General features: G+C 41.6%; 3 protein-coding genes across 6 annotated transcripts in view; 1 reads left to right on the top strand and 2 right to left on the bottom strand.

Annotated features, from left to right (window-relative positions):
- Nucleotides 1–53618, bottom strand: part of CIT (citron rho-interacting serine/threonine kinase) — a 72275-nt gene extending 18657 nt beyond the window's left edge. For 2 of the 3 annotated variants that reach the window (XM_075041792.1, XM_075041793.1), the window contains exons 1-25: nt 53413–53618; nt 52495–52636; nt 51041–51216; nt 49604–49705; nt 49247–49389; nt 48219–48312; nt 46650–46853; nt 45272–45425; nt 37745–37925; nt 30337–30442; nt 29326–29469; nt 27865–27984; nt 24135–24305; nt 23807–23860; nt 23191–23244; nt 21883–22023; nt 21383–21508; nt 18335–18430; nt 16468–16584; nt 15916–16025; nt 12795–12969; nt 11169–11366; nt 8905–8958; nt 866–1063; nt 202–395 (exon numbers count right to left, since the gene is read on the bottom strand). In XM_075041792.1, the coding sequence (XP_074897893.1) occupies nt 202–395; nt 866–1063; nt 8905–8958; nt 11169–11366; nt 12795–12969; nt 15916–16025; nt 16468–16584; nt 18335–18430; nt 21383–21508; nt 21883–22023; nt 23191–23244; nt 23807–23860; nt 24135–24305; nt 27865–27984; nt 29326–29469; nt 30337–30442; nt 37745–37925; nt 45272–45425; nt 46650–46853; nt 48219–48312; nt 49247–49389; nt 49604–49705; nt 51041–51216; nt 52495–52636; nt 53413–53508 (3350 nt within the window). In that variant the 5' untranslated portion in view covers nt 53509–53618. Of the gene's footprint in view, nt 1–201; nt 396–865; nt 1064–8904; nt 8959–11168; nt 11367–12794; nt 12970–15915; nt 16026–16467; nt 16585–18334; nt 18431–21382; nt 21509–21882; nt 22024–23190; nt 23245–23806; nt 23867–24134; nt 24306–27864; nt 27985–29325; nt 29470–30336; nt 30443–37744; nt 37926–45271; nt 45426–46649; nt 46854–48218; nt 48313–49246; nt 49390–49603; nt 49706–51040; nt 51217–52494; nt 52637–53412 lie in introns of all 3 variants that reach the window. The other variant, XM_075041791.1, reaches the window with a different exon arrangement.
- A 21089-nt stretch (nt 53619–74707) lies between these two features.
- On the top strand, nt 74708–121547 carry BICDL1 (BICD family like cargo adaptor 1). The gene is made up of 10 exons (XM_075039645.1): nt 74708–75055; nt 79762–79977; nt 107185–107301; nt 109376–109522; nt 110366–110545; nt 110856–111074; nt 111611–111754; nt 114290–114420; nt 117070–117190; nt 121347–121547. The coding sequence occupies exons 1-10, from the start codon at nt 74708–74710 to the stop codon at nt 121545–121547; spliced, it is 1824 nt and encodes a 607-aa protein (XP_074895746.1).
- A 4947-nt stretch (nt 121548–126494) lies between these two features.
- RAB35 (RAB35, member RAS oncogene family) lies at nt 126495–142554 on the bottom strand. 2 transcript variants are annotated; one of them, XM_075041788.1, is made up of 7 exons: nt 142335–142441; nt 139719–139811; nt 138458–138508; nt 137562–137685; nt 130016–130140; nt 129800–129924; nt 126495–129251 (listed from the first exon to the last, which is right to left on the bottom strand). In XM_075041788.1, exons 2-7 carry the CDS (start codon nt 139780–139782, stop codon nt 129123–129125), a joined length of 618 nt encoding a protein of 205 aa, XP_074897889.1. In that variant the 5' UTR covers nt 139783–139811; nt 142335–142441; the 3' UTR covers nt 126495–129122. The 2 variants fall into 2 exon arrangements, with proteins under 2 accessions (XP_074897889.1, XP_074897890.1); XM_075041789.1 differs by lacking the exon at nt 139719–139811 and having other exon boundaries at nt 126497–129251; nt 142335–142554.
- Between the last annotated feature and the right edge of the window lie 1625 nt (nt 142555–144179).

The raw sequence follows: 144179 nt of genomic DNA, 5'->3' as shown, positions 1-144179 counted from the left end.
CGAATTGCTCACTTGCAAAGGAACAAAAGGAACAATATCACTGGTGAATGACTATTAACTAATAAACCATTTTTAGAACTACCTCACAAGATTTTATATTTAGTTCCAACTCCCATATCCTATTCTAAATATAGTTTTTGTACTAGCTTCTATAGAGCATTTTCACAAAAGTTAATAAAAGGGGGAGGAGGGGAAAGAGACCTGCTCTGTTTCTCAGTATCCAGCATCCTCTGCAACTCTCTAACTCGACATTCAAACTGGGACTTCTCATCCCCTAGAACACTTCTCCATGCTTCCCACTGACGCTCTTTCTCCAAGAGTTCATCATTCAGGGCCTCCAAGTCCATTACTTGCTCTTCCAGCATTGTACATGTTGTCTTCAAGGCCTCCATAGTCTAAAAATAAATCCTCCTATCAATTCTCACATCCCACATCAAGCGTGCACTTTAAGCTTCAGCCTTACCATTTAAATTACAGTACATGCAAATTGGCAGCAAACATAAGCTGGTAAGTCACAACCCATTTATTTCAAGGCTTCCATACCTTCACTTGCGATTGCCATTAATGTCAGTTCTATCTCATTATGAAAATTTTGAAATTTCCAGGGTCACAAAATTAAAATGAATAATTCCAAATTACAGTATCTTCAGAGTGCAAAATTTCTAAATAAAATTGCATAAAAATACAATAGGAAATACCAAAAATTTCCATTCACTCAACTGCTCTGGGAAGGAAGCCTTAAACGCCATTGCCCCAGAAGCATATTCATTTCTTATAGGTTTCCCGATTTAAAAGAATTTTTTGCCTTTCAGATAATTAGCTAGCTATCATGAAGAGATTGTGATCCAGACTTATAAAGCCTTACTTGTTTCTGACTGGTAAGCTGCATCTCTCTCTCAGTGATCTCTCGACGGAGATGATCCACTTCACTTCGCAACTGGACAACCTCATCACTGGCCCCCGAGGCCTCATCAAGTTGTTTGGACAGGAAGAAATTCTGATTGTTCAGTTCTGCATTGTCTTCACTGAGCTGGTTCAGCTGCTCTTCCAAATCCGTAATCACCTAGAAAGAAAAACAAATTAAATTACATGTCAGTGAGTACAGTCTTTTGAAAAAGTGTTCTCCTCTCAAAGAACCATTTATTGCCAAGCAAGGAGAGAACCTGGCTTTTAATTTTTTTTCAAATGTAAACAAAAGCAATATTGTAATGGTAGACTTTATGCACTGCAGCGTACTTTGATTAGGAATAGAGTTTTGTTTCTTACAGAAAATAGCTTGAGTTTTTAAAATTTGATTTAGAGTATAAATATGCTGCACAGCAATTATTATTTGAGAGAGAACTGTCACATCTAAAGCACCAGATTGGGAGTCAGGAGTTGTGGCTGTATTCTCAGATCTGCTGCTGACCTATGGTGTGCCTTTGCCAAAGCACTTTACCTTTTTTCGCCTCCATTTCCCCTTAAGTGAAATGAGGCTAATACCTCTCAGAGAGGCTTTCGAAGCGTGATATTTAAGAAAACTGAAGAAGAGGTGCAATGGAGGCAGCACAATCTGATGAATCTCTCCAGCAATTGCTTATATTACTATATGTAACACTGTATGTAACCAGGAAAAGCAGAAAAAATTTGAAAAATATATTCTATCAAAGTAACAGCATTACAGATGGCAGCACGGGATATATGAAGAAAGAAAAAAGTGGCAATGCAACAGACTAACAGAAAAAAATCAGTGAAAAGCAAAAACTCAGCAAGGAAAATAGCCTTGCCTTTAATGAAGTGCAAGTATCCATTTGTTTAATCAGAATAGCATTATACTATACACTTTAAACCACATTCCCCTTCAATTTAAAGACAAATATGAACAACGGTGGGCCATTTTCACAGTCCCATTTGATTTTTGTGAATGAAAGGCCATGAACACTGGATGGATTAATACCTGTAGCTCCTCCTAACTCAAAAACAATGTCATGACAACAGAAGAGAAAGAAACCTCAGTATAATCTTGAAATCAGCTTAATAAAAAGAATTTCAGAAACTGGTAAACTCTATGCAATTCACATTCAACTCTTACAAATATGTTCTAAAGGCATTTTTTGCCTAGATGTCAAAGAAAAATGAATAAGATACTTCATTAAACACAAAGAATTAAAATCCCAGAGCACAGTTGGCCACACGTTCAAATTTAAATGTTCCAATTTCCTACACAAGCCAAGGACTTAAATATCTAAAGCAGTAGAGCATAGAGCATACAGCTCTTCTCAGCTATCTGGAAAGATGACAACCATCTCTTTTTGAAGAATATGTAACGCATATATTGGCAGCCTTTTACCATGCCTCTCCTAGATCTAAATTAACAGTATTTGACTTTTAAACTGTCAGCAGAAAAAGACCAACTGACATTACTCCCTGCTGGGTGAAGGGGAGTTCCTGCTACCCATATGTTCAGGGTCAAATCAAAATGATTCATACTTTAAACCACAACATTTCTAATGAAAATCTGATCACGTGGTTGTTTCTTGAGCACTCTTACTGCCCTGTTCAAAATATACATTTTATTCTGGATTGCATACATCAAGTTCTCAAAGAACGCAAGCTGTGTCATAAGGATGTGTTAGTGTCTATGTTGCTGTAAGGATAGGAACTTAGAAATGTATTTATACAAACAAAAAGGAACAAAAGAACACTTGTTTTTACAGTGTTTTACCTACCATTCTTACAAGTAACATCTGAGATTTCTATGAACTGCCAGATAAGATTGTATCTCTTTTTCTTCTACTTCTTCTTATTTTTATGTTTAAGCACACCACCTATCTAGGCGGTTTTAAGGTATTTTATACATCCATGTTTTATTCCACATGTATTTTATATATTAATACAAGTACTTTCTATAAAAATTATTAAACTAATTTTGAAATACAAGAAAGCAGAGATGGGGGAAACACAAAATGGATAAGGTGACATGCAGAGTTAGTGTGCCGAACTACTTAATTTTTTAAAACTGGCTGTATTTCAAGTTGATTTTATCCCTTAAGGGCTGGAAGTTAAGCTCCCATTCGCCTTTATTCTATGTTCTGAGATTTTGACTTCTTTCCCTGAATATAACTAAAATGAAACCAGACCATTTTATATCTCACTGTTATATTTTATCTAGTAGGATATTTCTGGAAAACTTAAGACAAGTTACAAAGCAGTTAAGAAAGAAGGGTTCCAGAAGAAGTGACGCGATCTCCTTTCTTGATTATTTTCCTAACAGTATATTTATTGACCGTTTCAAAATGGCTTGGCTAAAATTCCAAATATATTATAACCTATAGTGTAATCTATAGCGATTGATAGATTTTAATTTTTTTTTAAGAGAGAAAATTTGTTCTTCTCAGTACAATTTTCCTTTTTTCACAGGGAAAGGGGAAATTTGTTAACAAATCCAATTTTTAAAAGCTACCTCCAGCTATGTATAACCCAACAGGCTTACAGAGTTTATAAATACTATAAAGCCCAAATAGTCATGGGTAATACTGACACAGGAAAATGGGGCATGGTGTGATATAAATGCCTGTCCTGGGAACCAAGAAGAAAGAAAACACAGATCAAAAAACCACATTTAATAGGAAATGCTGTCTTCGGCATACATACATACAACCTATGCCAGAATCCTATACCTGAAAAGAGTCAATAGCTTTAGGTATTTTTCTTTTCAGTTAAGGAAATCCCCAGGCAAAAAAAAACAAATCAACCAACCAACCAACCCTGAGCTATTCTGGAGTTAAATTTGAAGTATATTAAAGGAAAGTCTGTAAGAAAACACTATTTTATCCTTTAGAAACCCATAATATAATTACAAAAATCTTCAAATTTGAAGTTTATAAAACAACCAAACACTTGAAAACTCGGAAAAGCAATTCTAGACAATCTAGGCAGCCACTGTATCTGTGCCACTGTATCATCACTCACAGAGCAACTGAAATTTTGTCTTCAATCTATGCACATCTTCATCACAACTAATCCATAAAATAGATATAATCTAACCACACCATGCTAATCTTGGCAGATTGTTCACGACATACCACATCTACACGCACAACTTATCTTTATACTGATACAGAAGACTGTATCTCATTTTTAAATATTACAGACTAACCCAAGCATAACAGCTCTTCAGCAAAAGTGACCACATTCAGCACAATTCCCTCCCCATTGCATGGTTTCAGAAAAGCAAAGTGTTTCTCCATTGTGAGATTGCACAGATTCACAGCTATTATGCCTGGCCCTACAAACTTCTCCAGACATGGATCACAAATTAAATATTATAGCAACAAGCCACTCAGGGCCATGATGATTAGGTTTGCATATCAGACACAATGTATAAAATTTAATCCATATGCTCCACCTATCAAAACCACAGGCAAAATAATGAGGGAAAAGAGAAAAGGAAGCAGTTTTAGAATACTACTAACTGCAGCTTGTTAGCTTCTCCATAACCTTATTCCTTCATGAAGACGTCTCGGTTCTCAGATGCCACCAACAAACATACAGGAAAATGCTAGGAGACAGCAAGGTTAACTGTTACAGGACGCTATCAGCAGCATGTTATTTGGAATTTAATGCAATTTTTTGTACACCCTTAATTCAGAACTTCCAGACTAGCGCTTAGTTTTACTCTATCCATTGCCACTCCTCCCCACCCCCACTAAACTTTACTAGAAAGCTAGCTGTCAGAAGTAAATAGGAAAAAAGAAAAAGGTATCTCTCAGCCCCAAGTTATTGTGAGGAGGAAGCAAGAGCAGGCATCAGACTCGCTTCGTCTTAACCTATTCACATTTGGATCCGAGAGAAAAAGCTTTTCTAGCAGAGAAATACCAAGCATTGTAATGGAGCAGAATACCAAGCCTCTTAATGAACACAGCTGCAGAGAGATACCAGTCTTATATCTCTACCTGTTTGAACAATATATAACAAAGAACTCCTCACTTTCTTCCCCTTTCCATAGTCAGGCAACATCTGTGACTTGAAACATACCTTACACAGAGATCTCAGTCTCCAAAAACTCATCATGGCTTAGCTTGAGGTACATTGCTCTCGTTAGTAGCTGCAGAGTAGTAGGACATTGCACAGCCTGCATTCCTCTTCTTCCCACACCAACCCATTATTAAAACATACAGTCTCCTGTACTCCTCTATCCCAGTTCGCAGAAGACGAGCTGCCTCTACCAACCATGAAACTCGTCCTCAAATGGTGATGATGCCGTCGTCCACAGTGAAGGTCCCATTAACCTCTTTCACAGCAACACCTCATCAACACCCTAGAAGTCTCTGACTTTTTGTCAGGCTACAAAAACTACAAAGCTCCATTTCTGTTCATAACTGGCATCTGCCATCACATCTTCTATGAAATGAGAATCGGGGATAATCCCTCCCACTCAACAGCCAATTTTTTTTTAATTTTTTTTTTACAGATTAAACAAAGCCATATAAAGGTTTTTGCCTGGGTATTAGCCTTGTTACAGTGGGCAAGATCCCTTTACTCTGAAACATGACTTAGCATCAGAGTATATAACATCTTTAGACATAATTTTGGAAGTTCTCAAGAACACAGATTATTCTTGTATGCCAACTCAGTGAGCCAATGTGGAATCAGGATCTTAGACCAAAGTCAGGAGAACTTTATGCATAACTAAAATTATACATGTGCTAACAGGCTTGCAGATTTAATGCCTCAATATCCAATCTCATAGACAAGTGCAGAATCAAGCCTGTTAAGATTGGAACACAAGATGATAACAAAAGAACCTCAAGGAGGGAAGATAAACCTTGTTTTATTGGAGAAATCTTGAATAAATGGAAATGTAATATCCAATTAGTATTAAGAAATGCCATCCTCCTTGCTAAAGTAAAAGCAACAGCCTGTACCTGAAAAAAAAAAAACCTAGAAGATTCAGATGCTGCTTCCCTGGAATAACAATAGTATTTTACTAAGCTGAGTGTAAATGCTTGATAGGATTCTTTTCTTCTAAATATTTATAGACTTTACGGCCAGCTTACTAAATGTTTTCTTTTTTAAACAATTCTACTACTATTTAGACAATGTGGTTGTATTTTTAATTTAAAATGTGTCAATGATCCAACAACAAGCCATAATTAAGAGGCAGTTGGAAACAATTGACAAATATGTAAATTTTCCTATTTAAGAAAATGCCTTTTATTTCTAGATCTTTTTCTGATTGCCTGGAAAATACTTTTAACACTCAAATGGACCATATTTTTGATAGAATAATTCTTTAAATGTAGGGAACTAGTCCTTCTCCCTCAACAGATTTGCTGGATGATCTATCATTGTGAGAAGATTATGCGTGTGCCCAGATGCATCTGTGTGTGTGTCTGTGCGTGTGTGTGTGTACAGCAGGTACTACAGTTTACAATTTTTATTGTAATTATGTATCCTATTATTTCTTGCACAACTGAGAGACAGAGAAAGCAAATGCTAGCATTTTCTTTTTGACCCCCAATAGTGAGAGAGATGTCACAAGATGAAACAAGGCAGAGCTATCAGAGCAACTAAATAGAGATTCACAAACAAGGCAGAAATTACGACCAACAACATAGCAATGGTCTCTATGTATGCACCCCAAAACACAGCAAATTTAAAATGAACAAATAGGAGAACCTGAAAAACATCTACATGGTCAGACCTCAGCAAAAGGAAGAACAAGAGTGCAGCGAGGGTACAAGGAAAGCAGACACACATTTGAGGTGTAAACCTTCTCTACAATCAGAAGCTGTGACCTTTGTGAAGCTAGAGAAACAGGAGAAATACCATATCTTTTGAATACTATGAAAGTACTGAAGTAATTCAATCTTTCAAAATTTTTTTCCCTGTCTAGTCTTATTTTCATAATTCTTATGCTGTTTCAGGCTTCTCAACAAGATTAAATAAAAAATAATTCCATACCAAAGTTTGCCAGACTAGTTCAAGGAGTTTGTTTCAGCTTAAAAAGGATATCTTTTGAAAACCTGCTAAAAGAATAAACCCACTCATTATCATGCTGCGTAAGTAGCAGCATATTACAACTATTCCCTTGAAGTGTTATTTTAAAAGGAGTATACATTCTAATCACCTTCACGTAGAATCACATGGTCACCAAAAAGCAAAGCCTGCGTCATACTGGTCACAATCAGATAAAATTGAGGTTGAAATATCTGGTGAAGGCACTGTAATAAACATTCCCTGCTCCCTCACTGTCAGTAGAAGATTGTCCTGTATTTTCTCTCGGTGCTCCCCAGTAGACAGGATGGACGGCTAGAACTACTCATAACACACAGAACAAGAAAGTTTCTATCCATGGTCAATTAAATTATACATGCATTCTCTTGGGCTGGAAAGAGAATGTATGATGAGCATGTATTATTCATTTAGGAACTATTTAATTGATTTCTTATTGATGAGGATGTCTGATCCCACTTATCCCACTGAAGGGCCTTACAATGCACAACACTTTTAGAAATCTTTTTATGCAGAATGTTTGAAGCTCTCAACATTCTTGAAATGTTAAGGGTCAGTCTTCACTGCTGGAGATCGTTCACACTTACAGAGCCTAAGTGTTACTAGATAATGAGTTACAACCTCTGAAAGGGAGCCTACCATGCAGTGAAAAGAAGCTACAGATTTTCCACAACTGGTTTTTGCCTGCATCAAGATCACAAAAGCATTTTCATAGAAAGCTGTCATTCTGTATGAAGGGCAAGACAGAACAAAAGAAGATCAGCTGTGGATGCAAGAGAAATGATAGCACATATGGAGCTAGAGGATCAATCTAAGTAAACGAAGAAGGGAACAAAAAGTAAAGTTTCTTGTGCAGAATTTCTTTTAGACAGAGGTTAACACACTTTGGTAAGTTCTACTTCCTCATTTCTTCTTATCAGTATATTCTAAGAACAGACTAGAAGAATCCCCTTGCTTAATGCTAAAGAGAAACTGAGGAAAACAGAATAACTCTCATCCTGAAAAGATATTTTTGAAAGATGAAAACTTGCATGTTAGATACTCAGTCCTACAGCATGAAAAATTAAGTTTGAGGAAATCACTGGAAGTAGGGAAAAAATCAAGATTTAAAAACCAGCAATTAAGCCCTGTTTACAGGGTGGGGTAAAGAGAAAAAGCCTAGAAGGATTGGCAATCAATGCTGATCCGGAGGACTGTGGTCCTTATTCAACACTTTTGTAATTCGTGTCATTGGAAGACAGATGCTCTCCATCAACCATCATAAAGAAGTTTGAAGATAGGGTTAATCTGCAAGAATCCCTATTGACAGACAAACGCTTGGACATCTGTCCTGGACTGATGAAATGAATCTAAAACCGTGTCAAAAGATCTCAAGCAGTAGAAGGTGCAAATTAAGATCCTAGAGTCCTCTCTGCTCTTTGAACAGATGACTACATGTCAATGTATTACTTGGGACCATAACATTTCTTGCCTCTTCAAACAGTGTTAAAGTCCTCCTTAAAACCCAGAGTAGCATGAAGGCTCTTCCACTCTGGCCTAGATCTACAATGCAGCTCAGGATTTGGACAGGTAGATCTTTTCTTCTTGTGAGCAGAAAAGATCTTCACCTACAATCATTTTTTGCAGCTGCTACACCATTCTTATTAGCTGCACTGCAATGAGATATTTTAATTTACTTTCTTCTCCAAAAAGAAGAATAGCATCAATTTCATGATCAGACTAAAACCTCAAAGTTGAGGTTTACCTGAAACCTAAAAGAAATCAAATCCAATCGGTCTAGCTCCTGCTAACACCTTGAAGCCAGAAGCCCACATTAGGAACTAATGTCATCAAGGATTAAATAAGTAAATTGTTTGTTTCCTTATCCTTAATTTCAAAATAATTCAATGATCTGTATTTAATACTCACTGTGCAGCTATTACGAAGGGCTTCAAATTTACGCTGGATTTCATCTCTATGTGCCTAAAGGAGGTAAGAAGTTAATCATCAATTTTTCATACATTAGAATTCGAATCCAACAGCTGTTGCTAAACAAACCGCAGAACAATCTACCAGCAAGCAAAGTTTGGAAGGCAGATGCTGCAGGCTATGAAAGCACTCTGTAGTGGCAAAGAACTGATTAGCAAAAGTCACATCCTACTTAATCAAAATACACTTATGCTCCCAATTCTGAACTACTTTAGAAAAATGTACAAACTCGAGAACTGAATTATGTAAAAGGTTCCATCTGAAATGGTCATCAGAAGACATGTCGATTCCATATTAAGTTTGTACATTCTTGACATTTAAATTTGAGTTGGTTTTACTTCCATGTCCAGATTGGTATTTCATATAAAATAAATACTGCATACAATTTAACGCTTGCAAAGAAAAACTATAATGAAGTATTATGCAAGCTATCCCAAACAGCTGTGCCAATCTACCTGAATCCTACCATAAAGTACCGTTTAGTCCTGAGCCTCTCTAAAAAGCAGTGATGAAACATAATAATCAATTCTTTGGAAGACAGCATCCAAAGTATGGAAAAGTGCAAAAACTTATTTTAAAGAGTTCAGTTTTGCATGCACCATTTTACCTCCTAATTTACAAGCAAAGCATGACAAAGCAAAAGTTCTTGTTTCAGCCTCATGGCCTCTCTCAAAATTCAAACTGATTTAACAAGTGTCTAATGTCATATGCTATCTGAAAACTTAAAAAATGAAAGGTTAGTGCACTAGCACATCCAGCCACCTTTCTTCATTCAGAACATTTTCCTTAGAGCCAAGAGACTAAACAGGAAAAAACTGTTCAGCAGAAGTCAAATATGAGAGCTAAAAAGCTATCTTACCACAACAGGCAATGTGAAAAACGAAGTGGTATATTAAAAAACCCACATAACAGAAATACTCCCAAGCCCACCAAACTGGACTATCTTACAACAGCTGGTCCAAAAGCACTACCATTTTGCCAAATTAACTGAAGCAATAACTGAGTAAGCACAGGTCATAAAAATTCATCTGTTTCACTGGTGGTGTAGGGTAAAGATATTAAGCACATCACCATCCCACTGGCAGCAATATTAGTTGTTATGCAAAGCTTTCAGCTGGGAGGGGACCGCCTCAGTTTTTGAGCAAAAAAGAAACTGATGTCATGTTCTATTCAGTTATTCTTAACTCTTGATGTTGTTACTGTACTTTTCCAGTATGTACCCACTTTAGAACAACTCTGAGTGAACAGTTCTCCCATTCATCTACCCAAAGCATCAACATAATACAAGCATCTATCTCAGCTGAGCCCACCATCCCTTCCGAAAAATAGCAATGGCAGAAATATTCGGAACAGTTCTTCGATCAAATGCCACTGGAGCAAGAGGATGCCCATTTTCAACACTTCAAAATAACTGGATTTGAAGGTCATTAAAGACTGCTGCTCAGTGGGGGTTACCTGATAGCAGGTCATATACTTCTCCACTCTCTCCCCCCACAGCCCTGGGAATCTTTTATGACGGAAATATTTCTTATAATCAAGCAGTTTGAAAGCATCTTTTTGTACTCAAAGGACAGCAACCAGCAGCATATAATTTAGAGTTCCATTTACTGGGGGGATGAATTGAATGTTTTTTTCCTTTATATCATTCACACACCTCACCAGAGACTGCAAGACACACGTGACAATTTTTAATGGAATAAGCATTGGAATAAAATTATGAGCTAACAACACTATTTCCCTAGGTATTTGTTGTTTGGGGTTTTTTTTCCCCTGCATAAGTATCCTCAAAGCAGGGTAACTGATAGAAAAAAGAAAAAATAATCAAAACATTTATGATCCTGAAATACTTTCAAACTCATGAGGTATTATTTAAATAAGTAAATCACAGACTAAAACTCCTAACAATAACAATTTCATATGCAACTTTCATCTCATCACAAAAGAAATAATGCTCTTACAAACAATCAATCAGTTTTGGCAGCAATGAACCACTACTAGGAAGTATTCATATGGTTAAAGATAATAAGACAGACAAAATTTGACATTTTAGCCATTCCTGCCTCTATCAACACAAGGCATAATTCATATCCTCTTCTGAAAACTAAAAATTAAATAGTATAAATTCATTTTAATCTCTTTATGAAACATGCACCTACATAATTCTATCTGTATATATAGCTCATAGTACAAATTTTAGGGCTCACCGTGAGAGCTTGAATCTCTTCCTCTGCCTCAGCTGTTGTCTCCTCTAGTTCAGTTTTGGCTTCGCGGAGCTGATTCTCCAGGGCTGTCCGTGCAGCCTGCAGCCCAGTAATTTGAGATTCCCGCTCCTGGAGTGTCAGCTGCAATTCTGTCAACTGCCTTTTGAGTTCCAGCTTTTGTTCTTCATGCTCTAGACCAACCTGACAAAAGAAAAAGTAGCATCCAAACATAAGTTACTAACAAAGAAAACACAGGCAATGTAATCTCATTTCAGACCTCACTTCAAGACGCCATTGCCATGTCTATCCCAAAAATCACATCTTGACAGATTGCTCAAGTCACTGAGAAGTCAAGGATGCAGCTTTTTCTACTACCTAAAAACTACTGGTTTGCTTTGAAAAAGGTTAAAAGCAACCTGACATTTTGAAACAACAAGGGCACAAGAATAGTTCCAGCTGTGACTCAACTATCACATAACAAATGTTGATACAAAAACCATAAAAGTTGAAGTAGTTTGTGATGAACTGTCTTCACTGAAATTGAGAATCTTTAAGAATCTTCATTTGAGAAACTTTAGGCATAAACATCAATACTAATCTTTACGTGTATGTAAATATTACATACATTTTGCAATTGACTTTCATATTTCATTTTCCCTTCAGATTCTTTTTAAAGAAACCAACCAGATCATCTGGCTCTAGGTTTATTTGAATGGCTTCTGTTGAAGGTTTTCTTGAGGCATACTCAGGGATAAACATGTCATTTCCAGAAATAGATAAGAAATGAACAAGCAGCAGAACAGATCTCAGTGCTCAAAATCAATTCCAAACCTTAGCACCTTCTTCAGGCTGTCTGCTATCCCAAGTGAATCTGTCTGTTGTGCTGTAGATGGGCGACAAGCCTGCCAGAAATCTTACACTGGTCCCAACCAACTTCCGGTCAAACAAGGACATGTGTTGGTCGTCCAACCCTCTTAGCTAAAGGCAAGATTTCAGTCTTAGCTGAAAATTAGTTGAGTGAGACTGGAGAAGGTAAAAGAAGATTTGACGTGGATCCAAACTAGTTGATACAAAACTAAAAATGAAGCACAGCTCACAAATCTTTAAAAATGCATTTTTTCATAATACTGTTAGGTTTCCTTTCCAGAAAACTTCTGAAAAATGTGCATGAAGCAACAGGTCTCCTGTTTTCTTACAGCAGTTCTGTTGTGTCTTTTGCTTTCTATTCTGTAGACTCTAAGGCTATGGTTAAGCTGGTCATTGTACATAGCTAAGCTTTTATTCTCTACCCCATAACCACCCTAGCTGGACAACATTATAAGGATATTGTACAAAAAAACCATAAATACAATTCTGAGAAAGCACGATGATCTAAAAGATCAGATTCAGTTCATTCTAAGAATGACAAATCCTTAATTCGTACATACTTACTTTTATCTTCTTCTAATAAGCATCTTTTTTTTTTTTTTTTTTTACTCCTAGAGGAAAAATGTACTGCTAGACCAAAATAAAATACCATTTTTTATGACACATAAAACTAAAACAACTTAATTCTAGTTCTCACTATAATACTTAAAATGGGGTACATTCAAGTAAGTTTGCTTGGAGGGATTAAACCCAAGTTTTCACCTCTCGCAGCCTAGTCTCTAACTCCAGCAGGCGGTTCTTGTCAGTGTGATCTTGGTGACTCATCTTTTCCAATTGTTCTTCTAATTTTCGATTCTGGGCCTCTAACTTTCCAGCTTGTGTTTCCAAGTAGAACTTCTGTTGCCTGAGCTCTGAAATCATCTCCTCCTGGGCTTTCCTGACAGGAGAAAAGCACAAGTGACAAACCCAGGATGTCCTTAACATACGTCCTTTCACTGGGGTGAAGTAAAGAAGAATATACTACAAGTTTCCCATTAAGTAGAATAGTTAAGTTCATAGCTTAAATTCTACATCCCAACTGAAAAAAAAAAAAGTCAACTCTTTATACCTGTCTGCAAAAGATCCATGTACTAGTGTATTCATCAACATATGCCCGTAGCACTAAAATTCCATGTTTGCAGGTTGCACAGAAGAATTAGTCTTGTACACAGTAATCTACAACAATATTTAAGCTACAGTTCATTCTTCTCATTTCACCAATTCCTTGTAACGTGTTTTTCTATATAGGAAAAATAAATTCTAAGAAAAGTTGCTTTCACACAGTATATTTCCATGAGATAAGAGAAATCCTATGGTTTAGGGTTTGGGGGGGTATTGTGTTGTGGGTTGTTTTGTTGCCTTTTTTTTTTTAAGTTGTAATGGACCTAGAACTTGACCTACATTGAAGCGAAGCTTTGTTGTCTGTGATCAAACTCTTAATCTACAAAGCGAACAAAAATAATTACTTGTGCTCATAAGAATTTTGAGAGCTGGCAACAATTAATTATTACCATAAAAATTTGAAATGGATACCCTCATAAAAAAAAAAAAAGGAAAAAAAAAAGATCTTCATATGTTATTTACAACTCCTGGAATCATTTTATCATGCATTGGAAAAGTCTGCCTCATAGTGTGCTTTCTACTTAGAAGTCTCACAAAGCTTTACATATATTAATGAATTAATATTTTAAGAAGTTCACTGTGAGATAAGCTGTTATTAATCCTATCCCAGAGAAATTATGTGGGTTGCCCGAGATCAAATAGGAAGACTTAACAAAACTAAAAATAGAACTTACATTTTCTGACTCGCATTTCTGTGCATTGCATGCAAAACCACCCTTTCAACCCTTTCTCTTTTTTTAATTTACCTCTACAGATTATTGCCAGCCAGAACTGTCAAATGGTGTTCTTTCACTTCCTACTGTTTACTGGGCTATCTTCTCAGGAACCTGATAATCATTAGTTTCCTCAGATACTGAAGGAACAAAAGCTAGCAGAGTTCCCCTCTCCTCTGAAGGGTTTAATCACTAGTTCTTCTCTTCAAGCATGCTCAGATTAGCTGTAGCTTTTGTGGATTCAAAATACAGTCCAACAACAGATTTATACATTTTCACCACCACAATTCACAAAATAAGCACAAATTCATTAGCCATCCGCATGCATAATAAAGCAATTTTCTCTTAAAATATTAATTCTGTACTATCTTCTACCAATCCTGCAAAAGTATGTTACCTGACAATATGTGTCTCAATAATCTAAGTCATACGTTAAAACATTATTTTTTTGTTTGTTCTCTATGGATCTCCAGTCAAGTGTCCTGCTCTCAGAGGATGCATCTAGCTCAGCTAAATTCTTACACTCAGTTTAGCACCAATGACTGTGACACTAGACCTTGCATATGCTTCCCAGGTACACATTGAGACAATACTTCTGTTTTATTTCAGACTAAAAGTAAGTTATGGCTTTTGCTGCCTCAACAAACTTCCTGGGTGATTAACTGGAGGTCATCTGGAGCATAAAGCAACACAATTAAATTTCTCAGTTATTTCTGTGAATATTTTTGGCTGCTGAGGCTAAAATAACTTGCCAGACATTTGAAATACAACAAAAATTGGAGCCATTACATATCTGGAGGCATAATCACCACTGAAAAGATAAAAAAACCAAAGCAGCTCATTGCCAAAATTCATCCTTGCTTGATTCCATTCAATATTATAGGTGAATCTATCCAAGCACTTCCCACAGAGACACTACCTGACATTGCATCCAACAGTTGACAGACACTGAAAACCTTTCTGCAGACAGCCAAAGTTGATGAATCTCTTAACTCAGTAAGAGCATACACTACTTCAGCCCTACCTTGCAGGATATAGCAAACAATCCATGCTTTTTTCTATACTTGAAGTACAATGTCTTTAAATCATTTATGACGGAAAAACATCATTATAAAGGACAAGGAATCTCAGATAGAATCCAAAGCAAAATAAAGTTCAGGCAGACAAAAAGATTTGACACAGAAGATTTCCTCTGTGTTTAATAAGAATTCACCATAAGAACAATTGCTGATTACACAGTGATTCAAGATGACATTAGATCTTGACCAGTAGTATAGCACAAAACCACTGAACTGACTATTACACCGGTCATTGATGAGAACTCAAGTGAGGCTGAAGCCAAGAAGGCAACAGAGGTATATGCAAGTGCTATCTGGGTTAGGAAGAAAACAAAATTAATTGAAGCAGCATTCTGAAGCTGAAGCTGGGGTATCTCCTACTTCGCATTACTTCTGCCCATTTCAGTAACAAAATATCTCACACTCTTGCAATCGGCAATTCAAAAACATTCAGAAAAACTCTTGGCTTAAAAATCTAGTTTTCTTACTTGTCTTCTCACCCGTCAGGGCAGGATGGAATGTTTGTGAAAGAAAGGTGTTTAATGTTTTCAATTCCAACATTATTTAACTGTCACAGGAACCAAGGAAAATATAAATGTATTGGCAATATGTATGTTCAAAAAAGGAATATATGCTTCTCCAGAGGTATTTTAGACATTAAAATTATTAGTATTCATTTAACATGTTTGGTAACCCTGCACAAAGCACCAGCCTTAGGAAAGGCTCCAAAGTAAACATTGTAATACAAACCAATTTTCCTAGTCATGTTTGAGGAAACACACAATATGCAATGAACCACAACTACTTGAAGAACAAGTGTATTTTTGCATCACTGAAAAACAAGCAGGGAGCACAGCAGACCTGAAAAAATAACCACTTTTACATTAAGAGAACAGATCTCACTAAGAATTGTTCAGTAGTGACCAGTATCATAGCAGTTGCTATACTTACATGTTCCTCTGGGTAAAAAGGCTGCTATTTGCTGCCAGTTTATTGGCCTCAGACAATTCCACTATTCTCTGCTCCAGTGACCTTATCTTTGAGTCCATTGCATTGATCATCTGAAACAGAGCAATGTGCCTTTGAGACTGCACAATAGAAATAATTATAAAAACAATGTTTGAAAAAGTCTGAACTTTTTCCAGAAACAAAAAGAAGTAAAAGAAAACCAACCAAATGTCCAAAAGAGCATCACAGATGCAATTACTGGAGCTATTTACAACTGCTTTCTATTGCTTTAATATTAGGAGAAAGCAAGCATTATATTATCAATGCACAAAATGATGGGTACACAACAAGCTATGTGGCTACTTTTAAGGAAATATTCTTGAAGATACCTTGAATTAAAAAAAACATGCCTTGTAAAATTAGTATTAATCAGTGGATTTCCTTCAAAACAGCTCAGCAACACTATAAAACCTCAAATAAGATTATCTTGCTTGAAATCAGAGTCTCAGAAAGCTACTCTTAAAACGCTTTGATTTCCAATTCAACTATACATACCGCCTTCTGTTCAGCCAGGACTTTACATTTCTCACGTGCTTCTTCTTCATGTCTTCTGAGCATATTCTCAAGTGCTTCCTTATCTGCAAGATCTTTCTTCATCTGATTTTCCAAAACCTAAATGAAGACATTTCTTTTGTCTAAATTTTATCTGTTTCACTGGGCAAAGGGCAAGCAGAAAGAAAATCATCAAGAAAGATAGAATATTTTTAAAGCAATTGATCATATCTCAAGCAATATTAAAGCCAAGATGCAATTGCATGAAATCCAGGGAAGAGCAAACTCCAAAAAAGAGCTCTCCCTCAGTTATCTCCGAAGACTGAATTTAATGATGGAATTCTATCAAGACATGGAGATACTGTACATTTTTTAAAATATTAATTTAAGTCATATAAATTGTGTTCAAGATCTATTCCAGACTAATGCAACAGAAACAGAAAAACTCTATACCCCAATATATATGGTAGTGGAAATAAGGAAGTGCACAACGTTCGGCTACCCTACCAATATGGTTCACAAGTAATTTGTAAGTTCTGTAAGTACGCATGAGAAGACAACTGAGACCCCGTGAATTCTTCAAGTCGGAGACACCAAATGAAACAGCTAAGTAAAAGACTTTTTTGTGGCACGAATACCTGCCATTAGGAACAGGACTGAAGTAACTATATGTTACTTTTTTTAAAAAAAAAAGCATGTTATGTATGTCCAGAACTTTAAATCAGTTGTTAAAGTGAAGGTCATTTCCTTCAAAGACAAGTTTTCAAAAGCACAGAGTCGGGACAACCACAGGATATTTTCTACTGTTCCAGTTACAAACATCCCATGTCCTCTCTCATCCCTTTGAACCTCTTTCACCTGGCTTCCCAATTCTTCCTACTAAATCCTATATCATATGTCCCTGCAATACATTGGCTCTCTTCTTTTTAATTCTTTTTCCAATCCTTATCCACTTTTCCGGTTTTTATGTCACCACTTCCTCTTTCCCAATGTCTACCTCTGATTTTCCTGCTTTCTATCACTCTCCTCTCATTACTGATTACCACATGCTCTGGTCTGCCAGGAAACCTTCTTACTTCTCTTTTTTCCTCTATATTTCTCCCATAGAATTTTCTTCTCTCCTCTTAAATACTACATCCTCTCACATTTAAGCTGAAATGTAGAATTAAAGTCCTAGGTAAACGTACTAGATAAAGATTGCTGAAAACAGATTATGCTTAGTAGAAATAAAGATTCTTACAAAAGGCATTTACTGGCTGACGTACTGCAGGTTCTTTAGAAAAATCCTCAGCCAGTGCACACACTCCTATTTCCCAATTTGTTTTTCCTAATTTTAGATGGTGTCTATGATTCTATTTCTAACTGTTTGTTAAAGTCTTATGCTACCCTGGAAAAGACAAAAACAAAGTGGGTGGTTTCTGTGGCTTCTTGGCAGATGTTACAGCTCCAAGAAGATGGAATTTCAGAAACACTCTAGTATTTGCTGAATTTAAAACTTGCAGGTAGGCTATGTGAATACTCATAGAAAATCACCAGTAGGAACCGAAAGCTTTTTCAGGATGTGAGATCCAATAGCATTAAGTAAGTATTATTGAGTCAGCAATAATCAAATTACAATCAACAACTGCCTTCCTATAGTTCTGACTTCAAATGCCACCTGTTTTAATGCAGTGCTAAAGACAGATAAGGTACAATGGCACGGACTAGAAGAAAAACTTATTCAGATTCCACTAAGCTCTCCGAACATTTCAGTAGTGGTAAGCAAGAAGGCAACTTATAAGACAAAGCAATTGGAGCCTAAAGGCAACTGTTTTTCCCTGAACTCATTCTATCTACAAAAGCTTGTAGGAAGATAAGAAGATATTTTTACTTTGAGTTTTTCCTCATAGAATTGTTCCTTCTGTTTCAGCTGCAGTTCCAGATGTTGTGCTGCAATCTGAGCCTCGCGATGCTTTTCTTCCAGCTCCTAAAAGCAGCAGAGATTCATATTCAGACACAAAGAAATAGTAAGCGCTGTGTGTATGCATTACACAGGTATCAAACATTCTATTCATTCTCTTTTTTAAGGCTTCACACCATAAAAATCCCAAAACCAGAGCTGTCATAGTAAAAAAACCATTATGAGAGCTGCACGTAATCAGTTTTAAGCTTTGCATATTGCTGCTGACCCATCTACTGTAGAGCAGATATACCGCTAAAGACAAAGATTTCTACTTCCACGGTAAGAATCTCCATTTCCCAGTAAAACATTCCCAAAGATGGGCCAAGGATGTTTTGTGAAAACAAGCAGTTATAAACACTTTATAGCTGCAGTGGCATTACATGAAGTTCAGATCTATTTTTAACAAGATCTCTCACTTGTTTTCTCACAGAAGACCTCAATAATGGGGCACTGCTGTCTATGCTTTTCATTCTACATTCATAGAGTGGGAATAGTATTTACTTCGCTATATTCCTCAGACAGATGTTGTCAGAATAACTATTTAGAAATTGCTTGGAAAATGAAAAGTGCAGGATGCAACATATATGGTAGAACATACCAGAATATTTTTAACATCTTCACATCAGATAGTTTGAGCCATGCACAGTAAGGACTTAAATGATTTTGTATCTAAGAAGTTAGCTATTTCTGCGGTCTGACTATATTATTCAGGTTATATCTATAATCACCTTTCAACAGGACACCTCGCAAGAGTTGAGCTTAGAACTTTATGCTCATGCATTGACATATTTGCCATTCCAAGAGTTTCCTTTGAACAAGAGGCAGATCCAGGTCTGTCATTCACTACCACTGGGTTGACTCTTGCATAGACAAGTTCAGGTTTTGGGATGCATCCAGGTGTCCTGTCTGCCTTCATTACTGCATAGCACACAAAAATTTCCCAATATTTCTGTTTTAGCTCTTCTCATATTCTCTTTTCTGATCTTCCTCATCTTGAAAACATACAAAGACTTTTTGCTCCAGTAATTGCGATAGACCTCTTTTTCCAGAAGTGAGAATCAAAGAGGAGGTTCACCAAAAGTAGGTCATCTACAGTGCCTAGTACCCGACACTTCTGCAAGGAATGGAGATTGCTGCTTTTTGCAATTGAAATATGTCTCCCAGCAACAAGAGGGACAACTCACCTCCCCCAGAAGCCCACACGTTTCAGGTCCTGGCAGAGAATCAGACAACCAGATCAGCAGCAGCTTCAAAGCTATCAGCATCAGACTGCTCATATTGTAGCAGAAGCTTCACCAGTTTCTGCAGTGGCACTTAACAGCCAGTGTGGGCTTAAAAAGGTAATCTCTTACCATTCCAGTTCTCGCTTACTATTCTCTATGTAGTGCTAACTTTGTTATTAGCTTCATAGCAATGATCTACACTTTCAAGCAGTAATAAGTATCTTCTCTAACTTGTTTCTTACTACTTATTCAATTCTCTACAGGCAGATCAGCAGGTACTTCTCAGGTACTGCTAGATGAGTGTACATGAAACTAATGCCGTTATTCAACAATTTCCACCTTATTCTACGCAATTCTGTATCTTCAGCTCTCTTCCTACCTTTCTATACTTTCTGTACCAGGAAAAGTCAAAAAGTGTTTGAAGAGATCAACTGGAAGGAAGGAACAGGGTGGAAGTAGAGAAAAAAAAAAACTTTACCCCAAGCTCCCAGATCAGAGCTGCAAGGGACTAGGAAAGACTCTGTAGGATTATTTCTTCAATGCCTGTTTGACTTATTTTATAAAGTTACTTTCGTATGTCTCCAACATTCTGTCAGAATTACATGGAAACTATCTATAAGAGCAGCTAAACATATCCCATGGTATAAAACAATTAGTTGGTATTTCTGCCTTCCCTTCCAGTTTTCCCTCCACAGAGAACGTAATCAAAACCAATGAACAATCCCCAAATATACACAAGAGGCTTATGAAACAATTTGAAGTTTTACACTATTTCTAAACATAAAGTTGGCTCTGTGCCCAGCAAAAACCATAGTCTCTCACTTCCCATGCACTCAGGTTATCAAAACAATTTGAAAGAAAGAGCACTACTAAAGATCGGATTCTACCTTTTCTTGAGAGGGCTCAGGCATTCTGATGCTAAAGTCTACATATGCAGCTATCACCCAGAACAAGTATGGGTCATCTGTTGACTCCAAATACTGTTATTTGTACATTTCCATTTGGCCTTCCTCGGGTGTGTCTATGCTCAGGATTGCTACCAATAAAATGTAATCTTTTTTTCCTTGTCATACTGGCAACACAGAGAGAGAACTCATAAGAAACACAAAATTAATTTCATTATTCCACTATAAAATTATGCTTCCTGTCCCAGGGAAGTAAAAGTATTAGAAACACCCTCTGCTTGGTTCACTGTAGACATACCAACTTGCTGTAAAGATAGTTAATAGGTTTAACAAGGAGAGAAATTGCCAGCAGAGAAGGTATGTGGGTGAAAATGGATTCCTGACAAATATTATCTTTGGAGACAAACAGTTTAGATGACTAATTTCTCTCTGCTTCAAAATGTAAGCATTTGAAGTAGATCTGACCTCTAAATTCCTTTGCAATTTAATTTAAAAGCTAGATATCAATGTTTTTATTGCTGCAGTATCCTGTCCTGAGAATGTTTTATGGCTGAAACAATCATTAGGAAATTAATTTAAATAATACTAAGTTGACTTAAAAGTACTCCCACTGAGATAACTAGAATTTTAAAGCAGTATTAAAGACTAAATGTATAGGGGTGAGTTTGAACTAAAGGTGCAAATAGAATTTGGGTGCTTAAGCTTTCTCCAGTATGACTGGCACTAGAAACAAATCCCTTTACTCAACAATTTCCACCTTATTCAATGCAATTCTATGTCTTCCGTTCCTTTCCTAACCCTTTCTTACAAACTCTTACCCTTTATTTTTCATTTTCACCTCTGCTCACCAGAATTTTTTCTGCCATCTGTTGAATCTGTTGAGATTTAGTTTGAATATCTTCCTTTAGACGGTTTTCTCTTCGTTCCACAGTCTCTAACCTCTTCACTTGATTCTCCAGAGAATGGCGCCGTTCCTGTAGAGCAATTAACAACTGCCATTTAGGCTAACCAACTCTGCATTGTCACAAAGCAATGAGTAGTTTCTAGAAAAAGTCAGCTGAAGCAGTCAATATATGGTTGTCTTTTACATTTGACATCCTCATCATACCTCAAATCCCTTATGCAAACCAAATGTCCTTATTGACTCCTCACTGAAAATAAAAAGCCTCTCAGTTTTTTTCAAAGAAATATATGCTTTTTAATTAAAAATGGATTAACATGTAACATCACTTTCCCACGAATAGTTTCGGCAGGAATACAGGCTGTTCACAGTCATCCAGATGAGGGTTCCTAAACTGAGACACATCCCAATAACTAATTTACTCCAGATAAGACATTCTCCACTCACCTCCGCTTCAAGCAATTTCTTCTTCATGCTTTCATTAGAATCTTCCCGATTCTGCAGTTTCTCTAGCTCCTTCTCAGCTCTCTCCTTTGCTTGACGGATATTCTGAAGAAGTTCAGTTGCCTCTGAGCTAGCTTTCACAGCCTAAAGGTCCAAAGGCAGGGAGGGACAGGTATTATAAGAAAAACACACACAAAAACACCTTGGTATGTGAAAAGTTTGTAAATTCGAGATGGTCAACATTGTAATTAAAATTGCTACAGAACTTTGGCCTAGCAGTCTAAAATTAAGACCTACAACCATGTGCAGGAACCCAAATTCTAACTTCTGTTACATAATTCTTTTCTGTTTCACAAAAAAATGTAAATCCAGGAGATCTACGTGTTTGTCTTGCTGTACTGCAAGTTTCTAATTGTCTCTGTGTACTGAAAGTAAAGCCTACCCCCAAGTTCAGCTCAAGTTCTTCGAAAGAACCCACAAAATACTCTTACTAAAACACTAGGAGAATAACTTGTTGGCCTACAGATAATTCCTTAGAATTAATGAAAGGAGAAAAGGGGAGAGGGGATTAAAACAGGACTATTTTGAAATATTAGAAAAGCATTTCTACATAGTTTTGGCCTCCTATTCATATTCTAAAACACTAACCCTTGAAAAAGCCCTCTCTTGGCAGGTGCCAAATTTGAAAAGCTCTCTCAGTGGATTTTTATGACAACCACTTTCTTTTCTGCTGAAAGATCCCAATAAGAGAAGTTCTACTGTTCTTATAGCACCTTCTTAAGTGACTGATCACAACTGCAAACATTAGGTATTATGTATTTCCTTCAGCTTACATTGCTAAGGTATTTTAATTCTGTTGTGAATCCTTATCATTAAACATTTTTACTGTGAATAACCGAATTGGAAAGTGATTTTGTAATTAAAACAGAGTATACTGGGAGACTAAACCAAGTCCAACATGTATTTCACTAGTGAACTGAAAACATCTGAATCCTGTCTTCAGAAGCAAGGGACCAATGCACTGCATACAGCATACCCAAACTGGCCTTTTAAATTAGAATTTCTCTACACTACTCCAGTTCTGACTCAGCTTCATTTGTAAAAATAAACACTGCTGACATGTCTCAAGAGCTGAAAGCATATTGAGAACACCAATGATTTCAGATACCAGTTCCCACCCCCTTTTCCTTATCATCCCCCATGCTATGACTAATTCTATTTTTGAGGATAAAACAAAGTGCATCCCTCCTCTGCATTAAGGTTTCACTGGAAAATCTTGTGGAAAATTCACTTTGACCACCCAGACATTACCTTTGTCAGCTTTTCCTGCAGCTCCTGGATTTTGGCCTGCTGCTCTGTATTGATCTACAGTTAAATAAAAAGATGGGGGAAAGAGTGTCATAAAACCAAAAAGGAAAAAATGCTCTCTGCTTATGATACTGTATTTATTTTAATTCACTTGCCAAAACTCTTTGTTCCTGCCTGTAAATTCCAACACACCAAAATGCTCCTTGGCAAATCTACTCCCATTTTACTAACTTCTTGATTTCATATTTTGGTCACCAAGTAGATTGTTCAGTGTGAGAATACTCAGAATTCTTTTTATTTTTCATTTGTTATTCTTTATTTATAAAGAAAACCTTTATGTATCACTAACCTAACTCCAAACTCAGATTACACATAATGGCTTGTCTTTGCCTAGCTTCTGAACACATCCATTAAGAATAGGATACCCAGACACAGCTTTATATCAAATCAGAAAGAACAGTGAATCACACCAAGAAAAAGATTTAAAAAAAAAATAAATTAAAAAAATAGGGAGGGATGTGAGGCTGTGCATGCCATTGACCAGCCAAAGACACTCTTGTTTTTTGTGCATAATATGAAAGACTCAGGAAGCAAACTCCAGGACACTGAAGTAGCATACCTTCTCCAATTTGGAATACAACTCTCCTGCTTCATTTTTTCCTTGATCTTTAACCTGTAACTTAAATATAAAATATATAAAAGTCTCAGGAAAGTTGTAGTACCGTGGTCTTCTATCCAGTCATCAACTAATGCAATTAAAACACAAGCATTTACACAGAGTATAAATTACATTATTTTAAGCATAAAATTGAAAGACATTTTGTATTCATTGTACAAACTATGCTAATCTTTAGAGGACACACACACACACAACTTTCGCGTGTGTCTAAAACAGAACTAGAAATTCAAGCAAGCATCAGCCCCCTCCCCCATGAAGCCTAAACTACCTTTTGCAATTTGTTGTGACATTCAGTAGCTTTACGTTTGAATTCTTCAGCTGCCAGCCGGGACTCTCTCAACTCCGATTCATAAAGATCACTACGCCTGCGAGCTGAAATAAGATCCTCTTCTAATTGATTCATCATCAACCTCATTTCTTCTACTTGAGCTTGATATTCCTGTAGTTGTGGTGGAAGGGAAGGAAAAGGTATTACATTTTAGAGGCAACAGGGGAAATATGTGGAGCAGCAGATCCCAGAATACTGATTGCAGGCAAGAGGTGCATTTAAAAATATGTGGAAGAGAAGTAAAGTACAAAATAAAACAATAAGAGCTAAATAAAATAACATATCTATGGTGTTCTGGTTTAAGTCTTGCCATTTTCAAGTCAATACCTTATAAAGTCAAAACATTGACCTTTTGAGAGTGGCTTCACTGCAGAAACACATACAAACATCTACATACAAGTGATAAATATATTTACATTTCTAACTTCGGAAACAGAAACGTGCCTTTGAGCTGATGTCTCTACTAAATGCCAGGATGCTCCCTCAACATGCATCCCTGATAACATGACAATTACCACAGATCTGCACAGCTTGGGAAAAGGAAAGAAGGAGAAGCAGAGGGGTAGCATACTGTGGCTTCTAGCTGTCACTTATTTTCTCTTGACAGAGTTAAAAAGTATCATATTGCTCCATATGGGAGACAACCTAAAATCAAACATTAACTCAGAAAAACTGTCTAAAAATCACATTGCCCATAGAAGATATTTGCCTATATAGGCAGAAATAACTATTCCCCATGCAGGACACTACACGGCATTTGGATAGGGCAGGTCGGAGAAGAAAAGAACATTTGAATTGACTATCTCAGTGAAACTGGGTACTCAAACTGAGATTAGCTTGTGAGATTGCTTCTCGTACCTTCACTGGAAAAAAAGAATTTGATTATGTTTATTTAGCATTTACTAAGTCCCATAAGTATACATTTTATAAAATTACTCTAAACAACAACAAAAACCCAAACAAAAACCAAAACCAAAGTACTTTTTATGAAGCTGAGAACAAGTAGAAAACATGCACATCAAGAGCTAGGAAAAAATATTATGAAGGACTGACAGTGGGGGAGTCTCTCTCTCTTTCCATTTTAATATCTTACAATATGCCTGACTACCTCCATATTCAAAAGAGTAACTCTCTCATGACAAAATCAGGTTTGTCATCACTCCTTCCAGACAGCCAGCTGTCTTTAGTTAGACAAGTGATTGCATGAACACTGACCCTAATGTCAGCATGTGATTCTCCAGCAACATGGAGAGCTTATGCAGATATTTAAAGAAGCTGGGCCTTTAACAGATTGCTTTACTATCCATTACGAGGAGCATGGCAGAATGGCTCTTTGGTTTGTAATCTCCAGATTGGTTCTTCAGTTTGTAAGGCAGACAGGGGACCTAGTCTTGCCTGTTAGTCCTTCCATGGATGATCTTACTTTCTTGCTGGAAGGAATTAGAGCCTTTTTACGATAACTGAGCATACGTTAATTCAAATATTCATTTCATACAAATACATTTGTGAATAAAAAAGGCAGAATGGTTTGAAGGAATACATGTTCTGCTCAGAAATCATAATTTGTTAAGACTTTCTAAAATACTCAGCTTTTATATAAACAAACACTTGACCAAAGAATTACAGGTATGACTTCAGTTGCCACTGTGAAAATGAGTGTTTGGGAAGGGAGGAGAACAGGGAGGGAGAAAAGGAAGAAGAGGAATTAATTAGTAATATTTCAGTTTTTCTTGTTTCTTCATGTTTTTAAGGCTATCTTTGAATAAATCTCATGGTCAGGTCAGAGGAACAGGCCACATCACCCAAGGCGACACAGAACAATACTTCTTGCATATGCACTGCTCATAGTTTAAAAACTATCAAAATGTACTTAAGTGCGTATTAATGGACAGGCAAAGCTCAGGGCATATACCTAAAGCAAATCATATCAGGGTAGCTACATACAAATGAGTGGGCCTTTCAAAAAATACAGATTCTGATTTGTTGCAAGTTCATCCATTCATATGGGTCTCCATCAAGTAATGACCAGAACACGGGTTTATTTAAAAAACACGAAAAACAAAACCAAAACCAAAACCCAACAAGCACACACCCCAAACAAACAAAAAACCACAAACCCAACACACTCTTCTATTCAAGTACCTGGGATTAAGTTGAACCTACAGTCTTGCCCTGAAAATACCAAATGCCTAATTACTGGATTTTGAAGATTCTGATTTGCTGTCAATTTCACTTGTTCCTCTCAAGCTTCAGGTTTTCAACAGCAAAACTCTAAGGGGCTCTTTCATCTCACCTCCCAGTTCCCTCTGACTTAAAAATAACGATCCAAGTCTTTAATGGCTAAGGTCCACCTGCTGGTATGAGTCAGCAAAAACATCTCTGCATATTTTGTTGCGGTGTTCTTGCACATAGGTTTCAGGTAGCTCAGAAGACCACCTCAGATGTGAAAGTCTGCAGGACATTACAGATTCATTTGTTGACCTAAGCAGCATTTTCATGTCATCATGAATCTTCACAAGCCAAATTAAGAGATTCTAGGACAAAATATTTGATTAAAAATTACCTGCATTATTTTTCCTCTGTTACATGTATACATACTGCCTAAGAATCTATTGATATTTATCATCACCCAAAATGTTCCACATTTCAGTATTTAAAACAACTTTGCTAACAAAGCACCAGAACACAGAGTAATGAGCTTTAGATCCCCTGTATTACATAAAACAACCATCCAGAAGAAAGCTGTAGAAGTCTATGGAGGCCTGCTACATCCCGAGGGTTGTTTTTGCATTTCATTACTTTTTACGTAAGAGCTGCTCATGTCTGGAGATTTATTACCAAGGTTTCTGGGCCTCCTTGTCTCAAACACTATGGAATTAGTCAATTAATGTTTGTAAAGTGCTTTGAAGATGAAAAACAACAGAAAATTGCAAAGAATTGTTTGAACGTCATAGCAAATTTCAATTTCTTTTTCTTAACACAATATGTTGCTATTAATTCATAAAACTGAATGGGTTCTGTCTTGTAGACCATTTTAAGTCCTAAAAATGTCCACATTTGTCACCATATTTTCATTTAATTTTGACATTTTTTTCCTTATGAACAATTGTATGGATTAATGAATTTTCAACATTCTTCTAGTGGAAAAAAATTATGAACATCTACTTTGCAAATAGATTAAATTAGGAAAAGAACAGTTAGGCAACACAGATTCTATTTTGAAAGACTAGTAAGCATTTAAAATAGTCAGATAAGAAAGAAGAGAAAAAAACCAACACAAAATTAAGGCTAGCTCAGTTCTCTTTCAGGTGAAGATTCATTAACTTGTTGTGAAATTTGTATAGCTTGACCATTTAAAATGGATAGTTCATTTCTAATACAGCATATTACTGAAGCACTGCAACTTTCTCCTAAGCTGGTTTTATAGACAAAGTACTTTCAGGACTAGGAAAAGAAAAACCTGGAAGTTTTGAGTTTGTGCTTACTTGCAATATACACAAACATGTAATTTTGTTGCTTACCATTTTGTTTAAGAAACCATGTGAAAACACACAGATTGGGAGTCATCACAGCCTACCAACATAAAACATAATCCTGGCAATACAGCTAGAATATGCCAAGAATATCTATTTGTAGATAGCCACTCTGCTCCCCGAAGAAGCAGGTATACCTGTTCTTTGATCTCTTGCAGTTTTCTGCTTTGCTCTCTGATATCATGAAGTAGCTGTAGTGCCTTATCATCTTCCTGAGACACCTCCATCCGTGCCTGCTCCAGGCTTCGCTTTAAGCTCTGCAGAAAGCAAAATGTTCAATACATAGTCTTTGGTTTTTCAGATGGCTGTATACTAAAGATCTTTAGCTATACAAATGCCTCCTTGACTGCAGTGAGGCATCAAAAAAATCAAGGCACCAATGATGGAACCCTAAAGAAATTCATGGCCAGTGCTGCTTCTATCTGGATAGAAGCAGCCCATTTTACAAACACTGTTTACTACACTTAAATCTTAGTTCAAATCTCTACTTCCTCACATTAGGTTTAGAGACAAAAACCAAACAGAGATCACAAAAGGCATCCATTATTGACAGCATTTATGTATATTTTATCTAGCACTATTAATTCACAACCTAGATACAATCCTTCAACTTCATGTTACTAATAAGCTTATTCATTTTTCTTGTTACTGTTAAGTGAGTTAAATCCTTTAATCATCATGAAACTTCTACAAAGAACAAAAGAGCTGCTTCTGTATCTCACCACATACCTTACCTGCAAATTTTGACAGACCAGTGGTCCTCCTATCAACTGTGTATTATTCTTCAACAGAAAGATACAAACAATTTTATTTATTAACCTAGTAGCATTTGGTATAGGAAAATCACTCAGCCCCATTTTAAGTTATGCTTCCCAACAAACAAACCCATCAGAAATGCTTTTCAAGTCTCTGAAACAGAGTATTATTTGGATTTTTTTTCCTGGTACAAGAGAGGAAACAGACTATTATATCCAACTGAAAATACAGAGACTATTAACTAGAATGAAAATATCCTCACTGGAATCTTGCCAGGACAACTGGGCATACATTCCAGCTCCCATGAAAAATGCCAAATGATCTTTGAAGACATGGTTTTACGGCCTCATTTTATAATCTACCTGAAAAATAGCATCTGTCCTAGCATCATCCCTGACATTATGCTGGGGAACTGGATCAGTCTGAACTGAGAATACCACAGATGGGGGCAACACCAGTGTTTCCTAATCCTCTTACTTGTCCTTGAAGATTTCTGTCTAGGTACTGACTAGGCCCCGTCCTCTTATGGCTAAGAAACCTGCAAAAAGTTAAACCCAAGCATGTTCTAGCACAACCAGTAAGACAAACATCACAAATAGTTTCAGCAAGACCAGGACAGTAGTTATTCCTGTATGTTCTAAGCACATGACCATGAAACATAGTTTGATTAAAACTATCAAGCAAGCCTCTGCAACAAATTCAGGGTTCCATGTTCAACAGATATCCTCTCACATATTATTTTCTCTCCATCAAGTACCCCACTGAAACCATGATGGAAGAGAAAGGCAAAGACCACCAGATTTCAGGCCTTCAGAGCTGAAAGGACTGGTGTAAGGGCTCACACTGCATTCTGTGATATAGGTGGCCAGGTCCTGCTCCAGGAGGGATCGCTGGGTCTCAGAGGCTTTCAGTTCCACCTCCTTTTGGCTAAGTACAGCCTCCACCTCTGACACTCTCCGGTGCAACCGCGTCATTTCCTGCTCCATCTGCAATAAATATCAAGAGGTTATAAAGGGTGCTTCAAAAGCTTTGTTAACTGCTACTTTCAGAGCTCTGTAAGGAATTTGTCTCCAAGAGACTTCTAGCTATGTTTCTCCAAATGGTGTTTAAATTCCAATACCATTGTCTCTGCTCCAGGAACGCACAGTTCTTCTTAAGGACAAGTAGTAAGTCTAAGTCACCCCATTCATTCAAGCTGCTTGTTCATATTCAGTCATTCTTCGAACCCCAGTTAGCAAAGAAGATACAATCATTTTTCACCTGACTTGCAGAGATGGGTTACTTTAACCTTATCCCAAATCCATGCTGGACCAGAAGATGGTTTCCCCCCATCTCCTTGTCAGGAGCAAATGGTCAAATCCAGAACAGAGCAGGAAGAAAAGTAATTGAACTCTCATAAAAGTCTCAAACAAGCAGTAAGTTTTAAAAGACTCCACCGGGTTCCCTTTATTGGAGCACAGCAACTGTTACAAGATGTTCACTGTAACCAGTGACGTGACAACAGTTATGTAAGTAGAAGCTGATGAGTTAGGAAGAGAACCTCAGAACAGTACTGCTGTAATTGTGCGTATGATGAAGAGGCACGGCCTGCAGGAAGAAGCAGTCGTCTGTGTCACGCTGAGAAAAGGACTGTTTAAAATCCAGAGCCGCTTCTTGTTAAGATAAAAGTATCTAGAGCAACAGCATGGCCTAAATTCATCTCCCTTTGTATTGGACAGGAAGCCACCTCACTGAAGGAGAAGCACTTTGCCCACCACGAGTCTGGATGATCAGCAGCATCTGACAGATCCCTGGACATACAGTGGTTGCAGATTCCTGGAGCAATGGAGATGGCCAATCGCATAAATAAATACCTTGTGACACTTGTCCTGAGCGTCTTGGAGTTCTTTGCTCTTGAGAAGTAGTTTCTTTTCCATGGAGCTGACCTTGGCTGGAGAATCCACACTTGAAAAAACAGATCTAAAAGAGCAAAGCCAAACAGTACATGAATATAGGCAAAAGATACAGAAATCTGCATTTATGCAGCCTTGGTAAAGTCATTGGGTACTTACTTATACCAGGATAAAAGAAAAGGGCAGCAATCACAGTCTAACAGCCATCATTTCAGATCAAACATACCATAAAACCTGATGACAGTACATCATTATTAAATAATCCATGTGTACGTCTAGTTACAATATTTATATTTTCCATCAGTGACTTCTATGTCAGAGTGCAAAACAATAAATCACAGCAACACATTCGCATAACTTGTACGGATTTATAAATGTAACAAAACCAAAGCATAAAGTCAATATAACCATTTGGAAAGATAACAAATTTTCAGAGAATTGCTTTTTATTTTGTACTTTATTTTTAAAAAGGTTTTAAAATTATCAACAAAGTACAAAAGCCCTGAAAACTTTAACATGTCATAATCTGCACCACAGGAAGAAGAATTTAACGCCCTTAGCTACCTTCTGTGAATCAAAATTGAACTGAAACTTTCCTAACCCAATTCATATGATCCCTACAAACTCAATCAATATCAATATGATTAGTCACACTGCAGAACTTCAGAGTTCCACTTATAAGTAATTTTTTTCATGAGACACAACTTAACTATACTATTTCAAACAATTTGACTCCAGAAACCTGAGGGAAATATTTACATGTTCTTAAGCCTTCTGTCTAATTGGGACTCAACATTTAAGAAGTTTACCATTTCTGATAGTCTAAATTCTTTCTGGAAAAGGATGGGAAGTCACTCAATGTCTTGGAGCGTATTTTTAGTGCTTTGCAGTCTTAAATATGTAATTTTCAACCAAAAAATTAAGTACACACATCAAAACATAATTTTAAAAATCACATTCTCCCTCACATAAAATGATTCAAATTAGATATTTAAGCAGTTAGTGATGGAACCAGTGTTAAGTGATAGATGAAAACACAGAAGTACAATGAAGGTGCTAATAAAAGATCATACAGTCTGCCCACACATTGCTTTCTGCTTCTCCTGGACACAGTTTGGTATGCAGCCAGTTATCCCCATGGAGAGAAATGAGCTTTGAGCAGCTCTCTGCATATAGCCATACACCCACACACAGCAGCACAGTCTCTTCTTAACACCAAGAAAAGTTTGATTCCATCACCACCATTTTCTGAGAAAAATCTACTCTGTAATCCAAATAGATATGCAGGATAGTCACAAAAAAAGACACATGGATTTTTATGAAAATGCTGCAGCATAACCGTATCAAAACAGATCTTCAGTACCACCACCTTCAGCAGTCATTAGGAAACACTGTTTTGATACTAGCAAACAAGCATAGCAAAATTCACCAATTCTGCCTTGAAAGGTCAAATATTAATATTTCTTCAGAAACCTGATGTGGAAAAACTTAGAAGAAAGAATCCTGCACATCAACAATACAGATATGATCAGGACTTAATAAAAAACAAATGTTAAAAGTGAATGCTTTTGTAAAGCATTCCTTTAGTCCTAGTCCAATCCATCCGACCCATCAGATTACCATATTTAAAAATCAATTTATAAAGCGTGTCTATACTCCTACAGAGAAAAGGCAACCATCTGAGAAAGATGCATATTAAATCCCATAACAGCTGGGTGTACAAACAAGGCTAAAAATGAATAGTTGAGAAAAGCAGTCTAAAAATACAAATTAAAGCTCACATTAACTAAAAAAGACACTAAGGAATCTGCTTTAAAATGTTAATCAAATTTATGTAAATAGCTGCAAATGTGTACTAAGACAAGTCTGAAAATCTTTTTATAATAAAAATATAGCTTTACAGCTCTGAACTGTACTGGCTAAAGTAATTTTTTTTTTTAAATTATAGTTTCAACATTAGCCATCACCTTTTTACTTTTATTCTTTTCAAATCTGAGACACTACCTAAGAAAACTCTAGCCAGTTTTCACAGACCTGGTTTTATTTGCTACTTCTCTTTCACCTCCCTAAAGGGGCTAATTTTATTTGCTATTTCTGCTTATTTATTTTATTTGCTAATAAAAGAATCAGAGCCTAATATTACAGGCACCATTTTGCATTTCAAAAATTTCTCCTAGCAAGCCAGATTAAAGCATCCATATGCACTGCAAACACAGGAAGTAAAAGGACAGATTCAGGCAAGAAGATACAGAGCTCTGCAGAGACACGCTGTTCAGCCAGGAGCTATGGGATGGGACAGAGCACAGGAGACTTGCATTGACCGAAGTTTGAATTTCATTCAGGTGACTGTAGAGGGAGCTGCTCCTCAGGGTTGGTGCCGGTTTTGTGAGGAAAGAGAAGGCTACAAACTAGAACCACAATCTTTCTTCCTCATCCCCGTGCAAAGGGAGGAAGAAATTCCTTAAAACATATGTCCTGGTGACACGACGATTTTCTTGTCACAGAAACAGTACATCTTATCTCCAAGTGAAGCTGACTTCAGTCAGCACTGGACACAGTTTTTAACAGACATCCTTTCCCAGTAATTCTTTCCTGGGTACAAATTATATTAGAACAACTTCATAAACATCCATACAACCTTCAAAGTATCAGAAAGGGGGCAGACAGAGGAAATCAAGAGAAATGGAATACTGACTAATCTAATAAGCCTTGTCAGGGTGATATAAGCTCTCAACACAGCATGACAAGGTGGAAAATACCCACATTGCTGGGGCACTTGGATTCTTCCTCAGTCAGCATCATCTCAGAAATTAAACACATACAATCCAACATCAAAAGCCATGATTCAAAGCTATCATTCAGGTTGGTACCATCTCAGAATATTTCATTTAATTAACTGCTACATCTGGATCAATTCTTTTAGCACAACAGAGCAGTTTCTACTGTTTCCTCTGAAGTGTGAAAAAAAGATTAACAAAAGGTAACCAGCATACATCAACAAGAAAATGGCAATAAAAGATTAAAAAAAAAAAAAAGTCAAGTCTATAGCACCAAGTGCTGATAGCACTAGCTGTGCCAATTTACTTTCAAAAGAAGCACTGCCTGCATGACTAAAAAACAAGTTAACTTACAGCTGACTATCTAGTGATTTCACAGCTAGATCAGCAACAGCCTCAACCAGCAAAACTATCTGGTGCTAGTTGTGTAAAAGCTTCTCTCACCATACTAAGACTGGAGGAAGAAGAAAAAAGTATTAGTACAGGAAAAGCTATAAGATGATTCTGGGGTATCAAACTCATATCTTAACCTCTCTTGCACATCATACCTCATACCTTCCTTTGTTCTTTTATGCCACTCTCATAAACCCCCAACTCACCTGTGCTTCTTCCTTCTCACAATTGACACCATCTGTCCTAATCCTGGCCCCCACACAACATGCCTATAATCTCAACCCCCGTCCCTCATGCTCTATTCTTTTTAGCATTATACTCATCTGTACCTTCCGCCCCCTCGTAAATGCTTGCTCAGGCCTAAAAAAAACCCAACCAAAAACAAACAGTGATACCATCAATCTGTGAATAGAGCTAGCTGAAGCAAAGCATATTTTTGGTATGCTCATCCTGTGCTTCCTCTTTAATCTATCTTTGGTGAAAGAGTTTACCAGAACCTGACAAACTGTTGGAAGAAATTGGTAGTCCTTCTTTTTGGATGAATGGCCCATTTTAACTCTCAGTATTTTATAATGACAATCACAGATCCATATCAAATGTTAAAATTATATTAAAAAAAAAAACACACCTTTAAAAATACCACTTCTTAGGAACTTACAGAAAAGATTTGGACCATCTACCAAAGCCTCACAAACCACAATTCAAGAATTATTAGGATTACATTTATTATATTCTGATAGATAATTAAAAAAAAAAAAAAAAAACCTATATCAGCAACTGAGATTAGGTACTAGTCCCACTGTCATCCTTGCCTGTGACTAGATCTCTAGGTTCTGGTTTAGCACGTATTTTGTATTAACATAAGTTTTGTATCTTAAGTAGTCAGGCCCCTTTAGCTCCTTACTCCAGTCTAAGAGAGGACAGAGGCAGGCAGAAATATACAACATGAACTATTTTTTTAATTAGGAATTTATTTTTTTATTAGGTATTTTGGTATATTTTATTAGGTATTTATTTGTATTAGGTATTTTAGTATATTTGGTTATCCCTGGATTTATAATATATTTATCTTATGCCTTAGGGCTTCTGCTAGTCACCTGCCAAGGACAAGAACAATTTTTTTTCACCACTTGATGCATATTTCTGGCCTCTAAGGGTTTTTCTCACTTGTTCTAAGCACTGGAGAACAGCCATAGTTAGGGACAAGATGTAAGGTGGGGCTGGCTTTTAATGGAATTAAACTCTCAGTTGCCTGTTACCTTGTCACAGTCACACACTCGCAGCCAAACCAGCAGCCAGATTTGCAGTCAGACAGGCATTTCTCCCCCCATATCAAGAATGCAGAGGCCATGACGGGAGAAGGAGTTAGCTGGTCCTTCTCTGCAGCCTGATCCTAGTTCTTAGAATCACATAGGACATTTATTTAACAAACACCTTGCTAGTACAGGAACCTATGACAGAAGCAATGCCCTTGATTTCTCCTGATTGCTTCCTATGATGCATTATTGTCACACCTTTTGGTCTTTTATTAAATCTTACATTTGTTATAGGGTCACAAATTCTTCTCAAAACTCATGGTATGGGGGAACATACAGGACATTTTAATTCAGTGGACCCTTCTAAACTACACACTGACTATATAATTTCCAGCAACAGGTCTAAGTGACTTAGGTGAACCCTCCTAACCCTGAGTGGTTGGGAGAAAGAGGAGAATGGAAAAGAGAACTTCCTTCATACTTCTGTCCTTTTATATATTTTTTTTTAACTGCCTTTTCTCTGAAGTATTTTAAAGTCTTAGCTCACTTATGGCTTTTTACTGTCCAGTGAACAAGGGCAAGGGTATAACCCTAAACTTATATCTTGACAGCCCTCAAATTAAAAGCAATGAAAGTTTCAAGGACCTTGTTAATGGCACTCTGCAGTTGCCTGGCCTAACTGTGAGCAGCACTAGAGGCATTAGAGCTATCATGCTGCAGACACAGGAAAACAGATCTGCATCACTTAGCAACCATAAGGGTTAGACTTTCGGAGGAAAGATTTTAAGAACAAAAATTCTGGACTGATAAACTTGATGACTTAGGACCTTTCAGAGAAGACATACCAAGATTCACAACAGATAAGCCTACCCTCCATTTACCGTTCTCTTCCCCATCTAGAATTTGATATTCAAGGTACTGTGACAGAAACAGTACTTTATTTCCTCAAGTAAAACATACACCACACAATATTTTATAAGTAAGAAGTTATCTTTATGACCCAGTGTTGCAGTGATATTGAGAATAAACTAGTCACTGCATTACTTAAACACAGATATTTTCAAGGCTCCATATACTCTTTGCCATATTTAAATCACCTTCTTAGAACAAAATGCAAGTATTTACTGATAAAAATATCAAAGTGCATTTATCAAGATCCCATTCTAAAAAAGAAACCACTAAGATCTACTTATATTAAAATTATTTGGGGGAAAATTAAGTACATGATGTCCTTCTGTTCCAGCTCAGAAAAAAACAGGCCACACCAAGCAGAAATTTTACTTCAGTCAAAATTTCTCCAGAGCACATTAATCTCTATATTCTTTTGCTATACCCCTTCTCATCTATTACCAAAATTCAAACATAACTTCAATATGCATTTTCAGTACTAGCTCCACAAAGAAAGCACATCAATCAATCTGCTATATCTATATTACTTTTTAGCCTTCAACCTCCAACACAGTTATACCACTGTTCCTGAGACTACCTCACGCACCTCTTCAGTTCTAGTCCTGGGCCCTGGTTACATATACATTTTTACCATACATATACGGTCACTGTTGAGCCTCTTCTGACTGTTACATGAATGGTCATGTAGCCTTGACAGATGGATTGCAGTTCCCCAGGCAGAAAAGATAACACCTTAAGTTATTTCACTTCTAAAACAAGACAGATTTTAACCCCAGGTATCTACAGATAAAACATTCCATTTCTCTAATTCTGCTGACAATATTACATCATTTCACCAGAAGAATACTTTTTTGGTTGTTGTGTCCTCTGCTTTCCTTCCTCTTTTGTCATAAAAGCAACTCTGCTGAGGAGGGATAGTCAGATTCCCTTTTTATTACTGGCATAACCATCACATAACCTTGATTCATGGTGTAGGCAAGATCAAAGATGTCAACAGTATCACCAGATTTGGTTACACACTTACCGCAGAGCAACTATCACAACCAATATGACAAAAAAAATGAAAACTTGATTAAGACAGATTGACAACGAAGCCCCTTAAGGGAACTAACTAGCAGCAATGAACGACAGTTGACAAGAAAACACAGCGCCTTAGTGCATTGAGTCACTAACCCAGCTAAAGCCATTGCATTCCTGAGAGGCCTCATGATACTGAGGTAAGGACTTCTCAACTTAACATACTGCACTAATACTTTTTCAATAGCTCTGTCATCAGAAACTAACCACCCACCACACCAAATGGTTTATACCATACTATTTATATTCTTCTTTTTCTCCGACTCCATTCTCTCAGAAAGCATGTTTGCTTTCAATTGAAAACCATTTTTCTAGATCCGTACCTCCCTCCACAAACACACACCCTTGAATACTTCATCTGAATCTCCTGTCTGTTAACACACAATACAGCACTGTCCAGTCTTCGTATTTAACTTGACCCAACAGCACACAGCGAGCTGCCATGAAGCTCCTTCTCTCGTTCACTGACCCATCACTGCACATTCCCAGATTAGTGGAGCTCCATTTCTGTGGATCACTGATTCAGCCTTACACATCCCCAGCACTTGGTGCCCACTCTCTGACCCAATAAAATAACACCCCCCGCCTTTTCCATCTCTGAACTCCTCAGTATTCTCCTTCTTTCAGGGATCTGCAATACCAGAAATGAAATCACCTACTTCTCCCTGGCTAACAGCAACAACTAATTCAAAGTATTTGAACAACAATTTTAACGATAACTGGTTTAGAATCAATCTTTTCATTCCCTTCCCTCCCCCTCATCCCAGAAATAATCACAGAATGGCAGGACATGCACAAGCCACAGCCAGCAACAGATAAAGCCAGAATCTGGCAGCTTCCCTAAAGCAGAGTACAGGCCAGTTAAAACAGCTTTTCCCCACACACACCATCCTCACTGTAACAAACCTTCACATTTTTCCAATGGTCCTATCCACCTAAGCAGTAATTCCTACTTACTCTGATCTGAGGATCCCTAACGCCTTGATGAATGAAAACCCCACAAACGGCAAATCTTCACCAGAGAAGCCTGCTGGGTTCAACTGGCGCGTAGAGGATAAAACCCGCGAATTCTTCTCTGGTTCATCAAAATTTGAGGTGTCATCATCAGACTTGAGAGTAGGAACGAAGGGGGGAGGAGCTGGTGAAAAAAGCAAGAAGAAAAGACAAAATTCAGCTACAGTTCACTCTGCAACAGTCCCACTCATTCAGTGCTTGCAATGGCACTGCAGCTCCTGCTTTTAATCTTGCTAACACAAGCAGACTGAGCTGCTGCTCTCAAATGGTATTACAGCAACAAGAGATTAACCCTTAAGCTACCAACATGGCTACCACTCTGCAGGCAGAATGTCTCCCACACTGATTAAAATGGGTTTTAGGTTGGGGATCTGAGATTGTTGGTTTTGGTGGGGTTTTTTTCCAGGTTAGGGGTTGGGTTTTTTTAGACATACATTGAATCAAATCAAAGCACCAGGCTATGAAAATAATCACTGTAATATAGCTAAAAGTAATTCAATTCTGATTCATCTGGAAAAAGAAAATGTCTCCAACCTATCCAGTTAGTGACACTACATGAGAATGTAGCCTGATCCTTTGCTAGTCAGCTGAGGGATATATTTACCCTTTAATACTACCAAGAATCTTCCCAGCACAGGCTTCTAATCAACAGCAAACTGATCTTTCTCCTGGAAGATTCTAATAAACTATAGCTACTAGAAGCTAACTAGTCTTCAGGAAGGGAAGAAATATCAGAGAGATTTTATTTCTCTGAAAGAGCTTGCTAGATCTGGAACTCTTGTCGGGACACCACTGCAGTCTGGCTCTGATACAATCATCTCTTGAAGAGAATTATAAATAGCAGGAATGACAATGTATTTCTTACTATAATTTCTAAATTGGTACCACTTAACTTGTTAAGCAGTTGTTTAATTTCAGCTCATTCTCTTATGTTTGCTTCAGTTTAATTAACCGACAGAACAAAAGAACAAGTTCTTCTCAATGATGTGCAGCACCCAAGCTACCTGCTGGCTTGGCTACGTGTGTGAAAGGAATGAATGCAAAAGCCTGCTGTGCAATTCCTACCTCATTAAATCACGTTTTCTAAGATTTTTTATTATTATTATTTATTTCATCACTCAGTCCTCACTCACTGCAAATCTACTAATCTCTTTTCTGCTCTATAAAGGAGACAGCTCTTCAGTCAGCAACTAGAATACAGCCCATTGTCACAAGCTGATGGAAGTGTAGCGTGCTAAAACCGTTACCATGGATCCAGTATAGATCTCCTGTAGCTGAAGGGCTGATGAGAATTGAAGAACCGGGAACAAATATTACAACCCCTGCAGTGCAGGCTCCCTGCTCCTCACTCTCTGCATGCTCGGAGTTTAACCCTACCTGCCTGCATTCGTGACAGATGCTGATGCTTATCTGACTGACACAGGCAGAATGAGTCACGGCTGGAGCTTGCTAGCTCCCTCTAGGTTGCCAAAACCTTTCACAGCCCGCTTTTAACTCTTCATTCTCTAGACAAACGTACGCTTAAACTACCCACCAGACCAGCGTTAATAGCAAAAAAAAAAAAAAAAAAAAAAAAAATCTGTCTGTATAAACTGCCAAATCACAACTACACATGCAGGCATTGTTAGCAGGTCCCCAAGGAGCCATTCTGACGCTGCTCCCAAGCAGGGAAGTGGGAAGAAATTGCATGAAGCAGAGAGGATGCTGCTCACGTACAGTAGTTCCAAGTACATTAGAATGAGATAAATGGGGGAAATATACAAATTAAATAGGTTCTGTAGTAAGCAGTTTTACTTACTGGCTCCAGAACATCTAAATTTTCTGTCAATATCATGAATTTATTAATTTCTACCATTTTATTGCTTGTAATATAAATTTAGATCCAATATAATGCTGACATTTCAGTACTGTAAACATAATTTTGGAATACAGATTGTTGATTAGGATCTGTCTTTTTTTAAAAATTCACTTAATATCAGGATAATGTCCAGCTACTCTTTCATATGCTCTTAATGATTAAAAACAGAGAAGCAACAGAAAACAGTTTGTAAGTATATCATCTTTAACGCAAATATAAGCCCAAAGTTACAGTTAATTCACAGCAGAGGAGGATAAGTTCAGGAATTAATATTTTTCAGTTAAGGACCTCTGTTGATAGAACTTTGCACATCCTCTTACAGGAAGGGGTTGTGGGGTTTTTAACATTGTCTTTGAAGACAGATACTGTCTATGAGGTAAAGTAATAGAGAAAACAGCAAACTATTCACTTCGTCTCGGGAAGTCTAGAACCTTTCTTAAAGAGGTAGCAAAAACCAACATAGCTGCCTTTTAATAATGGTATAACAACCCTGTTATATACTCCTCAGAGTCTGACAGATAACTTCATCTCTGAAAGAGAGATCTAGTGCCTTACTTCTCACCAGAAATTAGCTAAGATCTTAAGAGTCATCTTCAAGCCCTTGCAATTAAAAAGAAAGTCTTTCCTCTTACCAACAATAAGAATTCCTAGTCAAACCACATGCATAAAAGAAAATATAATTTAAATATGCCTAAGATCAGCATGAACATAAAATGAAAAGCACTCAGTGGGGGAACAATGGATACAAAAAGAACTGAATGTGAGACAGAGCAAACCTTTGGGGCTTGTGGGAAACTAGTTTAAAGAGCACAATGTTTTACACTACAGTTTCCTCTAATGTTTAATAAAGGATGTGAACGAAGAAGAGAAATTGTGAACACTAGATTAAAATATAATGAAAATATCCTTTGCCCTCTATTTTGCATTCACTAAAAATCCATGGCTAACAGTCCAAAAACTCTGCAACCTTGCAGTATAACCTTGTTACAATATTTGCATCAAGAAATAGTAGCAACTAGAAAGAAAACTTAGAACAGTCATTCAACAAAAACACCTCTAGACGTTAAGTAGTTCTGTACTGTCAATGGTGACTGAAAATGAGAAGCAGAACTTCTTCAAAAGTTTCAGGACACTGGAAAAAAACTCACTTAGGAGTAAGAGGGAGTATCTTTAAGGAAAAAAAAAAAACAACACTCTCTGATTTTGTCAGTTATTTGGTAGTTTCTTCATAGTCCTTTATTCCTAAGACTAAGGAGTCCTTTGTCTGATGTCCAAATATCTACAGAATAAACAGAGTAGTCTTGTAACAACAAACTAAAACAAATGAGCAATTTTGTTCTCAAATGTCAGTCACATGGTGACATAATCTCTATTTAATTATTTCTTGCTTAAAATCAGAGGAGTCACACAACTATAGTATTTTCAGAACAAGGTGAAGATTGGTGAATGCAAATACATTGATGTGCTTATCAGTTTCTTTAAAGGGAAAAATCCTTTAGTAGAGGTCAAGATAAGCCTCTGAGAACTAAATGTTAAAACCATGCCATCACATCTGACAAGGTGAAAAATTTGCACTTCTTTCAGGCTTACCCAAAACAGCGACAAAACTAGTACTCAAAAATACAGTAAACTCGATGCTTCTACTCATACAAACTGGTTGGGTATAAAGACCTCTTTTTGTCTCCGATATGTTACAAACGAACGTACATGTTCTGTTTACCATTTAAAGTATCTTGTAGAGAACTGCATGTTTTAAAAAAGCCAATTGCTTGCATAGATACCTCCCCACTTGTGGAAGGATGTAACCCTCTTCCATCTGTTCCAAAGAATGACTTTCAGAGGAAAAGGGGGTGTTGTAGGTTGCTAAGTTTAAAAAGAAAAAAAGAAAAAAAACAAAACCACCACACATATACTGCAGTACTTTAACCAGTTTATCATTAAGATTAGATAAAATGTCTCTTATGGAAAGAAGCTTTTTTTTTTTTTTTTAAACTCTGCAATAGTGTGTGTATTTATGACTAAGTCAAGGAATATTGCCTTAATCGGATCTTTCCATTCTTTCAAAATATTTTCATGCAAATTCAGAAAAGAGATACTGCATTTCCCCTGGGACAGTGAAAGACTTAACTGAAATAGGAAATTTAAAGGAAACACAGAACATTTCTTAAGAATAAAAATGTGTCTTTTCTTGATCTACAAGGTGATCTACATATGCTTTCTGAGGAAAAGCATCCACACAGCCTTTTTAAGTAGGTTAGGCGTTACTCTTCCTCAGGCTTTAAGAGGCCTATTTGAGTAAAATCCTATGGAAGAAAAGTAGAAAATAGAAAGTCCAAGTGATGTAATTTAAGGATGTCTTCCCTAAGACCACTTTAAAAAAAAAAGCATTATACTAGTTCTAACCAATCTGTACAATATTATCTTAACATCTTTACTGTTCTGTCAAGACAATGATCCAATGCATACATTTCGGCTAATAAGTGTGGTCTTCAAGCTGACATGAAAGTGATCTCCACTTAGAGAAACAAGTCAAGACATTTTTCTGAGGGCAAGCATTTACATGAAACATCACAATGTTTAACTGTTAACATACTGAATGACAACTTTGGGTTCACAAGGATGAGTCTTGGACTTAGGAACAATGAGATTTGGGTTCCTTCCTGTTTAAGAGCAGAAGACAGCCTAAAAATCAGTCTTCAACACTCTCTCAAGTTCTTCTGTTTGCACAAGACATTAATTCTTTTCTTCTCATATATATAGTTTCCTCATACAAGTCTGAATATACCATCCCATTTTCAAGACCTCTTGGACTGCAGTTACAAAACAATTCTTAAAATGAAAGATTCTTTATGCTATACATATGTATCACTTAGATGACAATAAAAATCTTCTGACCACCTCTCAGCGAGACTTCAGTAGGCAGATTTTTGGTTCCAAATTAAACAGCTGATGTAATTTATCAATTTCAAATAACAAAAGATGATTACCAAAATGCCCAAATTATACAGAATGCAACCTTGTTGCCGATAACTCAAGTATGTCATTCCCCCATTTTCTACCTCTGATTTTAGATACTTATCAAGTACTCAAATAATTCTGTTATCAACTTTCTAGTTACAATCCTGATCATTTAGCTGAAACACAGATAGAAATATGCTTATTCTAGGTAAATAAATTCCAAAATATTTTCAAAAAATTCTGTGAAGTAAATCAACACAATCTTTCAAAACTTTTGGTTTGTTTTCTTTTGGTTGGGGGGGGGTGGTTGTGTCTGTTTGGGGGGGATTTTTTTTAGAAGCTTCAGAGGTCATCAAGTAGCAGAAATCAACAAATACAGAGAGCAGAATCTATAAATATGTTTCGGTGTAATATTTCAAGGAAGGGGAAAATTACCTGTTGAGACAGATTTAGTTAGACCTGACCTTAGGTTTAATGGTTGGATTCTGTTTCTGTAATTTAAGAGCTGCTTCTACAGACACATGCTACTTGAACCCAAGGAAGTTGGGAGCTTTTTTACAGGCAACTATCTTTTGGGAAAGGGTTTATTAAAAAGTCAAGTGTTTCATAGGTTACCATAACAACAAAATGTAACACTGAAAAACCCTTTAATGACACATTCTTAACTAAAATCAGCGCATTAAGAATGGTTTTCCTGGAGCTCCCAGCATGATAATTTAAATACCTGCAAGGCAAGGGTACCAATTTTTTTCCTACCTTCCTCAGTCTGAAATAGAAATAACATCATTGCTTTTATAGACTATAGAAAGTCTGACTGTGCTGACACAGAATTTATTTGACAACCGTAGAATCGTAGAATCATAGAATCATTTAGGTTGGAAAAGACCTTTAAGATCATCAAGTCCAACATTCCATACCCCCAAAATCTTTGACCAGATTAACTTGAGGGAGTGAGATTCTTTAATCTAAATCTAAATCCTGTGACCTCTTCCAGCACTCACTTGTTTCCTAATTTTCTCAGGCTGCCATTGCTCCAGTTAAACACCACTATCACCAGAGGTCAAGATAAGAAAGAAACCTTTAGCTTTTAGATAGCCCAGGTCAAACCCGACAAGGGTTTTGAACAGAATGACAGCAACGCTGCCCTGCATAAACCAGCAAGTGGAGAACCACTGCAGAGAGCAAAGCAATAGGTGATACATTGAATCTGCTACTAAAAGCAAGAAGACTGCTGTGTTTTGTGCTAGTTACAGTAGGGTTTTATGAAGTATGAGACATAACAACGAAGTCAGGGGTCAAAACTGCATGAATCTTCACAGGAGGTAGGTCCGGATATTACAGGGAATGATGCAATCCACTGGCCAGCTGCAGACAGAAATGTGATTTTTTTTAAATCCCAAATGATTATTTCAACATCATAACGACATCAGGGCTGCCTACCAGCTTGTCCATCAGCATCACTGCTGTCACATGAAATGGCAAAACACTGAATTAACTTCCGCAGTTGTGTGAATACTGGACAGGCAATTGCCAAGGAAACACCAGAACATATGCTCACATGCCATTTTTTTCCAGATCTGAGATAATATGATACAAAAGCATACAAAAAATTCAGAAACAGAAACTGGTGGCTTAGGCAGGGCTCTGGGGAAAGAAGGCAGAGTGAGCTGAAGTCTGGGAAATGTATGCTAAAACGATGAAAAAGAATCAAGGCTCAATGGCTCTCAAAGGGCAGAAACAATGGAATTTAACAGAACAGCAGCTCCACAAGTTCAAAATTAATGAATCAACAGAAAAGTGAGTAAACATTCTGTGGAGCTGACAGCTGAAGTGCCGAGATAGTCATCAAAACTAGAAGCACTGGCTTAGCAATTTATCATGGAAAATGGAGCACAATCATTGCTCTCACAGCATATTTGATAAAGAATATAAGGCAGACATGTTCCTTGCTCAGATAACCTTACAGTCCAAATAATTTAAAATACTATCCATTGCTTCCATAGTATTATAAAAAATTTTTTGCATAGAAAATTATCTGCTTCACTGGTTTTATTCTATTCCTAGTAGAAGGAACAGATTTTTGACAAAAAAATTAGTCATATATTAGCCACATTAACTTCAAGGAAAAACTCCAGTGCCCCTATGACCGATGATATTTTATCGCCTACAGGAGCTTAAAAACAAACAAAAAAAACCCCCAAAAAACCCAACTTAAATGAACTTGGATCACAAGCAATGAAAGAGAGAAAGCTGAAGATACAACAAAAAAACATGAGATGAAGCCAAAATTAAGCAAATTGAGGTGGAAAAGGCCTGAAAGAACATACGATGCATTTTAATCTAAGGAAGGACATAGAAAGGACCATTTTGATTTTCCAGTCTAGTGCCTCCAGTAATATGGCAATTGCAACAGAAATTCATATAGAAGTGTATTAAACTTCATCTTACCTTACAATTTTCACCTGAGATGTTAACATATCCTATCCAAAACCCAAAATGAATTGTCTTCTTAAAAACACTTGCTCCAGGACACAGTCCTGTTTCATTATGAAAAATTATTCAGATCAAACACACTTAAATACTCACATTGTACAAATTTTCATGTTACCCAAAGAAACAAGAATTGCTTATAAATACAGTATTATTCTACTTACAGTTATGAATGTTATTCCAGTCAATTTTAGAAAAAAATGGATGGCAGCAGAGTCCCTCATAACCTAGCCTTTCCTTCTGCCCACAAAGCAGGCTCTGGATCAGATCAAGAAATTCACTACTAACTTTCACATCCTCTGGAAACTTCAGAAATCTCTGCATTAGAAGGAAAAGGATATTTGCTCAGTAGGAAAACAGACCCAGAACAGCAAGATTAAATTTCATTATTCTGAGAGATGTCAGGCACGAAGGATAAATATTTATAGCATACAAATAAAAGCATTATACATTTTTTCCAAATAGGCTTTTATATGCATTTAACGCAGTAAAGATAAGAGCATAGGAACAACCATTCCCAATCAGACAAATGGTAGTCCCTGATCACCATCTTATGCTGAACAATGGTCAACAGCATACAAAAATGGAAGAGTAAAACAAGACAATTCTCCAGAAAATTCCCCCAAACTTCCAAGGATTTGTGGCTTATAATTTTCTGAACCAGGGATGATGTCTTTGTATTTTCCAGATCTCAATGGATTCTTCTTCTATGAATTTTTCTAGACAATCCTTGAACACATATAAACATTCAGTAGCTGCAAACTTAGGGCAAGGAGCTCCCCAGCATGAGAATGTGCTATATGAAGTATCCTTTTTTGTTTGTAACGTAGTTACTGCTGGCTACTTTCATTTGATGCCCCTAATTCCCATATTAGAAGAGATAATAGGCAACCAATCTTTGTTCACTTCCTCCCAGCTACATATGATTTTTGTTTTTTTCTTTTTCATCCTACTAACCCCTACCATTCTATATGCTGCTTTTTGGACTGTTACTAAAAACTAAACTAACATTTGCATAGATTATAACATCAAGATATTCTTGAGCCCACCACTGGGTAAAGTTGGGATACTTTTCCCTTCGTATGCATTGGTTTAAATTTATTTACACTAAATTTCACATGATGTTTTAATCATGCAGATACTCAATATCCTCAAGTCTTTTGGCAGCTCTTCATAGCTAGCCCTTACCTTTACTATCCAGGAACACTTAGAAAGGTTCGGAAACCTTACCAATCCACAACTCATCCTTTCAATCCCTTTTCTAGGTTATTTTGGAAATGCTGCAATTATAGTTGCCTAAGATGGACAGCTAAATCTTTTCTAATTCATGCACTGTCGATGATTATTTTTAGACACCTGTTACAAAAAAAATAACTTCATATCTACAATACAGAGACGTATAAAAACGATATAAAGCATATATTCTAAATATTTTATGAACATGACAAAGTAGGAGATATCCATAAGCTTCTTTTCTCAACTGTAAAAACGTAGTCTTTAGTTAGTTTTTTTACTCAAGAACACGGAAGGAGTTCTCTCTACCTGGAAGTTCATGATGTTATTGAAAGTTTTTGCTGAAGTCCCTTCAGCAAACGGAGATCTTCCATAAATCATTTCATATGCAATGACTCCTAGAGACCACCAGTCACATTCTGGACCATAAGAAGCTTTGCCATCCCCATTCAACCCTGTTAGCATTTCTGGTGCCATGTAGTCAGGTGTGCCAACAGGTAGCTTGGCATTTACCTAGAAGCAAAGATATACCAAGTGAAATTACAGCACTTTCTGTTCATTGTGATCTTGGTAATAAAACACATCTTTTTTCTTTTTTTTTCTTTTTTTTTTTTTTAAATGAGAGACAATTTTCAGTCCTCCAATTGAATTTTAAGTAATTGTAAGCAAGGCTGTTAAGCAAAAAGCGCAAGGTTAAAGAAACAAACAGAAAGCAAGCTATTTGGTACAAAAAGAGTCAAATTATCAGAGCTAACTGTTACTAGAAAGTACAAACAGCTAAGGTAGAAAAAGCAGCATTCTCAAAAGCACAGGATTACTAAACAGTGATGTTTAAAGCAGTATACATAGTCTAGCACTACTGCTTCAGCTAGTATTAACAGGGACATCATAGCTGAAATTTCAAAAAAAGTCAAATTTAGACATAAATATTCCCTGCCCTCATTCCATTATGTGTCATCTCTACATTTTTACCTTGTGTATATGATCAGCAAGGTACTAATATTTGAATTTCTGGAGTGCTTAGAAAAGGTAATTCAGGAGCCAAAACTGCAATCATTTTTGCACTGAGTGGCATAAAGAATGAAACAAAACAGCAGGCAGACTAACACAAAAACCTGAAGATGATTGAAAAGATAGTGTGGAGAAAAAATTTAAAAGAAAAATGCACTGCAGAGAAGCACTGAAAAGGATGAACAGGGAAAACAAAATATGAGCAGTCACAATACTAAAAAAATGCTAGAAAAAATAAAAATTGTAAAACAAGACAGGAATCTGGCATAGAACTTCATATTCTCACTTGGATATATTTTAGTTTCAAATTTTCACTTGAAACTGTATGCAGTTACCTAAATTTACATGCAACTTATAAAAAAACTCAACAGATTCACAGCTTTGAATATAGTGCTTTCTGGTGAGTAAAGCCCAGAACATTGGAATATGACTTATTTCAATCAAGAGCTCTCTGGTCTCCAAAACTATGCCACCTTAGTTACAACAAACACAATTTTCAGTCCAATTATGAACAATTATAAATCCACGTCCTTCTTTAAACACAGCATTGAACAATTGTAAGAATCTCTAGAAGTACGATTTTGTATTGCAGTACAGCACCATGAGAAAGTAGACCTGCCTTTACCCTACTTGTGTATTAAAATTTTAATAGGCAAATATATATCTACTGAGAGCTGCAAAAGATACTTGAGCTCATGTTTGAAAAGCCATTCATAAATGGAAAAATATCACTGTGAACAGATTCCATATTGGACAAGAAAGGCAGAAAACCAAAGTGCAATCAAGGAACAGATATAAAGTTAGTTTCCTCTTTTTGAGTGGACTATCCAAACAAGCCATAGACAAAGTTTAAATCCACATTATTACCATTTTGTTTACTGTCATTTTGGCAGCTGACCCAAAGTCCACCAGTTTAATGTGTCCTGTTCGGTCAATAAGAATATTCTCTGGTTTGATGTCTCTGTAAGCAAGAAAAAAGCAATCAGTAACCTTTCCATACCATTCCCTTTGTCACATCTAGATAACAGGATAACCCTATTCAGCTACACTCAACCACGTACTCAGCTGCACAAAATCTTAACAAGTGGGAGTCCTATTTCCAACTGTTGTTCTGTTTCCAAGCAAACATGAAAGTAGTAAAGTTCCCCTAATTTCATGTAAAGTTAATAATTATTGACAGAAGATGGAAAGAAAAGGTGGTTTTGCACCTCGACTACATTGTAACTGACTTACAGTGAAGTATTATATAGCTTCCTTCCCAAATTTCATCACAGCTTATTCCACACATCTTTCAAATCCAGGCAGCTACCTTGCATTAGAAAGCCACAGCCTATGCTCTAAGTGCAGCTGCTACAGCTGCTTGGAACATAAAATACTTCATAACATTTCCAAAGGAATAAATTTATTAAACACCAATAGGATTTGAAAATGCATACAGTAACAGCCTTCAAGCCTTGATATGATCTTTAGAAAACATTGTGATATTTAACTATTCCAACATCCTGTACTGCCCTGTTCACCAATCAGCACACAACAAGTTTTAACAATTACACAAATTTCCCACACTACTTAGTGCTAAAAGCAACAATCTCTGGAAAAGATTTTAATTTTTTATAGTGCAACATTAAGGCTTCTTTTTACTAAGCCTCCAGAAAACACACATAACAATCCTTTCTTGATATTAGTTTGAACTTTACATCAAAGTTAATGCCTTTAGCTACAATTATAGTTGGAGTCTGATTAATTTTCTAATTTTCTTTTCTGATACATCATGTGAAATAGTGTCCTGAAAGAGGACGGAATATAAAAAAAACAAGAATGCATCATTCCAGAATGCTTTTTCTGGAAGGATACTGATCAAATATTATGTGCAACTCAAAGCAATCTTTACCTACCGATGTACATAACCCATCTGATGGACACTGTGAATGGCTAAAACCAACTCTGCAAGATAAAACTGCACCATACTCTCATCTAGTTGGTCCTCATATCGGTTTAAGAGTGATAGTAAGTCCCCTCCAGGCTGATACTCCATAACCTACATAAAATTTTAAAGGAACAGATATAGTTCATATATACAAAAGATATTGCATTCAACTCCTCCATGTTACGCTGGACACATATCAAACAGTGGTATGTAACAGAGGAAAATTTACAGAAGATGAGCACACTTCAACCATCACATTGTTCTTCAACATAACAAAGGCAATAGTGTTCAATAGAGGAGAAAAGAAACAAAGTCTAGGCATTACCAAGTACAGATTTTTCTTGTCTTGAAATGCATATTGTAACTGTGGAATCCATGGACTGGTGCTTTGAGATAATATACTGCGTTCTTCCTCAAAAAATGACACCTATAAAAAAAAGGAAGTATTCAGTTACATCATGGTGAAAACGAGATAGAATACATTAAAATCCCCTAGTTTTAGAAAGATTTGAGTCTGTGCCAAAGGCACACATCACACAAAAATTACACAGAAAATATTAATGCCATTTCCTTGTGATTTGCACCTTTTAAAAAGTAATTTTACTCATTTGTTTTTACCATTCCCCTCCCACCTCCCATTGTCTAGCTTGCTTTCAACTGAATAGTCCATGCAGCAAAGGCCAGCTTCCCTTTCAAACTGGTGAAGCATCTACCAGTCTGGAGTGCAATCTTAGTTGACCTCTTCTGGACTGGCCCTAATAAAATAAAACTAACCTCAAAAGAATCAGACAAGCAGAAAAGAAGCTAGAGCAATTATGAGGTAGCATCTACAGCTAATTCAGTAATAAATTCATTGTAAGGTATTAAAATACAAGGCTTTCTTGAAATCATCTTCTAGCAACTATTTAATTATTCAGATGTGCAGCCAGACAACAAGAAATTAATTACAGAGATACTGCAAGTTCATTTAAATCAACATTCCCTACTTTCACTGACCCACACTCAACAAGACTGAGCAAGTGTCATATTGAAGGTAGTATCACACTTTGCTTTCTCATCAACCTATGCCATAACAAGAGTAATTTTAGTTTATCTTCATTTATGACAGCCACAAACAATGCTAAGGGATCTCAGGAGAAATCTAACTGCACCAGATATTGGGAACAACCGATACAGATATTGCTGTATAAATTCACGAGGTCTTTCATGGAGTATCTCTGTCCTACTTGTCGTCTCATGTCAGTGAAAGATTAACTTCTGTTTCTCACCAAACTATGGTAACAACCTCCATTATCCCTTTTTTAAGTTTTCAAGTAACACATTTCTCAAGCTAGTGAGAGGCTCTCCATAAAAATCCAGTCACCACAGTTTGCCTTCACACCCACTCTTGACATTCTACGTCGCTCTTTAAAATAAAATAAAAAAAAAACTTAATGAATAGATTGCCTGAAAATTCAAGCCATCATCAAGCCAGTCAATACTGATCCAGTATTTTCTTCATCTGTTTCTTCTTGTCTTACAATTAGATGGCAAGCTCTTTAAGACAAGGGACATTTTTGGCACCTCACCCAACAGATTCATAGTCTGTGACAATGGCTTTTAAACACAGCAGAACTACACACAAATATATTACTTCACTGAAATGTAGGATGATCCCTCTCAAGATACACTTTTAACTTAATTCTAATAGCAGTGACAAAAAGGAAATGTTCAACGAATTGTAATTTATTGTTCTACTGTCATAACAGAAAAATATACATACGTGCTCCTGCGCCAACAAGGACTCCTTGCTCATCACCTTCATAGCATATACATCACCAGTAACTTTCTCTCTTACTACTTTTACATCTGCAAAGTGACCACTACCAACCACACTCTTTACTTCAAAATCCTTCACACTGGGTTGCAGTTCCCTTAATTCAGCTATAGCCTCTGCATCTATAAAAATAAAATACTTATTTTTACATTAGCCAACTGGCATTTCATAACAAACACAACATCAAAAACGGGGAATAAAACAAAAAACAAACCAAAAAAAATTTAGTTCCAGACTCTCAAGAAATGTTAAATCATTCCAGAACATGCTTCTTAAAAAAAACCAGTATGCATAAGAACTAGAGAAAGACTGTATTAATGCATGGTTAAGACTGAAATATGGTACATAAAAAAGAATCAGGAAATGTTAAGACAGTTCCCATAGCAACCATAATTCTGTCCCATTCATAACATCATAGGCTGATAGCCTCTTTTGTTTCTAATTTCTTTCCAACCATCCTTTACCAATACAAAGTGTATTCTCTAAATATGAGGGCTTTACCCAGCCGAGTTCTGAGTCAAGTGGCAGGGTTTTCTCCTCTGCCTGTGGGAGGCACTAGTCTATTGTCTAACAAACAACCGTAGACATTTATTTCAGATATTCAGTTCAAGTTTTCCATTGACTACTTTCAATCAGCATGCACTGTGATAATCAATTGCTCACAGTAGATTGTTCTAAAAATACTTCAGACTAGCAGAAAATTACTCTCCGCTAGTAATATCTAGAAACTGTTGGATGGAACGATTATAGAGAGCATGATAAGTTACTTTTAACCAAAGGCTTTCTAGTATATCTTAATAGAAAAATTGATGAAACTTTTTGTTTCTTTTGCCCAAAAAGAATCTGAATACATTTTCAGTAAAATATTTATTCCATCAGAAATTATATTTCGGAAGCACAGAATTACTGTTTACGAGTTATACATGCAAAATTTGGATAACATATGGAATCCAAAAGATTACTTCAAGCTGAAAGAGACAAGGATTACCAAGTTCCTTTCTAGGATTTTTTTTTCTCATACCTCTAGTCACTGTCCTGCTCTCATCTTGTGATGTCCTTCTATTGTGTGTACTTGGACCTTTGCCGTATGCAGTACTCAGACACTTTTAAGAAAAGTGTCTTCTCAACTATAAATACAGTACAGACTAAGAAGGACGGACATTCGAGTCACAGCACTTCAAAAGCTACTTGCGTTTGATCTTTTTGGAACTGAATAAAGCCTTACTAAGATTGTCAAGATCCCCTTTGCAATGTTGGGTCTGCCCACAAAAAGTCAAGTGCTCAAAGTCCTGGGTTACAGTCACTAATGAATCAAAGCAACTAAAGCATTATCTAAACATTCAGATTCTTAAGGACTGCCTTTTAAAATGACAACTGAAAATCAGTCTAAACAAACTTACACTTCTTGACAAAGTTGCCAACATGTTTAATTTTCATTAAAGTGGGGTTTCTGCATTCTTCAAAAAGAACGAATAAAGAATCAAGGATGCCTTCCCGGGAGAGAGGAGACATCTGCTGTTGAGTCACAAAGAGTGGCTTCCCCTGGAAAAAAAAAGATGCAACAGCAGATGGAGTCTCAGACAACAATGAAAAGCCTCAAATCAATAACATATGTATAGAGCAGATTATATATTATTCATCTAAAAATCACTACTTCAGAAATTGGACAAACGATACAGAAGTGTGAGGTAAATATGTCAACTCACTATGTCCACTCACTATGTCTGTAATAGCTGTTACAGGTATTTTACTTTTAGACAGAGCAATCCTTTAAAGATTATTAAAGTTCAAATCACAGCTTTCTTGAAACTATCTACATCCTACTGATGACTCTGATCTTACTGGCTTTTTTTCTTGACATTGTACCATGTGGGTTTTTTCATGGTACAAATAGCTTAAGCCATCAGTACGATTATGAGCTCTGGAAGGAAAAGCTGCTGAACCTCAGATGATCAAATAGCAGCTGGTTAGGGAAATTCACCTCATGACAAACCCTTAGCTACATCACCCATGAAAAAAATGTGGATTACAGGACACAGAACGCAATACTCCATCTTGATGTGGGAAAATCCACTCAGGCTAAAACATTAACAGATGCACATGAACATACAACCAGCTACTATCCACTGAACTTTGTGCAAACTAGATACACACTTTGAATTGTAACAAGTCATCCCCTTCTTTTACCTGCTCCTCCAACGAACCACACGGGCACACTTTTGAGTGTCCACACAAACAAGCAAAACTGTATTCTGATATGCTGGGTATGGACACAGATGAAACTGAGATCAGCTAATCTCAGGCCAGACATTCTTTACCTGAAAGAGCAGATTTAGCCGAGAAATTCGGCTGCTGATGGGCTCCATTGGTCCTGCCTCTACTGGATTTCGGGCACCGCATTTAAACTTCAACATCTTTACCGATTATCTTGTATAAAAGATGACCTGAAAAACATAACAGGGACTTTCAAGCAGAGGCATTTGAACGGGCGACTTTAAATAAAAAAGGGGGATAGGGAGGAGGTACGATTTCAGCAACATTTGTATTCCCTTGGAGACAAAATTTATCAAAACTAGCGAGTTTGAGCGCATCCGGACCGTCACAGCAAGGAACGTGATGTTGGGACAGGCGCGGAGAGGGAAAGGCTGCCCACGGAAAACAAACCCTGCCGGTACCCAGCCCCCCAAGCGGCGGCGCCCGCGGTTGGCGGAGCCGGACCCCGCGCTCCCGCAGCGGCTCCCGGCCTCCCCTCAGCGCCGCCGGCGCGAGCCCCGACCTCCCGCCACCCCCCGCGCCGCTCCCCCCGCCTGCCGCCCCGCTTTACCGCCATCCAGATTTGAACGCAGCGAAGGGCGTGTTCCGGCCACCATCACTTCCGATGACGGGCGCCGAGCCGCCCCCCTCCCCGCCTCAGCCAATCCCGAGGCCGGCCTGGCGGAAGCGCGAGTCGTCCCGCGCCGCAGCCCTCCCCAGAGGAGCCGCTGGGGCCCCTGGGACGTCAGCGGTACGTCAGCGCGCCGGGCGGGGCGGGCGGTTAACGGTTTTAACCGCCGAGCTGGCGGTCTGTCCCGTCTGCCTGCCGCCCAGGCGGGGGTCGGTGCCGCAGGAGGGCCGGGAGGCGGGCGGCTTCCCCCGCTCCGCTCCGGGCCTGGTGGGGAGCCTGCGAAGGGCCGTTCCCGCTCGGCGGGAAGCGGGGGAAGGTGAAGGGAAAGGCAGGGCAGGGCCCCTACGGCCTCCAGCCGGGCGGGTGTCGGATAGTGCCGTGTGCTGGCACTGAGGTGCTGCTCTGCTCTGCTCTCCTCTCCTCTCACGGGTTTGTTCCCGTAAAGCGTACACCACTTGCCCTGTATTTTACCTCTTTTTTTTTTTTCTTTCCTTCCTCTTTGCCAAATCTTAAAAGGCAAAAATGACTCATTCTTAATAGTTCTGACTGGAGCTAGTTCAACTGTAGACTAGACGTCATAGTTGGCAGCTGCTGACTGCCAGGTAGGGCAGCCAGAGGGGAAATAAAAATGTTTTCAGAAGCGTTAAATTTTCTTCAGTAAAATGCTTATTTGACTTTTATGTTCCTATTGGGGGTGGGGGGAGGTTGGTTTTTCTTTGTGATATGTATGGTCATTTTATTCATATATAGGGTAATTAGCTTTCAAGTGAAGCTTTGGTGAAAACGTTCCAGCTCGGCATCCCCTCTAAAGCGCCTACGTGCCATCCATCAAAATGTTAAGTGGAATGCAGCATGACCTTGTTTAACAATGGATCAGTGCAGTGATGTCAGTGGCGAACATCAGCATGAAGCTTTGATGCTATCTGCAAACATCACAGTTATGCAAAACACAGGATGCTATTTCAAAGTACAGGTCATTGTTACAGAGTGTCTTGGCAGGATTTAAGCTGGTAACAAATCTAGGTGATGGGGTTCCTTAAAAATAATCACGTTGCATCATGACATAAAACAAGATGCTTTGCTATCCAGCAATCATTTTAATTATGCTAATACTGGCTTGGCATCTAGCTGATAAAGTAATGCACTGATGGACTTATATTATGACTTTATACAAATCATTTTACAGATCTGTGCTTCCTTCCACCTCTTCCAGTCCATCCCAGGAACACTGACATATTTTCAGTGTATTTCTTATCTCAAACTTACATAGCTGGGTTCGTTTCAAGTTATTAAATCTGAAAGAGTTTTTTAAATCTAATTTATTGTCCACCACCTGCAATGCCAATTTGCTTTCTGGATTCCACTGGGCACACTGTCATTGTCTATGTCTCATCCACAACTGCATTGCACAGGAGAGAGCAGCTCTTAAAAAGAAGTGCAGTGAAGAGCTTCCTCTTCACAAACTGGTCAGTCTTTATGCGAGTGCATTTTAGTAAAATACCACATCCTGCCTTGATATTTGGAACCTTATCATGTCTAAGGGTACTCTGTCCTAGATTTTGGACAAGTCTCATTGTCTGCCATCAAACCTAAGAGAACTTCAGGCTCCTCTGCCTTTCTCTTTCTCCACCTTACCTTCTCCTGCACAAATGCCATTAGCCCCCCTCTTTCAGCTGCCAAAATTACTGTTAAATATCCACACTGTTTCTAATGCCACTTGGGATATTACCGTGTCTGTACATTAGTTTAGATTTTGAAAACAGGGGAAGCAGAAGAACTGGGTTCTCTCTGATAGCTCATTTCCATATTGTGTTCAATAACAAGTTGTGTCTGATTCTCTTTCCCATCTTCTCTGCAGGATGGTGTAGAACAGCTGATTCACAAACGGGATGAGGAGATGGGCCATTAAAGGTTTCATCTCATCCACATTAGGCTACCCTTTCCCTTCTACAACATGAACGCTAGCTCTGGGTCTCCCACACAATATCCCAAATTTGACCTGCCAGATGAGCTGCTTGGCTAACAAGTCTGCCTCAGTTGGATAACTGGCCTCTCAACTGCCCAGCAGGTTCAACAATGGTATGAGTTTAGTTGCTACAATTTTCATGTTTAAAACTTAATTTTTCCAAATAAAGATTCCTTTGTTTGCATATTGTTGAGTGCTTGCAAGCAAGGAAGCTAGCTGTTAAAAGCATTGTTTGGGACAGATACAGTTTTCCTCATAATTTAGGTGGGGGCTCAAGTTAGATTAGTTCCCTTTAAGAAGGCCCTTAAATACATATTTTGCTAGGAGCAGCCATGTGGTAGAAGATCACTTGCTGTGTTTTCTTCTTTGTTGCTGTGTAAAAGACTCACATAAACAAAAATGTCTACCGGCAAAATGAAATAGTAGCATAAAAATACAGCTGCACCAGAACTGTTATCAAACATTAAGAAAAGAAGCTGAAGTGGCAGATGGGGGGAGTAGAGGGGAGAGAGAAGAGCTGTGCAGTTTCAGTGATAAAACCTCAGTACCTATTTCTGATGTCTCAGGTAAAAAAAAAAAAAAAAAGAAATACCTTTTCAGAAGAACATGTGTTTTTCTTTAAATTGGTGATCTGAAGTCTTCAGAGTGAAGGTGATGATTCCTTCATACTTCCGATATTTTTATCAAGAGCAATCATAGTACACTAGTTCTTCGTCTTTGTGACAGTCAAATTATGTATCACTTCTTGATCTTGACAGCTACTCCTGTGGATAACCTCACTTAGCTTGAAGGATCATCAGCAGACCTGCAACTGTACAAAACAAGGGCTTATTCCCTCCTATTAAATTAATAGATCATTCAAAAGCATAACAGAATAAATAGCTCTATGATTTTCCCTAAACAGGTCCCAATATGGTGCTCAACATGTTTTGACATCTCGCCATGCACTGAATTGGTTACCATCTGTTTGGCATTTTTTGATTATAAGAGCAGGGGTTTCCCTTTATTTCCTTGGCCAAAATTCTCCTCCCTCATGCTGTTGTATAGTGCGCCAAGGTGACCATGTTCCAAAGATTGCTTGTCACTGTAACACCCTTCAGGCTTGCTCAGGGTCTAAGACACTAAGTAAATGTAAAAGTAAAGGATCAGGCATGCAGGTATGCCAACTTTTTGCCAAGAACCTGGCACTCAGATTCTCATCCAAACTAACTGCCATATTTTAATGGGCAGAGAGATGCCAAATCCCCCCTAACACCATCTGGCTGTGAACTTCTGTATTTACAGCAGCATCACTCTTAAATATCTTCATCTTTGGAGCAGCAAGACACTCACGACTGCTCTCAGGATGCTAACTTCCTAAGATTTACATATAGCTGGAAGGTAATAAAAAAAGGCTTGTGCTATCACAATTCTAAAAGCTAAGCATGACCAAAAAAATCCTATTTTTTGTCCTACCTTGGAAATCTCCTCAGCTCTGTCATTTCCAAATTTTAATGCTAATCTATTCATGCAGACTAGTAGCAGTTTGCAACCTAGGCTTCCAGAGTATGTGGACCCCAGAAATAAATCTTGTTCTTCAGTGATTCCTTTGTTGAGTGTTATGGCTGGCCTTTACCATAGCTAATCTATATGCATATGAAAACAAAAAAAATGAATTATCCCTTATCAGCTCCATCCCTTTCTTTAACTCACCAGTATTTAAAAGATCTTATAATAAACCAAGCTCTTCCTTTTTTTTTTTTCCTAGCCCTAACCCTGATCATAGCTGGGTTACCACTTTCTGTATCAAAATAAAGGGTTAAACTTGGCTGACTTGAATACTATCATAAACCCTTGCTAATAGTAGCTCTCACCATTGCTTAGATCCTAGGCATATTTTTCTCCACTTTCTCTTCCCAAACTATCACAAAACATCCAACTTAGATGTAATAGTCATGCATGCTACAGGTGACAGAAATACTTGCACACTACATCTTCAGGAATACAATTATGGAAGAGGTAAGTAAATTCCTTTTCAGAGAAAGATATGAAGGCAAAGAAATATAATCGCCAGGGAAACAATTATATTGTCTTTCTTTCTGCAGTATTTTTAATTTCCTCCTCAGAATTTTTGGAAGAAGTCCACTCTGCAATCATTCTCCTAGGATAAGCAGAAAGGAAATGAAACTTTAAAAGACCTAAATGGCTGTTAGGTGTTTCTTCCTTAGACTTCCAGTAGAAGTTAGGTACAGAGCTACATCTGATAATATTCTTCAAGGTTATTTTGATTGAAATATTAAAGGCCTTTTTTGTTTGTATTAGCAATATGCTAATAATAGTATTATATAAGTGCTAATGTTCACTGCGGAGTTTTTTATACATTGCTTTTATTTTCTTTATATTTACAGAAGTAAAATCCATTAAAATAGTGTTTTAAATGCACATGATAGCCTTCCTATTAGATACATAGCCATCATCTATCTTTTTATTTATTTATAAAAATGCAAACAGACACATGATGCTCTTCAGACCTAATCCCAGTTCTGAGGATTCCTCCTTCCAGCACATACCGTTCAGTGACTACCCATGTTTTCTTACCAAACTCTCCTAACATACAGCCATATGTTGAATTTCTCTGTAAGCCAAAACATAATCATGCTAAATTTCTGGTGTGACCAAAACGAAATGGTAACTGAATTGGGTCACTATTTTTATGTGCGAACTGAGCATTTAACCACATGAAAGTGAAGCTTTTTTTAATCCAAATTGTCTTCCACATTAATTTTTTTTATATTTATCCTAAAACAAATACCTCATTACTTTCTGGAGAAATAATTCACTAACTTTTAATTTTCACTAATGCAGTGAAAAGTGAATGATCTTTTATATATCTCAGCTGCAGGCTTCCTTTGTGCTATCACAGGAACACCCTTGATTCCAAAAAAATTGTTTTATAGAAAGCAATTTATTAAACCTCACGATCTGTCAAGACACATGAATATTGATGTGTTCACATTAACATCTCCTAAAGCAGCTGAAAACTAAATTTGTCATGACTTAATGGGAATTATATGTTGCAGAGCAACAAGTGACAGGGGTTTAATTAAAGCAAAACTGACAAAGTATCTGAGCAACTATAACAAACGTATTGTTTTGTTTAGAATGTAGCTAAAGAACTACTTGCATGTTTTTATTGTTGTGGAAAGGAAGGCAATGTTGAACTCTGTTTTAGAAGATAAAACCTAGAATAGGACAGGTGCAATTTATCATCTGGAAATTGCATATAACAAAATGCTCAGTTAATCTGGAATTTAGATATGGTAATCATGTAAAAGGTGGCCATATCAAATTATATTTTACCTAGATTCGAAAAGAAGATATGAACTGACATGACTTTATACTGAAGATACCAAATTCTTTTGAGAGCACAATTAAAACTTACTATTAGAATTTAATCTTATATTGGTCTTAGGACGAATGAATTCTAGATGTTCACAGGAGTACTTTTTTCCTTGCCTTAAATCAACAAATCCACAGGAAAGACACCCTTTGGTTTACTACAACAATAATTTGCTTGCTTGTGGAATGGTCATTGGTGCTTCATTGCCATGTGTTGGAATTTCATTTAGAAACTTGGCATTCCTCACCCTCCTGTGTGCTGCAGAACATTGTGTATCCTGATTTGTGGTCAAAGAATGTCTGACTCAATCCTGTCCCTGCACTATATTCGGAAACTGGAAATCTGACCATCATCAAGGGAAAGTGCCCAAAAAGATTCATTCTGTCTTAATATAAGTAGTAGGCTCTTAGTTGATCTCTGTCCCTGAGATCTGCCAGAAACAGAGATGTGCCAGACAGACATCTCCCTATCCAATATTGATGAGTAGCAGAGCCATGCATACCCATAAATGTCTTTGGCTGACTTCCAGAAAGGTGTAAGAATGTGAATTAATTTAGGAGTTAGCTAGATGGCGTTGAAAGATACTCGTATGTCGCTATACCATTGTGATTTTGGGGACAACAGGTCTAGTTATTGTTTGGAGTTTTCTGGAATAAATAAGGTTAGATTGATGTTGAAACTACACTATGTAACAAAATGGCAGGCAGCCATCTGGGGAGAGAAGCATCACTAAATCAGTTTTCCACTGGAGTGGAAAACATCCCCCTTTTTGAAACAGGGACGTTTGTTAGTTTGTGTTTTGGGGTTTTTTTAATAGGTCAGTTCAATGCCAGTTGCAAATTACAATTCACTTGGGAAGAGCCTGCTCATATCAAATCCACACACTGAGGCAATTGCTCCAGTCATCTCTGCTGTAGAAGTCATTGGGAGGTATAAGGTGCTTTCCTGCAGCCCAGTGTTGGCTGACAGATGTAGCTACAACGTACTACAGAGTTCCATGATTTGTTATCTAAAAGCAAAATAAAACCATTTGCTCTTACCTACAGTTTAGTAAAACAAATACTGTCAGACTGAAGCATCAAAATTAAGTATTAAAATAGATTAAACAAAATATGTCTGTTAAAATTATGTAAGCTCTCCTTAAAAAAAAAAACAACTTTTTACTAACTCTGGTGAATTAAGATACAGAGGTAGACTTGGCTTCTTCGTATGACTGAACTTGAAATAAATTCTGTCTTTTTTCTTTTGAAGATTTATTCCAAAAGTTCCAGTAAACAATAATCTGTGCACTGCAGCCTTATAGGCATGGTGGCAAGAATGAATAGGGGAGAAAAGAACAATAGTAGCACTTTGTTCAGAGTATAAATAAAAGAATCAGATGAAGCAATGACAGCTTTAATGTAGAAGGACTCTTCCAGGTAAGACTAAAAGTAATTTAGATATGATTGCCTGTCTATTTTTTAATTTGGAATCACGATTTTGGTACTTTACAGATTTAAGATGTTCTTGCTCTGAGTGGGTGTGTTCATTCCTGTCTTGAAGAACTCAGCAATGGCAGCCTACATGTTACTTTATTTAATTCTTCTAGAATTAGTTCTATACTGTTTGCTTGGAGGCCAAGAAATATTTTACAGTGACTATTGTGGGATTCTGATTTTTAAACAGCCTTTCCATGTTAAGAATTGTGATGGATAAGTGATTAAGAGATAACACTGACAAACAGTGAAGTAACTTAATGCTCATATAGGAATTGAATGACAATTTCTGGCTGCTCTGGAGGTCCCTACATGGTCAAATCGCTCTTTCTGGAGCGCTGTTCACCATTCCTGATGGTGATTGGTGGGGCTCACATTGTTTTCTTACACTTTTAAATTTCCTTTCCTACCTGAAAGGAAAAGGCTACAAAACCAGTATATTCTTCCTCAAACAAAAAAAAAAGCATGGTGGGAGGTTGTTGCAATGATGCAATGTTCATGGTCTGCCAAGGAATTGTATTTAGCCATTTTTAGCTAAAGGCTGGATACTAAAATACAAGTCTTGAAAGAGGAACGGAAACTCCATGCAAAAGAGTTTCTGTGGAATAAACATTTCCTGCAAAAAAGGGGTTAAGGCTACTTTTCTTATTTTCCTGTGTTTTGTAAGTACTGCAGATGAACTTAAAGTTTAAAAAATGGCTTTTTAATAAAAGGCGATTTTATGCTACTGTTGCAAATTCCTCTATAATTGAATGAATTACATAAGTAGTAAGGTAAAATATTTTCTACTGTCTGCTCTTTCTATCACTCAGCTATCCAGTTTTCCTCAGAGCAGTGAGTCTTTTGCATTGATTCTCTGAAATTTTGAAATGGATCAGATGCAGCATTTATGAATTGTGTCAGTGGATCTAAACAGCTCATAGCAATTGCTTTCTTGGAAACAAAGGGAGAGGTGCAGACTTGTTGGGGCATAGTGCATAGTACAATTCATAAACCTTTTAAACATGAAGCAGAAAGTCAGCTTTTCATATCAAACAATAATCAGAAAAAGCCTAATAGCTGACCTCAAAGTGACAAAAACAAACAAACAAACAATCTATGCTAAGTAATTGTTATTTGCTAATAACCTTGCTAAAGCAGAACACCAGCTACCACTTAAAGTCCTCCAGAAGACAGCGGTAAAAGCAGCGGAGGAGTCTGAGTTCTGCATCAACTCAATCCACCATGACCAGATATTAGGAAATAAAGATTTTGCATTTTAGAATACAGGATGCTGGAATAAAATAGTATTTGCACACAGGCTGCATAGTTTGTTGCACCTTTGTCCTCTTTATATTCTCCTGGGTTTCGCTCTGATGCCTTTCAGTACCCCAGCATCAAAAGATGATATATTATTTAGTTCCTGTGAATAAGAACAGCTGTTTCTCTCTTGAAAAGGGCTCTTCAAATCCTACTGTTTTTCTGTTTTGCCAAGCTGGGATTCTTCAGCACCAAACTGATCCAGAGGCACAGACAGGCAATGCTGGCAGTGGTGTTCAACAGCTGTGTACAGTCTGCTAAAGGATGGCTATTCTGGAACCAGTCTTCCCACCTTATATGTAGCTTCTTGGGGCAAAAATGCCGTCTCAACATTCAAAAAGATCCAATAAACAGGCTGATACAAGGTATTTATAAACTATGAAGGTACAGGAACAAGCCTGTCGCATCACTCTGTCGTCAACTGCCCAGCTGTGGTATGAGCAGGACACACAACTCCCACAGCATGAATCGGGAGTACCAACACATCAGAAAATGGCAACTGCTAAATAACATTTTTCTTTTCATCCCTCTCAAGTATTTTGTAAGGGGCCATTTCTGCCCAAGCTGCATATAAATTGTACACTGTTAGTAGACTGATGCTCTCTTGCTTTATCTGTACAGTGCTTCATGCCAAAACCACAAGACTGCAGGACTTCAATCATAAAGAAAAAAAATAATCGATAAGCCTAGGCAGCTTATGACGCTTAGTGACAGATTTTCACTGCCTATATGGCTATATATTAATTTAGACAAAAATAGTTAACACCACACTTGCATGCAAAAAGAAGTCATCTGCTTCTTATCTAATGTGTAATTCAATAATTCCTATAATTGATCTTCATTGACAGTTTATGCAAGCTCACTCACCCACACTGCACATACTGTGCTTCCTGACATAATTCCCAACATAGACTATGATATTTCAACAGAGGAAGCTTGTTAAATCAGGTCAAACAAAATAAAGAATCAGAATTTCCTGCAAGTCCTTGCAGCTGTCTGTCTTTTCACCCTCCCCGTGTCATCCATCCATCCCCTGTCCCATTCCCCCCCCCCCCCCAAAAAAAAAAGAATCCCAAGTATTGCTATTTTTGTAATGGGCTAAAAATACAAAAACCAGTTTTGTTAAATGTTGATAGGCTTCAGAAGAAAAACACATCATCATTTTTTTCCCTAGATGCTGGACTGTTACTGTTGATCAGACATAACTGCCAGTCTTTATTGTTTCCACGTAGTTTGATTTTCCCTGGAAGTGCCATATATATTCTAATGATCTGCTGAATTAAAAGAATTCTAAACTGGTTCTCAATTGATGAGATGGTATTTCTGAGATAGGCCAATAAAGGACATTTTCTCTCATTGACAAAGCAATATAAAAATTATGAAGGTGATAATGGGTCTTCAGGTGTCTGAAACAGTGATACGTGATTTCAGAGAAACACAAACAATAGATGCATTTTCCATTTACAATTATTGTAAATAAAGAGGAACATAATGTTTCTGTTTTATAAACACAATCCCTTGCCTAGCCAGCACTCTCCAACTATTTCAAATTACTCTTATTCTCCAAAGAACTGAGATATAGGAAGAGTTTAACAGACTAACAACTCATAGATACAATTAATGGTAGCAGAAAGCCAGACAAAGTTAAATAGAAGCTTGCTAAAATACTAGACACAAAAGGCTGGAAGATCATTTCCAGAGCATATGCTAGCACTGGGGAACTCCAGGTTTAATTTTCTATAAATACAAAGAAAAGTCCAACTTTTTAAACAAAGCATTATTGGAAGCTCAGAGCGAGGCACTTTTCCAAAGATGTAGATTCCTTTATTACAGATTCTCTTTCCAACTGTAAGACCTAATTCTATGAGCAAATGATTGAGCAAATGATTCCCATAAATAACTTCCTTCACCCACAAGCCTTTTCCCCTATCAGCTGGGGGGAGGCTCTTAGGCTAACTACCGACTGTGCTGCTGAATGATTTTCCAATTTCTGACGGCTATAGCACTTCAGGTTAGTTATGCTACACCTTACTGAGCTAGTAAGTCATCAGGAGAAAAAGGAAAGCAACCAAGGGTGACACATGTGCAGACACAATAAAAATCACAGTAGCCCACACTTACCGTTCATGTCCACAGCAAGTTCCTAGGGAGGCTTCTGCACAGGAGAGGGATTTTGGTGTGCTTTGAGGAGTAAGACAATATTTCATGAGCTCTGCAGACATATCATTTCATGTGGAAGCATTTTCTTCTTCCCACAGTGTAACTTCTGAAACACTAAACAAACAAAAACATGTGAAGGGTAAACCCATAAATATTTCAGTTATTTGTATATAAGTTATTCCTTTGGCTTTAAAAATGGAGTAAAACTGACACAGCATGTATCTTACCTGTCACTGACACCGAACAGCACAAAACTGACCCAGGGAGTAGCAAGGATTACTAGCTCTGGGCCAGACTGTGTGGCATGGGAAAGCCATATAGCCTCTTTTGGGAGGATATTCAATAATGCTTTAGAAGGTAGTTACTTCGCTCCCTTTTGGCCTTTGCTGAAATTTCTTCACTTAAACATAAATTTAGGGAAGCAGTATTCATCTATCTATGCAATGTCTTTGAATCAAAACAGTGAGGGAAAATATAAAAATTAAATTCTTCACATAAGGCTACATCAGACACTAACCTAAAAGAGGATGATTAAAATAGGCAAAAATTATATTCATTTAAACTAAGGTGTTCTTTTAATAGTAAAGCGTTTCTGAAAGAAGCCAGATACCCAAATATGTGGGGAGATAATGCAAGCTAGCCCACAGCACTGAAATAATGAACGTAAGAAGACTTTTGATGACTCTTCTCTTCCTGCCCGACAAGGCTGTTTTCATGTGGTTTAAACGATCTTGTCAGGCAAAGGTCTGGAAGCTTTATAAAACAACCTGATCTCCAAGAGAGAGGAGAATCACAGTCCAAAGCACAACAGGTAAGAAAGGGCAATCAGCCAAACCAAGCTCTGCTGGAGAGCCTGAATTGCTGTAGAGTTTTATCATAGTCTCTGCATCTAAGATGAAAGGCCGTCAAATAAGCAAAATATGCACATGATCTCTATATCCTTTTACAACAGCATGCCAAAGTATTCATCAATCCCAATGAATAACATTTGGCTTCATGTTTGTCACATCTGTTGTTTGTCACATTGCAGGTCATGCTGCTTTCACACACCCCATGGGAGAAGTTGACTGTGAACTCAGACTGAGGCTGAATTAAATGTTCATAAATGACATTTCCGATGAGACTGAGCTTGCCTAGCCTCTGCAGGCATGGAATGCTATAAAGCAAAATTTAAAAATGGGAAACCAGAATAGAAGTTACTTTATCAAGGTAATGTTCATATCTGAATTTCACTCCCATATAGATCATGTGTGGGTGAATATTAGGTTTAAGCACTTAACTGAATGCTGAATATGTTAGTGACAAATATGGTCTATGCACTTACTAAAATGTCTAGAAGTATGCAAAGCAATAATATGGGAAAGGCAAGACAGAAAGACAAAGGAAACTTTTAATCTTAAGGTTTATTTTTAGGTCATATATTGAATGAACGTTTGGCTTTTCCATAGAACACCCACACCCATGCAGCAGAGCAAAGATTCTGATGAATGTGATACCCAGAGTATCACAACTTTCTCCATGGTTGGTTTTTTTCATATAATGTAGTTAGTTAATTAGATCTCCTCTGATCAATCATTGAATTACCGCTTCAAAAGGCATTGTGATATGATGAGAGTGCCTCGCAGCAGTTAAACACTTTGATTTTTCTGTCCTAACACATTTACAGCTAGTGTGAACTAGGTCCTCCCAGCAGGAATAAAGAAATACTTTTTCTTTTTTAAATTACAAGTACAATTTATCTCACGATTTAAAAACTGACCAGTAAAATTACTGTAATATGGATTCATTCTCTCCCCTTCTCCTTTCTGGTATTTAAGACTAATCACTTTCATGTTTTCCATGTGTCTTATGTATTGATCTCAAGCTCTTTGGAGCTGCAACCTTCTCTCTTGCTCATGTTCTATTCAGCTCTTTTAATACCATCACTCTTACACATCTGTGACTTCAGCTGTGTTATAACATCTCCTTCCTTGATACTTAGGAGTCTGTCTCAAAAAACCGAAGTGCAGTCATTACACAAAGATACTAACACAATCTCTTTTGTTTTCCTCTTGCGACGTGGCTATTGAGGAGAAATTGAAGATCTAAGGGTTAAGACTGTAGGTCAGAACTTCAGCATGAGATTTGTGCATGACCTGGCATTGGGGACTGTTGGCTAGTTACTGCCTTGGCTTCTTTTCATCCCTGTGTGAAAGAGGAACAGTGATTACAGGACAGTGTTACCCCAAGACTTGCCTCATTATAGTTTCTGTGAAGAGCTTTGGACTCCTTGGAAAGCAAACAGTACAGGAAGAGATGGTATGTAGTTTTTGCAAAAGTCTGGGTTTGCTGCCTCTCCAAGAGCAGATGACACTACCTGTGTAATATTCAGGGATCTTTGCATACTGCTGTACAGAGGAGTTCTTAACGCTAGCAGTAAAACAGACAAATAAAAAAGTTTTCAAAGTCATGCTTCCCCAGCTGGGAAGAAAAGATGCATTACTTTTTTGAGCAGTATAAATGATGGAAAATAATTTATGTTTTAATCCTAAAGAAAGACATTTGCCAAATGAAAGCAAGCTGAACTGTAGTATAGGAAGTTCTGCAGTTGCCTTTCCAGCAGGATAGTGCAGTCTGCAGGTAATTAAACAACAGAAACCAATACCCATAATTCAACAGTATGTCTTAGCTATTATTTGTCAGTTCTTTTCTCTTGAACACTCTTATGTGTAAATATGAACTTAAAATGGAAATTACCCATAACCAGTTTTATTTCATTGTGAATTGTTCTCATACAGCAATATGCAACCACATTGTAAAAAAACCAAATCTCTTTTACTGCCAGCTGAAGCTGACCTGCACTCTTACAAAGTCTGTTATTTTGAATTTGCTATCTGTTACATGGGCAGCAGACCCCGGAGGGATGATACACCAATCTGGCAACTCTCCATTCTGTGAAGTTGAAAGGTGCTGACAAACTGAAGAGGATTTAGAAACCAGCAACTAGAATGAGAAGACATAAGATTTTCATTTTTCTGGAGAGATTAAGACCTGGGTATTTTTATAGCAAGGTTGATTACAACCCCCAAATTAAACACCAGTACTCAGGGAAACAAATTATCATCTGGAAGCTCTTTTCCTAGTACTTGCAGTGTTCCCTGTGGCCAGGCCAGCAGAGGAAAACAGATTTCCAGGTGTCCTCCAGAGCCAAGAGGAGGAGAGGTTCTGGACCACCCTGCAGAGCCACTTTTCCTGGGGCCTGGTGAGGCTGATGTCCCTGTGCAGGCCCTGTCCTGTGGTATCCACAGACACTACTTCACTTTCCCAAAGCTGTTCAGAAGGAGTGCGCATTTTGAATAGAAGCCACTTGGACTGCTCCGACTTAAATATTAAGAAGTTTTGTTACTTCTTTCATTCCCTATTTAGTGTTGGTTTCTTTTTGAACACCTCTTTCAACCCAGAGGACTCTGTTTCTCGTGAGCTAGTATTCAGTAAATACTACAAAGCAATTTAGTATTTAGTCAATATTAAGAAGTAATACCTGGCTTTTCCAGCTTGAACTGATATGGACAAGGTGAAAAACAAGAATGTTTCCAAGTGTAATCCTGTTACCAGAACGCACACTGGTAGACATCTCACTCCGCCTGCCGCCTGCCTGGCCTCTGCATCCCGATGCCAAAAAGATCAGGCATTTAACTTCAGGCTTCAGATAAACGTGTATAAGGTAACAATGCTCTTTTTAGTAACTGAGCTGTTTAAAAGAAACAGAAGTAAAGAAACCACAGTTTGAAAGCATGAAAAAGGAGAAGGGTGCTGGGCAATAGCACTGATTAACTCATGTTAATGCAGGGTCCCTCCACCATTTAGAATGACCTTCAGCTAACCAGAAGCAACTTAATTACTTCTTCTGTTCAATGGTTTTCCACCTACATGTGTATCGTTGTTCATGATCTTGAAAAGTACTGAAGAAACAGCTCTGGGGATGAAAGGCTGCTCCTCTCATAGGTAATGGGTGCTGCTGAAAAGCTCTTTCTGAAAGTTTCTGTGCTGCACATATCCAGGATGCCTTCACCTGGGCAGGATTGTCTGGCTCCTAACAGTGTGACAGTTCAGGGTCTGTGATTTTTTTCCCAGCACTTGGGATTAGTAAATAAGAGGATTCCTTTGCACCAGTTGAAAGGGTAGGGATTGTTTGGACAAAATACCCCAAACCAAAACCTCCTCAAGGCTGCCCATTCCTTTATCTTAAGGCAAGAAACTAGCAGTAGATGGGAAGGAAGCTCTGTTACACACACAGCCTCTCCAAAATGTTTAAGTGATTGAACAGGAGCAAGAGGTTCCTGTATCAGATTATCAATCTCTTGCAGTGTCCAGTCCCCCATAAATCTTCGTCTCAAAGACAAAAGGACACATCCTTCCTGCCACAGCCACATGCAGCATTGACCACAGCACAGCCAGGGCAAGGTTTTTGGAGCTCATGAGCCCTGCAGATGGAGCACAGAAATATTCTCCAAATCCAGCAAGTTTGGCAGGGGGGTCACCTAAACACAGGCAGGAACAAGCTCGTCTTCAGTTGTGCATATCCACTGGTCACGCATTCTCTAATGAGGGAAAACAACTGACCAGATCCTGCACAGATGTGAAGGTGCTGGTATTTGCACCAAATAGTTAATAGGCCATAAGGATTAGTAATTACACAAATAAATATATAGCTAATTAGACACCTGTTATCCTATACTTTTGACTTGCAAACTTCTTGTTCCCAAGAAGTGAATCAGGCCTCTCTTCAGATAATTTATAGAATACCAGTTTCCATAACAACATAATTGCTCAATGAAGCAAAAATACCTGGCAGAGTTGCCATTATCATGAAATAACTGACCACAACAGTGAGTGAAGGAGACTGCATTAAAACCAAGATTGCTTCATGTCAACACGGTCAATTACAATCCAATAATGCTAGATCAAAGACCATCATTCCTAACATGAGTCATTACGAATCGCAGCATATCCATGAGAGGCAGAGCAAGATGATAGTGAACAAATACTTTTCCCCACAACAAAGCACAAAGCTATGCCTAGTCATGTAACGGTTGCAGAACTCCACGGCCAACACCCTGACAGGTAATTTTAGGACCTAATGGTTCCTGTAAAGAAATACAAGCAAGAACATCTCACTCAGTTTGTGTCTTCATATAAGCAAAGGCACAGGCTACTTTTTCTTTTTTAATAGGAGTGTTTGTTCCACAAAGGCTTGTCAAACATTGTCATGTTGTAAGATTCAAGAGGGAGTTACTCCCACCCACTGCTGAAAACACCTACTTCATAAAAAAAACAGCCCTAGTCTAGATGTAGATCTACATCTACCCATGGAGCCACTGCATCTTTACTACTTCTGTGGACTGCAGAAGCAGCAAGCCCAGGGCCAGGTTTGTGTGGAAGTGCTCAGACCTAACACCTCTCAAGTGGGCATTCAGTGCCCACCCTGCGTGGCCCCATCCCAGGTCTGCCCTGAGACATTTTTTGTTTCTTTACAGCTTCTCCAGCTGAGAAAGCTTGAAGCAATGAGAAGTGGTGCTGCAGTTGCTCTGAGTAGCATATGTCTGTAACACGATGCTGAAGGCACACGGTGGCAATCCCTGCAGCTGGTGCAAGAGTACGGGAGCCCTCCTGGGATAAGCGTTGGAAGATTGTGCCAGTAAGCGGGACCCAGCTTGGACACTGTTTGTGTCCGGAGTCTACCTGTAGCATGGGAAGTCAAGAAGGAGGCCTAGGTGCAAAGTACTATGTATGTTGTATGGCCGGTCAGGACCAGGTGTGAAACAAAGTCAAGTTGCTGGTGTGGTACCCCTAACAAATCAAGCTGGCCTGAAATATTGGCCATGCAAATCCACTAGCTCCAGAATAGTTCTCCTTGTTCCCAGCACTGTCAGATTTGTTCTGGAGAAACCATTATGGCATGCTTCCAGACTTCACACCTGAAACAGTGACTAAAAGCTGCAGTACAAAGTATTTACATCTCTAATTCATAGATGTCTCAGCATGATACTCATATGTGCCATATAACGAGTCAAAACTACTACCCTATTCTTTTCCTGTTGCATCCCTTGTTCCTTACACGCAGGCAGTAGGGTGAGCACAGTATGGTGTCAACTCTGTCCTTAGGCAGTCCTGAGTCACCCAGGCTGTGCTTTATATCCTTAGCAATCAAGGGATTTTTCCCCTGACTTCGATTTTGTGAGTCACCTTGGTGGATGAGTGCTTTTTCTGCTTTAACTGACGTAATATTGATAACCCTGGAAAACAACAAACTTGCTGGAAACTCTGTGGGGATCTTGAGCCTTGGGAAGAATCAGGATGGTCTTTTATTTTACTACATGTTGCTTGGCTAGCACTCATAACAGCTTTTTTCCCCTTCTGTTTAACCAGAAGTTTCTGTTCTCTTCTCCCTTAACAATCTCTGCAAATACACTTTCCCATGTTGTATTTTCTCTATGCAGCACCAGGGAAAACGTGGGCACACACGTACTGGATAGCTTTGGACATTACAGAAGCAAAGAGAAAAAAAGGTCACACATGAGTCTTATCTCTGGCTTTGCAGTTCTGGCCTGCTTCGAAAGCAAGACACGTATGTCCTTTAATTATTCATTTGGGTAACCGCAAACTCTGAGCAAACTCTCTTAGGCTGCCTGCCCCTCTTGCTGCCCATCTTGCAGCAGCAGGAGGCTGTGGTACACTGAAACACCTCAGCACGGAGGTACCCAACCAACCAGAATAACTAAAACATTTGTCAGAAATAAAGTGCAGTAAAGCAAAGAGAAAAATAAAGCAATTAATCATTTAAAAAGATAAGAGAGAGAGACCGTGGCAAAAGAAACCTGATAGCTTGTGCCACCTCCCCTGGAAGACTGTCAGCTCACTGACAGGAAGATTAAGGATGCTGATGGGAATTCCTCTCTCACCACAGTCAGCTTTAAAAGCACAGGACAATAATCTACTTTTACAGGTCTGGCTGTGGCTTTCCCGCAACACGTCTTTTTCTCCCCTTATTCTAAATAAAAAAGGATGATCCCTTGCAGTGCTTGTTTTCTGAGTGCTGCCCTCACAGCTGAGGTGAAAGTATTGATTGAAGCACTTGGACATTTATTGGATTTGCAGCTTTTCTGATCTGTGAAAAATGTTTTGTCCTGCTTAACTTGTACAGTCCTACATACTCCAGTATTTGTTGGTGTAACCACGAAAGATCCAGACTCTCTGCCACACTTCCTTTGTGAAGAGAGCAACTGGTGAAATCCCTGGAAGGCAGAAAGAATACTAATTTCAAAGCAATGGTTTTAATGATATACTTGACAATGGGCTTGAAAAGCCTGCACAGCTTAGAGTTCACCTCTCCTTGACCCTCTGGGGAGGACAATACACATTGCCATATCCATAGCTTAAGCTGGATTGCCTGTTTCAGTATCTTGCTCCTTTAGGAACCTGTTTAGCAGAGTGAATTGCACTGGCAGATTGCCCTGAATGGCTCCTTGAGTTAAATTCTCCAACCATTCCCATGGCTTATTTACTGAATTGGGTAATCATGGGATGGGGAAAAGAAGGGGAAATTACTTAGCAACAAAGTCAGTGCTGTCCTCTTTCCCCGTACAAGATAGAACTTTTTGCTACTTGCTTTTCTTTTACAGCCCTGTAAGTTTTTCACCTGAGCAAGAAATGAATGATTGCTCCTCTTATAGGCAATCTTAGAAACCACTCACTTTATTTTCACCCTTGTTTCCTAATATCACAGACAAGGCCTTCGTATGTCCTGGACAAGGTGACATTTTTGTGTTATGTGATGACATCACTTGCATCAGTCACTTGCTCTCAGTTCTTTGTGTGCTTGAATCAGTCTGGCCTTTTTTCAGAAAGGGTCATCCCTGTGGTGATGTCCATGCTGAAAGACAATTTGTGCGGTATACACAGGAACCATCCACACTGTGAGAGCATCAGCTCCTGAAATGCTTGATGTAAATCTCCACAAGAACTACCCGCTCTTTGCAGTTCTTAGTACCTGAGTAGTGAAGTCTCGCATAAGGCTTGAGTGGTGCAATTTAAAAAAACCCTCATGTTTGACTCATTTCACTCAACTCATTCTTCTTTTTTCTAGCCTGAAGTTCTCCAGAGGACATAACCAAGCCTAACTAGGGCAAGAAGAGCAGAAATGGGCATCAGGTGTCTACCTATGGATGGCAACTGTCCCAGCTCTCAGCTGAAATACATTTTAGGATCCTAATAGATAATGCCACCATATAACTGTAAAGAAACTGTACTGTTGTATTCTTAATAGTTTTTCATGGATATTTGATTGGGATATATTTCTAAAAAGTCAAATCAGTAATTTAATGCACAGGACAATGGATTTTTTTTTGAAGTGGAAGTTAATAACAGGTTGTGCTGTGAACAGAGCTTTAATCCAAGGTTACTATGGATAACACTGTTATGTCTTGCAGTCAATAGGCCCCAAACGAGCACTAAGCTTGTATAAATGCCTGAGTGAGATGGTGGCATATCTACAATACATAGCACTGATTTGTATGTATTTTTTCTTTCCATCCAGGCAATAGCTTTTTTTCATCCCTACCCTAACAGCTGCAGCTATGCGTTTTGTTTCAGGCTTTGTTTGCGGGATTAAAACCATCTCGGTATAATCTCTTTTTGTTTTATACACTGAAAGAAGCATTAGAGATGAAAATTAATGCCACAATGGATTTCATTAATCACACCAGAAGGCTTGGTTTGCTGTAGTAGGCACTTCCAGCAGAAGGTGCTCACAATCAGTTTAAATATTAAACGTCCTTCTGTGTTTAAATAGCAATGATCAAATCTGTGAAAGCACGGTTCCCGTGTCGGGGCAGGGGGATTCTTTTAAAAGGGCCAATACTGTTCAAATCATCTGGCCTTATGGTGAGTCCCGCTTTCCAGCAATGTAAGCATCAGTTGATTGCAAGGACAAAAGAGCTAGCAAAATTGGTGCCTGAGGGAATTGCTGTGAGATAAAGAATGTGTCACCTCTGGGTCACCAGCGCAAAAGAAATCACAGTCATAATAGCCAACAGTTACCAACGGATGCTGGCAGGCAGCATGGCATGAGGTACCAGGTCTCTGCCTGGTCTTTGGACAGCAGGTGCTCACATTACAAAAAGCACCACTAGCATTAGCTGATGCTGCCAGGAAAAGGGCCAAGTATCGACAAGTCCTGCTAGCTGGGCTGTTGGGGCGTATCCCCACGAAAGGCTAAGTCCCAGTGGCAGATGGCCGGAGGGAAGTTTGCATTCCCATAATTCATGCTCTAACCAATACGAATAATCAGCAGCTCTCCAGGGCCCTGGGTCTGACGTGAGGCAGGAGCCAGCCCTGCTAGAAAACTGCATCAGCCATCAACTGTCCTAGCCAAAAACAACCTTGGACTGATGTGCTGGGGCAGCTGCATGCAGATTAACACAGTCTAAGTGAATCTTCTGTAGGAGGAAGGAAAGCAATCCCCATAGAAGCATGGTCTAAAGAGAAAAGCTGTAATATTCATCGTTTCTTTCTGCAGAACCTGGGAGTCAAAAGCACAGGTTTCCTTAAACATGCTATCGTTCAATCACTATTAAAGCCTCACTTGAAATTAAAGCATGATCAGACACTGAAAAAAAGCAGTCTTAGCAAATGTGACAAGACACAGTTTTACCCCACCTTACTCTGCCTCAGCCTCCCTCCTGTGGCAAGAAGGAAAGTGATGCCTGGATCTAAGGGGGGAGAAAGTCAACAAAACCAAAACTGAAAAACCAACCGGTCCTGCCGCCAACAGAGTCTCCTCCCAGAGAGGAAAGTGCTGTGAGCTGAATTGACTACAACTCCCAACGTTCACTAAGGCTGCTTTTAAGACAAATTTTATCCAGGAACATCCTAAATAATCCGAAATTGAAAGCAACCCCCAGTGGTTGTTGGAAGCTGTAGTCCGCTCTCCAGGGGTGAACTACCGAGTAGAAAGATCCCGAGAGCTCCTCTCGTAACCAAAAGAGCCCAGCTAGCGATCTGGAGGAGCAGGTAGCGAGCAGGAAGAAAGCGCCGTGCCCCTTCGGGGCCGCCGAGCTCCCTCCTTGGGCTTTTCAGGCCACGCCAATGTTTCGGGGGGATTTTTGGCCTGGGCCTGCAGCAGAAATAGCGAGACCTGATGGCAGCAGCCGGTTCCAGCAGGCACAGCAGGATCCGGGCACAGTTAAGAAGCACGAAACCTCCACGCACAAACACACGGCGTCCCCCCGCCCCGCGCTGCCCCGTCCCTGCGTCGCCGAACGCGGTGCGCGGGCGCTGCCGCCGCCGGGGCCCGACGCCGGGGGGGTTGGGAAGGCGGGGGCCGGGGGCGGCGGCGCTCCCCGCCCAGCAGCCGCAGCCGCGGGCCGGGCGCGGGGGGCGCAGCGGAGCGGCGGCGGCGGCGCGCAGGGCCATGTCGGCGCCGTGCCTGCGCCTGCCCGCCGCCGGGTCAGCACCGGCGGAGGCGGACAGCGCCGGCGGCATGGAGCCGCCCGCCGCCGCGGCCGCCGCCGGGGCCGCCGCGGCCGCCGCCCTGGAGCTGGCCCTGGAGGAGGAGTTGGCGCTGCTGGCCGCCGCCGGGGAACCGCCGGAGCCGCCGCCCGCCGCCGCCGCCCGCGACCCCGAGCTGCTTTCGCTGATCCGGCAGAAGGAGAAGGACCTGGTGCTGGCGGCGCGGCTGGGCAAGGCGCTGCTGGAGCGCAACCAGGACATGAGCCGCCAGTACGAGAGGATGCACAAGGAGCTCACCGACAAGCTGGAGGTGAGGCCCCGCCGCCCTCCTCCCTCCCTCCCCCCCCGGCCCGCAGCGCTCCGCAAGGGCCCCCGCTTCAGGGCCGCGGTCCCCGGGAGCCCCGCGGCGTGTCCCCGCGAAAAGCGGCCCCTTCCCCGCCAAATGCCGGGGGCGGCAGGCAGGCACGGGCCCTGCCGGGCAGCCCACGGAACTCCCTGTGGCCGTGATCGGGAAGAAAGGGGTCTAAGAAAACCCTCTTAGGCCTGGGGGAGGCAAATCTGCTGTTCTCCCCGCTCCCCGCCTGCGAGCTGCCGTATCGGCCCGGGGACGGGCTGCAGCACCTCGCTTCGAGAGGCTCCTGGGGGGGCCGTTCTGCCCCAGGACCCGGGTACCACCTGGGCAAGGAGATGTGCACTGTGCTCGGCTCATCTCTTAACGGAAGTGCCTCGGAAGTTAAATTTATACAGCAGGTACTGAGCTACAGAGCATATGTAACCCTTACGCTTAAGCTCTTGCAGCTAAGGCATTAGGCATGGCAGGAGATAAGCCCTAATGATACATCTCTCTTAGCTGGTTGCTCTGAAAAATACCTACAGGTATCTGGAGAGAGCTGTTTGCCAGGACCTCAGTGGATTGAGCTATCTATTGATTTTTAAGGATGAAATAGAGCTATTACAAAGAAAAAGACTTGTGCAGGCAGCTTTTTTTGGAACAACTCTCTTGCACAACTATGTAAGAGAGCCACTCTTACCCCCACTCTTCTTCTCAGAGATACTCTTGAAATTTTAATTCTCCCAGCAAGTAATACTGCTTAGAAGGCTGAGAAAAAGCCTCTCTCACCTTTCTGGACAGACTTTGAACAGTGCTGGATTAACATTCAAATTTCAAGTCACAGCCCTAGACCAGTTCTTTCTGCACAGTCCTGCATATTCCTGTGTTACTTCCTCACAGACATCTCTCAAGTTCAAGAGGATTTGTAAAATTACTGTATGGCCTTTGTTCTCCTGACAAAATTCCTCTCTATTATTAAACTTAGCACTTTACCCTAGCTGATCCCTTGCTCTTTGCAGGGAAGTCTCTCTGCATTTACTATTCTGATAGAAACAATAGCGAAGGTGACATTTGCTCTAATTGTTGTTTAGTGGCACTATTTATCAGATTAGAATTTCCCAGAGTATTAAAATTTGCCAGAGCAAATGTTTTCAGGTTGATCTTTAAGCAAGAACAGACGTATGAGGCATGCTGACGTGGTTTTCCTGATGAGTTGGAGTAGAACCTTTCCTTCCTTCTGTTAAAGGAAAAATGCACAAGTTCAGGTACTTGCTGAGCTGCCTGTTAGGGAGTTCAGGAGTCTCAAATACCACTCGCTGTTTGCAAAATTTAAAGATGAAAAGGAGAGAGGAAAAACTGTGACTTCATAGTACTTTAAATAACATCCCCCAAATGTTTACCTCTGCTCTTATGGGCCCATTCAGAAGGTGAATGAAGGGATGGTAAACACAACCAATTGTTTACATCTTTTCATCCCATTACTACTGCTCTAACTTTCCAGTTGAATAACAGACTGCTATTTTTCAGGCTACCCATCTGATAGGAGTTATTGTTATCTACTTAAGGGTCAGATTTTTTCCACTGCATTTGGCAGATCTAAGACGGTGATACTTCATACAAAAAATCAAACCTGAACATTAATCTTCTACAACACAAGCCTGGTAATCCTAGCCTCTGCCAATTAAATGTTGGCCTCCTCCTGTTGCCACTGAAATGAACAAAATTTCACAATAAACTTTTCAATTTTGGAGGAGCAGGGAGGAAGGACCCACATTTGTTACCTCCTTCCCTGTGCTAAGAACTTTCTGATGATGACTAGAAGCAAAGTCTCAGATGAGATCCTTGGTGGCAATTGCATTTGATACAGTGATATTTAAGTAGCATTTAGGAGAGATTTTCTCCCAGTTAACAGTTCAGAGTTGGTTACAAGAGCTCAGTGAAGCCTCTCCATTTCCCAGCAGCCAATGTGCTGGCATGCTCCTCTGGTGCTTTGCCTCAAGACTAAATATGTGCTAGTTTTGTGGGTTCATTACTGAAGTGCAGCATTCCTACCATACACCTACTCTGGCAACTCTTTCACTTCACAGCCTGAATTCAAATTAATTTCTAATCATGGAATTGAAGTCCTGTAATAAATTCTGATATGTGATCCTAGTCAGTTTTATCCTCTGTAAGGGATTAAAACAGCTAATACCTCCGTTCCTCTGACACAGAGAAGCTTGCCGTGTCCAAGCTGGGAAACTCCCCCTTGCTCTCATGTCTTTAAATGAGGACCAGCCCAGCTCAGTTAAGTTGAAGAGAAGCTGCTTGCAGAAGAAAACATCTTTTAGAAAGCTGTGCTGTGTAAAAATCAGTGAGCAGCTGGTGGATGGAGAGAGACTTGGAAAACAAGAAACTCCCCTACTGAGGACAGCAGTTTGCCCTGTCATCACTACATGCAAAAAAAACCCTATCCAGGTCTGCAGCCATGCAGGTGCTGGGGTGAGGGCAGGTGAGGGGAGACAGCTGCTGGGAGAGGAAGAGGCAGGAGGAATTGGTCAGCACGTCCAGTCTGGTTTATCCTCCCTCTTTGCAACAGCCTCTCTGTGCCCCACTGCACTGTTCTGGTTTCGCCATCACAACAGAATAAACTTGATATTCTTTGTCACCCTCTAACTCCAACCTGTGTGATGGCCATTTATTGGAGCTGTATATAGTGTGGATTTTCTTTTGCAGCAAAGGACTAAAGTGGTTTTTAAATGACTGACAAGGCTTATCTGTGGCTTCTAAATCACATTTGAGTATGTCTGGGGAACTTTGGCTGCAGTGCTACTCCTCAGTAGGCTGAAGTTTCATCTTCCATTTAGAGAAGGCCCTGGCTCTTTCTAAACGTTGCCTAGCAGTGAATGAGACAGAGCTATAAAAGACAGCATTTTTCAGTGTGCTGCTAAAAGTGAAATTGTGGCTGCTCCAGCCACACTCAGGCTACAAACAAGATTTTTTTGCAATGGTTGTCATGGGCCTGGTGCTGGGATCTCATGCCTGCCTATTGCATTAAAAATAATTGTAATAATACATAGCACTCTCATTTGCAAGGGGTGCTTACTCTTTTAGTGTCTGAAACACAGGGAAATACTTTTGCTTTGGACCAGTGTTTTTAATCAGCCTTCCCTTACATTTGAGAGTTTTCCAGAAAGTCCTAAATTTGCAGAAGGATTTGGAAGGACACAAGCAGGGTGCTGCTACACTGCACTGGAAGGAGCATAGGAAAGGATTTGGAGATAAGATCAAGAAAGAGAAAACGTGCATCTTCTGCAGAGCAAGAGGTGGAAGATTAGTGATAACGCAGGCTAGAGGGCTGCTGGATAAGTGGAGAGCTTTGACATTCAGACCTGCTCGGGAAGGTGGCAGAGATGCTGCAAGGGAGGCTGTGTGTCATCAGCAGTAGGCACCCAGGGGAAACAGCCACCTCACAGCCTGTGTTTCTAAAAAGCAACAAAAAGCCACTTCACATAAATGCAGTGCAATTTTCTTTTCCTCCTAGCAGGTTTATTTTCCCCTCCTATCATAAGTGGCATGAGGATTGCTCACTGGGGGATGATACCCTGGGAAAAATGGGCAGGCACTGCCAGTGCTGGGCCCAGTGGGTTTCCGTTCTTTGCTAAGATGCATTCCTAAAAGGCTGGTGAATCTGATAGAGTAGCAGCAGGTTATGCTGGGGGACAGAAGACAACGAACAAGGAGAGGGCTCCTGCTCTTCAGGTTTCCCTGCTAATCTTGGGACATGCCCATGTCCCAAATTTGTGACTGTTCTGCAAGTATGCACATGGCTTCGGTCACCAGGGGAAATTCAAGCTCAGGGTTTCAGAGCAGGGATTCTTTCAAATGGGCACAACATAAATCTGTTTTGACCTGATTTGCAGCTCTGTTTCAGTGAAGCCCTCATTTAACTAGGCCTGTAAAACATGCAAAAGTTCCACCAGGTTTGTGCTGTCCCTCGTTTTCCAGCCAGTCTTAAGCAGAGCAGAGTCTCCAGAACTGAGAGTGGTTTCTAAAAAAACCTGCAACCCAGAATATGCATGTATGGAATGTCTATAGAAACTACTTCATTGCATCCATTGCCATTCCAGAGCAGACTACATCAAACAATAGAGTTACTGTGCACTATCAAACTACCAGACAACTAATTAGGTCAGGAATAGAAGGAGCAAATGGGTAGATGATTCAACTCTTGTTCATAAGCCCCATATGACAAGAAAGATGCCTCATCTAGATTCCTCACCAGCAGTAAGGATACAGTTTGTGTAGTTTTGACTATAAAGGCAATTTTTAAAAGAATTATGCCACTGCCCACTGAAATATTGCTTTGGAGTAAAGCTAGGCTCTGCTAAATCAATTGGCCTGCCTGAACTATATATTCTGCATATTGACATGTGGCCTGCTTCACTCTTTTGGCAGTTGTTTCAGTAAAAATTCAATGTACTGATCTCCAGAGGCCAAGGACAGGCCAATTGCTGAAAATGGAAAGCAAGTTTAGTGCCAGTGACCTGCCCTGACATGGTCTTGCCACCTCCATGGCATTGTCACGCTCTAGTACCATTCTCTTTCCTGCACAAAAGGTTTCAGCCCTAAGCATAGAAGAGGAAAAAGCGGCAGTGTTCACTTTTTTCCTCCCTTCCTAACCTCATCTCCCCCCTGTTATCTAGCACCTAGAACAAGAGAAACATGAACTAAGGAGGCGATTTGAGAACAAAGAAGGAGAATGGGAAGGAAGGGTGTCTGAACTGGAAAGTGATGTGAAACAGCTGCAGGATGAGCTGGAAAGGCAGCAGGTTCACCTGCGTGAAGCTGACCGCGAGAAGACACGGGCCGTCCAGGAACTCTCCGAACAGAACCAAAGACTCCTGGACCAGCTCAGCAGGGTGAGTCACTGCATCATGGTGAGGGCAGGCACTCAGCCGCCTTTGTCATGGGAAAGGCTTGCAGCCCTGCTATGAACCAACTTTGGGGTAATTAAGTGGGAAAGCTTCCTCTTTAAGGAAAAAAAAAATGGTTCTGCATCTGGTCAGATTACATAGATGTCCCTATAAAACATGCTGTCTTTAAACTGAATTTTACACCTTTAAGGAGTACTGCATTTCACTGGTAAAAAAGTTATGTTTCTGGGTTGAGTGGTCATTTACTGCATAGATGTCTCGCAACTGGGTTTTTTATCCAAAACTGATTTAGAAAATCTGTTTCTAATTTACAAATAAGCTGAACAAATGTAGCACGCAAGAAAAAGGCTAATCTGTGACAGCGAGGTGAAAGGCTTTTTGCTGGCCTCCCTTTTTTGACATACATTGGCTATAATGTTGTAGAATTGAACATACCATGTCATTCTAAGACGGTGTGTCCCTACAGATAACTTCGCCATGGTCAGATGTGTGAGAACCTACTGAAATTCCTTGGAATGGCAAGTTTCAGAAAAGAGCTTAACTTGCCTCTGAATGAAAGAGGATTTATAGTGGGGCTGCTACAAATCAGCCTAATTGACCAAATACTTCCAAGCATGGGTTTCTTTCTGACAGCAAAAGACTTAACAGTTTCTGCCTTCTCCCCCAGAAGTTAACCTGTCTTCTAGAATGAAGAACCCTGGGTTTTTTCTCCCCACTGGACAGTTAGTACAAACCATAATTTTAATGCCTGAGAACACAGTTAATCCACCAGATGAAAGCTTTTTTTTCTCACCAGTTGCTTATCCCCAAAATAGCATAGAACAAAACCACACACCACAGACTCGCGTGGAAGAAGCCCATCTAATGTTGTAAGAGCACATTTCAGACTAGATTCTGTCAGGGCTGAGTCTCTGGGGCTGACACAGGGATTGCCTAAGGGAGGGTCCACCTCGACTAAAACACTAGGACCAGAAGACTCTGAAATGGGCCAAGTGTACAAGTCTCTTCACTTGTCTTTACTTGATCTGACTATGCAGTTTTCCTGTGCCTCTGGAGGTGAGAAGAGCAGGTCTTGGGTATAACACTGTACTGACACTTGAGGAAATCATTCCTCATTCTGCTACAGATTTTCTTGTCACGTACCAAAAAAGCCACTTAGTCTGTGGATTTGTTTTAACGGGCTTTAAAAAACAAAACAAAACCACAAAACAAAAAAAAACCCCAACTTCCTTAACTCAGGAACACTGCTAAGTTTATCCATCTTTTTAAAGCAATATCTCCCTAGAAGAGCTAGTGAAGATCTTTCACCTATTCTCTGAACAGAGCATATTTCACATACAACATGGATGAAAGATTCCACCCAAGCCCTTGCAGAGCTCCTGTATTTTGTCAGGTTTCTTACCCAGGGCTAAGAATTTGGCTCCCATCAGATTTGGTGACCCTTAATGATTTTCTGTGTATGCATGATTTCCATCACTGACTAGAAAATGTAATATTTGTTATGGTCCCAGCGTAAGCACAAACTGAAAGACAAGTCTAGGAGAGGAAAACCAGACAGCTTGCTTTGGGCTTTAAACCCATGGGATTATCCTGACGTGACACTCATGCTACAGGAGCCTCTCGCAGCCCAGATGCTCAGACAGCCGTTCAGCTAAACCTTGCGCAAAGGAACCACCAGGTTAGGTCTACCAGCATGCAATGTCCACGCATGGGTTTTGTTCCCTCAACTCCCTATTACTGCCAGAAATAGTCTTCATCCACCCACTTCAGAGCTGCAACATTCTGGGAAAAAGTTGAGTCTTGGTGCTGCCCTCCCTGCTCCAGCCCAGCCCTGCTCCCAGCTTGGAGAAGAGGACTGTTGTTCTCCAACGCAGACAAGGCAGACAGATAGAGACAGCTAACGCTTGCCGAGGCACAATTTGGTGCTCATTGAGTTTGTCACCTGGACAAAACTTGGTAGTGACTCAAATATAGAAGTGGATATAGCAAGGGTGTAAACAGTCTTCCTAGAGTCACGAGAATCTGGGCAAATTGAAACACAGTTGGGAGTGGTCTGTTGTCATTCACCCAGGGCTTTAGTTGAGGCTTTTTAAAATCTCAGCGTTATATTAGCACTTGATTACTGGGTGCTTAGTATTCTACGTTTGCTGCTCCATAGCGCAATCGCAGCCTTATTTGTCTGATCTCTAATTCTGAAGAGGTTATGCATGTAATCCTTGAGGCAATGGTAGTACTTAAACCCTGCACCCACATAGTTCTGGCTCCTGTTAACTACTTAGACTTTCAATAAAAAAAAAGGACAAATATAGCTGCATGGATGTGCTTGCCTACAACTGTATTGCCATAGGCTGGAGTTTTGCCAGGGATCATGAACTGAGCACTGGGAGAGGAAAAACCCTACAAAGAAGTGCTGTTAGAGCTGCTGTGAACTTTGAGGTGTTGCTGGTATCCTCCTTGCGTTCCTAGTTCTGTGTTTCACACCTGCATTTTGTGCCACAGTGGGTTGTCTGGGATGAGAGGGTTATGAGAAGTCTGGGATAAGGCAATGAAAGCCTTATTCAGAGCGTCAACTCTGCCCCATCTGACACTGTATACCCTATTAGAGGCTTCACTCACAGGGCAGAAATACAGGTTGCTCTCTGGTACAAGTCATTCTACACTAGTAGGTATTAGCTTTTAAATTTGAATTTCTACAGTTTTTAGCAATTAACACCTCGTGGCCCAATTTCACAATACTTGAGCATCTCTCTTCTGGGGAAGGTATTCCCTTGGCACTAGGCTCTATATGTCAAATGACAGTCTCGGCCTCATGAGCTACGAGCCCACATGGTCCTGCTTGCTCCTTATGGAATCCCTGGGCTTCAGCCCCTTTACCTCAAAGCAGGGCAGCATCCACTATCTCCTTCATCCTACCCCTCCTCCTTCCTGCTGCTGTGATATTCTTTCACCAACTAATTAAGCTTTAGGACATTTTTTTAACCCTGCCTTCCCCAGAGATGAAAGGCCAACCCAAGCACATATTTTTTTCATCTAAACCTGACACAAATGCTAACCAACCAAGCACACAGTCCCACACACCCACACAAGGATAGCAAAGGGACCTAGAAAGCTCTTCTTGCAATTAAAGCATGGGACTGAAAAAGTCCATCCTCAATTCTGGCAAAGACTGATAAGGAAAACTCAAAGATAGGGATTTTAAGTCTGTTCAGTCTCTAAAAATGGGGATAACTGTCTTGCCTCAGAGTTGCCAAGAGGCTAAAATAAGGTCTGTAAAATGATTTGAGGTCTTCAGATGAGATGATTATATAGGAGAACTTTACATATCTAATAATAGTAAGTAGGCTATAAGGAACTTTGCCTCCTCTTGAAATACAGCCTTTGGTGTGGTTCTGTGCTTTTTGCAGAACGGAGGTACTGCCCAGGGCCATAACAATATTAAACCATGGGGAAATTAGGTGGGCTGGACTGGGAGCTCATAGTGAAAGACATGATTCAGATGCCAAAGATCAAGTTTAAGAAGTCCACAGTAACCTTATTTTTTAATTTGCTAAGTGATGATTAAAATCCTGTCTGCATTTTGATTTGATTTCCCTTCCCCTGCCTCAGCACAGCAAAGCATGTAGTAACTCTCAGCAGTGTGCCCACACCAAGCTAAATGCTGATTTTACCTAGGAGAACTGCAGAGCACACTGCGAGGAGTATGCCAAGGTACATACCACTCACCATAAATGCTCAAAGATAAAGTATAGGAGTCAAAGTACAGTTTTGCCGAGAAAGTCAAGGCTTGATCACGTGTTCTGCTTCCATCTCCTTCAGTCTCTCCCATCTGTTTCAGTTTGCCATTTGGAAAAAAAAATCCTATGCTTTCTGTCCTTTTATGTTATAAAATTTGGAGGGAGTGGGTATAGGGAAAGGTCTCCTCTTACATGTGCCCACAGCACCTAACACAGCAAGAGTCCTGTCCCCACCTTTGGGCTTCTAGGAACTACTAATGCAAATAATAATAACAAGCAGCGCTCTTCCTATAATGAGGCAACATTACTACTTTGTCAGGAAGTGAATGAAAAAAGACTTTCACACTGTTTCTAGGTGGCTTCACCAGATGGCTTTCCCACACATTTCCTGCTACCAAGCTCTGGGCTCCTGTAACTGTTTGCTGCATGTAGCTTGGGCGAGGATATATCCTTCCCAATTCAGTTAGGCTTCTTGTATGGTACATAGAGCACAAGGAATTAATTTCACAATGTCAAGCTCAGGTAGTTTTTGCACTGAAAATCTGTTTTCAGTGGCAGGAAGAAGCGTATCATCTCGCACCGCTGAAATAGCTCTTTGTGTTTCGAAAGGAGTGCTCGGCTGCCACGGCATCCCTCAAAGGGGCCCTCAATCACCAAGTTCTTATATTCGCTCAGCATCTAGTGCCAACATACTGCTACAAAGAATGAGGTGTTTCACCAATCCCTCTGGTACAGCAAGAAAATGATCAGCCAGCCCACAAGTCTCCAAAGGAGCTTTTATTTGCTAGCCACAAACCCTTCCTTTCAGAAATATTTCAATTGAAGGAGTTTTGTTTCTAACTTCACACTGCAACATGCGGCGTAGCTTCAGAGGACTGGCAGGCACTGCCTGGTTTTGATTTGAGAGAAACATGTTTTCACTCAAAAATTAGCTGACCATATTATATTACCCTTTCCAAATCACTTTTACTTTAAATACATCCTTTTGTGGTCAACAACACACTTACAAGAGAGGCAGCTCTGTTGTCAATTATTGATTTGAAGAGATTTTTCTGAATGGTTGTTTGTTGGGTCTATCAGCATAGGAACAATATTCGTTTTAAGAAATCCAGACTAATAATTTTAAAAAGTTACTGGAACAAGAGTGCTGGGCAAGATTCACTGCTTTTGCCATGCTAGAGATCTGTAGCCATTACACTAGGAGCTAGCTTGTCTTTAATTTCTTATTTTATCTGTACAGATGCTTAATACAAGCCTCCTTATGTTTCTTGTTTATTAAGTTGTCTCCAAAAACCCAGCAGGGTGTATTGGGAAACTCCATGCTTACTTAGCACAGAGGCAAGTAAGTCAGGCTGAATTTAAGTACTGCTTCAGGGGTTTTATTTTTAAACAGAAGAGGATCCTGAGTGGACCTAGGCTCAAGAAGAGTTGCTTTGACTAGCCCCACATTTCAAGGTACAAATCAGTCACTACACTGAATTCTTTTTCACAAAAAGCCTCTACTTTTTGCTGTGGCTCAAAGGGTTTACTGGACCTATTCAGTACGGAGTAGCTTACTGTAAGGAACTCCATACTAATCTACTCAGTAGCGCATGGAGTCTTGCATAGCAAATCTTGATCTGCATCACCTGTGAGCAGTCTAAATTCAATGAAGGGGGGAGATTGCATGGGAAAAGGCAGCATTCCTTCCTGTTGAAGGGGCTCAAGTACCTGCTTTTCGTGGCAGCTTAGGTAGGGCTGCTCACTCCTTGGGGGTAGGCAGACAGCCCTTCCAGCATTGCTTTGTGCCTGGCATAAGGCACACTTATGTTGCACGTGGTGAGGTGAGAGGAAAGCAGATACCAGCACAAGACAGAGCCAAACACTGAAGCCAGCAAAACTCTCATTAACCACATCAAGCACCCTCCAGCTCCCCGCACCTCTGGAGCATCAGCAGATGCCAGCATCACATAACCAGATCCCTGATCGCCCAGTGAATACTGATAAGCACACATGCAGGAAAGGCTCCTTCTCACCAGATACTTCTCCCCTAGCAGAGTGCACTTGTTAATAATTCAGCTTCATGCCACATCAGGACTGGAGTGCCGAGGCTTTCTATGCTAAAGCTGTAAATATAGGACGTGACGGCAGCTGCGTGTTCTCGCCTGCAAAGTCCTTCAATGAAATGATTCAGTGCCCTAGAAGGTAATGAAGAAACATCTTGAGGCCACTGCTGAGTGGCACTCACCCACCATCCATCTGGAGGGAGGGAGACAGGCAGGAAGAAAGGCTCAATCCTCTGCTGAAAGTCTGGCCAAGCCTGCAGCACCCGTTAAGCCCATTTTAGGGCACCCAGAGCTTCAGGAGCCAACTGGAACAGGGCCATCTGGACACTAAGGCATAAATGCAGCAAACACCGAAGAAGTAATTTCAGCAAAGATGAGGGGGGCATCCCTACAGAGTTTGCCCAAAGATTTTGCACCCACCCATTTCATGCAAGATTTTTACCCTTGTATCCTTTGCTTTAAGTACCAGTGAGCACTGAGGGAATGGGCAGAAAGCAGTACACAGAATAAAACAGGGGTACACACTGCTACTGAACCACAGTGCAAAGCACTCTGTGTGGAAAGGGTTAAAAAATTACTATAAAGGCAAAAAAAATCATATTACTATTAAAGCAGCAGAATCACATAAGTAGCTGCTCATGGGAAAAAGGATAGCATCCATCGGTCCCAGGGGCTGGGTGGGACCCTCATCCTCCCTGGGGCAGTGGAGCAGGGACCCCGCCATCCCCAGGGACCCCTTGCTGGTTGCTAGGTGACAGCACACCACGGTCCCAGCTGGTGACGTTGCTGTAGCAACCGGGTGTGATTTCTCTGCTTGTAACGCCGTGACAGTCAGTGGACACGCAGGGAAACGCACCTGTGATGTCCGAGGCAGACAGGCGGGTGGGTGGGTGGGTGGCAGAGGCCTGTCTGCCACCCCCGTGGGCTCGGCTCGCTGCCGGGATGTGTCCCCGGCATCCGCCACTTCATGACCCCCCAGGTGCCTTTCCTTCCCCGTTCACTGGCAGTTTTTTCCCCAAAATCACCCTGGAGATCTCCCAGCCTAAGGCAGCCTGTTGTCCACACCACCCACAATGAGCTTTTGAGCCTGCTAGGGGAAAGGTAAACATTTTATTTCCTTGGTAAAAAGAGCCCCTTGTGAGCAGGTTGGTCAGCCCACACAAGGGTGACTCCACCAGGGTTTGGCACAATGCATCTCCCACTGTAAGTCCAGCTCAGGGAGCACAGCGCAACAGAAATTATTATCTGCCAGAGCCACTTAGCCTCCACCCTGCGTATGGCACATCTCACATCCTCAGAGGCTTGGGGTGCCTGAATGGAGCAACAGAGACTGGCCCCATGAGGGGCCAGACTCCCTACCCCCCACACCCTGGGCAGCACATCAGCAGGGAATAAGTGTCCAGAGCACTGTCTAGGACAAATATATGTAAGTGTTAAGCACCTAGTAGTCAGCCATACGCTGCTCTTCCCTGCACTTCAGCTGAACCCAGCTCACAGTCCAGCTTTCACCTCTAGAAAGTGGTTCTGGAAGAGATTTTGAAGGTTTCTGCAAGGCTTCTGCTTTGAGGCATTAGCAGCATCACTAAGCTGTGAACATCTGAAAACAGGAATCCAACGTGAAACTGAAGCTGAAGTTGTTCTGGGATGAGGAGATAAAAATCTGAATGAGTCCCTTCCTCCCCTCTTGCACTGCACAAAAAACTTCAAGTGGCTATTCTGTTTGGGTCCAGGTCTTTATGTTTATAGGAATGGTTTTATTATGCAGTAGCTCAGAGGTAGGACCATGTGGGCAGAAGAGATTTTTTCAAAATATTTCTGCTTATTCACACTTGCTGTAAACACTTCCTCCAGGAGAATCTAGAAAGTAGGACACAGAAGGTGTTTGCATCCAGCCACTGCGTTACCAGCTAGAACCAGAGCTAAACATGACTGAAGGCTTTGCAAATATCTACATAAGAAAAACCCAATTAAAAGCATTTGATCTTTAAAGAGCCATTCTGGGTTATAAAGTTTGTACACCTTATAATGAAAGTCTTTAAATTCCTTTTTTTTTTTCCAAGCAGGATTGCTTTTTCTAAATGCAATTTAGTAGACAACAGCTCAAGAGGGAGGTCTCTTCTACACTGACTTTTTTTGCCAGCTGTATTAGGTGCTCTGATTACCCATGAAATCATAAAGGCCCCTTGCAAAACAACCTAGAGCTTAATCAACATTTTGTTTAGAATGGCATTTAGCAAAGCCCAGTTTATTTTGAGAACAGGATGAGAAAGGCTCTCTTGCTGACTTATGATGGATGCTGCAATGCAATACAGAGCTGGCTTATGCCTGGCAGTACCACCCATGGGGATGGGAAATGCTATCATAGATGGTAACAAGCAGCAGTCCAGAGGTGAGAGTACAACAGGAAACAACTGACAGATTAGGACATAAATCAAGTGACCTGCATGACAGACTGACTGGGGTAAAAGGCTGCTCATAAGTAGGCCAAGAGAGCATTTCATTTGGAAGAGATACAGGTTGACAATATTTTCGTTAGGTATCCTGTATAAGCTCAGTTCTGTAGCTGCAGAGATTTGCACCAGATTTCCTTCATGGACAAGACCCCATCAGTGTCTAGGGTCAGGGGGTGGGGAGGGGACTGCCAAGATCAGAAGTGTTGGGAACATTTCCATTAACTGTTTTCACCATCTCCTAACTATTCTTCCCTGGAAGGTTCTAATGCTGAAGCATGTAAAGAACGCCTTTACAAGGAAGAATTACTTTGATAGTTTCAGCTGGGTTATGATTCTACCAAGATTAGCACAGTAATGCAGATCTGTAATAAATGTAGAGCTATAACAGAACAGTTACAAGATCTGGGGATATATGGGTGCCTAAAGCATCCAGCTCACTTGAATTTGCCCTTTAAATATCATTTACCAGTTCCACTCTGCAGTTCATCTGACCTAAAAAAAATATTTAAAAAATCTATTGTATTTTGTCTTTATTGCTTCTCCCTTCCCTTTTGTCCCTCAGTCTTTCTCCCCTCCTGGATACATCTCAAAAATCAGTTGAGGCTTAAGTTATCACTGGCCTCAGGCCGGTAGTTGTCTCCGCAAATTTGTTCCTTAAGCTGATGTGAGACCATGTTATCCCTCAGTTCCTTTGGGGTTAGTTTGGCCTCCGCTTTCAGTACACCAAGAGGGGAAAATTTAGCCTTGTGATTCCCTTGTTCTCTACATCCTTGGAAGTCTGTTCCTGAATCCACTTCCAGACTTGGCAGTTTTATAGTAACAGGGGTGCTCTTAGAAAGCTATTCCATTTGGCAACTATTTAGCATATGTTGTTCATGTTTATTTGTTGAACAAAGCACCCTTGTATTTGGTTGCCTACAAGCTCAGATCAAGGAAAACTGACATCTTCTGCAACTCAAGTACACACCAGCAGTTTTGTTGCTCACACCAGGACCAGGAGGCAGATACAAACCTTAAGACTTGCTAGAGGGAAGGGCCTATACTTACGGAAGAGGTCCATAGTCCCAGTAGCTTTTGCAGGTGAAATGTTTCAGGACCAAATAAACACCCACAAGTTTTAACAGAAGGGGACCTTTTGGAGAATTACTTGAAGAGTTCTCCTTTGTTTCTTTACTTGGTTAGCAAGTGGTTTGCATAGATTTTATTGCAACACCAGAAAACTGAGGCACTGAGAGACTAGGCAATAATTGTCAGTGTAAGGTGACAAACAAGACCCTAGTAAAGGAAAAATCTCCTCTCCACTTAGGCAGACTACACAAGAGTTTGAGCTTTTCTCCCAATCATACAGAATGGGGATGAATTGGGTTGTTTGTGGTTTTTTTTTAAAGTGTGTATTAGGAATTTAGTGAGCTATGTCCCATACTGTAAGTGTACCACCCCAAGAAAAAGCTAGTAGTCCAGACATTACTCCTTAATAGAGTTTAAACTTTATTCTCCATATCCCTTACATAGAGGACAATGTGTATAAGTTGCAGGATAAGAATTAGACTGGACATGAAGGGAAACATCCCAGATGTAAGGTTACCTGAGTAGGAGAACAAATGGCCCAGAGATTCTACAAGGTCTCCATCAAAGGAAGCTTTTTGGGAAATAGCCAAGTAGTCACCAGCTAGGCAGGGCTGGCCAATTTTTGCCTTGGCATGAGAAGAAATAGGCAAAGTTAAGTCTGAAAGAGGCCTTCTGAGGTTTCTCTATCTTTTATGCAGGCAAGACTTTCAGTAACATCAGGTCAAGTCTTCTTGCTGTTTATGAATATTGAAAGAAAGAGGCAGAGAAGCCTGAAGGAATACTCACAAGAAATAAGTGATCTCTAAGGCTTCGGAACAGACTTGCATTTTCACTCTATATGGGCATAAAGTAACTGAAGGGTGAAAACAAATGTAAACAGGGGACTATTCAGAGGCAGTTTCCAAACTTTGCTTGAACATGAGCTCTTGAACAGACTCAGGTAGTGAGGGAGTCACACTTTCCAGCAGATTTCTGTTTAGATGAAGCCAAATGAGAAAGCCCCAAATGACCGTGTTTGTTCAAAAGAGATTGTTTGTAGACTTTAGCAGTGTGATATTTGTCCAAATAACATCTATTGATCAGCTATGAAGTTGCAAAGGGATTTGCTAACTCAAATTATTTCTGTGGTTTTTGCCTCTATTCCAGCGAGATTTATTTCCCTAGGCTTTACTGGATGTTGTACTTCACTTTGTGCACAAATTCTTCCTAAATGTTGTGCTTCTTACTGTTTATTTCCCTCTCCACCTTAGCACAAGGGACCAGACATCTTAGTGAAGGCTAACTAATAAATATTCAAAGCTTTAAGAGCTCAAGGCAAATGCTTATGAAATTGATGATATCATTAATACTACCTCTTCCTGGGGGCCTTTCTGTGCCTGAAGCACTGGTGCCATGGGCACAGGCCCTCACCCTGCAGAGCTGCAAAGAGGGGTCTCCCAGTCTTGGGCTGCTTTACCAACCTCTGCTGCAAGAAACTGCTACCCCCAGATCTGCTGAGCTACCCCATATTCATCTCAGTCAAGGCAAGACAGCCCAAAAAGCCGCTATTCAACCTGCTCAGGCTTATCTGGCTTGTTTTCATGGTATGGAGGAATAAGCCCAGAGGGAGAGGTGAAAAGGATCATACACACTTGGGAACGGCATTTTTTTTTTTTTCCCTGCCAGATGCAATTGCATATCACTGGTGCTTTTAAAGCTAAGTAAACACAGGCACCTCAAGATCTCCTGGGCAGCACCCTGCCTTCACATGGAGCCCATGCTGGACACAGACCCCAAAACAAGCAAATAGAGAATGGTGCCATCTAAGAGCAGAACTGGAGGCAGGCAGAAACATTACTCACAAGCAATTTTCTTGGCTGGCTGGAATAGACAGGCCAAGCACCATTTTACATTGAACCCCTTAGAGGGGGGGCAGGTGCCACTACAGAAACCTCTACTGAGATTGTAGCCACCGATTTGTACAATCTAAAACAACTCTTCAAAACCCACCTACAGAGGATTAACAGGTTGATTTACTTAATATCAAGAGGCCTCCTCCATTCCAAGCATTATCCAACCCAGTATCTCAGAGCTGCTTACCGAGATTAACTCTGGCACCATGAGACACAGCCCAGCAGCTGCAGGCTGGCTCTCAGCAGCTCCTTCCTTTCAAAGGAGTCATTTGCATCAGGCTTTCAAAACTTGGGAAATTCTTTCTGTCTTCTCATCCTTCATAATCTTCCATCAGGAGACAGTACCACAGACTAAGAAGGTCAAGTTGGGGGAGAGGGAAGGAGACAGGCAGCCTTTCTCCCTTCACTACAGGTCACTGCCTCACCTCAACACAGGAAGGGACGACTTGCCCAGTGTGGGACAGTTCCAGACCACACAGCTTTAGCACTCCTGGTCCCAGGCACAGGCCTCCTCCATCAATCTCTGCCCCTTCTCATGGCCAGGGAGCACACTGCCAAGAAAATATTTTGCTGTGAAACAGATGATGCAGAAGCCTTTCCAAGTATGAACTTGTTCAAATGAATATATTAGCTCTCCTGCTTCTTTTAATCTCCCTGAGCAGAGCTATAAGCCACCCCAGGTCAGGGAAAATGGCCTAATTGACCAAAATGCCTGTTCAGACCCACATAACAAGTAGCCCATGATGTTAACCCTTCCCACAGCTCAGGAAATGTGACAGAAACACCCAGAGCCAGCTGGCCATGGTGCAACTGGGCTCACCCTGGGGACAGGGAAGGAGAAAACAGCTGGTTATGCTGGAAAACCATTGCCAAAGCACATACACATCTATGCCTATATATACATATACACCCCCTCCACTCTTCCTTCCCCTCACATCACTTAGCATACAAGACATTTGCATGAGGCACCTGCTAGTATTTCAAGCATGTGAAGCAGACAGTTTTCATTAAGCCTGTGTCAGCACCACAGACCAAAACGGCTTGTTTACACTTACACAGTCTGCTGATGCCGCAGAGTGCAGACAGATGGGCAGCCATCTCGCAACACCGCAAAAGCCTTGTCTGCCCCTTTGTGCAACAGTGGATGAGGCCACTGCAGGAAAAATTGGAAACGTGATGGCCAAGTTGCTGCTGCTTTAATATCACAGGGAATTTTTTTGCTTGTGTACCAACAGCCTCCCATATTCACCACAGAAGAGGCAGCACTTCAAAGGCACTCAATCACTTTTTGGTGCATTCCACCAGCATCGTTAGGCAAATGTCCATAAATACCCTTCTCACATATCTTGTCTCACTGAGATTATCCTTGTCTCCTTGGCAACTGTCAGATGATGTATAATGCTAGTGGGGATTAGCCCCAATGAGCCTTATAACCCTTGTGTAAATTTCTGCTCTATGAAGAGACCTGGCCAAAAGCTCTTCTTTCCTGGTAACATTAAAATGTTGCCATAAACAGTATTAAATCCAAGAACCTTTCAGTAAACCTGAGTAAGGATGAAAACTAATGTGGAGCTTTTTAATTGGTAGTATTTGTCTTGTCCTCCAAACAAATAAGTTTGAGACATGTAGATATACTTGGCATTTCACAGCTTGACAAGTAAAGCTGTATTTTGAATCAGTACTTAAGAGAAGGCTTGTGCTGAAAACTTGGGCTCTAATATCTTTATCTCCTTTGTCCCTTGGTGCCAGGGGGATCACACTGGGAAATTCTAAATCCCCACAAGAGCTTAACAAATTTATGCTATGCTTTAACCTATTAATTTCTGAAAACTAGCCTGGATTCAGGTCAACACTTGAAATCCATGTGCATACTCTGTCTGACACCAGTTGTAGTGAGACTTTCTGCCTTTGAGCAAGCAGCTATGGGCTACGCCCTCATGCCCCGCTGCTCGGACATGATCAAAGCATCAAGTCAAGGAGGTACAGCCCCAACACCACAAGCTTTCTGCAAGTGGAGCATTTCGCTGCTCCATACCATGTTTGGGCTTGGTGAGGAAGAAGTTGTTTGTCTCTTTGTACCCCATTTGGCCTGCCTGGGCACCCAGAGCAGGCTTTTACCACGCATGGTGCTAACATCACAGAGATGAGACCTGTCCCCACGTAGGAAATGCAGAGTATGCCAGTGCAGGGAGCCAAGCAGCACTGCATTATACAGAAGCGTTAAGGGTTGAAGTATCTAAGTGATAACAAACAGCCTGTGGTGCACAAGTGACACATTTAAACTACTTCTTCCTTCTTCGGTCCATTTGAGTCTTTATAATGTCCCAGCTTGGGGACATCTGCTCTAACTCAACAGGACAAAAAAAATATCTTTGAGCAGAGCCAAGGAAAGGAGGCTAAAAGAAGCACCAGCCTCAGCAGCAAAACGAAAACCAGGCACACTACAGCAGAAATAAAACTATTTCTGTAATTAAGCAAACAAATCTCTAGCACAGCATTGTGTCTATATATGAATTCAACAATGTGCCATAGCTGATACCCATTAGACTAATCAACTGGAGACAGCTGAGAGAAAGGAAGGGAAAAAATGTCTCCAAGATTGTTGCAGGAGGTAGGTCACAAAACAGCCAAGCCAAGGGGTGACGGGGAAGCCAGTGTAGGCAGGGTAGTGACAGGCAAAAGAAAATCTAAGTCTTGGCACAAGCTGGTTAGCAATGATGCAACATGATTTTGTTGCATGTTTCTGTAGACCTGTTTGCTCCCCAGCCATCTGCCAACTGCAGCGCACACCTCATCACGTGCGAGACACAAGGGGAAAAAGGGGTCAGTGGCTTAAGGCAGGTGATTTTTAGCACAGATAGGATAAAAGTCTTCCTAACTCACATGCCTATGTACTAGCAGAAGTTTTTAAGAGACACCATTTTAGACACACCTGCACACAGCAAACACTCATTAGATTTAGGATTGCTACCACAGGCTTCTGCACATAGGAGAATTCAGCTACAGCAGCAGGGGGAATAAAAACTGCTGGAAGCTGAATACCATGATCTCCTCTGTCACAGGTCACATTATTCTTGCTTTTGGGCAGCAAGAGGAAAAGAAAGTTAATAATTTAGAAGCAGTGATGCTAGGGAAGATCCCAGTTTAAAATCCTACTATAGTAGCATAAGAATTGGAGCAGTAGATCAGCCTGTGCTCAAGTGCAGGATAATCCGCACACACTTGTGCAAGACAGCCGTCTCTGCTGAAGATAAAGTGATAAAAGAACATAACTGGAAAGCAATGAAAGTTGCCACAGTTAAAGTACGACCACACCGGAACAGGGCTTTCAAAATGAAGCACACTCCAACAGCTCAGTTAACTTGTCAGAGAGACTTTGAAGCAGAAGAACAGCCGCTGCCACATCGCTTTAGTTGTGTTTTACTTGGTGTACTTTAGCTGGTCTCCTGTTACCTAGTTATGGCCAGAAAGCTCATACACAGGATACATGACACTCATCAGTACTGACATTTAAAAGCACCAGAGCCAAAACAAATAGCATTTTCCCCATCCACCCCACTCTCTCCCAAAGGGCACCCATAGGCCTTTACACACTCTGCCCCTCCAAGACAAATCACTGAGGGTGAAATGGGGAATTTTGGTGAAAGAGGGAAGCATGTTCCCCTTTCTCTGGTCACAAGAGCTTTATCAAGGATGCTACTTCTTTCCAGGCAAAGCCTCAGCCATCAAACCTTCAGCCACCAGGGGGAAGGAAAAACAAGATCTTCTCAACATCAGACACATAGGACAGGCTGCTAATTCTCACAGCATCTGTCAGTACAATATTTCCCAATCTAAGATCTCACACAGTGCTTACAGGTCTCCGCACCCCAGTGTTGGTTTGCAGGCAGCCTCATGGCTTGGTTGCACAAAAACCCAGGCTGCAGATCACCTCCAGTCCCCATGTCTGCCTGGCACCTGCTTTCTGCTGCATGCCCCAGCCGAGGCTCACTGCAAGCTTGCTGTGTCTGCATGGGGTCAGTTGTCAGAAAGCAACAGCCTCAGTGCCAAAAAAACCCCGCAGTTTGAATGATTCTTACCCCTCTAAGCAGCATCTCAGACTGCAGGCGGAAAGGGCTTGTGATTCAATGATGCCTGACCTACATTTGCAAAACCTTGGCTATAGGTACAAGTCTAAGTATAGCATGTGTGTGCCAAATTTGCTGCCCACAGCCAAGCACAGAGCCTTTGTCTGCAATGCTTTCAGCAGACTCCAGTTCACATGCAGCTTCTCGAATACAGCTGTTGGGATGTTGCTACAACAGGTGGGTTTTTCCCCCTTCTGACAGCACTCCACCTCTACTCCATCAGAAAAGTAACTGAATACATGAAAGAAGGGTGTGACTGAGTTGGCTTCCCCCATACAGGGCTATCCATGCTTTACCTTAAGCGATATTCACAGATGCACCAAAGCCTGAAGCTCATAGAGGCGCTTTTTCCAGTGCCTGATAATGCATTCCCCTGCATGTATATGATTTGGCAGAGCATAGTATATTTTATATACCATCTTACAGTATGTGCTGCACCCACCTTGTTTTTCAGCTGAGTTTGCTGTCCGCATCTACTTGCTTTATTTTTTATTTTCAAGCACAGCTTTTTGTAGGACTTAAAGTACCAAAATGCCAGTGAGTTTGCCAAAAGCTGTTATTTAAATAAAATCATGCAAGAACTTTTTAAAAGCTAGGTTGTAGGAGGACAAGGCTCCAAGGAAAGTTCCACATTCTTGTTTCCGGACCCTCCCATCATCCAGAGACTGGCCACAGCAACACCCGTGCAGTCTCTTCAGGGGAGCGCCACACCTGCCAGGTTGACACATGCATAAGATCTGGCCACTTACAGAAGTGCTCAGCAGCTTCCCAAAAGCTGGGTTACAGCTGTTGTTCAGAAAACTTGCCCTGAACTTGGAATACACCTGCTGTGGCTTAATTTAGCAGTTCTGGCTCATGCTAGAAGTTACTATTACATACTTGCTGCTACATACTGCTATTGAGGTGCAGACTGCTCTGAAGGCCAAGCCCCTGCCCTGAGGATCTACGACTTAAAGACCTAATCCCCTTAGCACTTACGTCTGTGGCACTGCACAAAAGGTAAACAAGTTCTTCTGTGTTCAAGCATCTGCTGCACTGAGTCATAAGCTGAACCTTAGTGGAAACAGCAAAGCTGGGCTGAGAGGAGGCAAGTGTTCACGTACTTACTACATACAGTAATGTACAAAATATAGATCTGTATTCAACTTCAGCAGATCAGAGTGCTCAGATGTTATTACTAACACATTGTAATTATCTTTTGTCAGCAGTCACTAAGAGCAAGGTCTGCCTTGTGCTCAAAGTCTGCTCCAAAGACCTTATGCTCTAAATAGATCTTTTCATGCTGCCAACAAGGGAGAACAATTCAGGAATAGCTGGAGGCTGCTGAAGTACAGGAAGAAGTATTGCTAAGTTAAATGGTATCTCTAGAAGCTTTTTGTCTGCAGGTATCCAGCACAGTTCTGTTGTGTTTAGAATGACGGATCAAATACTCGCTGACCAAGAAATACTTTTAAGTGAAATGTTACCTAACAGCTCCAGAACAATACTTCAGGAAAGTAGATTTGGACTTTTTTATTTAAGCATTGCAATTGTGACATGCTGCCATGTGGGTTTTGTTTTTTTCCCCAAACTTTGTGATGGACTTGCACATTTTTATGGCACTCACCTTTCATTTATGACCCTACTGCACCTATCAGAGATAAAAACGTTGAGTGAAGAGAAAGCTTTAATGGAATGGTTTGAAACCATTTTGAGGCCAATATTCACTATAGGGTTTGGGTTTCCTTATTTTTCTACAGAAAGCAGCCACAAGTTTTACTGCATATGCTATAAGAAATAAGCCTTCTGCACAGAACCTCTATCTTGCTCTAGTCAAGCCAAATTTTAAAAAAAAACAACAAAACAAAACTTCATAGCTCTTCCTCATCTGGGTTTTGAAATAAATTCATCAAGTTGTGAAAGAAATGAGCGAACACATCAGTACTGTTTTTAAGAAACAGCCTGATGGAAATGATTGGGAGTCAGACTTTGCAGGGGTTTAAAAGCTAATAAAACATCTCCCAGGTCAATCAACCATAAAGTTTGAATATACATCTACATTTTATAAAATATTTTCTCTCTTCCTGTTTGAAGGCTTCCTGAGACACATTAATATATTTTAAGCCAACTCCTTTAATTTTGCCCCACCTTTTTTGGGCATCTACTCATTTCCCACATATGGGAATGGACACGAGTATTTTCGTGCACTCAGACATGTTTGTAAGTGCAAGTTTGAGCATCAGGTCTACATACAATGGAAAGCTTTTGGTTTGTATATTACTACTAAATCCTAAAAAGAGGATACTCTGAGCTTAACAGGGTGTATAGATGAAGATTTAAAGAGCAGGTAGAGCTGCTAGCCTGCCATCACATATTAGATATCCCCAAAAGAACTCAGCTAATTTTCTTTGAAATAAAGGAGATAAGAGTGCTTAAAGTCAGAGTAAGAGACTGCAAGAACCTTAATTGCCTTTTGCTTCCAGGCACAGACATTTGAGTTTGAACACCTCCAGGTTTAAAGTTTTAGACTAAAACAATTCATAAAAAAATAAATTTAAGCATGGAGATTGGCTTTTCTGCCTTCTGGCTACCAGGGGAAGACAGCAAAGCCTCTCAGAGCAGGAGAGTATGTTATGTTTCTCTTTGCCTCCACCATCATAAGCTTCCGTTTCTTTTTTCAAAAGGTTTTAATGACCAGGTTAAGGCTTCATATTTCCAGTTCAGCTATTTCCAAACTGGTCAGGCATTTTATATTTCCTCAGGCTCTCATCTGACCCACACTTATGGCTCACTAGAAATTTTCTGAAAGAAATATTTTTCATCCTTTAGCTCAAATAGAAAAGTCAGTCTGAGCTCAAAAAATCTGGATTAAAAACCCACATCAAAGGTAACTTGGCTAAAATGTTCTATCAAGATAAAATATGCCTTTTGTCAGGGAAAATAACTTATTCATGGAAATTATGCATTAGAAGTTATCTAGGAGAGCAGACCACTGAACCTACTGATGCCAAACACAGGCCATACAGCTTTCAAACTGTACCAGTTAGCTCTGCTAAGCCAAGGCAAAACTTTAGAAACTGCAGTTGCACACACAGGTGTCAGGGGACAACAGACTTTATAACCTGAAGGTCCTAGACCCCCTTGTGACACACTGGGCCTAAGCTGTGCTCCACTGAAATTAATGTGATGGTTCCTCTCAGCCCCACTTTAGCATCACCAGACTTGATTATTTAAGCCATAAGCCTTTTTGCTTCCATTTACAAATAGGTAACTAAAGTGCAGAGGAACAAATGCTTCATTCAAGGTCATATGCAGCATCTACACAGAAGTCTAAGAGCCTGCTAGTGTTACACTTTTTTACCCTATTCCTTCTCAACAACCAGAAGCCAAGTAACTGCCAACAAGCCCCATATTCGGCTCTCCATTCAGAGCCCTACAACAAACACCAGCCCTGGGAGCCACTAAGCAAAGCTGTCTCATCTCCCACACTTCTTCTGCAAGCAGAATTTGCATACAGAGAGCAAGAGCCACTGCATGCGCTACTTAGCATTGCATGTCCTCCAAGCACACTTTGTCCTCTGAGTTGTCTCCAGTGCTAATTTATTGCAGCATTCAAAGCAGCGGGCCTCCAGCAGTCCCTCCCACAGGAAGCAGGCTGACTCATTTTTCCACACACTGTACTTTCCTCTCCACAAGAGCCAAATGCTTAGGTCAAGAATAAACCACAAAAAAGGGAGGCTTGTGTTTAAGCACCTTCTAAAACGTGTGCACAACCCACATCCACTTATGAAGCTATTTCTTTCATTCAAACAATGAACCTAGCAACATTGCACCCAGCTAGAGTTGCCCCCATATGGCACACAACTGTCTTTACTTCTGCTCTGAACAGCAGTTCCTAATCCTGTAAGATGATTTAGTCTAAGCTAATGGTTTTTGGCCTCAGCCAAACAGTTATCTGAGCACTTACTGAAAAACAAGATGAAGACCACCATTTTGCATTCATTTCCCTAAGCTCTTTGCCAAAGCATTCAGATGTTTGCCTTGCCAACTGGTTCTCATACATCAGCTAGCCTTATAGGAAGGAGAAAAAAAAAAAAAGAAAAATTACATTGCCAGAAAAACCCTGACCATCTACTCTTTCACGCTTTGCTTAGCGATGCGGCAAAAGTTCACTATCCCTACTAAAAGGATTTTTCAAGGACGCTTGGAAAGAAAAAAGTAGCAGTACCTTAATGTGTCTGAGTACTAACAGCAGTTATCTCCAGCAGCACTTCTAGCCCTCCAGCCATGAGAAACATGGGAAGCAATGAAAGTCAGCCAATGCAAGTACTTCACCCCCAAAACAGGCAATCAAGCTTCAGGCGGAGCAGGCTCAGGTTTTGTGGAGGTTTCCACCATGGAGCTAAACATCTCCACACTAACAACACTTCTCCACCTCAACGGGCAGGTACAAACCCAGCCCCACACAGGAAAAAAAAGCCAGCTGCTCCCTATTCTCTCTTATAGCCAGCTCCCCCACTGGCCTCTGCCTCTCAGGTGTGAGGCATCTGAGCTGATGCAGCATTAACTCATTGCCATCCACAAGAGCCCACTGCATGACTGGGGTGTGTTGAGAGGAAACTACTCACATTCTTTGTTTGTTTTATTTTAAAACTCAGGTAAATAGGAGTGAGGTCAAAGGACACACTAAGCATTTCCTTCTTGTCCTACAGAAGGGAAAGGGAACGGATCTGCAGCAAAGAATTCTCTACTTTCACACAAGCAATAAAGTATCATATTTCCAAAATGTCACAACTGTGGAAGTAGTGTGGATCTTAGCATAAGGTGCCACTGCTGTCCTTTGTCTCACAGAATCCTCTCAGACTCAGTTTAATGCTACAGCCATGAGGCTTTTCCCATCAGTAATATGTCCCAAGCCTGATGCTTGTAAAAGAGTAATTCTAGTGCCTCTTCTCCTTTATTCAGGCTCCTTGCTTTGGCAACTAAGGATCCTCACTCTTTAGATCTTTGATTCCCTTTTTTCTTGACAGGTCCATTTTGTGCTAAAAAAATGCTCATTTATTTCCTTTTTTGTCCACCTGCTCTGTTGTCAGTATAGGACTCCCTCAATCAACCTAGCTGGCCTGCGCTCTGCAATGTCAGCCTGTTTCCCACTGAAAGGAGGGCTCATCAGCCTGTATGGCTGTAACAAAGGAGGTCAGGCAGCGTGCCACAAAATCAAACCCTTCTGTCTAAGCAGATATGGATTTATTGGATCCTCTGAATTAGAAGAGAGAAGGAATAACCAGGAGGAGACCTGCAGGGGTGCAAAGACCATTGCAGGTAGTTGAGTGTGAAGGTGTGTGGTACAAAGGCACAAAATGCCAGATAAGAAGTAATTTGCCTGAATTGCACTGAAAAAGTGCGAGAGACAAGGAGACAGTGTGCCGTATCGAGCTTGGAATTTCACATAAATGTATGACTTCAGTGCTAGGCCCCAGTGAGGACACCTCAGGCTGGATGCTGCATGTCCCTACCGTGGCCGCCTCACAGATCTTACCTAAACAAAGCAGCAGTCAGCTGGGGGTCAAAACCAAGAAGAACACTAGGGAGTGGGCCGATGGGTGCTATGGCAGGTTGCAGAGATGGTTCCTGAGCAGAAAGAAACCTGTGTTAGGAAGTAAATCTTACCAGCAAAAGCTGAGCAGATATACTCACTCTGGCTGCTGGTATTTAATCCACCTGCCAGTCTGCTTATAGCTACTGGATATATAATAGGTATATATTACACAGCAGTATCCTAGCACTTTCATGGCCTTAAAAATCCATTTTTTCTAAAAATATCCCATGGGATCAATGCTAATGGTCTCTGTTGGATGTTTACAACCAAAATATTTTGGAAATGTTGCAGGTTTCCTGAATTCTTATTTTTCCACACAACTTCTCCAGGCAGTGACAGCTCCCACACCAGGACGAAGCTGCTACACACTTTGTGTAGTTAAATTTCCCCACACCTGGGCAGTAGAGAGTGAGGGATGAGGCAAGAAGAGGAGGATTCAGCCCCACCATATCATTTGGCAGAGGTGGGGACAATGCTGGCCCCAGCCATTATGCAGAACACTCCCCCAGCTCCAATGTGCTGCGCTGCACTGGGCAGTGGTGGGAAGAGATCCTCTGAAAAAAGCTTAGCCAGGTCCCCCTCCTCCTCCTCCTCCTACCTTGGTGCTCACGGGGCTGTTTCTCATACTTTTTACCTCAGTCATCACTGCCAGACAGTGTTTTGTCCTTTCTTAAGTACATTTTTCCAGAGGTGCCACTGGCGTTGCCGACAGGCTCAGCTGTGCCCTGCAGTGGAGCTGTTGCGGAACCGGCTGGAACCGGCTGTGGCCGGCACAGGGCAGCCCCACCTTCTCCTTGGAGAGGTCCCTGCAGCCCCACTGCCAGAGCCTGGACACGTAGATAAATAAATTCCACCCGTCACCGTGGTGAAACGCGTATTTGAGAATTGTCATTAAAACATGCACTCGTTGCATACCCTTCATAAGCTTCACCGATGACATCAGCCACAACAAAATCTCCTCGCACCAAAATTGAAGTGGCATCATCACCACAGCACAAAGGTGGGCAATATACACAGTCAGTACCTCTCCACCCCTTGTCCCCTCACCACTTTACCACAACAAAATGATCCCCGCTGTTAATCCAGTCCCTGGCAATGGCCAGTCCAAGCTTTGCCCATTATGTCTCCCAGCCACTGTTTTTACTTCAAATTCCTCTAATGGTAAATGATCACCCTGTCTTTATCTCAACCCATGAGCTTTTTCATCTTATTTTCTCCCCTGTCTTGCTGAGGAGGGGGAGTGAGAGAGCGGTTGGGTGGGCGTCTGGCCTTTACTCTTCTCCACACATGCGGCAGCGTTGCCGTAACGGGGCTGAGGGCACCGCATCCCAGGCGCCGTCCATCGGGGAATCCCTTCTCTGTGCACATAAATCAGCAAATGCAAACTGAAGCCCTCAAAAGGTGATGAACAGCGAGCACCGCTATTACGCAAGCACTTTCCTAGATAGAATAATGCTTCAAATAGCAATTTAAAGTTGACCTGAATTAAGAGCTTTGGTAAAAAGCTCTCAAAGATTCCCTAACTGGGCAACCTCCATGTATGCAAAATGTAGATGGTTGCTTATGGTTCTGGTGTGCCAAGGGCTGGAAAATAGCCATGGCCTCCCCACTTTCTTGGCATGGGTCAGTTAGCCCAGAAAACCAGGCTTCCCGCCACCTCCAGCGGGCACTGGGGTGCCGGGGTGCTGGCTGCGGTGGCAGGGCAGCAATCCCAATCCTCCTGGGCTTCCCTCAGCAGCCAGATTAATGTATTTTTTTTAATTATTATTCTAAAGCAAGATGTTTGGTTTTCCTCCTTTGCTTGCATTTCAGTAGCCAAATATATTTTCCTCCAAGAGAAGAGCTGGAATACAGGAACCTGAAGCCAGAGGAGGCAGCGATTAGTGGTTTGAAGTGTTAATGGTACCACAGTGGGAACAGGGAGTCCCTTGAACTCAACTATTAGCAAATTAATAAAAAGGGTAACACGCTCTCCTGAGTGTTACAAATTTAGTACTAATTAGGACTTCTCTTTCTCAGCTATTTTGGGCAAGAAAATCTTCAATATCCGTTGTTAAATTTGAATCATCTTGTTTGTAGAAGTAAATCATACAGAAACATTGGTTTCTTCACCCAGCTACAGTCTATTAAACTTTTTTCCCTTCTCCTGTTCTTTCTGACATGACTTATAGCTGGATATTTTGTATGCAGTTAGTTTTATTTAGCAAATCTTCCCCTAAAAGAGGGTTTTCTTTGAATAAGGCTAACCTAGAGGCCATTCATTTCTCACAGTCCACCTCAAACATTTCAAAGATCGCCTCTTCATAGGAGCGTCACTGCTCCAATTTATTTACATTTATTTAATTTATTTATTGCTCGTATATTCCAGATGTTAAACCTCACAGAGTTATTGCAACTGGTAAGCCATTTTTTTCTGCCAAATATCTACACAGTTTTGTGTATTTTAGCACTTCAGAATTAATCACAAGAGAAACTTAATCAGGTTCACAATGAAAAAAAGCCCTTAATTAGAGCAGAGGCCAAAATGTCCTCCTGCTCTTCCTTTTTTCTTCCACTGCCTAAATCTCATCTAAACCTTGCCTGAAGTCCAGAAAACAAATCTCACAGTTGATTGAATATATCTAATTGTGAATTGATGTCTACACTTTTGCAGATATGTTTCAAACTCTGCCTGGTGGCTGTGTTGGCTAATTTGCCTATACCCAGGAAATTAATTCTTTCTTAACTACAGAGCAAAGCTATGATGTTGGGTGATATATGTCTGCCTTTCTGGAAAGAATATTACTTCTCTCTAGCAAAATCAATGCATTCCTAAATGATTGACGGGACCACAAAAGGTTTTAGCTTTTAATGTTTAGGAAAACACTGATGAGGAAGAGAAAGCACTACAGTTTGCATAATGAGAGTAGAGCCAGACTGGCTGAGGCAGAAGAAACTCGCTTCAATTCAACAAAAGCCATAGCTTATTTGAGCAATAAAGGGAAAATGTAGATAGAAGGTTACATCTTCTGATGCCAGTAAGCAAAAGAGCATGTTAGAAGTAATCAGTAGTGAGCTCATGGGTTAAAACACACATGTACACATGCACACATGTACAGCAGTGTGGAGAGCCCAAGCAGACGCCATATGAAAATACACCATAAAGCCTGACAAATACTGGACACTGTCAAGGTGGCTTTCCATAAAATAATGCAAACTGATGTTAGAAGCTAGACTTTATAATCAATTAGAAAGGGTAGTTCGGCAGCAGTATTAATAACCTCTGAAACAAATGTAGCATGAAAAGACGGTTTCCATGACCAGAGCTCAGCTCAGAAGACTGTCTCATGTCTATGAAAAATCAAATCTCTGCAAAGGTGAGACTAAAGGTATTGGCCGTTTCCCTGTCTAGAAGAACCAGACAAAGACTTTCCTCATTCTCCTGTGGAGGGAAACACGATACAGTCACTTCTGTTTACTTCTGTTAAATGGCTGGTCAGAGAGAGTATTCTGCACTGTGTGAGGCTAAAGAAAGTATTATTTTTACTTTTCTCTACTGCATCAGATAGATAGAATGTGAATGGTGTACACTGAGGTGACACTGTAACATCCTTCTGCATTAGGGCCCTAAATGCTGACAATAAGTGGGTCCTTTCTTCCCTCCATGTGGGCTATAACTGCAGAAATAAGATGTGTGAGCATGTAAGCTGAGCAGCAAGTAGATAAATTCCAGATGATGATTTAAAGCTGGTAAATACAAACCTTACAGTCCTGCAAGCAGTCTAGTACCGGAAAGGACCTCTGAGGTCAATTCATTTCCCTTCTGTCGTAGGGAGCCCTTTGAAAGAAACTGCATGATAAAGTGATCCAGCTCCATCACAAAATTAATTTTTGCCACCATTTCTCCTACTGTAATGGTGCAGGAGGAGGAATCCTACTGCAGCTACTAGGAAATGTAGAAATCTTCCTATTCCCAGCCTTAATATACTCTTATCCAGTTTATTCACATCATTTTTTCTGCCAAAATTGTGCTTCTGCTTAAATAGCTCTTCTCCCTTCTGTGTGCTTATCCATGATGTATTTATAGGGAGTCCTCTCTCAGCATTCATTGCATGAGATGAAACAAGCCAACCTTTTTTAGTGTCCTTTCTTATAACAGACTTTCCACGATCTGGATCACCCTTGCAGCCCATCCCTTCACCTGCTCCAATCCGAGCATGGGGACCAGAACTACCAACAGCAGCTATATATTGTCTTACCAGGGATTTTTACAATGCCATTAACACTCCCTTGTTTCTTACTGCTATATTGTACATTTACACTGTATGTACATAGAACTATTCTAGCATATAAATTATGTTATACAGTTAACCATCAAATACTGGTGTGCCATTTCATCTCGTACCACCTGTGCTCCTTGGGAGTGCGGTCAGCCTCTTGCAGGCAAAATCTTTTGGTGCTTTTCATCTGGTGCTTTTTCATCCTTGATAGCTCCTGCGGAGAATTTCAGCATGAAGATGTTTCAGCAGTCTTTACAAAAGCAAGTGAATCATTCAAAAAAAGCACAATCCATCTATCTTCTTTAGTGTCACCAATTAATAGCTGCTCAGGATGCTTTGAAATCTATAGCTGCTTAAGGGAAGAAAAGTAACCAACCCCTTCCTATAGTGCTGTGCTATCATTACATTTTGTGTACTCTGCCTGTGCAAGGAAGCTTTATTAAATAAACGAGGTGAGGGCAATACGCAAAGGCCTCTGATGTGAGGCTTTAAAAAAGGGGAAAAGACCAGTTATGCTAATCCAGGATAAGAAGGGACCTAAAAACCAATTGGTAGACAAGATTGTTTCTCATTGTTGGAAACCATTTCTCATTCCAGAAGCCAGTGGTCAGAGCCTGGCTGATTTCAGTGGCTGTGCTTCTGTCTTTTTCTGCTCCTGCAAGCAAGCAGTGTTGGGGCAACCACAGTCTCCTGCACTTGATGGAGCTGGAACAGCCTTTTACCTCTTGCTTCTGATCTGGATTATTTTGCTGCAGACTGTGCAAAATAAGGGACCAGTTTTAAAAGGGGGTAGTGTTGCCTTTGTGGGCAGCTCAGGCTGGGTCTGTACGCTTATTCCTCAAGTCACAAGCTGCTAGAGCAAAGTCATTGCACCCTTTGGCGTAGCTGCTGCCTTAGGCTCCCTGTCAGCCAGAGCACCCTGGGTTAAATCCTGATGCTTTTCACGGCATCACTGACCCACATTTGCCAGACATAAGGATGCACTCCCAAACCTGCCCACAGCTGCTGACCCCAATGTGGGTTTTCTCCTCTTCGCCCATCCCTCCGTCCTGACTCACATCCCTGTCTAAGGCATTGTGGCCGCTGATGGCATTTGCTGTTGGACATACAGCTCCGTGCCCCGAGTGGGATGGCAATGCTGTCTCTTGAGGGGGATCAATTCACTTCCAGCTAGTCTGCTGGAGAGGGAGGTCTGTGCCTGAGTGTAATGGAACCTGATGGAGGCTAATTAAATAGAAAACCATCCATTTGTGCTGTCTCATTAGGGATTTGTCATAAAAACCTTATGTTCTCTTACAAGCCTAAACAAGTGTGTTCACCACGTAAAAATCAGCCATAAAGCTGTCTGGAGAGTAGTTAACATGTCTAAGCTGTCATTTATGTGGGCTGACTGCAGCCTGGATCCTACAGGTAGGAATAGCCTTTCCTCTGTCCTCAAACCACCCCGCATAAATGGGGCATCCCTCCTTCAAAATGGGAAAGAGGGCCAAGCCCAGCGATCCTGCACCGACAGTCATGTGGAGCGGATGCTTCTCCGTCTGGCCCTGACAGGAGCCAGAAATCAGAGGCAAAGAGCACTTGTTATTTTAAAGCTGTGCCAAAGATGTTCAGAGGTTTAGAAAGTATAAATGTAATAGTAGTGTTTCCTGGGGGCTATGGAGATTGGCTCCCATTGCCTTTGTGAGTGGCCTGGTCTCCTCCTCAGCCCCAACTAGGCTACTATTTTTGAGGAAAACTGAATTTCCTGTAGGACACAGCAGTCATCATGCTGTTTTGCAATGGAAGAAAGTTATGGGCTGCGTCCCTTGGCTGCCCCAAGGGAAAAATCAGCATGGTCTAAATGGCTGTTCTCCTCAATGTCTGTCCAGGACGAGCTTTCCCCTCACCCAAACTGTGCAGGCTTCAGAGTTTCTGCCAAAACTAGGGCTTGTGCAGAAGTCATGTCAGGGCAGATCTTCCCATGGGCAGGAGGAGATAACTGCTTTCTGTCTATGGGATGACCTCCTGGGGTAACACCAGCTGGTGTCTCCTTGCAGGCATCGGAGGTGGAGCGACAGCTCTCCCTGCAGGTCCACACCCTCCGGGAGGACTTTCGGGAGAAGAACTCCTCCAGCAGCCAACACATCGTGCGGCTTGAGAGCCTCCAGGCCGAGGTAAGTCACCCATGCTTGGCCTCACACCTTCAAAGGGTGGCCAGGGCTATTTTAACTTGCATAGCGAACCCCTCAAACTGGGTAAACAAAACCTGCTGCTTGGAGCAAATGAAGAGAAGGACGGTAATTGTGGGGCAAAGGACTCCCCCAGTGAGGATTTTTGCTGCAGCCCAGGGCTGGCTGGGGTGGCACAGGCCAGCTTCCACTGCTGCCTCAGCCACAAGCATGCCTGCACAATGAACAGATGAGATGGATCTTCCAGGAGCTAAACCATGGCTGTGCTCTTGCAGGGCTGCTGCCCAGTACATATTAAACTCTTGGGCATGGTGGGAAGGTCTGCAAAGGGGTTTTTTCTGTTCCTCATGCTTGCAAAGAAAGCAGCAATCCTCTCCTGCCTCTGAGCCATGCACGTGGGAAAGCAAGAAGCCCCTGCCTGTTTTAGCTCTGGTACATTAGCAGGAATGATATTACCTTCCTTCCTCTTGCTTTCCCTGATGGGGGTCACTGGAGACCATGTAGGCAGGAACCAGAGGGGTAGAAGATGTCCAACTCTACTACCCCACCGCTTTTTTTATTTATAAGCCGTCTGGAAGAGCTTTTCCTAAAATCTCTCAATTTCTTCTTTTCTCCCGCTCCCACCTGCTCCCTGCTGGTCCCTCGCCTTTTCTTCCCCTTCCCTTGGTGTGGAGCAGCAGGTCCTTGAAGTAAGTATAGAGGCTCAGAAAGGGTTTGCCCGCGCGTGCATTGCTGCCATTATGCATGCCTGTCACTGTGCATGCCTCACCTTGCCTTTTCGCCTCCTTCCTGTCTCTTGCTTTCCAAATCCCTTTCCCCCTGTGTGCTTCCTATGGCCCAGGGCCCACAGCAGAGCAATGTTTTTTCTGTTACGCAGTCATTCACAGGGTGCTCGTTACTGGTTTGGATACCAAATATGAACTCTTGATACAATTTCTGTATTATACCTCTAATTTTTCTTGCATCCCTTTTCTCCAACCCATGCAAACCATGATGGTGGTGGGAAGAGACTTCTCAGAAACCATTAGTCACCTAAGAGCAGCTTTCTAATACCTGCAGCAGCCTTTACCCTGCAGAAATAGCAAGTCCACACACTTTGCTAATATTCCTTCATGCAGCCAAATCTTTCTAGTAACCTGGAAAGTGGCAAGGAGATGAAGTCCCAAAGAGGCCAAGAAAGCAGTGGGAAGTTGTTGAATTTGTCTATGGTCCATGAATTGCAAGGAGGCCATAGGGAATATTTGAGGTTATACTGGACTGGTAAATGGCATAGCCAGTCCCCAGAGGTCCTGTGTGTACTAATCTGGGAAAAGGCTCCTTTTTCTTGGTTAAACAAGGAGTGACCTTGGCTAGTGCTGATTCATCCTGTGCACTGTTCCCAGCTAACAGAATCACAGAGGTTTTGCTTGGCACATTGTCCCTCTTCACCTGAAATCACTGCCCTTGAAAATTAAAAGAAATGAACCAATTTTAAAGACAACCGATCACTGGGAGACTAAAAATAAGCATGGCACAGAAAGGAGTCTCCACAAGTAAAAAGACAGAAAAATCCCTGGTGAGGACCTGGCGAACATGCAGCAATTAAGAAAAGTGTATGGGCAGTGCTGTGGCACAGCCCTGCGGGGAGCAGGATCCCGCAGGCTTGCCCTGTGGTCTCCAGCATCCATACAGGAGAAAATGCCACAATGCTTAGTCCGGGACCAGCCAGGAAAAGTAACTAGTTTTTCCCAGTCTTGCAAATTTTAATGTACAAGGGGTGGGCAGGGCTCCTCTCTGCTTAATCTGTTTGGACATTTCTGCCTGCTCCCTGGCCTCCTGCCAATGCACACCCAGCCCCTTTGGAGGTGCCCCTGCAGCCTTGGGAAGGAAGAGTTTCCTTTCAGAACCTTCCTAAGCTTTAAACCACACACAGACATACAGTTTCTCTCATACAGGTACAGAATATGTATGTTCATACTTTTGGTTTTTGCTGTTTCATTTCTCCCTTGGGAATGTGATTTCCCTCCTCTCTGCTCCCTGGGAAGTGCAGGGCCCAATGCCACCTCTTTTTCCTCCACAGATCAAAATGCTGACAGACAGGAAGCGGGAGCTAGAGCATCGCCTTAGTGCCATGATGGAGGAGAACGACCTGCTCCAGGGAACCGTGGAGGAGCTGCAGGACCGAGTCCTCGTCTTGGAGAGACAAAGCCATGACAAGGACCTGCAGGTGAGGAGGCAACGATGGGACAGGGAAGAGGGGGCAAATGGAGTAAAAGACATGGTTTGGGATAAAATTGACCAGGAAGATAATCAGGAACTGAGAGACAAAACAACTGGAAGAATAAAACGGCTCATGTAAGCAGTTCATTTTAGTTAACTTTTTAATAGTAGAATTGACTTCAGAAGGGGCTTCTTTACACCCCACTGGTCCAAAGGGCAGTAACTGGCCCCATAGCTCTCACTGCTCAGGTTGTTTCCCAGCAAGCCCTATGGTGTTCGCAGCCATGTGTCACCGAACATCACTCCCCGGGGAACAAGCTGGCACCTATGTGGCTTCAGGCATCTTAGTAGAGAGCAAGATTTTTCCATTTTTCTTCTGTGGGTTGTCAACCACTTGAACCTCAGCTCTCCAAAACAGCCCTGAATCTTTTTTTCCCTTTTTTTGGTATATATTTGTATTTATATATGTGTATAGATTTTGTAAAAAGATGTCTATAATACTTTTCTTTTTGGATTCACTTCTTGCTGTGTTGTTTTCAGCAAATCTTTTACCTGCATCCCAACTTCTTTACAATGTTCCTCATTTTAGTGCTGATTAACCTGCTATTTTTATCTTTCAGGATATTCTGGAGTCTAAACAGTGTCTAATGACATTTGGAGATTATTAAGCTCCAATAAATAGCAATACCAGCCAAGAGTTCTTTCCTCCTGGCTGGAAACCCTCTTTCGTGACACCTATTCCTCCCTCTCAGCTCCTTCACAAAACAAGAGATTCATCCAGTCCATATCACCTCCACTAATATTTTTTTTTTCCTGCTTTCTTGACAAATTCCTTGATTTTCTTTGCAAGCTGCACCAAAGCCAGCTGGAGCTCCAGGAGGTGCGCCTGTCCTACCGGCAGCTGCAAGGGAAGGTAGAAGAGCTCAGTGAGGAGAGAAGTCTCCAAAATTTCAACACAACCAGCACATCCCTGCTATCTGAGATAGAGCAGAGCATGGAGGCAGAGGAGCTGGAACAAGAACGAGAACAGGTATTTGCCCTTTGGCCCCTGGAAAAGCCCATAGACCTCTGTGACCAGCCCCAGAGGGAGAGGGATTTTAATGCATTTGATCTGGATTTGGAGTTGAACCAAGAGCCAGAAAATTGGAGTTGTGGTCTCAGCTCTGGTACCAACACCCTTTCGACCATATGAAAGTAAATCTCTGCATCCATTTCAAAACCAACATAGCAGGCTAGACAAATATTTGTGAGGTTTGGCAGTCACATGCCTCACTTCACCGTGGAAGGAGGATCTCCATGGCCTTGATTACCCAGGCTAATGTCAGGCTCTCTTGTTCCAGCTGAGGCTGCAACTCTGGGAAGCATATTGCCAAGTGCGATATCTCTGCTCCCATCTCAGAGGAAATGACAGCGCAGACTCAGCAGTCTCTACAGACTCCTCCATGGATGAGTCTTCAGAAACCTCATCAGCCAAAGACGTCCCAGCCGGCAGCCTACGCGCAGCTCTCAGTGAGCTGAAAAGATTGATACAGAATGTGCTGGATGGGGCAGACTCCACGGTAAGTTGGTGGCACAGAGAGACCTTGGCTTGTGCATGTCCCCTTGCCCAGGTAACAGAGCTTGCTGCACGTTTCCACTGGATCTTGAAGTCCGCAGCCTCCGAGAACTGCAACTGCAGACCCGCATGGGAGTACTCACCCTCCTCGTTTCAGTACCTGTAGCAGCTGGTAAGAAGGCTGAGCATAGAAATGCAGTTGTATTTGTTAAATAAAAAATAGAGAGTCCTGCAGAAGGTCTACAAACATGGAGACTGTAGCCATATGTTACCAAGTGGTCAGTAGGTCTCTGTAAATGTGGTTTATGCTAAGGTGAGAACATGTCTGCATGCTCTTTTTATCATGTGTAGAAGCACTACCCTTGGCTGAGCATGTTTCCACTGTGGAGGTATATGAGAACAAAACTGAAACTCTACCAAAGTCACATTCACACTTGCTTTTTCCTTGCTTAGTACCTCCTATCCCAAATCAATATCAAATTAATGCAATTGCCTTTTTTAAAGTGAAATATGAGCAAGAGATTTCTCTCCCGCTCTCAGAGCTCTCGAAGAAGCGACGATGACACCTTAGAGGAACAGATCAGGCGAACAAGTGAAGATTCACGAGCCTTGAGAGAATTAATGGAGGGAGAGCGGGGGAAACTGAGGCAGAGTTTGGAGGAGCTGCAGCGACTGCACAGCCAGGTTAGCAATTCCTGCACTTTACATGTGGTCTTGTAACACCAGTGTTCATCCTCCAAGACCTCTTCCATAGAAGAGATCAACATGATCAATAACCCAGGAGGATTTGGGCCAAAACCAGTTATGGTTGGATGAGGGAGACTCTGTTAAACACAGTGCAGATGCTTCATGCATTTAGGGTCAGAGTTTTTGACAAGTTGTCTGTGGCCCATCCCAGACATCATCTCAAGCAGCCAAACTTCCTTTAAATCTTTCCCCCAATCTGCTTTTCAGCTAACCTGTCTCACTTTAATTCTTCTCAGCAGAAGACCCCAAAGTACAAGGCTGCTTGATATGGGGTGCTGGAAACCCACAGGTACCCCCAGTCTGACCCATCTTGCTTCCACTAAGCCCTCGTAAAGGGTATATGCAACCCCTGGATGGACAAAACAGTGCTGCTCTGCTGTGCGTGGCACAAGGTTTGCTCCCCTTCCACAGCAGCACCACAAAACCCTCATAAATGCACACCTAGAGAGTCTTAATCACGGCCAGCCTGGCACCAGGCAGCATCCCAGGCCCAACAGGGACTGGCTAAGACAATCTCAACATCAACGAATGATCCAACCCCGAAACCAACACCACACCCAAAGTACAGAATCACACTGCATCCGCACTGAACATAGCATCATCTGTGTCTGAGGTCCTACCCCAAAAGCAGCAAATGGAGACAGGCACTCAAGGAGATGCTCTGCAATCTCTGTCTCTATGGGACAGGTCTCTAAACACTGGAAGGGAGAAGGCAGAAGCAGCCTTTAGCGTAGCTTCTTGTGCAGCGCCAACTGCATTGGAGCAGGGAATGGGATTAATGCCCTTGGCTGGTCTTGCCAGCAGTGCTGTTTCACCCTTTCACCGCACCCCTTTGGAGAACAGAAAACACATCCCTGTTCAGAAAGTCAGCACAACCTGGGGTCTGACAGCCTTCTGTAGGGCTATGGGAGTTCCCACCACGGGGCAGAGTGACAAAGAGTGAGAGCATCATTAAATACCCCTGGCAGTAATGGCTGCATGTGTATGAGGATGGGAAACAGACTTGCTAACAAAGCAGCTGATCAGAGGCAACATTGTCTTCAGTTCAGTACTAAAGAAAATCAGGGCACAAGGAAATCTGGTCCACGCGCGGCAGCAGTGCTTTGCTGCTTCTGCATCCCTCTGTGCTGTCACTGGTATTGATACAATAAAAGGGGAACTCCTAAACAGCTTTTGGGACCTGACAATGCTCCTGCCTGAGAGCAAGGTGAGCTGGTGGAGACAGGAATCACCCCTGCCTCTGTCTAGACTGGAAAGCAGTTTCACGCCTTCCTGCCTGGTCTGTTTCCTCCCTCTGTGGAATCCCATTCTTACCTGAAACACAGACAAAAGCAGTTAAAACCCCAAACCTATCCCCAAACGCAGTTTTTTTGGCCTCTTGATCCGCTGTCCCTGGGATTTCAGCAGAAGTGCTCAGCACCTTTCACATTAGCTCCCACCACTGCTCTCCATCACATCATTGCTCTGAGGTGCATCCCATTTTAGGCTGCAGGAGGGCACAGCTCGGGCAGAGCTCCCCAGTTCCCTGGCAGCCCAGCACATAGCATTTGCACCCTCCTCCCCCCGCGACCCAGCCATGCCATGCTAATGGCAGATCCTCCCACGCTGTTGATGTGATGAGCCCTTTTTGACTGTCTGCCCTCTATTTAACGATTTCTTTGAGGATTCAAGCACTACTGAGCTGCATTTAGAGAAAGGAGGTGGGTCAAATGCTGGAAGGGTTTCCAGGCAGTGGAGTAGCGTAACAGAGCATGTGTGTGCCCTAGACAAAGAAATTAAATGTGTATGAAATATTGCAAAGCTGTGCTAATGCAATCCTTGCATGATTTCACACCCTATTAACTCACTCTGCACAGGACCAAAACGATAGATCATTTCTCAGACTATTTAAGACTCCATACATATTTTAAAGTCTAATTAAAATTGTAAGATGTGCCAGTAACACCTTCCATGGCATGAAAGGGAATTTTCACATCCTTTGTCTTCAGCTTCATACTGCTTCAAGAGACATAATGCCCCCCTCCAAAAAAATCCTATTTGCTGCTAAATGATTTTTGCAATAATTTAACCCTGGAAAGATCAGAATACAACAGGCAGGCTCAGAGGATGTGCGCACAAGGCAAACTGCTTGGAGAGGGCCAATATTTCAGTGCTGATGCCATAGTGACAGCAAAGTTGCAGGCAGGTCCTGTCCTGCACAGCTGCACAGCTTTCAGTGCTGTTGCTGCATGTTACTGAGGCCATCCTGGTGATCCATCTTGCTCAGAGCAGCACTGCCAGCATCCTGGGGCAAGCTGGCACATTTCATGGGGAGGTTGCAGCAGCACTAACAGCACCCTCCCAGCAGATACAGCTTCTTCTACAAGGAGGGGAGCTCAGCCTCCAGGTTGACCCATGTGGGGGTTTTTTGCCCCCACTTGTGGTGAATTTGTCTGAGCAACCCTGGGTTTCACGCCCTCCCTCTGCCCACAGGTCACACTACTGAGTGTGGAAATGACGACGCTGAAGGAGGAACGGGATCGGCTGCGTGGTGCTGCTGAAGACAAGGAGACAAGTGAACAGCTCCTGCAGGCCATCAGGGACCGAGATGAGGCCATTGCCAAGTAAGTGGTATGAGCAGCCAAAGCCAGGTTGAGTTAGCAGATACAGAGTCCCTTAGCAGAAGATGCCTCCAGGGTGGGTTTCTCCAACCCTCCATGAATTTCAGTAGCTGTTACAAAGTGATGAAGTGAGTCTTAGCTTTGCTGGCATTGGGAAATGCTGCCAGGACCTTGGGAGCAGGGCAGCAGATGCCGATTTCCAGAGCTGCCCCATGGCAGGATTGGGGGCATTTAGGAGGATGCTGTGAACCATGTTTTTGCCATCCGTAGTGCGGGTCTGAGTCACAGCAAGGCAGAGAGGACTTCAGGGAACTGAACTTTTGCTCTTCCAGACACACAACCTTGCTTTCCTGCCCATCCCCATTACAGCCCTGCTTGGGCTTCTTCCCTAAACTATTTCTCTGGTCACTCACTCTCCTTTCTTGTTACAGGGTCTTTTTTGCATCTCCAGTCCTGTAATTCTCTATTTCTCCTTTCAGGATTCTCCCACTGTTTTGACTCTTTATTTTCCCCATCCTCCTTGCAGACCTGTGCAGTTCTGCTACCCTGTACCCCATACCCCCCTTCCCCAGCCCTGTGTTCGGGATTGCCACAGTGCCCTGAGCAGTCTTTGCCCCAAGGAGAGGGGCAGAAACATTCGCCCCACTGTGCTGTACATAGAAAGGACACATCTGATAATCTCTTCAATAAGCAGATGGGCCAGGACACCACCAGTCCATCTCCTTATGGAAACACCTAATACTCAAGGAGCACAAGAGGAGGAGCACAAGAGCATTGCACCTCTGAGGATGTGGGGAGCTAAATCAGCATGCACAATCCCTTCATCTTTTTTTAAGCGACCGGATCATCCATGCCGCTCTCACCCGGGTAGCCGGCTACCAAACTCCCATCGCTGTCCTCTGTAACACCTCCATCTGTTGGCAAAAATCAGGAGCATCCCAGCTGCACTGCCAAGTGCAGAGAGGTGGTTCTGACATTTCCAGTGTGTGTGGGTTGCTGGTTCTGCTGTGGCTATAGCAACGCGCTGCTGCGGCAATAAATCCCCCAGTAATATCCAGGCAGCGATGGGGAGCTTCACAACAAAAGGCTATTTAAGGTGCTCAAACCCACAGCCAGGAGTGGAAGGGTACAGCTTCTCCACGGTGGTTGATGACCCTGCTGGGACAAAGCACTAATATTTACGGCTGACTGTCCTGCAGTGGCAGGAGCCCAGAGAAAGGGGGACGTGACAAGTGTGCATGGGTGAGTGGCGGGTGATTAATGAGCAGAAAGTGGCAGCAAGTGAAAGCAGACAAGAGCGTCTTGTTGCTAGAAATGAAAGCATCCCTCCACAGACTGAGCAGACTGCTGCCAGGCAGCAAGCCACCTGGGAGGCTCGTGATATGCTTCCCACCTTGCACCTCAAGGGTTAAATCACTTTTGTTGAAGCCCTCCCCAAAAAAAGCCCTAACTCTGAACAGAAATAAAATCACTGCCTGAGGCAGACATCTGGCATGGAAAATTTTTAGCTTGAAGCTGAAGTTTAGCCACACGGGAAGCAATAGGAAAATAGGATCCTATAATAGGAGGTATTAAGCAACCACTGCCTGGAATATAAACACAAATTCCTAAATAGCTTTTTCTGCAGGGGAGCACAAGGGAGCTATTAGGAGGCGATGAATTAGCTACAGTTAATAAGATGCAATTATTTCTCCTGAAATTGTTTGCAAGGAAAGATGGTTCCCAGCAAGTCATGTTACAGTTACCCATCACACAGCAGTTAATTGAAAACTTAAGGTTTGTGCTCACCTGTGTGCTCCCAGCATGGTGAGCAGCATTTCCCAGCTTGGGCAGCTTAGGAGATTGCTCCTTCCTAGAGGACAATTTCTTTCCACCAGCCAATAGCAACTGGAACATCTCAGCCACTGAGCACTCAGAACCCTTTAGGCAACCTTGGCCATGGCATCACATGCCCAGTGGCCATCAAATGCCTGGAAAAAAACACAGCAGTGATGATCCCAAGGGCCAGCACAACCCCATTGAAACTGGGAGCTTTCCTTAAAGTGTAACATTTAATTCAAATAATTTTAACAGTCTGTCATTCTTAAAAAGCATATGCTGTGATAAACTTTCTTCCTTCATTTCTTCCTTCCTTCAGTCCAAGTCCAAACTGAAAGCAGACTTGTACTCTTTGAGGGTTTTTTGTTTGTTTGTTTTATATTGCAACTTATTGATCAAGTCATCAGGCACAGATCATTTGGTTTTTAGCACATACCATTTCCTTTCCTATGCATTAGTAAACAGAAGAAATGGAAAAAATATTTACATGTAGATTCTACCTCGTTGTAGATCTCTATTTTTAATGGCAGATCCTGCACATTAGCCAGGCACACTGTATTATCTTACACAGCAGTGTATCTGAATATCTTTCTGTATTCTTCATAGTGTGCTTACCAGAAATCTGCTGGTTTTATAGTAATGATGTCTACAGTTCTGTCCCACTCTTCAGATGGATAGATTGTCCAGAATACAATGGAGATGACCAGCTTAGGATCTGGGGACTTGCCAATGAAATAAATTGTTGACTTCTCCTCAAGTTTAACACTTCCTTTGGAGAAAAAAAAAAAAAAAAAAAGGAAAGTCACATGCCCCAATTTCTCACTCTCCCCCCAGGAAGAATGCGGTGGAGGTGGAGCTGGCCAAGTGCAAGATTGACATGATGTCCCTCAACAGCCAGCTGCTGGACGCCATCCAGCAGAAGGTGAACCTCTCGCAGCAGCTGGAGGCCTGGCAGGTGAGCAGCCCCCAGTCACCACAGGGCAGGGTCTGGGTGGCACACAGCCCAGGAGGCACCTCTGGGCGACTTTTGCCCGTTCCTGTGTGTTTGCTGCATTCTCAGCCTGAACACCCATAGATAGGAGCGTTTGCTTTTGGCTCGGCAGAAGCCAGTGATGCAGTGGTGCTCAGAGGGGTGAAACACAGATCTTCCCTGCTCAAAGTCTTTCAGCTGTGAACTGTTAATTAATTATACAGGAATGCCCATTTAAAATGGAGAAACAAACTGTATCTCATGGCTGCATACAGCATGGGTAACATACACTTTGCAGAGTAACCTGCTGTGGCCCAGGGAGGGAAGGTGTCCATACAGGAGATGTCCCTGGGCAGGCGCAGCCTTGGGGACATGCGGGCACAGCGCATCCTTGCATTTCTGTGACGGAGCAGAAAGGTGGGAGGCAGAGAGATTGTGGTGATTGTTTCATGGTACAGCTGCACTGTTTCCAACTTGGAAGATCTGGCAAGATGGAGAAGCTAAAATCCCAGCTCTCCACCAAGGTAAAAAAACCCCAAACCCACAGCAGTTCAGCAGCTGCCCTGGAGATGCCCTACTTGGGGCCAGTTGGGAAAACCCACACAAAGGCAGAGAGCCTTTGAGAGCAGACAAAGCTGTCTCCTCCTGGAAACTAGCACCAAGGGAGAGCTACTTTAATAGAAAACAAGCAGATACAAGAGAAAAGGTCCAGGCCAGCTCTAGTAATGTGTTGCAGACCATACAAGACCCCAACTCTACTAACAACCAGCCTGACCGGTAGAAACCTCTCCCGTACAACCTTGCTCCTGTTTCAACTCCACTGTGTTTTCGTTTCTCTTTTTTCTTTTTTTTTTTTTCTTTTCTTTCTCCTGCTTACAGTTTGCTTCCTCAGGGCTTTTTACTATCTGGCTCCTTTGGTTTCTGATCTAGTGGCCTTTCTCAGTTCCTGTACCAACAGCTTTAGTCGTACACCCCTCCTGCCTTTGAGGTGAGCTCCCTGCACCCTCGCCAAGCACCCGCCATCCCCTCACCTGCTCCATTTGCTGCCACTGTCACCTGCATCCGTCTCTGTCCTCACTGTCATCTGGCAAGAGAGGCCAGTGGGGGGTCTCCATCACCCACTGATATCCTGCACACACACACACACCACACACCCCAGCACCAGGCCGGGGCATGAGGGGCAGCATCCTACACCCCATGGTGAGGCTTTACCCCCCAGGTCACCACGGGGAAGGCCAGGCCGAGGCACATGTATCATTAATCCTCTGTATTTGGCATATCTAGTATCTGGAAAAGTTCTTGAAATACAGACTGGGATTATACTTCTCAGCCTTGTATGCAGTAAGTGACATTCAGTGCTCTGCATAGGAGCTCTCTGTATCCAAGTTCTGCTTCAGTTTGGATGGGTGGTATAAATTGAGACCTACTTACTAGTACACTCATATTTAGTGCTGGAATATCCCCAGCTTAGGGTTTTAACAGCAGGTGTTTGTTTGCTTTCTCAATTAACACTATGTCATCCAATTGCAGCAGTATAGCAACCCCAATCCTGCTCCCACCAGTTGTCTGAGATGAGGATCAGGGTCGCTAGCACCGCAGAAAGTTGTCTCCAACATACTGACCTAAAGTGTTATTATGCAGTAGCAAAATAATTTCCAAGCACCTAGTGTCCCCAGAACAGAAGCTCAACCACAGAGGCACAAAACAAGTCAGGTGATTTATGTATTTCGGAAACTATTTTGCAAAGCTGAGTGTTTCTGATAAAATGGGATGAGATTCTCTGCTTTAGCTGGGCATAAATGGAGGCTTTAATCTGATAAAATTCTGCTCCTGCTCACTACTAGGCTGCATTTTACCAAGGACCATCAACAAGATTACAGTTTTCTGTAAGCACATAATCATACAGTCTTTAAAATATGCCACAAGCAAAACTGCACGCATCTGAGCCTAGCACAGGAGTGGATGTGCACCTCACCCCCATGCCTAATCTGACCCCCACTGGTATTCATCATTATCTGACTGGGGGCATGAAGGGTGTTACTGGGAGTAGGGAAGGAATATGGAGCAAACTTGGAAGTGGAGGGCTGCCTCTCTGAAATGAGAGCTCAGTGGCTTCAGTGCAATAGCAACAGGGGCACCGTTGGGTTAGAAAATGCTGCAATGCCAGCAGAGCGCTGCAGCCTGCACAGCCACAGCCACCAGCCTCCAAGGTCGACTTGTGCAGCTCCAACCCTTATCTCATGCAAGGGAGACCAGCTTCAGCTCACGAAGAGGATACCTGTCATTTGCACCTCCTTCAGCCTCACCCCTTCTGCAAAGAGCAGAAACTCCTGCCCAGAATGCCCAGAGCACACCAGTACCATGTTATCCAGCTTTATGGGACCGCTTTACCAGACAGGTCTCATACTGCTGGTGTTTGTCCTTCCTCCGCATTCCCAGACACTCCTGTGCCCCTGCCCAGTGCCAAGGCAGGGACCGCAGCTCTGCCCCAGTCTCGCTGCCTACATCTACCCTGAATCTCCACAGCCAAGTGCTGTGCGCTCTGATTCACGCATTGGACAGACAGGGACCTAAACGTAGTGCACTGTCAATAGTGCATACTGTATTTTTACATATATATAAAATATTTTTTTATATATATATATATAAAAATCATACTCATCCCTTGTTATATGGTTAACCAAGGACACAGATCTGCCGTGCTGGAGCCTGGGTGCCTACCTCATTTGCTAGAAGAGGTGCCTTCAAAATCCAAGTGCTATACATTTTCACATGGCAGCTTCACCTCTGGAAACGTGTTTCACCTTAATGCTGATGTTTACCTTAACCTCTTCAACTCTCCCTCTGCCTTTCCCCTTTCCAGCCCTGCTCTAAAAAGATCCAAAGTTTCCCCAGCCCACGTAGCTCTGCACCCTCCTGCTCCCCCAGGGAAAGTCCCCATACTAAATATGGTCCAGGCCATGGCTATCAATCCTTTTCCCTGCAGAAAATGTTGCAACAAGAGATTAGTCATTGTTCAAGTTTCCACTCCACGTTGGTTCTTTTATTCCACATTGAGCTACAGAGCAGCTGGGGCACCCGCTGGGCAATGGCAGCACCTTCCCTGCTGTCTCAGTGCTGCCCTGATGGGCTGCCCTGCACGAGGTGCTGAATGAACTGCACTTCCACCACTACAGCCCATCCAGAGTATCCTTGTTCTCACCAGGTAGTGCTCATAAGGGACCAAACCGCTGGAGAATGGTTGATTTCTCCTATGGGGCTAGTTTGTGTACACAAGTTTTCACTAAGCTACAGTATAATATGCAATTATAGCAGAAATAATGGAGCTGAAGGTTTAAAATTTGTAGAATTGATAGCCAGGTTTTCAAAGAACACATTAGCATGTTGTCAGCAGCAATGGAACTGACTAATTATTTGTGTAGAGCAATTTCACTGTGCTACAAACATGGATGAAACCAGAGCGCTTCTGGTACATCTAAAAAAACCACCGTGCAGTTGTTCATGCCAAGCTGCCTGTCAGAGAGCTCCCACCGCTCTGCTCTCTCTAGAGGAAGAAGCGGGTCTAAGGGATGAGTGCAGTTCTCTTTGGTAAGTCTGGTGCAAAACCCACTTGGGATCTGGTGGGCCCATGCCTGGCCCCAGCCCCTCAGCTCCTGGCGGCACCTTCCCCAAGGAAGCCCCAGTAACAGTGGCTGTGCAGGCAGCTCTGTCATGCCTGCCTGCTCCATATGGCAAGCACATAGACCATCCTTACTTTTTCTGGCATTTGCTTTCAGCTGCATTAGTTCTTTTTTATTTATTTATCCCCCCAAAGGGGACATCTGCAAGCTGCAGACAGCAGAGAAACATAGTTTAGAGGTGTGACAGAGTCCCAAGCAGGTGCGATGCTCCTCTGCAAGACCACCTGAGCAATTTACCTCTCAGAACTGTGTGATTTACTTTCCTCGCTCATTAGAAAGCCTCACAGAAGCAAGCAGGGCTAAGTCTGTTGCCAGGTGGGGAGCTAGACCTATCCCCACTCTTGTCATCCCTTCTCCATCTCATCACAGCACGTTTCACACCCATTTCAGCCGCGTCGCTGCGCAAACTCCCTCTGAGCATCAGCTGCCACTAACAACCCTCTCCTCTCCCTCTGCTGCAGGATGACATGCACAGGGTCATTGACCAGCAGCTGATGGACAAACACCCGAAGGAATGGAGCCAGCTTGCTTATTCCTTCTCCAGTGGCTATGGCACAAAGCGGAGTGCCAGACCCTCCCCCGTGTTCAGGCCAGAGCAGCAGGGGGACGAGCCCGTTGGGGCAGAAGGGAACCGCCTCTTTTCCTTTTTCAAGAAAAATTAATTTGAAAAAGAGAAACCTCTCCAACAATTCCTGCTTCAAGATGGGGAGTGGGGCAGCTGCCCAGCTTGCTGATGGACCCAACTCTGATCCACTAAGAAAAAAGAAGGGGGCAAAGGAGTTTACCCTTGAGACTCTGCACTATTTACACCGCACCTGGTCTGAACCAAATGTTTACATGAACTGGAGATTTGCAAATTGACAATGTGATACTAATAGAAAGAAACTTTTCCTATTCTTTAAGTGAAGTGATAAACTTCAGGGTATATTTTAGGCGCTTTGACACAGTCCAGTTTGTGCTGTGAAGAATAATCTGATTGTCTTAAAAGCATTCTCATGCTGGAGAAGGAAGTAAGCAGCCCCAAGACAAAGCAGCGCAGGGGATTGAGAACTGCCATCGCAGCAAGCACAGGGGGAAGAAGAGGGCTGAATGCAAGAGAAGAGAGGGGAGTCACTTACACCACCCTCTGGTCCTAGCAGCTGTGATATCCTTCATCCATCCCACTGAGACTGGAGTCACTCTGGCCCCAGCCTTGCCATGTTTTGACAAGTGTAGCTTTCTCCATGGTGGAAGTTGAGCCCCCACTGCAGATCCTGCCTGGGCGCCATCTCCCCTGCAGCTCTGCATAGCTGTTTACCCCCCGCTGGGAATCCAGGCTCCTCGCAGATCAGGGCAGATGTAAGATTGCTGATGTTACTGTCTTCTCTAGCTCCCTCCTGTTACAGAGAGAAGAGCTGCAGAGACTGTAGTTACATGGAACGTTAAGAATTTCTCCCCAGGAGACTGGCAATCTGTAACAGATTACAAACTGGGTAAGAGGTGTGGATGTTCAGTCCTGGGGCACCTACTGTCCCTCCAATGGCCAAAGGTAGTTGTGGAGCTTCAGCACGTCACACACCTTTCCCCAAAGCCAGGTACCCCTCCCAAACAGAGTAAGAAACCTGTCATTATTTTAACTGGATAGGCCCCCCAAAAGCCTAACTAATAATTCATTGAAAGCCTACCCGTAATGATGTCAGTAGGTCTTTAAGGCTGGATTGGCAGACTTGCTCCTCAGAAAACATGCAGGCATCTACCTTCACTAAAGCCAAAGGCAATTAGTGTGTCTACAAAGCTCTGAAAATTCTGCAGCTTACTCTGTCCCACGCCGTAACATTAGCTATGGCCTGACGAAAACTATGAGTATTTGTCCCTGCCTGCAGGTCATTTACTACTCAGCCCTTTGGCGAGCAAGTAGCCAAATCTCCTTTTGACCGAAGATGATCAGAGCCTGCTTTGCTGTAAGCATGACCTGATCAAGGAGAAGGAACGTAGCTTATTTGGTATATGCACACAGTGATGCTGGAAATCCTGCAATTCTTAAGTAGGGACCTTCCCTATGCACTGGATGGGCACCTTACAGCTCTTCTCTTTAACACAGTCTACCATCATAAAGCAGCAAGGAATGCCAGCCTAAGTTCAGAGATGTCCTGCTGCTGTCATGCAATTTTCACACATTCTCCCAGCTCACAATACCCACAGGCCCCGATTTGTTTCCCTGTCGCTTTAAAGAGGCTACCACCTACACTGTCCCACAGGAGATGGAGCTAGGTACACAGTCAGCTCTGCCCTGCTCAGCAACTTAGGTGCTAAAACACCATCCTACTGGGAGCTGCTATCTCTGTTCACTATTTACAGTAACAAGCTTTCTGCTAGAATTAGGTAATACCTTCTAAGAAGCAGGTAAGAGGTTCGTGGCTTGGGATTTTTATTATTATTTAACTTATCTATGGGATAGAACATCCATAATACCTCAGTACAAATATCCTTTCTGCCTACAAAGATTTGAGCATTCCCATATTTCCTTGTTAGCATGAAACTACCACACTGGTATGAAATCATCTTGCACTGAGGTAGCTCCATGTTGCAAGGAGCAAAGTACCCTTTGGGATTGAAAATGATGGTAAAAAGCTGAGTGGTAAAACGCATTTACTTGAAAGCAATGACACCTGGATTGCAGATCCTGCTCCAGGAAATACTTAGGTAAAGCACCACCAATACAGCTTGATGCTTAGAGGGAAAGGAGTCTGGAGTCTCACAGGCAGGGAGGGAAACCAAACCTTGGCCTCTCCTTTCTAGGCAATGCTCAGCTGTTGAGTATCTGCTTGTATCCACTTGTGCAAGTGAGGGAAAGGGACTTAGTGCAGTGCCAAGCACGCTCTCAGGATGGCAAGTCCTCATCCTCCCGTCTTACCTATGTTGTGACTCCCAATAGGGCAGAGCCACGAGGCACACACTCAGCATCCCAGGCTGTCAGGACTCAGTTATGCCCATACGCATTAACGTAAACTGTGATACCTGCAAAATTAGGCATGGGTTCATGGAAGCCAGTGATACATGTGAACAGTTGTCTTCTACCCTGTTTGAAAACTATGCTCTGCTTGTTGTGGGAGAGCTACGTGAACATCTTTGTCCTCACAGACCTTTTTTCTGCTGTCAGCTGTCATTTCCCAGGCCCCAACAGCTCTCTTCAAGCCACATGCCCAGCAGCTGTGTAGGACTCTACCCCCATGAGGATGTGTGGATGTATGTATGCAATCCTAAGGCAAGGGCCTTAAGTTATCCAATGAAGATGCAGTAATGAGATGAAGAAAGGTGCCTTCTGCTCCATGTTTGCTGAGAGGGAAGCGACTCATTCAGTTGCAGGGGTAGGCAATTGAAATGCACAGCACATCTCTTCATTTAAGGAGGAACCTACCTTAATCCCATTGCAATTTTATTTATTAACAGTGATGGAAGAGACTGCAAGAGGAAAGTCAGCATGTTCTAAGGTGCCAGTTGGGTATGGTTTCTTACAACTAGCCTCTTAACCCTAAAGACTTAGTTGCACTACTAAACCCAGAAATAGAAGAGAATTGGGTTTAACGAACTGGACAACACACCAAAGGAGACCTCCTTGTGCTGAGCTGCTACTCAACAGGAACAGAAACTGCCTTAACATAGCAGCTAGGTTTTGTTGTTTTGTCTTCAAAAATCTCATCAATGCAGTCCTTCACATTCTCGTTTGTTATGTTGCGTTTTAACAAGGTCCTGACTATTCCACCTTGAGCTGTCATTAAAACACTCGTCTCCTGTCATGGCCAGGAGCCTGGAATCATCCTTGCAGTGTTGGGTTAGAAGACACTCCACTTGTGATACTTGATACTTCTAGGACACACATGGCATAAAGGAAACATCGGCTCCAGTAAATGAGATGGAGGAAGCGCATTAATCCAGCAGGTACTCAGAATCCCAAAGTAGATTTAGGGAGTGGGATCAGCAGCTCTAAATACAACACTCACCCTTGCTTTTGAGATAATGGTAAATAAAGCAGTAGTGCTGCACAGTCACTGTTCAAATATTGCACAGAGAAGAGATGCCTGCTGAGATTAAGGTTACAAAGAACTTTCCCACAGTTAAGTAACAGGTGACTGGGCAAATGTTTATTATGCTAGCCTAAGGGAAAAAGGATCAATCTCCTTTTAGTCAATTCTGCAAGGGAAAAAACTGTAAACAAGAAACAAGTGAGTGTAAATGAAAGGCAAGTCACTAGCACTTTATCTTAATACAAACTTAGATCAGCAACTTGCCGTTGAGATGAACAACAGATCAATTAATGACAACAGAATAATTTTGCACAGAGAAGCAAGAAGTGAGGTTACAGGCAGTGCTGCATGTACAAGGACTTGATAGCTGCATGCACTTGTCCTACTTAGAATGGTAAATTCCAGATATGCCTCTACATCAGGCAAACTCTCTACTCCCCACTCGGCTATAAAAAGCAAGATTGTTTTAACCAAAAAGCCAAGAAAGGAAGTGTCTGGGTGCTGCAGCAATGATTCCCTTAGATTGAGAGGGAAAAAGCACACAGCAGGGACAAGCAGAAAGAATGTATCTATAGATATGTACATATACCACAGTGCTGTAATTTTTGTATGTAGCAGTAATGTAAATAAATGTATGGTTTTTATAAGATACATATTATAAAAATCTATAAAGGCATATTTTTAGTAAAACAATGCTCTACTTCTTTTGTAAATAGTTCTCTTCAGAATAAAACAGATCATTTATACAATACTGTCTCAGCTCTCAAGTCACTGCTTATCTTGCCTAGCTGCAGAACAAGCTCACTTTTTGAACTATCATCTTAACACCCAACAGCAGCTTTAGTGCTTCATCATCCCAAATTCAGCCATGTAAAGCACTTGCATGTGTTCAGAAGAGAACGGTCCTGGGGAAAGAACATTTGAGGCATTTACGTCTCCTGCCACACTGGAAAATAAGACGAGCATGTAAACACTCTCCACCTTCCACCCATTTGTATCATGTACTGGCCTTTATATGGAGGGATATTCAAACTTTAACAAGTTTAGACACAAAACACAGATGGACAACAAAACACCTCCAGCTTGCACCAGCTGCAGTTCAGACCATCTGCATGTCCTCAGGGTTCCCTTCTACATAGTCATACCAGAACAGAGCAGACAGAAGAAAAGGCACCTTCCCACAGCAAGTTTTCATCACACTTCTGGAGAAGTGAGGACTTGCCTTCGGTAGCCCACTTGTGCGTTAAGGGCAGGCAGGGGTAAGTGAATGCTAAGGCCAACGAGCACAGCAACAGCTGCGTTAGTTTCTCTACAGAAACATGTTCATTTCCTGGGAAAGCAAGGAGAGACTCCAGATGTTTTTTAATCAGCTCAGGGTCTGACCCCTACTGCCTTTGAGGAGAAGCTTTCAAAGCTCACTCAACGCTTTTTGTTGAACAGAAAGACAAAAGATTACAGCAAAATCACAAGCATCTCACTTCCACGCAGAAATAAGGTTACCATTCCAGCTTACTCTCATTCACATTTAAAACTAGCAACGAAACATTTGAAAGCATTAATTATGGTTTTCCCAATACCCCCTCCCAGGAGAAAAGACCCTCTACATACAGCAGAAGAGCTCACCCCTGGCTTGCCACCCTCCACCTCCAGATGCTGGACAGCAGAGGAAACAGAGCCTCAAAAAAGATTTGGCAGCTTGTAACCTTTATTTTTAGTTTTTTAAAATTATTTAAAAAGCATAATTAGAAACTTTCATTACAGAAATAATCCTAGCAAACCAGTTAGACATTCCATTGCTTAACATTTAGGAAACTTCACATCAGCACCACTAGAGACACAGTCCCCACCCCTTCCAATTGAATAGTCAGTGAGTGGCAAGAGCAGAGAGGTAACTGCTCCTCTACAGCCAGCTCTAGGAAAAAAAAAAAAAAAAAAGAAAAAAAAATCCCACTTTAAGCCAGGAAGTTGGACACCTGGATTGGCAGAGTTCAAACCATGGCCACAAAGACCTGGACTCAAAGAGGACCAATCTTTCCATATAAGAGAACACTCCAGGCTTGGGTGCACCATTTCCTCATTTTATTGCATCATTTCCAGTAAATTCAGACATTTTCTTTACTTCTGCCTGTATGAAGTTACTCCCTCCTAGATCTGCACACATGCTACCACAAGAGTCCCAGAGTAATGCAGCTGGGCCCTTTAATCTGAAAGTGGTAACCATCACAGGACAGCTTCATTTCAACAGGAAGGCTTTGAGGACTGGCCCCGCTCCTTCCTTGGGCACACACCACATTCGACATCAGAAAGCAGACAGGATGGACTGGTGTAACTTAAGCCGCCACTTTCCATAGCCGCTCAAGTCTTACAATTATCAGAGCTCACACTAGCAATACCATCCCAACTCATTCTTATTCTTGGGTTACCAATGAAAGATATGTGAAGAAAAGAGATGGGTGAAGGCAGCTGGATACATACTCCCAGCACCTGAACTGATTAAAAAAAATAAGTGTTGCACATTCATTGTTTGCATTTTTTAAAAAGTCTTTAAAGTGATTGATTGTGATGTGATTGTATGATTAGGGCTCTTACCACAACCCGAAAAATCTAAAAAAATGCAGGCAAAATAAGTGACTAAAATTTAGCCTCTCCTGGGGAAGGGGGAGGAAGGGAGAGAAGTGGGCTGATTCAAAGCTCATGGACATTGGTGAATCATATCCTACCACACTAAGGCCAGCAATTCCATAGGGCCACTTACCAACAAACTGAGCACGTCCACCTTCAAGGTCTTAAAGGAAGCCATACCCTCCATGCCTTTTAGTAATTTTAAGGACAAATTTCTTTTTTAATTATTATTTAGGCAATTATTCAGGTGCTGAGCATGTACTTTCAACCCAGACATTTGATATTTTAGTTACACACACATACACTCTCCACCTTCAACTACATCTATTGAGGCTGATGAACTGAGCCCTTGTTTTCCCAGAAAGGCCAACAAGGGGCAGGAAAACGTTGCTGAGTATAGCAAGACCAGTTTGTTTCCAAGGGTGATCCTCCACCACCACATAACCCAAACAAGCAAGCTTTCCATTCCTTTATGCTAAACAGCAGTCCTCCTTTCTAACAGAAGAATCCTGGGAATGATCCTGCAGCAGCTTTCATATTCAGACATCAATCCAGAACAGCTGGATGTATTTTCATGCCTTTTCTTTCTCAAAAACAAAAGCTTTGCCACCAAAATTCACATTCAAGTTCAGATCGCCTATTTGTGGACAGGGCAACAAGGAGAAGTTTGGGATTTTTGGCAGAATCACGTGGTTTTTGTTGTTCTCAAAAGAAATGGACCCTCACTTAGGACCCTGGCAGAACCAGAAGCAGAGGTCAAAGGAGTTAAACTTTGCTTTTTTTTTTTTTTTTAAAAAAAAAGTTTTATCCAAATAAATCCCACTTCTGCAGGTCAGTTTTGTTTTTCAGTATCTTGATACAAACTAAAGGAGAGCACAGGTACAGCTGGGCTGCAGCACAAGAAGGTGAAACCCAAGGACCCGGCCACAAACCTGGATCATGGCAAACTGAAATTCAAGGCCCCAGCAGCAGCACCAGCTGCTAGCCCAGGGGCTGGTGAAGTGAAACCCCAGGCTCCAGCAGCAACACCTGCAATCCTGGTACCTAGAAAAACAAAACCTGAGCCCCAGTAAAAGCCTGGAACTCCAGGTGAAGCCATAGGCCCCAGGGGCACCAGTTGCCAGCCTGGAGCCCAACAGAAATGAAGCCAGAGGCCCCAGGAAGCAGCTGCTGCCAGCCTGGGGCCAACTTGAATTAAGAACTTTGTACTATTTCTTTAAAAAGATGAATTCTGCAGTCCATGATTGGTTGACATTAAGAAGGCATAAGCCAAAGCGACAACAGGGAGGCGAGGCTGGTTAAAGCAATATACATTATATACAAACTCTTGGGTTAATTAGTCCACTTGGTAGGCAACGTCCTTCTTGTCTACAAGGCGCACTGGAATGAGCAGGGGAGGAGAGGGGGGCAAGATTCCATCCGATACCTTCTTGGCACTGAAGTGGTAAGGTGCCAGCGCCTCTTGATAGAAAACATGGAGAAAAAATAATCTTTAAATAACGGCACAAAACTGAGAAAGTCCTCCCAAAGCCTGCCCCAGTGGAATTGCCCGAGTCTAGCTGGAGGGGCTGATCTGTCTGAGAGCAGAGTCTCTGCAGCAGGGAAAGGGCATTAGCAGCACCGCTTCTTCCTTTTACTGTTCTTCGTTAGCTTCACCACATCATTCTGTTGCTGCTGTTGCTGCTTTGCTAAGTTTTCTTTCTTTGCTCGCAGGACTAGCTCTGTAATGCAATTAAACATCTGCAAGAGAAACAAGCAAGTTTAGACCACCCAGGAACTCAGGCTAGCTTTTGTGGGATGCTGTTCTTTTGAAGCAACTCCACTTTTCTATATATTTCAATGATGGTTCAGAGATCTTCCCCAACCCACTACGGGCCAAGCCAAAATCCAGTACCTTCCCGACCCACTCCCAAACTAAATCAATAACACTTCTATCCCCTTTCCCAAACCAGTAAATAAAAACAGGTCAGTTTGGCAACCAAGGCCAAGAGTAAAGACGGGGCAGTCCTACCTCCTAGAAGCATTCCCCCTAGTGACAAGTCTTTCCTGAGACCATGCCTAATACGTTAGCACTGTAAAGCTAGTGAAAATGCAATGTGGGCTCCTTCATTGCACTTCCCCAACTCTTCCAAACACAGGCGGATGTCTCTTTGACATTTTACTACTCTCTTGCAACTTTTACAAAGCATTTTATCTTTCCTTCTTAATGGGAAGAATGTAATTGTTATTTTTTCCCAAACCATTATCCCCAAATTATTTTAGCTATACTCCTCCACATATTATATTACCTCTTCAACATTAATATTTTCTTTGGCGCTGGTCTCAAACAATTGGATCTCCATCTGCCCAGCAAATTTATAGGCATCTTCTGTTTCTACCACTTTTCGCTCTGGGTCATCATTCTTATTCCCCACTAAGAAAAAGAAAGAAAACAAAAAGTCAGTTTGGTACTTCAGCAGGTCAGCCCACTAAATAAGATGTTGTAACTCTGATTAGAAACTTACCTAGTATCCGGCAGACATCATCACAATTTTGATTAATTTCATGCAACCACCGTTTTACATTCACAAAAGATTCTGCACTCGTTACATCGTAGACAACAATGACCCCATGTGTTCCTCTGTAATACCTATGGAGCAGGAAGAGACAATAAATGTTAATTCAAGCTATATATCGTCTTCTCAGCTCTTTCTCTTTCACTTGGCTTCTACAAGATTCATAACAAATCCTTAAATTACAGCAATCAAGTGCCCCCATTTTCCTTCCACTGGGAGTCATTTAATTCTTTTACAACAGCTAGATCACATGCTATTCCTCTAAACGTACAGATTTCCCTGCTCATTTAGTCTATACAAGTAGGTTTCAAAGTCCAAAGTCTGCTGTTTGCTTCCTTGTTCAGGTTCTTGAGACCTTCAAAGATGAATACTGTCTTCCAGCTACGTGAGCAAAAGGTAGTGGTGCCCCCAATATGTCCTCAGAACTGGCTGTGATGTGAACCTTCGCATCATACAAGCCACATCAAGTTTTTGCAGTAATTTTGTTATCTGTGAAAGATCACTTACAGACTAAAATTTCAGCAGATCTCCAAATATATTCAATCCTCAGTCACAGTTCTCTTGAGCTCACAAAAATTTCCCTCTTGCTGAGTGACTGTGTTCTGATCACACCTTCCTACTCAACAGATCGACTCCATATGTGCATTCACTGTGCTCTGCTACCTTTAGCCATTAAAAATAAGCTTCGTTTCAGTTTATTCCCATTAGCCTTGGGCAACAAGCACCTTTAAAAGATGATGAGCAATTCTGATATGCAAGAAAAATACCTGAATTCAAGTTCCAGCATTATCACCTGCACGAACCTACTAAAGGCAGACAGGATGTGCACCATGAGAATGCCACATCAAAAAAGCAAGCCCCACCTTCTCAGTTTTCAACCACTTTCACAGGGCTATCGGGTATTTTCCCTACTGCAAATTAGGCAGCTTTGACAAAAAAAAAAAACAAAACCAAAAACCAACCACCTCTTGCAGCACTTCCACTGCACTTTAGAGATGTCCACTGTGACCAGTCTGGTCCTCTTTGATAATTCATTTCAACTCAGCGAACACACCTTTCAACTTCAAAGTCTTTTAATCCAATCCAAATGCACTACCTTTCAGAAGATCTCAAAGTTTCAGCTCACTTCTGCTACTGATTTGCTTGAGCAAGTTACTATCTCTTCTCCACCTTTAGCCTCATCGTCCCTTCTATAACAGAAGCCACTTGCCTTTATAAACCATCAAAGCTGCCCGCCAGAAAAAGACCTGGGGGTGCTGGTTGACAGCCAGCTGAGTATGAGCCAGCAGTGTGCCCAGGTGGCCAAGAAGGCCAACGGCATCCTGGCTTGTATCAGAAATAGTGTGGCCAGCAGGAGAAGGGAGGTGATTGTCCCCCTGTACTTGGCGCTGGTGAGGCTGCACCTCAAGTCCTGTGTTCAGTTTTGGGCCCCTCACTGCAGGAAAGACACGGAGGTGCTGGAACGTGTCCAGAGAAGGGCAACAAAGCTCGTGAGGGGCCTGGAGCACACGTGTTATGAGGAGCGGCTGAGGGAGCTGGGGCTGTTTAGTCTGGAGAAGAGGAGGCTGAGGGGAGACCTTATCGCTCTCTACAACTACCTGAAAGGAGGTTGTATTGAGGTGGGTGCTGGTCTCTTCTGTCAGGTGGCTGGAGATAGGACAAGAAGAAATGGCCTCAAGTTGCGCCAAGGAAGGTTTAGATTGGATATTAGAAAAAATTTCTTTACTGAAAGGATTGTCAGGCATTAGAAGAGGCTGCCCAGGGAAGTGGTGGAGTCACCATCCCTGGAGGTGTTCAAAAAATGCATAGACGTGGCACTTCAGGACATGGTTTAGTGGGTATAGTGGTGTTGGGTTGATGGTTGGACTCGATCTTAAAGGTCTTTTCAAACCTAAACGATTCTATGATTCTATGATCAAGACAGAATTCCACAGACAGGCATACATCACATACAGAATGCACACATTTCCCCCCACCCCTTTCCTCTTGTGATCACTTTGTGTGATAGTCACTGGGTATCAATACTCTTCTGTGATACAATACATACTCTACAGAAGCAGGAGAGCCCACTCCTATTGCTCATCTGGGCACTTTCAGAAGACAGTCATGCCATTACCAGTAATTTATGCTGTACATTCACTTTCCTTGGCAAGAACTAACACAGGTAAGAATTACTTATTCCCAGCCCATAAGAGATCCCACGCTTTCAAATATTCTAGTCCCTTCACAATCAGTTCCTTTAATAGCTTTAAAACTTGCTACAGCACTGCATTTGTGCTCTACTTCGTTACAAGTTCAACTTTATTTCATAACTTAGAACCTTTAGAGGAAAAAATATTCCATAGCCTGAATCCACACGTTGCAAAAATAATCCATCCTCTCCCAACACTAACAGGTACTGCACACCGCTTTTGATAAATACTGTTTTGTATGATAGCATCAGAAAGGGAAAGATCTCCAGTCCTATCAACACACTAGATTTCTTTACATCTCAACAATAAACTAATTATCTTCAAACTCTCCCATATCACCTTTTAATTCAGCAACCCTCAGGCTGACCTACCACTTCCTAACACTGAGCATTACATTTGCAAAGGCAACACTCAGCCTTTAGAGAAACACAGTGGTTCAGCTACACCTACGCAGAGCTGCTTCGTTCTGCTGTACACACCATAAAACCATGCCTGGTATCCCAGTCATCCAACCCAGAGGACCCAACAGAGCATCCTGCTGCTCCTACCTTGCCCACGCACCTAGGTTTTCTCCTAAGCAAAGCATATGATGTCAGGGAGTAGAATAACATGCACCCTGCACATACAGATCCCCCTCCTAACATGCCGTCAGCACAGTCGTCGTTTGCTCCTAGGGATGAGGACTGTGGGCTGGACCATGCAGCACAGACCACTATGGCATGCAAAACTCTGCAGGAGCTGGGAGCTCCTGCCACAAAGCACTAATATTGCCAACCACCTCACCAGAAACATCCCCCTTTGTGCAAGACAGCAACCCCTGACTCCTGCTGAGTTCCTACCAGCTTACACTGCTTCTATTTTTGGAACGGAAAATTGTCTGGCACATCATTCTAGAAAGGTTGCCAACTCCCCATCTCCACTAAAATGTCATTTTCTCCATTGGCTGACATTACCTTTTAGCAGCCCGAGAGATAAGACCATACTACCTTTTATTCTCTAACTCTCAAGCCCCATAATACGCATTTTTCTCAAAAAGCTAGTCATGCTATTTTCTATCATTTGTTAGACACAGCCTTGTGTCCTAGATAAGATTTTAGGCTTAACAAGTACAGCAAAGATTCTCTAACCCCAAGTGCAGGACAGTGCTAGAAAATAAAATCTCATTTATCCTACCCCATCCTTCAAACTTCAGAATGATGCAGTGCAGAATTGCTTTTATAACAAGTTGTAGGCTTTGGCAAGTAGAGAACAGATGGGGCTTTTGGCATTCAGGGAGGAGTAGGTGTAAATTTTGTGCTTTTGGCAACCAAGAGGTAGTTGAGACTTTGACACTAGGGAAGGAATGCCTTATCTTCTTCCCATCCACATTTTAGGGAAGATGGAGACCACAGAAATGAGAGCAGAAGAGGAACGAAGTTCTCAACCTCAGCCTTCCATTCCAGGACTAAATGACTGATGCTAGCTGTCCTCTATATGTTAGGCATGCTCTGCCATGTACCCTACAAACCTCAAAGCTAGTACCTGCTACTACTCCTAGTGATAAATACATTAATGAAATACAGAAAAAAAAAAAAAAGGAAAAAAAAAAAAGAAGTTACAGAACAGTTATGTTTATAGTGTCCATAAAAGTATCCCACTGAGGTGAAAGACAACCAAACCTGACCTGTATATGCCCTCGGATTGCTTGGTAGCAGCCAACTAACTTCCATATGGTAGTAGCCAACTATCTTCCATATAGTTGGAAAAGTTACCTAGATCTAAAGGCCTTACATTTAGCTTTGCTGTGGAAAAGGCTTAAGAATGATAACATTTAAGTTGAAATAAACACAGCACCACCTAAATTCCTTGTTCTACCTATAGAATTGTATTTAAAGAAGCTTAAAGACATAAGCTTACTGCCTTTGAAACATTACCTACTAATACTGCAGACTTAATACAGAAAGTCTTCAGAACGGGTTAACCAAACTCACCATGTCCTTCAGCCATCTGCATCCTCCCCTCACATCTCTGAAGACTACCATTCTAAAGCAGAAGGGAACATTTTGCCATTCATTGTGGTACTCCCTACTACAAGATACCAGTAAGAAAGTTCTCAGATTTCCTCTTGTAAATGCTTCCCAAGATTAGCATCTGGAGCTATAATAACTAGTTTCATGAAGCATGATGGTAGCTAAGTCAGATTTAGAAAAGACGGAGGAGTATTACTGACTGCATCAGTTCAGTAGGGCACCTATGTTCATTTTTGGGGGTGGGGGGGTGGTGGTGGTGGTGTTGTAACTGGCCAACTTGAAAAATAGGTCATTGGTTAAATCCAACACCTTTGTTAGTATTTCACTAGTTTGTAGTATACATCTTTCCTTGTTTTTCAGTCCTCTAGAATTCTAAACAATTCCAGAGACTTCTAATAGTCTGTCTTCATACTCATCTTTTTTTCAGGTTCCCAGAAGCCCATCTATTGTCACAGGTCAGTTGACCAGTCTTTCAACCATCATATCTGGTTTACAAGACATAGCAATTCTATCATCTCAAAAAGTTTATCCCTCTCTTGAACACGCCATTCCACACAAATGCATGGCAGAAAGTCCCTCTGCTATCACTATTCATCCTGAGCTAGCATTTGACAGCTATTATTTAAAGCTTAAATCCTAAAACCACAGTCCCGAATCAGGACAAAGTAGTCCTATCTACAAGAGCAAATGAATTACAGGATCTGGTTGTTCATGCATCTTAAAGATTCCTGCTAATACAGCTGAATCCTGGCATGCTACCATCTTTGGTGAATTTAAATCAAATTTAGAGTTTGGATGACATTCCATGCCAATCAAATTCACGCAACTTGGCCTCTCCTCCCACTAGTCACCAGCTATCCCAGTATTTCCACATTTAATAGACAGTAAAACCAGCTGCTGTCTTTTATACTTGCCAGTCTGAAATTCTGATCTAGTTTATTTTTCCTGAGTTTCTGTAGAATACTCCACATCAACTTCATTTCTGTTCCTTAACAGTTTTATTCTGTTCTTCAGCTTCTGTCGCTGTAGTCAAGTAAAACCAACATAATATATAACCTTTTAATGTTTCCCGATTTTCTACTATTAACTTCCTACCACCTCTACCATTTTGCAGTTCTAGGTCTACACAGCAGTACTTCCAACCTATTACTATTATTACCAGATGGGCTCTAATTTCAGACTTCCTTGCCAGGCTTGGCTCAACATCAATCTGAACTCTACCTTTAACTGTACAGGGACTTCCTGGCCTACAGGAATACTGAAGGAACACCTTTTTATATTCTTATCCTCAATCTAAACCTCAGTCTAGTCAAAGACTCGACAAAGACTACTACACTGTTGACAGGGCACTCACACTCCACCCATGATTTGGTAGCCAAGCCCTTTCGTAAGCACTAGCATGGTAATGGTAACTCGATTTGTCACTCTGTTTGGGATAAGCAAATCAGTTACAGCATTACTTTGCCAATAATAATTAAAAAAAGATAGAACCATTTCTAAAATATGAATCTTGTTATCTCCTGTTTTTATAGGTGGTATGTTTAGGTCCAGAGAGCCTCTTGAAAAATATCAGTGAACGTTAGACAGTCACAGCTAGCTGACCTAGCAGCAAGAGGAGTCCTCATGACAATGCAACCAGCATTCCCAAAGTGTTTTCCTCAACAGTTCAAATGCACCTGGACACAAGAACTTCTTTGCTTAAAGTTGCACAAAATTAAAGTCTTTCTTCCCTAACCATGGAGGATTCTGTAACTACTATACCAGAGTTAAGGCAAGAAAACTGGGGCTTTCCAATGTACCTCACTTTGGTAAAAACCTATGCAAAAGAAAGTAGTAGCAGAATTCAAACAGGTCATAGAACAAATGCCCTCAAACCATTTCAGCTTATCTATTTTAAATGTTAATCAAGGAAAGAAATTTACATAAAACGCTGCGCAAAGTCCAATCTGCTGCTATTCCCGTTCACAAAAGGAAGCCTCCTTTCCTGGTATTCCCCGTTCAGCGCCGGATACCATGGCTTTCTGAACTAGCTGGCATCAGCCCTACGAACCAACGCTCATTAACGCAGCTCTGAGTCGTGTCAGGGAATCTGAAAACAGGAAGGCCATTTGCTGACTCAGCACTAATTGGGGCACTCCGTGACTAGCCTGTGCGCACAGCTGATGGGAGCCACAGCACTGCATTGCTGCCTCCCCCTCACCGCTTCCTGCCCAAAGCTCCCTGCAGGGCTGAAACAAGAAGTGATGTCACACACAGGAACCCTACAAGAGGCAACCGAGTTTTTTCAAGCTGAACACTTAAGAAACAATGGAAGTAATCCAGTAATATCCGTATAAAAGCGCAGAGGAAAGGGGCGGTGCACACAGGTTCAATTTTACCATTTCTAGCTGTTTAGACGTAACAGATGCAACCAATCTCATTATTTTTATGTCTCAGTAAGTTAACCAATACATCAGCTGAAAACAATCCTCCTCTCAAATAGGAGCCAAAAGAGAAGTCAGTCATGAAAGACCAAGTGAAACACCTAGGTCTTTCAAGAATTACTATTTTTTGTTAATAGCCAAAGGAAACAGAAGTTCCATTTCCAAGTGTATTTTTTTCCTCTTCCCCTAGGGCCATGGTGAGCAGTCCCACCTTTACTGCAATCAGTTTACAAACACATTTTATTCCTAGTTCCCACTGCTCTGGGTGTGGTTTCTTCAGGAACAGGAAAAGCCGTGCACACGCTGTTCAAAAGGACAATGAGCATGAAACCGAACTCAAACCAAGGAAAAGGTTAACTTCATGTGGGCGTCTGCTTCAACGGAACTCTGCACAGAGTTGCTAAAACGCATTTGTCCTAAAAGAAAACTAAGTATTGGAAAACCCATTCTTCGATCTCAAAGCTATTTATTAGTTACATGACACTGAAGAGGGTTTGCACTCTGTACTTCTTTCTACAATACATTCAATCAGAGGATGACTTTCTTGAACAGGCTTCAGAGACAAGTCTTCTACTATATGCAGAACAGTGAAATAACTCCAGTTCTACCATCTGGAAACAAGCAGCAGAGGAATAAGACAAAGCCATCACGGAAATGCACAGAAGAGTGAGGAATTCTAAAATCCCAGTTTCAAACCTAGCCACAATATCACCACCGCTATCGGTTCTAAAACAGCTGAGAGAAGTCCCACTGTACAGACAGCAAAGCTCTTGTTAGCTAATCGACTGAAACATTAAAATATCTAAACCGTAACTCTAAACTACAAGATCCATACACAAAGCTACATATCACAAAGCCCAGTTATACTCACGTTGATGTAATAGTCCGGAAGCGCTCTTGTCCAGCTGTATCCCAGATCTGTAGCTTCACCTTCTCTCCATTGATCTCAACTGTCCGGATTTTAAAATCCACTCCAATCGTGGTAATGTAGCTGCCTGAAGGGAAAGCGTGGATAAGTGAGAACCTAAGTCTTGTTTATTTTGGATGTCCGAAAGCACACTTCTGAATGCTATTTGGCAGTAGCTCTCAGATTGGACAGGAGAACCAGATTACCCCTATCTGCTTATTGTTTAAAATGCCCTATCAGGCCATGCTGATCTGCATATTTTTATCTGCAGTTAATAGCTTTTTTCTAGCCGTAAAGCCACTTCTCCCATGCAACCCTTAAAATTTAAGGCTCAGTGTGACAAAATAAAATTATTCTTCTACTTCATTGGTGGTCAAGAGTAAGAACCCAAATATCTCAAGAAATGGACAGTAACTATGCAAGTGTTTCACTTGTGAAAATTTTGAGACAAAGCTTCGCTTTAAATGCTTGTGCAATCACTTATTTTGAATAGTCTGTTCTAAGAGTTTCCTCCCAATAAATTAGTTATGTCACAAATGTAAGTGGTTTAGCCACAATAGTCAATCAATCTAAATTCCAAACGGCCAATAGGAAGTCTGCACAGAATACAGCATAAGCTAAAAAACCTAAGCTATTTCTGGAACCATGTCAGTATTTAAATACTGTGGGACTTGCAGTCGCAAATGAAGATCAGACAGGATGGCTTGTATAGGCTTATACCAAGAGAAGCAAAGTTAGAAACATGATGTATACCTAGTACAGCTATTAGTGGGTAAATGCAGAAGAACAACTCCTTGCCAACCAGCAGCACTGGAGCCGACCTTGACCATTTCACTTATTGAAGTAAACAAAATACTCACCTGAGAACGTATTATCTGCAAAACGCAACAGCAAACTGCTCTTGCCCACACCTATGGTAAACAAAGACAGCAAGATCTTTGAATACAGTCATCTTGGGTGTCGGGTAACATAATAGTATTTTACCCATCCATTGCATTTTTAACTCTAACTAGGATATTTTCTCAGCAGACAACTTAGGACCATCCACCTTGACTATTCATCTCGGTACTCTCCTTGAAAATTTGATCAAGCACACTGCAGTCACTCCAAGACTCGGTATGCTTCTTGTAGGGCGGGGGGGTTGTGCCCTCCTTCCTCCAGCCCTCAGCAAACTCTCAAACAGCAGCTTTTCAACTGTGGTCAGTTCTAAGAGGTCATAAAAGAGTAATAACTGAAAGCAAGTCTACGATCAGTAGGCTTGCATTTGCTAAGGAAAGATCCAAAAATGAGCACGTCCTGCTAATTAACAAGTACTCAGGACACTGCCCTAAACTACTTTATTGAATTCCACTTGCACATCATGCTTAACACCACTGCCTACCTCCCATTCATTATGCCATGCTGAACGAGAGTGGAATTTGGACTACTTTGACAATCACACTAGGGTTTGGTACTATAAAGCTTAGGTTATCATGGCCACAGTTTAACAGAAGCCTAAACCAAACAGAGGAGTCGGGAACAATTGTTCTGTATTGCCATCCAAAATAGGCTTGTTCCCCATCTAACAGGAAGGACACATGCCTTTCTGAAGTTGTACCTTTTGCCAAAATGTTCCATGAAACATTTCTCTAAGTGCTTTGAGTAGCCCTTCATCCAGGTTTTCCTTAAATGACTGTCTGCACCCTGATCTCACCCTGTTGCAGGGAAGCATTTTTCACAGTGCTTCAGACAAGAATTGTAAGAAACTCATTCCTGCACACCCAACCAAGGGAATCTGGGTATCAGAATGCCTCAAAGTTGTTATCTCTGCATAACATCTCTGCTGTTAATGTCCCTTCCTCTCCCTCCCCCCCCAAAAAAGAAGTCTGCTATGATATGAAGAGGAAATTCAACTTCACCAGGGTGATTATCTATTAAATCTTTTCAGGTAGAAGTTATTTAAGCTAATTATTTTGATGATGTATAATTTGAAAGTTCTTCTTAATAGAAGACCTATGCAAAGACTATATAGAACTCCCAACAGTTCTCAGGTGCTGGCATCTGAAGATAGCTACCAGAAAAAAAAAAAAAGAAGGAAAAAAACCCCCACACAACCAAAAAAAAACAACAAAAAAAACAAACCTAAAAATCTGCATGATTCCAGTAAGCCAGGTCTCATTTGCAGAGAGTTCAAATCACCAGACATCTGGAGAAGCCATGCTCATTTCTCATTGACTATTACATATGTTAAAAAAAAAAAAAATTAAAAAGAAAGAATGCTACTAAAAAATACAAAGTTACAATGTGCATACACTGAATACCTCTAGAGCTCCAAAAAGGTAGCAGAGCAGTTCCTGAACTTTTAACAGAGGACTGGTTATTTAGCAGAGCTAAACCTCTGCAAAACACCAGTTAGCTAAGGAAAGAGACTAAAAAAATAAAAAACATTAATTGAAAAAAAAAAAAGAAGAAAAAGTTTCAGCAAGTACTATGCTTCTTGATCAAGCAGCCTTGACCTCCAGTTTAGTAAAAAGAAAGTAGATGCTGGAACCCACAGACTTGTCAGACCACACCACCTTCTTAAAACGTCAGCCAGCCTCAGGCTACGCTGCAGAGCTGCATGGGCTGCACATGACCACTGCTTTGTCAGGCTGTCCACTGCTGCATGGACGCGGTCTTGTCTATACTGCTTTCAGCACTCAGGCAGCTTCTAGAGAAGACAAACCTCCTGAACTCAGGAAGTTCTACATGCTCCCGATGACAACGATCTCACTAAACAAACACCGCCTCTGACCCACACTGTTCACGTATAGAGAAACCACACTCTTCGTGACCCTTCACTTCCTACAGAGAGTTATTTGAAGATCTGAAAAGAGGCGGCTAGCAGGGCCTCTTTGCTTGTTGAAGACAGCAAAATGAAACCAAACAAAAAAAGGCCTACTGACTTTGCACAAAGTTAAAAGCAAATTTCTGTGCCATACCAGTTTCTAAAACCCGTATCTTACTGAATGGCGAGTGAATTAAAGAAGCACATGCAAAGCACGGATCATCTGTATTATTTTTAAATATATAGCACAACTGAGATTACTGGCTGCTTTTCAAGATGACCTGTCCTAAAAACATACAAACCTACTACCCTGTTGACATATTTGCATACAGGGGAAGGCAGATGAGACATAATCATCCTATCCAGTATCAGTCCGCTTCCTATTGTGAGGAATAAACATCAGTAAACAAGGCAAGCAAAGTGTTTTGTGGAAGCAGGGACAAAGCCTTCCAGTCGGGGTTAGGAAAAACAAAAAAGAAAAATCAATACTCAAACTACATAGTGAGATTTAATTACAACAAGGGAGAACCACAGGCAACCTGATAATTCTCACAACACTTTTTTTCCTCTCACTGGATACACTACAGGTAGTCAAAAAGACTCAGCTAAGAAATTTCATTTAGTTGTTCAAAATGAGGAAAAGTCTTCTTCAGAGTTTTCACCATCCTGTTTATCTTGCCTGAACAGTTTTGAAACTCATCAGCAAGCAACAGAGTTACTGCTTTACTCAGAATGCAGCATTTGCTTTTAATAATCCATAGGCTCCCAGAAGCGCCTAGCATTTTAAGCTGTTCTGAAGCCTTTGCCCTTTCTCCCTCTTTAGATCCCTTCATGCAGACGCAGTTTAGTATAGAATAACATATTTTTACATACAGCTAAAGCTTCTGGAGGTGACAACTGCCAAGATCATGCAACATTACACTTTTACCCAAGAGCCATGCCTCACTGCGTGCTGGGACCTGCTGCCTTATGGACCACACCTCTATTAAAAGAAGAGGGTGGATGCCATCTTCTCCAGTTTATGGAAATTAAACTGTAAGCTATTGGAGTGTTATCAACACTGAACCGGACTGAAGGCAGGAATCTTCCCAGTCCCAACTCTTATGTACCTAAGCGAAAGCACCAGACACAGGCTGAGTTCACACGCTAGCCCTCCAGCAGTTTCTGAAACTGCTGCAGAAGTATTTACAGGTCTATTTTCAAAAATCCATAGCTACCCCTTATCCGTAACTATTTTAGGTATTTGCACCCAATGCTATAACTAGAAGTACAGAAAGCTACCAGCTCTTCAAGGATTTATTAAAAAAAGTGACAAACTCTAGAACTGAGACTTCAGGTTGAAGCAGGGAAGGAGTCTTAAGGAATAATTAAGATATTAAAGACCATTAAAACGTCGTAGTTGCCGCACTGGAAACAATGCTCCCTAGGGCTGAGGAGCAGCCAGCCCTTCCCACCGACGCCTTAAACTGTCTGTCACAGGGGAAGGGAATTCCCTCCTCATCCCAACAGGAGACGAGTGGGCGCCCTCAGAACGCGCGGCTCCCCCAAGGCCGACGCCACCACGAAGGCGAACTTAGACGTGCCTAATCTTCCTTCTCCTAAACCTACCCACGCTATTTACCATAATATCCCGGCGGCAGCCAGTTCCGCAGGTTCATCAGATAAAAACTTTACGAAGCCCAAGCGAACGCGCCCTCTCATTCAAAGCGCCGCGTTCCCCCGGCGACCCGCCCGGCCACGGCACAACCCAACGGCGCCGGAACACCCACCCACGGGGGAACCGACCGCAGCGGCCCCACCGGTGCCCCGGGAGGACGGAGGAGGCCCTCCCCGCCGCCCGGCTCGGCCCGGCCCGGCCCCGCCGCCGCCCTCAGGCCCCTCACACAGCTCGAGGGGCGGCCACCCCGCCAGCGGCCTACCCCCGCCCTCACCGCTATCGCCGATGATGAGCAGCTTGAAGAGGTGATCGTAGTCCCTGGCCATGGCCGGGGCGGCGGGAACGGCCGCGGGCGACGGAGCGGGGGGAGGAGGAGGAGGAGGAGGAGAAGAAGGAGGAGGAGGAGGAGGGGGCGGCGCGGCGGCTCCGGCCCGGATCCACTTCCCGAACAAACAGCCGGAACTGACAGCGGTGCTCACGGGCCGCGCATGCGCATCCCCGCCAGCTGCGCCGGCACAGCCGCCGCGGGTGCCGCTGGGCCCCTCCCCGCCCGCGCGCGCGCGCACGCGCCTACGCGGCAAGGGAGACGCCCTCCTCTTCCTCCTCTTCCTCCTCCTCCTCCCCCCCCCCCATTCCTTTCCCCTCCGCCGCGGCCGCTGCGCATGCGCCCGCGGGCGGCGCCTGCGCAGAAGGCGCGGCGGCGGGGGCGGGGGGGGGCGGCGCGCGGCGAAGGAGGGAGCCTCGCGCGCTTTGGCGGTCGCCACAGAGCTGTGAGGGACGGGCTGTGGTGAGGCTGTCGTCCGCCCTCCTCCGACGGTAGCTCGTCTTTCCCCTGTGTTGAGCCGCCGGGCCGTCTCCGGTAGGCAGCGGTGTGCCCGCCTCAGCTCCCACAGGCACTCGAGTGAGGCCCGTGGATGTAGCAGAAGGGGAGGCTGCCCCCGGGAAAGCATCAAAGGCGTGAGGGAGCCCCAGCGCTTTCAGGCGCTGTCAGCTCCGCTCCTGGGAAGGCACGGGAACAGGCCACCGTGGCTAGGAACGTGTTTTGCTGCTTCAACACGACGCCTGCGCACCAAGGCAGCGAGTCGCACAGCGACAAGAGCAGTTCCCATCAGAGCCCAACCTGCAGGTGAGGAAGCACACAGCAAAGTGAAATGAAATGCCCAGGCCTGTCAATTCAGGCCAGTCTGGAACTAAATTCCTGGGGTTTTTAATCCAGAGATGTGCCTACTATGGCTCGGGAAGGGCCTTGACCTCACACGCATTGGCAGCTGCGCCTGCACCATCCACAGCCCAAATCCACAGTTTCAAACAGCACTCTCACCAATTGTCTAATGCACAAACAGCCTGAATAATTTTGCTATCAGTTGCACAGATACTGACTATACAAACTCTGCCACAGACTATGATCGCTTTCTAGGTGATCTCCGTGTTTAGGTGGAGACATGGCACAAGAAGAATGCTGGTTTTCTCTTTGACTATTTTTCTACAAAAATATTTGTTCTTACTGGTACTTGAACTCCTGAGATCAAACAATGCAGTGCTTTGGTGTGGAATATGTAAATTACTTAGGACTTCCTTTCCCAGTTATTAAGGCTTTTCAATACATATGTAAAAACGCAGTAACAAAAGGCAGTGTGCTAGGTTTTGCATCTATCTTAAAAGTAATTTTAGTTTAGCGTAGGTTCAAACCAAAATATTGACATGGTTATTTAATTAAACTAAGTTGATTTTTTTTTCTTATTTTAACCATAAGTTTATGATCCATTGACACAAGTGTCTCATTAACATGCATTTGTCTTTCAAATGGGGAGAGCTGTATTAGCACTGAAGAACACAGACCCTTATGGTCAAAGGAAAGATGACACAGAAAGCAAGGGCAGTTAACTTGAAAGTACCAATCCATAATGCTTTTGATAATTACAATCTAATTAGTTGTTCTAAAGATGCTTGGAGTAGGATGTGCCTACTTTGAGGATCTTTTTGGTAGGACGCAAGCACAAGTAAAAGATTGAAATCAGTGGAGCATCACCACTGCAAACCGTGTCACTGACGTTGGAGGGTGTTCACACACCAGAACAGGTTGCCCAGGGAGGTGGTAGAGGCCAACCAGGCTGGACAG

Source organism: Buteo buteo, chromosome 11, assembly GCF_964188355.1.
Source record: "Buteo buteo chromosome 11, bButBut1.hap1.1, whole genome shotgun sequence".
NCBI lineage: Eukaryota > Metazoa > Chordata > Aves > Accipitriformes > Accipitridae > Buteo > Buteo buteo.
Note: the sequence above shows the minus strand (reverse complement) of the source record. Positions and strands in the feature narration are given on the sequence as shown.

What these genes read in the sequence shown, in the direction of transcription:
- RAB35 (XM_075041788.1), bottom strand. Translation starts at nt 139,782, where the DNA reads ATGTCTGGTGATTTGAACTCTCTGCAAATGAGACCTGGCTTACTGGAA. An exon ending in TGCAGATAATACGTTCTCAG is followed by an intron (nt 137,686 to 138,457) that starts GTGAGTATTTTG and finishes CTTTCCCTTCAG; the next exon opens with GCAGCTACATTACCACGATT. An exon ending in AAAATATTAATGTTGAAGAG is followed by an intron (nt 129,252 to 129,799) that starts GTAATATAATAT and finishes TTTCTCTTGCAG; the next exon opens with ATGTTTAATTGCATTACAGA.
- BICDL1 (XM_075039645.1), top strand. Translation starts at nt 74,708, where the DNA reads ATGTCGGCGCCGTGCCTGCGCCTGCCCGCCGCCGGGTCAGCACCGGCG. An exon ending in AGCTCACCGACAAGCTGGAG is followed by an intron (nt 75,056 to 79,761) that starts GTGAGGCCCCGC and finishes CCTGTTATCTAG; the next exon opens with CACCTAGAACAAGAGAAACA. An exon ending in CGAGATGAGGCCATTGCCAA is followed by an intron (nt 114,421 to 117,069) that starts GTAAGTGGTATG and finishes CTCTCCCCCCAG; the next exon opens with GAAGAATGCGGTGGAGGTGG.